This window comes from Oncorhynchus keta, chromosome 1 (genome assembly GCF_023373465.1).
Source record: "Oncorhynchus keta strain PuntledgeMale-10-30-2019 chromosome 1, Oket_V2, whole genome shotgun sequence".
NCBI lineage: Eukaryota > Metazoa > Chordata > Actinopteri > Salmoniformes > Salmonidae > Oncorhynchus > Oncorhynchus keta.
Window position 1 is genome coordinate 18,969,478 of NC_068421.1, and position 133,621 is coordinate 19,103,098.

General features: G+C 44.2%; 6 protein-coding genes and 2 long non-coding RNA genes across 38 annotated transcripts; 3 read left to right on the plus strand and 5 right to left on the minus strand.

Annotated features, from left to right (window-relative positions):
• Window positions 1-8,307: 8,307 nt before the first annotated feature.
• LOC127927232 (armadillo repeat-containing X-linked protein 4-like) lies at window positions 8,308-11,523 on the plus strand. Of its 26 annotated transcripts, XM_052513908.1 has the most exons (5): window positions 8,308-10,428; window positions 10,590-10,612; window positions 10,705-10,773; window positions 10,820-10,956; window positions 11,266-11,474. In XM_052513908.1, the coding sequence occupies exons 1-5, from the start codon at window positions 9,808-9,810 to the stop codon at window positions 11,472-11,474; spliced, it is 1,059 nt and encodes a 352-aa protein (XP_052369868.1). In that variant the 5' UTR covers window positions 8,308-9,807. The 26 variants fall into 26 exon arrangements, with proteins under 26 accessions (XP_052369868.1, XP_052369885.1, XP_052370369.1 ...); XM_052513925.1 differs by lacking the exon at window positions 10,820-10,956 and adding an exon at window positions 11,244-11,265 and having other exon boundaries at window positions 8,308-10,612; window positions 11,312-11,474; XM_052514409.1 differs by lacking the exons at window positions 10,590-10,612; window positions 10,820-10,956 and adding an exon at window positions 11,244-11,265 and having other exon boundaries at window positions 8,308-10,474; window positions 11,312-11,474.
• On the minus strand, window positions 11,373-59,745 carry LOC118374413 (paired box protein Pax-3-like). 4 transcript variants are annotated; one of them, XM_035760829.2, is made up of 9 exons: window positions 59,287-59,745; window positions 58,308-58,543; window positions 57,992-58,049; window positions 57,320-57,463; window positions 25,890-26,089; window positions 16,960-17,125; window positions 16,543-16,754; window positions 12,987-13,274; window positions 11,373-11,521 (listed from the first exon to the last, which is right to left on the minus strand). In XM_035760829.2, the coding sequence occupies exons 1-9, from the start codon at window positions 59,369-59,371 to the stop codon at window positions 11,504-11,506; spliced, it is 1,407 nt and encodes a 468-aa protein (XP_035616722.1). In that variant the 5' UTR covers window positions 59,372-59,745; the 3' UTR covers window positions 11,373-11,503. The 4 variants fall into 4 exon arrangements, with proteins under 4 accessions (XP_035616722.1, XP_035616719.1, XP_035616721.1 ...); XM_035760826.2 differs by having other exon boundaries at window positions 57,920-58,049; XM_035760828.2 differs by having other exon boundaries at window positions 11,374-11,521; window positions 12,992-13,274.
• Window positions 59,746-66,603: 6,858 nt separating this feature from the next.
• Window positions 66,604-68,909, minus strand: LOC127927875 (E3 ubiquitin-protein ligase RNF182-like). The gene has a single exon (XM_052514668.1). The coding sequence runs from the start codon at window positions 67,507-67,509 to the stop codon at window positions 66,748-66,750; it is 762 nt and encodes a 253-aa protein (XP_052370628.1). The 5' UTR covers window positions 67,510-68,909; the 3' UTR covers window positions 66,604-66,747.
• Window positions 68,910-70,017: 1,108 nt separating this feature from the next.
• Window positions 70,018-88,163, plus strand: LOC118374414 (sphingosine-1-phosphate phosphatase 2-like). Its single transcript, XM_035760830.2, has 5 exons — window positions 70,018-70,389; window positions 80,777-80,938; window positions 84,549-84,728; window positions 86,621-86,710; window positions 87,205-88,163. The coding sequence occupies exons 1-5, from the start codon at window positions 70,138-70,140 to the stop codon at window positions 87,748-87,750; spliced, it is 1,230 nt and encodes a 409-aa protein (XP_035616723.1). The 5' UTR covers window positions 70,018-70,137; the 3' UTR covers window positions 87,751-88,163.
• Window positions 75,444-84,590, minus strand: LOC118374415 (uncharacterized). Its single transcript, XR_004823603.2, has 3 exons — window positions 84,466-84,590; window positions 80,771-80,947; window positions 75,444-80,253 (listed from the first exon to the last, which is right to left on the minus strand). It is a non-coding gene; the product is annotated as an uncharacterized LOC118374415 (long non-coding RNA).
• Window positions 88,164-89,999: 1,836 nt separating the features above from the next.
• On the minus strand, window positions 90,000-100,039 carry LOC118374418 (phenylalanine--tRNA ligase beta subunit). Its single transcript, XM_035760834.2, has 16 exons — window positions 99,882-100,039; window positions 99,317-99,372; window positions 99,055-99,209; window positions 98,841-98,913; window positions 97,377-97,492; window positions 96,950-97,100; window positions 96,719-96,827; window positions 95,040-95,172; window positions 94,788-94,839; window positions 94,583-94,644; window positions 93,398-93,605; window positions 93,197-93,277; window positions 92,974-93,066; window positions 92,618-92,735; window positions 92,237-92,389; window positions 90,000-90,493 (listed from the first exon to the last, which is right to left on the minus strand). The coding sequence occupies exons 1-16, from the start codon at window positions 99,937-99,939 to the stop codon at window positions 90,342-90,344; spliced, it is 1,770 nt and encodes a 589-aa protein (XP_035616727.1). The 5' UTR covers window positions 99,940-100,039; the 3' UTR covers window positions 90,000-90,341.
• LOC127928002 (uncharacterized) lies at window positions 93,612-94,506 on the minus strand. 2 transcript variants are annotated; one of them, XR_008129973.1, is made up of 4 exons: window positions 94,395-94,506; window positions 94,223-94,308; window positions 94,008-94,136; window positions 93,612-93,964 (listed from the first exon to the last, which is right to left on the minus strand). It is a non-coding gene; the product is annotated as an uncharacterized LOC127928002 (long non-coding RNA). The 2 variants fall into 2 exon arrangements; XR_008130028.1 differs by having other exon boundaries at window positions 94,352-94,480.
• Window positions 100,040-114,313: 14,274 nt separating the features above from the next.
• LOC118374416 (2-acylglycerol O-acyltransferase 1-like) lies at window positions 114,314-121,311 on the plus strand. 2 transcript variants are annotated; one of them, XM_035760831.2, is made up of 6 exons: window positions 114,314-114,465; window positions 114,597-114,775; window positions 116,344-116,548; window positions 116,816-116,990; window positions 117,569-117,768; window positions 118,392-121,311. In XM_035760831.2, the coding sequence occupies exons 1-6, from the start codon at window positions 114,369-114,371 to the stop codon at window positions 118,544-118,546; spliced, it is 1,011 nt and encodes a 336-aa protein (XP_035616724.1). In that variant the 5' UTR covers window positions 114,314-114,368; the 3' UTR covers window positions 118,547-121,311. The 2 variants fall into 2 exon arrangements, with proteins under 2 accessions (XP_035616724.1, XP_035616725.1); XM_035760832.2 differs by having other exon boundaries at window positions 116,816-116,984.
• The last annotated feature ends 12,310 nt before the right edge of the window (window positions 121,312-133,621 follow it).

A 133,621-nucleotide genomic window follows, 5' to 3' on the forward strand; every position in this document is an offset into this window, starting at 1 on the left:
TTTGGGGAACACCCTTTCCTGTTTCAGCAGAACAAAAGGAAATCAGCTCCAAGGGATCTTCATTTTGGAAATCTGCTCCCAAGTATTCCCACGCATAATAGAGAGGCGCAGCGGTCTAAGGCACTGCATCTCAGTGCAAGAGGTGTTACTACAGACTCTGGTTCGATTCCAGGCTGTATCGCAACCGGCCGTGATTAGGAGTCCCATAGGGCGGCGCACAATTGATCCAGCGTCGTCCGGGTTAAGGTTTTGCCGGGGTAGACCATCATTGTAAATATGAATTTATTTTTAACTGACTTGCCTAGTTAATTAAAGGATAAATAAAATAAAATAAAATATGTGATTGTATACAAATATGAATAATTAATAATAATTTATTGGGTTTATTTTGTACTTTTCTACCAACTGAGGTACTCAAAGCGCTTTACATAGTAGGAGGTAATGTGTATCACCCACATCAGTGATGCACAGTGACCATTTTTGTGCCAGAACGCTCACTACACATCATCTATCAGGTGGAGAGGTGAGGAGTGAAGTATGCCAATGAGGAATGAGGGGGATGATTAGGTGGCCATGATGGAATGTGGCCATGTTGGGAAATTAGCCATGACTGGGGTGAAGACTCCTACTCTTACAATAAGCGCCATATGATTTAGAATGACCACAGAGAGTCAGGACACCTGTTTGAAAGTCCCGTCCGAAAGATGGCACCCTAAGCAGGACAATGTTCCCAAATGTAATCAAGGTTTGAAATTATTATGTTTTAGTCAAATATTACATCTGTTTACGCTTCTTGTGGTCAATTTGCAGTCTTAAAATATATGTGTTTTATTATGCACCTTGACCATCCGCTCAAGGATAAATTGACCTGCGGCTGAATCTAGTTGATGATCCCTGCTGTAGGTCATGCAGCTGTTTGTTACATGCAATATATATATATATATATATATCTTATTTTTTTTTAACTAGGCAGGTCAGTTAAGAACAAATTCTTATTTACAATGAAGCCTAGGAACAGTAGGTTTATTCTGCCACTGTCTCAGCCTTAGGCCTATACAGTATATCACGGTGTCAAGGCATATGAACTAACAGGTTAGAACGCAAACAACACAATTATCACAACCCGTAGGTTCTGGCTTGGCTTCCACTGTGAATTTACTCACACACCCCTACTGCTTTTTTCAACTATTTGAATTCAGCTCTCAGAAAGTGACTACTTTTTTAAACTATTTGAATACAGATCTGAGAAAGCAACTACTTCAAAAATATATTTGAATACAGACCTCTGGATGTGACTACTTTTCTGAAACTATTGGATTGGCTGCCTTCAGCTAATGGCAGGGCTGTATCTGGAACTGCATGTTGAAGAAATAAAATGAATAGAGCACACACAATCTCCTATGGTATTCCAATCTATCTGACATATTTGATCACACAATACATTTCTATCTGAAGATTTGGAAAAATATCATTTATTGTGAATGTCCATTGGCCAAGGTGTACATAATCAACCCAAACCAATTAGCCAATGACATTTTGTACAGATATGTATAAATAAGTTGACACTCAACTGCTGTGACTCAACATGCCGCTGAAAAGTTTGCAAGCTGCAGTTAATACCTGAAAATACTGCAGAGTAATTCAAAGCCATTTGCAAACATTGCAAACAGCAAGTTGGATGCTTAGCAAAAACAACCTCGACTCTTTCTCCATATGAGGGCAAGTGTTCTTGTTTCAAACACACACTCTACCATCTTTAAAGGGATAGTTTACTCAGAATACAAGCTTATTTGCAGGTTGTTGCATTATACTTTGGCAATTGCATTTTAATTGCATAGCAATGAGCTGAGCTTTTGTAATTACTGTACAGAAGAGGAATAGTGACTGTTCCTTATTCTACTTATGTAATAACTCCATTGCGATGCAATTATAAAGCATTTTACAAAATCCTTAGTAACAACAATGTTGCTATTGTAATTGTAAGTGTTACTGCATTACCTTACGTCAATCGTTATGAAAATATATTTATTAGTCATTTTGAAGCTGCACAAGTGGTCGACTCAAATGTTGAGGTGATTCCACATCCCTCATGTACTTAGTTCTAGGCTATAGGCTATATTAAAATGAATATCTAAGAGCCCTCCAACCATGTGCTAATGATCATATATCTAGACTAGTTCAACTAACTGTTGTAGTTTTTGGTTCTTCATCAACGATTTGGCAGCCATCAAATCAATATTTGGGGTTTTTCAAATAGCTTGCATATATTCAAATACTCTCAAATATAACTTGGTTTTCTGAGAGGTACTCAAAATAATTCAGAATATTCTTTGTTTTTCTGAGACCTGTGTTTGAATATCAAAGAAAATAGTTGTATTTTAGTTGAAAAAGGTTTTTTTCTTCAAATAAAAAAAATATATAACTATCTTCTCCCATTCCACTTCCTTTTTTCCACACACACACACACACACACACACACACACACACACACACACACACACACACACACACACACACACACACACACACACACACACACACACACACACACACACACACACACACACACACACACGCACGCACTGTCATGATCATGTGAGGGGTGTTCTGGTGCAATGTATGAGGGAAGGAATGAACCAAGGTGACCCCCGCTCCAGCAGATTGATATTTTGCCTGGCTCCACGTTTGTCAAAACATCTCTGCTTGCCGACGCTAAGCCAACGCACTGCCTCATCAAAGCAGCCTGCCGTCCGTCCCATCAGCCAGCCAGCCCAGCTGTAACAGTCTAGATCAGATAACTCACATGCAGTCTATGATGTGCTGCTGGGATACCTCGTCCAGAACCTCTTTCTCTCTCTCTCTCGCTCTCTCTCTCACTCTCTCTCTCTCTCTCTCTCTCTCTCTCTCTCGCTCACTCTCTCGCTCTCTCTCGCTCTCTCTCGCTCTCTCTCTCGCTCTCTCTCGCACTCTCTCTATCTCTCTCTCTCTCTCTCTCTCTCTCTCTCTCTCTCTCTCTCTCTCTCTCTCTCTCTCTCTCTCTCTCTCTCTCTCTCTCTCTCTCTCTCTCTCTCTCGCGCTCTCTCTCTCGCGCTCTCTCTCTCTCGCGCGCTCTCTTCTCTCTCTCTCACTCTCTCTTCTCTGTCTTGGTCTCTCAATCAGCATTTATACCTGCTTCTAACATGAGTCCTTTGTCCTGATACATTTTGTGATCTGATCTTCCTGACCACCTTGGGAGGTAGTCAGGCACGTATTGTGTCTGGATATCTTACAACTGTAGACGAATCTCGACAGTGTAAACATTTAAACCATAATTATCCCGCCCTCTAAAATCGTTGACAGGTGACGCCATTGACTTATGGCATCAATATGTGCCTTAAAATAAATAAATACATTTCTGTCAAATAATTTCCATACAGGGAGGTTCAGGATATCGGGTCACAATGCATAAACAGTTGATGTATAAGAATCACATTTTACTACCATGTGTAGATGCAACAGCTACAATATTGGCACAATCAGGACAAAGGACGCATGTTTTCCCCAGGTATAAACAAGGTTTCTGTTTCGTCTGTCTGTATCTCTCTCTCTCACACACACACACGCACGCACGCACGCACGCACGCACGCACGCACGCACGCACGCACACACACACACACACACACACACACACACACACACACACACACACACACACACACACAACCCTCCCTATCTGTTTTTCCATACACTAATATCCGGGAGTTTGTGGGGTTAAGTTGTCCTCAACGTGTGGGAGGAACGAAGAGAGCCCAGATCAGGCCAAGTGGATGGCCCCGATGAGAGACTGTCTGCCTGTCAGGGGTTAAGTGCCTGGACAGTGGGGTTGCTGCCGAGGCATAAAAACAACACCAAATCACATCCGCTGACAACAGAGATATTATACAGAACTTATTTATACACATAGTTATAGTATAATCTCACACAAATGATCAATGAACCTACCAAGTACCACCCCAAAGCCGTACACACGGGCACCCTCATAGATATCTTCCTAACCAACTTGCCCTCTAAATACACCTCTGCTGTTTTCAACCAGGACCTCAGCGATCACTGCCTCAATGCCTGCATCCGTAATGGGTCAGCGGTCAAACGACCTCCACTCATCACTGTCAAATGCTCCCTGAAATACTTCAGCGAGCAGGCCTTTCTAATCGACCTGGCCGGGGTATCCTGGAAGGATATTGATCTCATCCCGTCAGTAGAGGATGCTTGGTTATTTTTTAAATGCCTTCCTCACCATCTTAAATAAGCATGCCCCATTCAAGAAATTAAGAACCAGGAACAGATATAGCCCTTGGTTCTCTCCAGACCTGACTGCCCTTAACCAACACAAAAACATCCTATGGCGTTCTGCATTAGCATCAAATAGCCCCCATGATATGCAACTTTTTAAGGAAGCTAGAAACCACTATACACAGGCAGTTAGAAAATCCAAGGCTAGCTTTTTCAAGCAGAAATTTGCTTCCTGCAAAACAAACTCAAAAAAGTTCTGGGACACTGTCCATGGAGAATAAGAACACCTCCTCCCAGCTGCCCCACTGCCACCGATAAATCCACTATATTTGAGAATTTCAATAAGCATTTTTCTACGGCTGGCCATGCTTTCCACCTGGCTACACCTACCCCGGTCACCTGCACTGCACCCCCCACAGCAATTCGCCCAAGCTTTCCCCGTTTCTCCTTCTCCCAAATCCAGTCAGCTGATGTTCTGAAAGAGCTACAAAATCTGGACGCCTAGAAATCAGCCTGGCTAGACAATCTGGACCCTTTCTTTCTAAAAATGATCTGCCGAAATTGTTGCCACCCCTATTACTAGCCTGTTCAACCTCTCTTTCGTGTCGTCTGAGATTCACAAAGATTGGAAAGCAGTTGCGGTCATCCCCCTCTTCAAAGGGGCGACACTCTAGACCCAAACTGCTACAGACTATCTATCCTACCCAGCCTTTCTAAGGTCTTCGAACACCAAGTCAACAAACAGATTACCGACCATTTCGAATCCCACCATGCCTTCTCCGTTATGCAATCTGGTTTCAGAGCTGGTCATGGGTGCACCTCAGCCACACTCAAGGTCCTAAACGATATCTTAATCGCCATCGATAAGAAACAATACTGTGCAGCCGTATTCATTGACCTGGCCAAGGCTTTCAACTGTCACCACATCCTCATCGGCAGACTCGACAGCCTTAGTTTCTCTAATGATTGCCTCGCCTGGTTCACCAACTACTTCTCTGATAGAATTAAGTGTGTCAAATCGGAGGGTCTGTTGTCCAGGCCTCTGGCAGTCTCTATGGGGGTGCCACAGGTTTAAATTCTTTGGACCGACTCTCTTCTCTGTATACACCAATGAGGTCGCTCTTGCTGCTGGTGAGTCTCTGATCCACCTCTACGCAGACGACACCATTCTGTATACTTCTGGCCCTTCTTTGGACACTGTGTTAACAACCCTCCAGGCAAGCTTCAATGCCATTACAACTCTCCTTCCGTGGCCTCCAATTGCTCTTAAATGCAAGTAAAACTAAATGCATGCTCTTCCACCGATCGCTGCCTGCACCTGCCCGCCTGTCCAACATCACTACTCTGGACGGCTCTGACTTAGAATATGTGGACAACTACAAATACCTAGGTGTCTGGTTAGACTCTAAACTCTCCTTCCAGACTCACATCAAACATCTCCAATTCAAAGTTAAATCTAGAATTGGCTTCCTATTTTGCAACAAAGCATCCTTCACTCATGCTGCCAAACATACCATAGTAAAACTGACCATCCTACCGATCCTCGACTTTGGCGATGTCCTTTGCAAAATAACCTCCAATACCCTACTCAATAAATTGGATGCAGTCTATCACAGTGCCATCCATTTTGTCACCAAAGCCCCATATACTACCCACCACTGCAACCTGTACGCTCTTATTGGCTGGCCCTCGCTTCAGACTCGTCACCAAACCCACTGGCTCCAGGTCATCTACAAGACCCTGCTAGGTAAAGTATCTTACCTCAGCTCGCTGGTCACCATAGCAGCACCCACCTGAAGCACGCACTCTCTGAAACTGGAAACACTTATCTCCCTCACTAGCTTTAAGCACCAGCTGTCAGAGCAGCTCACAGATTACTGCACCTGTACATAGCCCATCTATAATTTAGCGCAAACAACTACCTCTTTCCCTACTGTATTTATTTATTTATTTTACTCCTTTGCACCCCATTATTTTTATTTCTACTTTGCACATTCTTCCACTGCAAATCAACCATTCCAGTGTTTTACTTGCTATATTGTATTTACTTCGCCACCATGGCCTTTTTTTGCCTTTACCTCCCTTATCTCACCTCATTTGCTCACATTGTATATAGACTTATTTTTCTAATGTATTATTGACTGTATGTTTGTTTTACTCCATGTGTAACTCTGTGTTGTTGTATGTGTCGAACTGCTTTGCTTTATCTTGGCCAGGTCGCAGTTGTAAATGAGAACTTGTTCTCAACTTGCCTACCTGGTTAAATAAAGGTGAAATAAATCAAATAAAAATAATAATAATAATATAGTATAATGCAGGAATACACTCCCAGATACACAGTAATACTGTAGTTGCACACACACACAAACTCAGAAGCAAAAACACACCCACACACACATTGAGTCGGAGTGACAGAAGCAGCTGCCAGTGTGATCTCTGGGTCAGGTCAGCTCACATGACACAGAGGAGGGGAATGACTGTGAAGTGGGTTCCAGGATCACGTGCTGATGGGTGTAACCCTATTGGACAGACAGAGGGATACAGAGGGCCCCTGGTAACCATTAACATGGCCATATTCACTACTCACAGCCAATGGTGCAATGAACTGGGTAAATAAGAAAGTTATACATCTTTATCTCTTTCCTTTCATTGCATGTTATAAAATCCCTTAAATTTGTTTTGGTTTTAAGTAGACTCAGGGGGGTATTCAGCTCAAGAAGAGGGTACATTGGTAGAACAAATTTCTGTGGTCGCAGCTTTGCTTGGGACTTTTACAACGACAGCGATTTGTCTTAATCTTTAATGGTACTGCCTGATTAGGAAAGCAAACAGTGTGTGTGTGTGTGTGTGTGTGTGTGTGTGTGTGTGTGTGTGTGTGTGTGTGTGTGTGTGTGTGTGTGTGTGTGTGTGTGTGTGTGTGTGTGTGTGTGTGTGTGTGTGTGTGTGTGTGTGTGTGTGTGTGTGTGTGTGTGTGTGTGTGTTTGTTCTCATGTTGGCCGAATTATTTTGTATTAGTAAATAAAAATGTCAGCAGTGTGATTGATCCAAAGTGGGTCAGCATTTCTGTTGACATAATCTTTATTTATAAAGCGTGTGGTCCCTCCAAGGCCTGAGACGAGACTCGATTAATCAGACGAGTGTTTTAATTAGGGCTAATATCCTCAGGGTGGCGCGCACACACACACACACACATACACACACACACAGAGGGGCCCTGTGTGTATGACCAAGGCCTAAGAGGGGTAAGGGGCAGCGAGGTTGAAGAGTGAGGGGAGGAGGGTGTTCTGTTTGTCCAAACGCTCTGAGGGTTGTTCTCATTTAGATTTTGTAAAACAGAAGTGTGTTTGTTACAGTATCGAGGGCCAGTGGGCATTACTAAGTTGTGCAGATGTTTGAATTTCTAAGAAAGGCTGTTGTGTTCAAGTCCAACTCCATGTCAGGAACCTCTCTTTATGGTTCTATTTTTACACAGGGCTTAGAGGTTTAAATACATTTATTTGAAAACTACATGCTTGTCTCTCTTCTTTTGTATTTTATATTGCAATGAGTCACTGTCAATTATTTACTGCCCACTGATGATAAACATTTCATACACAAAGATTGCACTGAGATGAAAATTATCTTGAAATGACAGTATAACTTTAGACAAAATGAAAACTATTTTTAGTCATTGTATTTAAACTGTTTTATTATAAATAGTAATAATACTATGCTTGTACACAAGACATTGTGTCATATCATTCTGTCAAAAAATACAGAAAAACATACAAAAATGTAGGAACCCATTGGAAAGAAAAAACACTTTTCTTTCTGTTACAGACAAATGTACAATTGACCGCTGAGTGCTTGTAGCAAAGTTTGGATCTGTTGAGACATTCACCTACCATTTAGTGAACAGACGGACACGGTGTTCCTATAAGATATGTGATGTAGTAACTTGACTAAAACGTTGAAGAATGTTTAAGAATAATGTTGCAGAATTGCTTAGATACTTTAGAGAGAATAAATAAGGAAATGACGTAAACACCACACTATTGATCTTTCTGTTTTTGCAACAAGAAAAACCAAAAGACAAAAGACCAAAAAAACAACAAATGATTTGGCTTTGTAATTCTTCATAAGTTTTTTTGTTGACTTATTTTTTCCCTTGAATCAATGTGCTCCACATGGACTTGGAATGACTTCAATGGTTCACAATGTGCGTCCCACCTTTCCCTGTGGCTTTGCTGTTATAGCCGTACTGACGGTGTTGGTGGTTGTTGTTGCTGTTGCTTCTTTGTTTTGGACCTGGAAGCCTCCATAGGGACATACTCAAACGTGATTCAAATGTTTATACAGAATGTTCTTAAGACACAAGATCTAAATTTGATTCATCTGTTTGATGGCGTCGTCGACTCTGAGGTACGTGATATTGCACTTCTGGTCAGCTGGGTTGGTCTGTGGTGAGGTGGTCCTGGTTTCTCATGTGTCTCTTGGTCGTGAGTCTCGTGACCTAACGGGCCTCTATGAGGGGGAACTGCACCCCTGGAAGGATCAGCCCTGTCGCCCATCAGAACCCCTGAGTCCCCCCTCCCTCCTCCTCCTCCTCCTTCACCTGGGACTTTCCCAGAAGTCACCCCTGACCCCTAGGAATCCCTCTAAAGCTACAAGAGATCAGAGTTATCAACAGAACACAGTGAGAGTTCAACAGATTGTTAAAAAACACTGAGCATTTAACATAATGAAGGGAACGGAAAAGCTGTAGAATACATTACAGGTCTGTTTATGATGATATGTCAAAGCTTCCTCTTTGAATGGCATATGTCTTTTTTACAAGTTTGTTTGTTTGTTTGTTCCTCAATCTATGGTTGGAATATTGTGTTCATTCCACTCTGTGTGGGAAGGAATCTTCTGGGACAAAACATATCAAATAAATGCACCGTCAAATAAATCCACAAGAAAAGCCTGTTATTTTTTCCATCAAGTAGCTTTCATTCAGAGATAAATAGAATGAATCTGTATTCATTTGGCCCTACGGCAAACATGTCAACAGACTCACAGCTTTAAGGCCGCTAGTAAGTCTGTTACTATACAGTCTGGCTGTGCTCTTCCACAGACCTGACTTGAGGATTTTTTACCCCAACCAGGCCTCTGCTCCTGGGCTGTGCTGTGGGTCTATGTGGACTAGTCCTCCACGGTCCTCCTGGTCAAAGTTGGCGCCCAATGTGGGGTAGACCACATCACAGGCAAGGGAATGTACCTAGTGGCATCTCTGTCATTCATCAACAGACATGAATCAAAGTTTCTTTGTTTTGGCCTTAAATTCCTCTCTATCAATGTCATTTTATCTATAATCTCTCTTCCATTATTTTCATCAAGTGTGAAGGAACAGATCACTGTTGAGGGAATAGATTACATAAAGAGCCCCATCAGTCTCAACATATGCAGTACACACGTCTCTCAACCGAGACTGGGCTGGGTCAGCGGTGGAGACTGGGCTGGGTCAGAGGTGGAGACTGGGCTGGGTCAGAGGTGGAGACTGGGCTGGGCCGGAGATGGAGACTGGGCTGGGTCAGAGGTGGAGACTGGGCTGGGTCAGAGGTGGACACTGGGCTGGGTCAGAGGTGGAGACTGGGCTGAGTCAGAGGTGGAGACTGGGCTGGGTCAGCGGTGGAGACTGGGCTGGGTCAGAGGTGGAGACTGGGCTGGGCCGGAGATGGAGACTGGGCTGGGCCGGAGATGGAGACTGTGCTGGGTCAGAGGTGGAGACTGGGCTGGGCCGGAGATGGAGACTGGGCTGGGTCAGAGGTGGAGACTGGGCTGGGCCGGAGATGGAGACTGGGCTGGGTCAGAGGTGGAGACTGGGCTTGGCCGGAGATGGAGACTGGGCTGGGTCAGAGGTGGAGACTGGGCTGGGCCGGAGATGGAGACTGGGCTGGGTCAGAGGTGGAGACTTGGCTGGGCCGGAGATGGAGATTGGGCTGGGTCAGAGGTGGAGACTGGGCTGGGCCAGAGGTGGAGACTGGGCTGGGCCAGAGGTGGAGACTGGGCTGGGTCAGCGGTGGAGACTGGGCTGGGCCGGAGATGGAGACTGGGCTGGGTCAGAGGTGGTGACTGGGCTGAGTCAGAGGTGGAGACTGGGCTGGGTCAGAGGTGGAGACTGGGTTGGGCCAGAGGTGGAGACTGGGCTGGGCCAGAGGTGGAGACTGGGTTGGGTCAGAGGTGGAGACTGGGCTGGGTCAGCAGTGGAGACTGGGCTGAGTCAGAGGTGGAGACTGGGCTGGGTCAGAGGTGGAGACTGGGTTGGGCCAGAGGTGGAGACTGGGCTGGGCCAGAGGTGGAGACTGGGTTGGGTCAGAGGTGGAGACTGGGCTGGGTCAGAGGTGGAGACTGGGCTGGGCCAGAGGTAGAGACTGGGCTGGGTCAGAGGTGGAGACTGGGCTGGGCCAGAGGTGGAGACTGGGCTGGGCCGGAGATGGAGACTGGGCTGGGCTGGAGATGGAGACTGGGCTGGGTCAGAGGTGGAGACTGGGTTGGGTCAGAGGTGGAGACTGGGCTGGGTCAGAGGTGGAGACTGGGAGGGCCAGAGGTGGAGACTGGGTTGGGCCAGAGGTGGAGACTGGGTTGGGTCAGAGGTGGAGACTGGGCTGGGTCAGAGGTGGAGACTGGGTTGGGCCAGAGGTGGAGACTGGGTTGGGTCAGAGGTGGAGACTGGGCTGGGTCAGAGGTGGAGACTGGGCTGGGCCAGAGGTGGAGACTGGGTTGGGCCAGAGGTGGAGACTGGGCTGGGTCAGAGGTGGAGACTGGATTGGGCTGGAGCTGGGTTGGGTCAGAGGTGGAGACTGGGCTGGGTCAGAGGTGGAGACTGGGCCAGAGGTGGAGACTGGGTTGGGTCAGAGGTGGAGACTGGGCTGGGTCAGAGGTGGAGACTGGGTTGGGTCAGAGGTGGAGACTGGGCTGGGTCAGAGGTGGAGACTGGGCTGGGTCAGAGGTGGAGACTGGGAGGGCCAGAGGTGGAGACTGGGTTGGGTCAGAGGTGGAGACTGGGCTGGGTCAGAGGTGGAGACTGGGTTGGGCCAGAGGTGGAGACTGGGTTGGGTCAGAGGTGGAGACTGGGTTGGGTCAGAGGTGGAGACTGGGCTGGGTCAGAGGTGGAGACTGGGTTGGGCCAGAGGTGGAGACTGGGCTGGGTCAGAGGTGGAGGTGGTGGGTGGTCACTTAGAGGGGCAGATCCTCAGGTGATCTCAGGTCTCAGATAATGAAGGGCACCTAAAAGGAAAAACAGAAGAGAATGAGACTAAGTTATGAGTTTTCCTCAATTAAACATAAAGAGGGTGATGATCACTGACAGAGATAAAGAGGGTTTGAACCATGGGAGAATCATTATCATGGTGAGCAGTCTAACTGTGCAGCGGCTGTGTGTGTGTGTGTGTGTGTGTGTGTGTGTGTGTGTGTGTGTGTGTGTGTGTGTGTGTGTGTGTGTGTGTGTGTGTGTGTGTGTGTGTGTGTGTGTGTGTGTCTGTGGTCTAGAGAGGGGAAGTGGGCAGACTTGATATCAGTCCCATTGATACTGGGTTAGGCTTGACACTAGAGGCCTAGTACCAGTGAATCTGGGACAGAGTTCAATACTGCTTCCCCAGCTGACCTCAGCAGGCCCACACCACGCACCTGTTTCTAATTGCCGCCCTGCCAGAGGATATTAGGATCCTTCCACCCCCCAGAAAATACCTTTTCCCATTTAACAGACCTAACCGCACACGGGTATCCAGTCTCTGTGATTAATGACATCAAGATGTAGTCCCTCTGATGGGTGTGTGTGTGTGTGTGTGTGTGTGTGTGTGTGTGTGTGTGTGTGTGTGTGTGTGTGTGTGTGTGTGTGTGTGTGTGTGTGTGTGTGTGTGCGTGCGTGCGTGCGTGCGTGCGTGCGTGTGTGTGTGTGCGTGTGTGTGTGCGTGTGTGTGTGTGTGTGTGTGCGTGCGTGCGTGTGTGCACGCATGCGTGTGTGTGTGAGTGTGTGTGTGTCTTTTCTGTTCACTTACATATTTCTTAAAGATATTTCATTAAGCATTTATTTCTCTCTGATATTAGGTTAAATATTCCCTCGATACCTGCAGTCCTTTTTAAATCCGTGGCAGCCATCTACATGAACTGGTGTCTTTGCTTTGAAGGGTGAGGTTGCTGCGAGGTCGAGGGACTGGCCTGATTGGGTGACCTACAGAGGGAAATTGAAAACTGCAGGGTGCTCTAATCACTGCTGTACGCATGTGGATGATGTCGGTTTTTGAGAGTTACATGAAGGTTTGTTTGATGTCAGAGTTAACCTTAGTGTAATGTTAATGTGAACTGAAGGGCCTCCTCACTGTTAAACAAGCCTCCCATAAGGAAACGATCCAGGAGACACTATCTTACACTATTAGTACGGTTTCATAGGAATGAACTGAATTGCTGACAGGCGAGGTGAGCTACAGTCTACTAAAGGACAGATATGTTCCAACATACTCAGTGTTACTTCAGAGATAGGATCAAACAACTCTTCCTGTCTGAAACCTGCTGTTTTCATTGGATGGAAACACGTCATGTGAACACTGATAGAATTCTATCAACACCTTTTCTTTGTAAATGTATTGGTGCATTAGACTTAAGAGTGGTGAAAGGTTAAGGCGGCTACAGTTGATTTGATTGGAGAGATATCTTCCTAAGTGTTTAAGTGGTAATAAAAGTGAGCAATATTGACCTTACTTTGTCCGTGGTACTGCCCATACTGGTAGGAGGCCACAGGGTCCACGTTGTAGGCAGGAGCGCTGTAGGAAGACGGGCAGTAGGACTGGGAGTTGGGCAGCGAGGGAAGACTGGGGATGTTGGGGACACTGGACAGGCCCTCCAGACCCTTGATGTGCTCCAGACGCTGGGAGCAGCTGGCCCCCATGCCCCCGGGGGGCTCCAGGCCTCCTGTCAGGGGGGAGAGGGCATAGTCACTCTGGGGCTGGTGGGGCACCCCACCTGGGTTCAACAGACCCATCACCTGGAGAGAGAGGGAGGGAGGGGAAGGGAGGATGAGTGTTATTGACGGGACGTTATTGACGTTCCATTCAGATAGGTGGTTAAGTGATTTTGGCACAGCTTGGTGTTAGGTATCATCCCAACCCCCATCTATAACACATTCCAACACAGCCTAACTCAGACAGGAAGTTCTCCTCCACTGACATCAAAACCCTTCCACCAGGCCTTCCCAGACAGGCAGAGATAACTCCACAGAGGAAGAATTAACCAATTTGTCTCAGAACTCCACTTATTTGGAAATTCCCTCCTGTCGCCGCTCCAAAAAGCAAAGGATGAGATAAAGACTTATCGCCAAAGATGTCCTGACACAGATAACATGGTAGACCTTTAGAAGCAGAGAGAAAAACCTCTGGACCACAACAGACAAGCTGCAGACAAACAGGCTAGGATTTGACCTGTTATTGATTAGCTGCCCGATAATCGAATTTAGGGGAATATTTCTTGGCGAGCGAAGGATGGAAAAGAGCCGTAGGGTATCGTTGTAAAGGAGGTTCAGACAGAACGAGCCGATAACAAACCCTCACTAACTTTATCTGGATGGATAAGAAAGAAAGTTCAACAAAGTATATAATAAACAGATAATTGCTGTGACTCAAGATCATCTCACTGAAAAGATATAACCCAACGTGACCACTTTAAACCTCCCTACCTCTAAATGTATCAAATCCCTCTAAACAGAGACCTGTAGCCTCTGTCCATGTCCTAATGAAACGCAGGTTCGCTGCTTGTTGGGCTCTTCTGGCCCTATAAGTGACATATTATTCTACATCCACACACACAGATGGTCCCGCTTAAGTCATTTCCCAGGCAGGGGACAGAGGAGCCCATGTTGATTTTGAGAGGGGAGTTGTGTTTCTCGACCCCAGTAACATTTTCCCAAAAAATTACCTGCGTTTTGGAACACTCTGGTTAAACAGAAAAAGTATATGGACAGATGGCGTGGTCGATCTCTCCAAGAAACTACAGCTTTCAAAAATGCTATACCTCTCTCTTTCTTGCTCTCTTTCTCTCTCTTTCTCAATCTCTCTCTCTTTCTTCTATCCTTGTCTTTTTAGCGTGACATGCTGGGCTTCGCCGGGGTGTTCCATGTTGGAACGTTGCTGTGTCCAGCGGCCCCAAATTAGCGTGTCCAGGAAAAGCCGGACAGCAGAGGAGAGCCGGGGAAGAATGTCAGAATGGGGGAAGTCTGAGACGTACAGGACATTCCTGCTTCTCTCATACAATATAACGTATGTACAAATAAATTAGGGCTTGACTTTCATACTGAGGAATGTGGAGACAAGAATGCAATCACGAGAAGCCTCCCTGGAGGCTTAACAGTTTGTTTGTTGTGTGTGTGTGTGTGTGTGTGTGTGTGTGTGTGTGTGTGTGTGTGTGTGTGTGTGTGTGTGTGTGTGTGTGTGTGTGTGTGTGTGTGTGTGTGTGTGTGTGTGTGTGTGTGTGTGTGTGTGTGTGTGTGTGTGTGTGTGTGTGTGTGTGTGTGTTTCCTTGATTTCCCAAGGTAGCTGCGTATGGACTGCGTAAGAGAGGGAGGTGTAGATAAATGGAAAGAAAGTCTTAACAGAGATTCAGGGAGGGGGTAGTTTCCCATGAACCTTAAAACACACACTCTCACACATCCATTATGGTTGTCATACAGAAGCCCTGTCCGTGGAATCTTGACAAACACCCTTGAAGAGGACGAGGTGTGTTCCTTACAAATGGAAAACATGTGGGGGTCAGGCACCCCATTTATCAGGGAGAGAGAGAGAGGAGATGAGGAGTGTTTGATTTGTAGAATTGTGTATTGTGCCAACATGTATCAAAGGTTCTCTACATCTTGCATGCAAATAATAAGTATCAATCCATCTTAGTTTCTACATAGAGTAGGCCTAGTTGATCTTCGATATACAGTCTCCATAACCATTTTATAAATTAAAGACCCCATCCAATTTAAGTCAATTCATCATTTCAACTAATAAGGACTATACATTCCTACATTCCACACACGTACCAAAAAAATGTAGATAGCCTGCACCAATTATATAGGTAACAAAACATGGGAAGTAATCTACATAAATTACACACATAATTCAATTTATATTCGGTAGTAATCAATTTGAACACTGGAATCTTGATTTATTACTGTGCCAAAGCGCAAGGATATTATGCAAGTGTTGATGGGCTAAAGCACGGGAAGATTTAGAGGCAATGATGAAGAGACTGGAAGCAAAAGTATATTTGCCCTACTGCAACAGACAAATACTGAATATTGTCTAAAAATATTTAGTATTTGGAAAAGTTTTTCATGAAAAAAAGCAGGCCCGACTGAGGTGAAGTTAGTGCCTCTACAATGACTGGTAAGAAATGACGAGACTACAATACATTTTTTTTGATAGACGATATCTCCCCTCCTTATGACTTAGCCTATTCATTGTCATTTATATCAATTGAACACATTTCAGTAGATTAAACTGAACAAAATAAATGTCTCATAAATTGACAACAAGTATTTTAAATGTTCATCAATAATATCAAACATTTCAAAGGTTTCCCTTTCCCACCATGTGATCTGTGTAAATGTTATTTTTGCATACTGTCTAACCAAGCCAGCCTCTCCAGGCATTCATCCTTCATGTCCATATTGTCACACTCTCTAAAGTGACCCTGAAGCACTGGTGTGTGTGTGTGTGTGTGTGTGTGTGTGTGTGTGTGTGTGTGTGTGTGTGTGTGTGTGTGTGTGTGTGTGTGTGTGTGTGTGTGTGTGTGTGTGTGTGTGTGTGTGTGTGTGTGTGTGTGTGTGTGTGTGTGTGTGTGTGTGAGGGGGTCTGACTTTGAGCAGCTGAAATCTCATTTTCTGCTTGTTAGGACAGCCCTTAATGTTTAGGTAAAGGGACGACAAGCCTCATGCCTGTATAATTGGCCATAATTGTCTTTTCAGTTTTAATTTGTCTCATCTTCTCCTCACTCATTTGTCCTCCTCCGTGTCCGTCCTCTGTCCTTTTCAAGTCCTTTCACTCCACCTCACACCCACCTCCACCCCTCCCCACCTCCTGACACAGATAAAAAGTATGAACTGTGTGTGTGTGTGTGTGTGTGTGTGTGTGTGTGTGTGTGTGTGTGTGTGTGTGTGTGTGTGTGTGTGTGTGTGTGTGTGTGTGTGTGTGTGTGTGTGTGTGTGTGTGCGTGCGTGTGCGTGTGCGTGTGTGCGTGTGTGTGCGTGTGCATGTGTGTAGCTCTGTTTGACTCACCTGTGAAGAGAGGCCATTGCTGATGGCAGGGTTCATGGGAGGGCCTCCTGACGTGACGAAGCTGTCGGAGTAGCCTGAGAAGCTGTGGCGTCCAGAGGCCAGGCAGTAGGCAGACCCCCCATCCTGTCCTCCCCCTCCTGAGCTCTGGTGGTGGCCTGAGGACGGGGGCAGGGGCTGGGGCCGGTGCAGCGTGCTGGCCTGCTCCGACACCACTAAGGGAAGGACAAATAGAAAAGAAGAACTTACCATTTACATATATTGTCTCTCAATTGACAGATTATCACAATGTAGTCAATATTTAACAGTACATGACTTTGCTAATCAAGCTCAAGGGTCTGAACTCTGAGAGCAATAGCTGTATATGTGAAACACACAGGGAGTTGTTTAGCCTGTGGCCTTGTTTACAGAGTGTCCCACCTTGTGATATGGATGTAGGGGGATACGGGCTGTCAGACAGCTGATAAGGTGAGAGACTGGACATGGCAGAGGGCGGGAAGCCCCCAGGGATCAGGTGATTGAAGGCCATGAGCTGACTAGCTCCAGCCTGCTTCCTCCACCGAGCTCTTCTGTTACTGAACCACACCTGGGGAAAGAGGAAAACATGACATGAGATCTTACATTGTCTTAAACATACATTCCCATAAATACAGTGCATTCAGAAAGTATTCAGACCCCTTTATATTTTCCACATTTTGTTAAGCTACAGCCTTATTTCAAATTAATTAAATGGAAAAAAATCCTTAGCAATCGAGACAGAATACCTCATAATGACAAACCTAAAACAGGTTTTTAGAAATGTGTGCAAATGAATTAAATAAAAACAGAAATACCTTATTTACATTAGTATTCAGACCCTTTCTATGAGACTCGAAATTGAGCTCAGGTACATCCTGTTTCCATTGATCATCCATGAGATGTTTCTACAACTTGATTGGAGTCCACCTGTGGTAAATTCAACTGCTTGGACATGATTTGGAAAGGCACACACCTGTCTATATAAGGTCCCACAGTTGACAATGCATGTCAGAGAAAAAAAACAAGCCGTAAGGTCGAAGGAATTGTCCGTATAGATCTGGGGAAGTGTACAAAGAAGGGTACGAAAAAACTTCTGCAGCATTGAAGGTCCCCAAGAAACACAATGGCCTCTATCATTCTTAATTGGAAAAAGTTTGGAACCACCAAGACTCTTCCTAGAAGTGAGCGCCCAGCCAAACTGAGTAATCGGGGGAGAAGGGCCTTGGTCAGTGAGGTGACCAAGAACCCAATGGTCACTCTGACAGAGCTCAAGAGTTTCTCTGTGGAGATGGGAGAACCTTCCAAAAGGCACCTAAAGATGCTCAGACCATGAGAAACAAGATTCTATGGTCAGATGAACTCTTTGGCCTGAATGCCAAGCGTCATGTCTGAAGGAAACCTGGCACCATCCATACTGTGAAGCACGGTGGTGACAGCATCATGTTGTGGGGATGTTTTTCAGTGGCAGGGACTGGGAGACTAGCCAGGATCGAGGGAAAGATGAACGGAGCAAAGTACAGAGATTCTTGATGAAAACCTGCTCCAGGGCGCTCAGGACCTCTGACTGGGGCAAAGGTTCACCTTCCAACAGGACAACAACCCTAAGCATACAGCCAAGACAAGGCAGGAGTGGCTTCGGGACAAGTCTCTGAATGTTCATGAGTGGCCCAGCCCGGACTTGAACTGGATCGAACATCTCTGGAGAGACCTGAAAATACCTATGCAGCAATGCTCCCCATCCAACCTGACAGAGCTTGAGAGGATCTGCAGAGAAGAATGGGAGAAACTCCCCAAATAAAGACGTGTCAAGCTTGTAGTGTCATGCCCAAGAAGACTCAATGCTGTAATCGCAGCCAAGGGTGCTTCAACAAAGTACTGAGTAAACGGTCCGAATACTTATATAAATGTAATATTTCCCTGGGTTTTTAGTTGTAAATTAGCACAAAAACAAAAAAAAATGTTCTTGCTTTGTCGTTTTTGGGAATTGTGTATATATTGATGAGATAAACATGTTTTTGGTCCTTCTGTAGCTCAGTTGGTAGAGCATGGCGCTTGTAACGCCAGGGTAGTGGGTTCGATCCCCGGGACCACCCATACGTAGAATGTATGCACACATGACTGTAAGTCGCTTTGGATAAAAGCGTCCGCTAAATGGCATATATTATTATTATTATATATTATTTTTATACATTTTAGAATAAGGCTGCAATGTAACAAAAAAAGTCAAGGGGTCTGAATACCTTCGGGAAGGCACAGGTATTAATGGTTAATGACTGTAATTTGTGCATATGTGTATATCTCTCTCTTTGAGTCAATATGTTTTTGTCTGACTGCATTTTTTTAGTTTCTGATTTCCAGGTATTGTGTGTGGTGTTTGTGTGCGCTTGTCTAAACCCTGTGTGTTATTGTCTGAGTGTGTGCGTGTGCGTTTAAACCCTGTGTGTTATTGTCTGATTGTGTGTGTCTAAACCCTGTGTGTTATTGTCTGAGTGTGCGTCTAAACTCTGTGTGTTATTGTCTGTGTGTGTGCGTCTAAACCCTGTGTGTTATTGTCTGAGTGTGTGTGTGTGCGTCTAAACCCTGTGTGTTATTGTCTGAGTGTGTGTGTGTGCGTCTAAACCCTGTGTGTTATTGTCTGAGTGTGCGTCTAAACTCTGTGTGTTATTGTCTGTGTGTGCGTCTAAACCCTGTGTGTTATTGTCTGAGTGTGTGTGTGTGCGTCTAAACCCTGTGTGTTATTGTCTGAGTGTGTGTGTGTGCGTCTAAACCCTGTGTGTTATTGTCTGAGTGTGCGTCTAAACTCTGTGTGTTATTGTCTGTGTGTGCGTCTAAACCCTGTGTGTTATTGTCTGAGTGTGTGTGTGTGCGTCTAAACCCTGTGTGTTATTGTCTGAGTGTGTGTGTGTGCGTCTAAACCCTGTGTGTTATTGTCTGAGTGTGTGTGTGTGCGTCTAAACCCTGTGTGTTATTGTCTGAGTGTGCGTCTAAACTCTGTGTGTTATTGTCTGTGTGTGCGTCTAAACCCTGTGTGTTATTGTCTGAGTGTGTGTGTGTGCGTCTAAACCCTGTGTGTTATTGTCTGAGTGTGTGTGTGTGCGTCTAAACCCTGTGTGTTATTGTCTGAGTGTGTGTGTGTGCGTCTAAACCCTGTGTGTTATTGTCTGAGTGTGTGTGTGTGCGTCTAAATCCTGTGTGTTATTGTCTGAGTGTGTGTCTAAATCCTGTGTGTTATTGTCTGAGTGTGTGTGTGTGTCTAAACCCTGTGTGTTATTGTCTGAGTGTGTGTGTGTGCGTCTAAACCCTGTGTGTTATTGTCTGAGTGTGCGTCTAAACTCTGTGTGTTATTGTCTGTGTGTGCGTCTAAACCCTGTGTGTTATTGTCTGAGTGTCTAAACCCTGTGTGTTATTGTCTGAGTGTGTGCGTCTAAACCCTGTGTGTCATTGTCTGAGTGTGTGTGTGTGCGTCTAAACCCTGTGTGTTATTGTCTGAGTGTGTGTGTGTGCGTCTAAATCCTGTGTGTTATTGTCTGAGTGTGTGTCTAAATCCTGTGTGTTATTGTCTGAGTGTGTGTGTGTGTGTCTAAACCCTGTGTGTTATTGTCTGAGTGTGTTCGTCTAAATCCTGTGTGTTATTGTCTGAGTGTGTGTCGGGGTCATGTGTTCTCCAGACCTGCCCATGTGACTCCTGGCTGCAGCCAACAAGGCTTTCTCTATCTCCACATCTCATGCCTCACCACAGGAACATCATTTAAACATAGCAACACAACACAACACAATTTACATGGTCCCCTCCCCCCTATAAATTCCTCTAACAATTTTTTTTAACCTTTATTTAACCAGGCAAGTCAGTTAAGAACAAATTTTTATTTTCAATTACGGCCTGGGAACAATGGGTTAACTGCCTGTTCAGGGGCAGAACGACAGATTTATACCTTGTCAGCTCGGGGGTTTGAACTTGCAACCTTCCGGTTACTAGTCCAACGCTCTAACCACTCGGCTACCCTGCTACCCATAGCCATAAAGTCACCCAAAGCTTCAAATACTGTAGTTGATGAGAATAAGAAAATCGTATTTGAGGACTGTGCTTGCCTCAAAACTCATCTATTACAACTAACTCTCACAGTCTCACTTCAGAATTAAACGTTCAGTCTACAGTTGAAGTCAGAAGATTACATACACCTTAGCCAAATACATTTAAACTCAGTTTTCACCATTTATTGACATCTTATTATATTTATTGACATTTAAACCAAGTAAAAGTTCCCTGTATTAGGTCAGTTAGGATCACCACTTAATTTTAAGAAAGTGAAATGTCAGAATAATAGTAGAGAGAATGATTAATTTCAGCTTTTCTTTCTTTCATCACATTCCCAGTGGGTCAGAAGTTTACATACACTCCATTAGTATTTGGTAGCATTGCCTTTAAGTTGTTAATTGTTTAACTTGGGCCAAATATTTCAGGTAGCCTTCCACAAGCTTCCCACAATAAGTTGGGTGAATTTTGGCCCATTCCTCCTGACAGAGCTGGTGTAACTGAGTCAGGTTTGTAGGCCTCCTTGCTCGCACACGCTTTTTCAGTTCTGACCATACATTTTCTATAGGTATGAGGTCAGGGCTTTGTGTCAGGTGATAGTTGTGCAGAGGTGAGAACGGAGTCAGGCGCAGGACACAGAACTGAGTAAAAAATGACGAACTTTACTCTGGAAAAATAAATCCACGCAGGGATTGACACGCACCCTGAGGTGCGTGTCATCAGCCCGGTGTCACCTGTACCGGTCCCACGCATCAGGCCTCCAGGGCGCCTCCACAGTCCAGAGCTTCCGGCGACAGTTCCCAGTCCAGAGCTTCCGGCGACGTTTCAAAGTCCGGAACCTCCAACGATGGTCCTCAGTCCGGAACCTCCTGAGACGGTCCACAGTCCGGAACCTCCTGAGACGGTCCACGGTCCGGAACCTTCTGCCATGGTCCACTGTCCGGAACCTCCAGCTCCATGGCCGGAGCCTACTCCTGCGCCGATGCCAAGTCTAAGCACGGCGTCCAGTCCAGCTCCAAGGTCAGAGTCTTCTTCTGCGTTGGTGCCCAGTCCAGGCACAGTGTCCAGCCCGGGTCCATGGCTGGATTCACGGGATGAGCGGGTTCTTCGTCCCGCATCTGAGCCGCCTCCGATGCTGGAGGATCTGTGGGATGAGAGGGTTCTTCGTCCAGCACCTGAGCAGCCTCCAATGCTGGAGGATCCGCGGGATGAGAGGGTTCTTCGTCCCGCACCAGAGCCGCCACCGACACTAGACACCCCCTCTAACCCTCCCTTTTGGTTTCAGGTTTTGTCACGTTCTGACCATAGAAAACCTTTATTTTCTATGGTGGAGTAGGTCAGGGCATGACTGGGGGTGTTCTAGTTTGTTATTTCTATGTGTAGTCTAGTTTTTGTATTTCTATGTTGGCCTGGTATGGTTCCCAATCAGAGGCAGCTGTTTATCGTTGTCTCTGATTGGGGATCATATTTAGGTAGCCTTTTCCCACCTGTTGTTTGTGGGATCTTGTTTTTGTATTGTTGCTTTTGAGCCCTACAAGGCTGTACGTTCGTTTGTTTGTTTCTCTTATTAGTATTTGTTGCTGGTTCTCATTCAAATAAATTATGATGAACCCAAATCACGCTGTGCCTTGGTCTACCCATTTCGACGAGCGTTACACTGTGTGATGGCCACTCCAATACCTTGACTTTGTTGTCCTTAGGCCATTTTACCACAACTTTGGAAATATGCTTGGGGTCATTGTCCATTTGGAAGACCCATTTGCGACCAAGGTTTAACTTCCTGACTGATGTATGAGATCTTGCTTCAATATATCCACATAGTTGTCCCTCCTCATGATGCCATCTATTTTGTAAAGTGCACCAGTCCCTCCTGCAGCAAAGCACCCCCACAAAATGATGCTGCCACCCCCATGCTTCACGGTTGGGATGGTGTTCTTTGGCTTGCAAACCTCCCCCTTTTTCCTCCAAACATAACAATGGTGATTATGGCCAAACAGTTCTATTTTCAGACCAGAGGACATTTCTCCAAAAAGTACAATCTTTGTCTCCATGTGCCATAGTCTGTATTTTTTATGGCGGTTTTGGAGCAATGGCTTCTTCCTTGCTGAGCGGCCTTTCAGGTTATGTCGATATAGGACTCGTTTTACTGTGGATATGGATACTTTTATACCTGTTTCCTCCAGCATCTTCACAAGGTCCTTTGCTGCTGTTCTGGGATTGATTTGCACTTTTCGCACCAATCCAACAATTGTTTACAGACAGATTATTTCACGTATAATTCAATGTATCACAATTCCAGTGGGTCAGAATTTTACGTACACTAAGTTGACTGTGCCTTTAAACAGCTTGGAAAATTCCAGAAAATGATGTCATGGCTTTAGAAGCTTCTGATAGGCTAATTGACATAATTTGAGTCAATTGGAGTTGTACCTGTGGATGTATTTCAAGGCCTACCTTCAAACTCAGTGCCTCTTTGCTTGACACCATGGGGAAATCCAAAGAAATCAGCCAAGACCTCAGAATTATTTTTTTAGACCTCCACAAGTCTGGTTCATCCTTGGGAGCAATTTCCAAATGCCTGAAGGTACCACGTTCATCTGTACAAACAATAGTACGCAAGTATAAACACCATGGGACCACGCAGCCGTCATCGCGCTCAGGAAGGAAATGTGTTCTGTCTCCTAGAGATGAACGTACTTTAGTGCGAAAGAACAGTTTTTGTAAGAGGACACAGTCTTGGAAATCCGTGTTTTTGTGCACCATGATGACGTTGCGCAACTGCTGAAATCGATTTCCTATTGAACATATTATTATGTTATTTCTTATTCCTTTTTGAAGTTACAAGCCTGAAACCTTGTACATAGACTTCTGACACCCTGTGGAAGCCATAGGAATTGCATCCAGGGAGCTATTTTACAACATGACCTTTCTCTTGCATTTCTAAGAGGATGGTCTCTCAAAAAACAAAAATTCTGGTTGTTTTTTCTTTGTATTTTCTCCTACCATATCTATTGTGTCATATTCTCCTATATTATTTTAACATTTCTACAAACTTCAAAATGTCTTTCCAATGGTACCAATTATATGCATATACTGTCTTCAGGGCCTGAGCTACAGGCAGTTTATTTTGGGCACGCCATTCAGGTGGAAATTGAGAAAAAAAGGGGCATAGCCCACTTATGGAAAATCCCGCTATGCCCTCCGACAAACCATCAAACAGGCAAAGTGTACAAGACAAAGATTGAATCCCACAACACCGGCTCTGACACTCGTTGGATGTGGCAGGGCTTACAAACTATTATGGACTATAAAGAGAAGCACAACCGTGAGCTGCGCACAACCATGAGCTGCCCAGTGACACAAGCCTAGAAAATTAGCTAAATGACATCTATGCTCGCTTTGAGGCATGCAACACTGACCCACTCCAATTTACATACTGCCTCAACAGATCCACAGATGATGCAATCTCTATTGTACTCCACACTGCCCTTTCCCACCTGGAGAAAAGGAACACCTACATGAGAATGCTATTCATTGGCTACAGCTCAGCATTCAAAACCATAGTGCCCTCAAAGCTCATCACTAAGCTAAGGACCCTGGGACTAAACACATCCCTCTGCAACTGGATCCTGGACATCTTGAAGGGCCACTCCCAGGTGATAAGGGTAGGTAACAACACATCTGCCGCGCTGATCCTCAACACGAGGCCGCTCAGCGGTGCGTGCTCAGTCCCATCCTGAACTCCCTGTTCACCCATGACTGCATGGCCAAGCACAACCCCAACACCATCATTAAGTTTGCCGACAACACAACAGTGGTAGGCCTGATCACCAACAACAATGAGACAGCCTATAGGGAGGAGGTCAGAGACCTGGCAGTGTGGTGCCAGGATAACAACCTCTCCCTCAATGTGATCTTGACAAAGGAGATTATGTGGACTACAGGAAAAGGATGGCCGAGCACACCCCCATTCTCATCAACGGGGCTGTAGTGTAGCAGATTTAGAGCTTCAAGTTCCTTGGTGTCCACATCACCAATGAACTATTATGGTCCAAACACAGCTGCACCATCGAGAGCCACCTGGTATGGCAACTCCTCAGCCTCCGACCTGCTAGGCACTACAGAGGCTAGTGCGTATGGCCCAGTACATTACTGGTAACAAGCTACCTGCCATCCAGGACCTCTATACCAGGCAGTGTCAGAGGAAGGCCCTAAAAATTGCCAAAGTCTCCAACCACCCTAGTCATAGACTGTTCTCTCTGCTAACACAAGGCAAGGAGTACCGGAGCGCCAAGTCTAGGTCCAAAATGCTTCTTAATAGCTTCTACCCCCAAGCCATAAGACTCCTGAACAGCTAATCAAATGGCTACCCTGACTATGTTGCTCCCCCATTTTTACACAGCTACAACTCTCTGTTTATATGCATAGTCACTTTATCTCTACCTACATGTACATATTACCTCAATTACCTCGAATAACCTGTGCCCCCGCACATTGACCCTGTACCAGTACCCCCTGTATATAGCCTCGCTACTGAAATCTTAAGGTTAGGCATTAACTCTGAATGGTTTTGGTCAGGGTTAAGGTGTGGGAAAGGCTTAAAACAAAAATCTCAAAGCAACTTTCTATCGCTGTATTCAAACTTGCAACTTTTGGAATAAGAGGCAGATGCTTACGTCCATCCGCCTCCCCGTCCACAACACCCTAGAAAACCCGAAACCTACTTGAACGTAACAGCGCTCACTGTTGTCCCTAGTGGCCGGGTCCACATCATCTCCCAGCATCTTCAGACATGGATGGACGTCAAATAGTGACTTGTATCACGTATGACCTGGCTTATCCATTCACAGGGACAGAGAGGATAAATGAACCCATCCATATCAATAAATTAACATTTAACTCAACAGGCCCCTTTCTCCTCTGAACAGTATGGGGGGGATGTGGTTGGCTGCTACTGCTGAGAGTCGGTGTTGTGTGACTGGTGGGACTCATGCTGATTCCACATGTAATAGCCCCATGCTGGGCCCAGTACAGCCTCCATACGGGAGCTGTTGTGGGGAATTTTCTGGGCCGTAGATCAGAGCTGGGCCTGCATATTGGACCCCTGGGAACACAGGATGAAGGGGCAGGCCAGAAATGTGTGTGTGTGTGTGTGTGTGTGTGTGTGTGTGTGTGTGTGTGTGTGTGTGTGTGTGTGTGTGTGTGTGTGTGTGTGTGTGTGTGTGTGTGTGTGTGTGTGTGTGTGTGTGTGTGTGTGTGTGATGTGTGATAAAGAGTGTGTGATGTATGTATTGTCTACCTGAACTCTGGCCTCTGTGAGTTTGGCCCTCTGAGCCAGCTCTTCCCTGGTGTAGATGTCAGGGTAGTGTGTTCGTTCAAAGGCTCTCTCCAGCTCATCCAGCTGTTCGGCAGTGAAGGTGGTTCTACTGCGGCGCTGCTTCCTCTTCAGAGGCAGGTCTGGTTCAGACTCCACGTCCGACCCCTCATCTGAGTGGCTCGCTACTCCAACAGACAAGAGATGCACAGTTAGGGCTCTCATGGTGTTAGTACAGTATCATTATCACAGTTAACAGTTACTGATGGTTTTTAGAACTAGATCCCATTAGTCAAGTCCATCGTTGTAATTAATCATGTGTTCATAAATGACTGGACTCGTTTATAGAAAAGTAAAAAAAAATAAAAAATAATCAGTCTTGAAAACACATTTTCAGTGTCTTATTCTCCTGACTACAGTGATCAAATAGAATGCAGGGAGACAAATAGGGAGAGCCATCTATAAAAAGAAGTGTAGTGATTCAGAGTGAGAGTGAAGAACAGAAGGATGAATCCATCCATCCACTTGAAGTGTGAACTTGTTTGCTTTCCTTTTTGCCACATGCTATCTGTTTACATAAACCTCTTCAGAGGGGCCACCACCACCCCTCCCAACGCTCCCCATCTCTCCCAATGTTCCCTCTTGTCTTGTGCACCAACAGACTTCCATTCATGGGGGAATTCTGTGTGCTTTTATAAATAATCCCACAGGACAAGGTTCCAGAGGCGTGGCGGCAGTGGGATTGAGAGGACTAAGCGCCACACAAAGGCCTAATTTTGATCCAGGGACCGTTCGTCTTTTAAGGGGGGAAAGGGGGGTTAGTGACGGCTAGAGAGAGTGTCGGGGGGAACCTGCATTGTCTACAGTTGCAGTCTTCATGGAGCCCCAGTAACAGTTGGGGATGGAGAGAGGGACTGAGCAGCAGCCCCTCATACACCCCCCTCCACATCACTTGCAGGTGCATGCTGGTCTTGTTTGCTCAGAGAGAAACGCTGGCGCTTTAAAAGCTAATTCAGCAGAAGAGGCAGTGAATTGACGAGGCTCTCTAAAGCTACGGCCCAGTGGTAACACAGTGGTAACGCAGTGGTAACCTAGGGCAGGGCCAAGCCAGACAAACAGACAGACCCAAGGGCAGGGAGACCCAGACATCAGAGACTCTCCTCAGGCCAGTGTCCAACGCCCAGCTTTACTATGCCCCTCAGTGTCCTTGCGTCTGTCACTGTGCATAAGCATGCAAAGGCATGTACATTTGTACTAGAGCTGGGCGATATGGACAAAAATCCTTGCCTGAATTGAGGAAATATTGATAAATAGAAAGATACGTTTATAACATTAATGTGCACCAGAGTTTTTAAAATGATCCTTCAAAGCCGTTTTCATACCACAATTTCAAATAATTTCTGAGTAACAATTAAGTACCTTACAGCAATTGTTTTCATTTAAAATGGTCAAAAATATACAAAAATTACTTCTTAAGCCTGTCTGGGAGTGGTCTAAGTTGGGAGGGGAAAACTGAAAACTAGCTGTTATTGGTAGATAGGTTTCAACTCTCGTTTTTATTGGTGATGTCACCAGGCGAGCCAAAACTTCACCCCACCAAAACAGGCTGAAATTTCATGCAATCTTTTCTAACAGCTCCAACAGTAAAATTAATATTCCAACCTCATAGTGAGGAAATATATACAGTGCCTTCGGAAAGTATTGAGACCCCTTGACATTTTCCAAATGTTGTTATGTTACAGCTGTCACAGCTCCTCCTCGGCTGTGACAACAGTGTCACTAATCACCTCTCTCTCTCTCTCTCTCTCTCTCTCTCTCTCTCTCTCTCTCTCTCTCTCTCTCTCTCTCCACTCTCTCTCTCTCTCTCTCTCTCTCTCTCTCTCTCTCTCTCTCTCTCTCTCTCTCTCTCTCTCTCTCTCTCTCTCCTCCTCCTCCTCCTCCTCCTCCAGGTATGAACTTGTTTTGCATAGTTTTCACTCAGTCATTCACACACACAGATTCATGCATCCATGCACTTTACATACACCTTACATTATGATACTTCCACACCTCATTCATTTTTCTTAGTTTAAAGTTAATAGTTTGTTTACAATAAATAACATCTTTTAAATTGGCCTATACCTGTTGCTCGCGTCCCCTCATTTTTACCACAGACTATGAGCCGGCCTGTGACACAGCCTTATTCTAAAATGAATTGATTTAAAAAATCCTCAGCAATCTACACACAATACCCTATACTGACAATCAATTGAATTTACCGCAGGTGGACTCCAATCAAGTTGTATAAACATCTCAAAGATGATCAATGGAAATAGGATGCACCTGAGTTCAATTTATAAAAAATTACATTTACATAAGATTTCAATTTTTGAGATTCAGTCTCAATTTTTGAGACTCGAAATTGAGCTCAAGTGCATCCTGTCTCCATTGATCATCCATGAGATGTTTCAACAACGTGATCGGAGTCCACCTGTGATCAATTCAAATGATTAGACATGTTTTGGATAGGCACATACCTGTCTATATAAAGTCCCACAGTTGACAATGCATGTCAGAGAAACAACCAAGCCATGAGGTTGAAGGAAATGTATGTAGAGCGCCGAGACAGGATTGTGCCAAGGCACAGATCTGGGGAAGGGTACCAAAACATTTCTGCAGCATTTAAGGTCCCCAAGAACACAGTGGCCTCCATCATTCTTAAACCACCAAAACTCTTCCTAGAGCTGGCCGCCCAACCAAAGTGAGCAATCGGGGGAGAAGGGCCTTGGTCAGGGAGGTGACCAAGAACCTTATGGTCACTCTGACAGAGCTCTAGAGTTCCCTAAGCACACAGCCAAGACAACGCAGGAGTGGCTTTGTGACAAGTCTCTGAATGTCCTTGAGCAGCCCAGTCAGAGCCCGGACTTGAACCCGATCAAACATCTCTGAAAATAGCTGTGCAGTAATGCTACCCATCCAACCTGACAGAGCTTGAAATGATCTGCAGAAAAGAGAGAAACTTCCCAAATACAGGTGTGCCAAGCTTGTAGCATCATACCTAAGAAGGCTCAAGGCTGTAATTGCTGCCAAAGGTACTTCAACAAAATACTGAGTAAAGGGTCTGAATATATCCGGATTTTGTTGGTAATGAATTTGCAACAATTCTAAAAACCTGTTTTTGCTTTGTCATTATGGGGTATTGTGTGTAGATTGATGAGGGGAAAAAAGCTATTTAATCCATTTTAGAATAAGGCTGTAACGTAACAAAATGTGAAAAAGGGGTCCATGGGGTCTGAATACTTTCCTAATGCACTGTATGTCACAACTCCTCTCCTTGTTCGGGCGGCGTTTGGCGATCGACGTCACCGGCTTTCTAGCCATCTTGTCTTGTTCCATACACACCTGGTTTACATTCCCTAATCACACTGCATGTATTTATCCCTCTGTTCCCCTCCATGTCTTTGTGTGAAATTGTATTTATGTTATGTGGGTATTTTTACCACCTTATACTTTTGTCTATTGTTCCGTGTTTGGGCACATTTATGTACTTTTGTGCTTTCGTTGGACCGGAATAAAAAGTGTGCCTGTTCACTACACTCTGCTTTCCTGCACCTGACTTCACCTCCAGTACACACCCTTAACACTGTATATATAAACCACAGTAAAATCACGTTTTTGACTACTCTGGGCCTTTAAACTACTACTACTAGTTTGATGGTTGTACCACCATCAATTATCCTATTAACAAGCCCCCATATTAGCAAACTTATTTCATTTCAAACTTCACATTTCTCTAGTATAGGCTACTTATCATAATGAACGACATCAGCAAAATGCCCGCAATAAGTGATTGGTATGGTCGCTGTTGATAATTTTCAGTTCATCGTCTCAGCTCTGCTTTGTACACACACACACATACACACACACACACACACACACACACACACACACACACACACACACACACACACACACACACACACACACACACACACACACACACACACACACACACACACTCTCTCTCTCAGACAGATATTGAAGTGGTCAATGAGTGGAAGCTTCAGCTTGATTGAGATGGTGTGATATGAGACTTGACAGCTTTTGTATGTCTACTATTCAAGTTAAAGTAAGATCAGTTGTAATACTACTGTGTACTCTGTTCTGAAGTGTATGAGCTGGTTTCCTACCAGGCAGTTCTAGTAGGCCTTTAGCTACTTCAGAACAGAAGTTAATTGAGGCTGGCGCGCCGACTTTGTGTTACACTTAATGAATTCCCTGGAGCGGAGGGGAAGTTTTTGTGCAACACTGTATTAGTTCCCCCTCAGAAGCAACAATAAAATACAAGAAAACCCAAATAGCTTGGGGCTCCTCATGTGAAACTGATCCACTCCCCCCTCAGTGCTTTCCATTCTCAACACCAATGGCAGTAGGATGCATTAAGAGCAAATTGGTAAAGAAATATTAAACAATGTGAGAGAGGGGGAGAGAGAAAGAGAAAGGGTAGGGGTTGGGAGAGATGTTGCCATTGGGTATTTGGGGAGATTATTATATTTTGCACTTTATCAGAATGCTACCACTTTCTATTTCTGTTTACATTCACAGATACAGGCCATTCATCTGCTCCCATCCACACTAAACAGAACCAAAATGTAAAATGGCTACCTGTTGCGGTTAAGATCATTATGACAATGAATCAAGCGAGAAACTACAAATTTACTACCTCCAACAGCCTAATTAATTTTTCACTCTGTGAGCTTCTAGTATAACAAATCTTTTAATTGCTGACTTCATAACATCCTCAAGCCACATACCTAACCAAACAACAAATGCAAAGACATATTATTGAGAGGAGGAACCAAGGGGTGGGTGGGTGTTTTTTTAGGTGGTGGTAGTGGCTGGTGGGGTAGGAATTTGGGGTGTGGAGGAGTTGGAGTGGGGGCATTATTTGAAACAGAATTGCCGGTGAAAAACAGAGAGGAGCCTTTGTAGCTTCAGTTCCTGGAGGCTCATAGGGAATGCTTAGTTTCCCCACAGTTACCAGCATGCAACAGCGTTCCAAAGAATTTCACAGGGATTTAGAATCTGGGAATGCCGAGTTGTTATAAAAATCCTTAATTACTTTGGAATTACCTATCGGTTATGACCAGTCTGCTTTGGGGATCCTAGGGAACGTCTTTCAAACGAAGTGTCAGTATGGCATCTCTTGGAGGTTTGCAGTCCCGTCTTGATATACTCTCATGTGACAAGACTATTTATACTCTCCCCCATCTCTCTCTCTCCCCCATCTCTTTCTCTCCCCCATCTCTTTCTCTCCCCCATCTCTTTCTCTCCCCATCTCTTTCTCTCCCCCATCTCTTTCTCTCCCCCATCTCTTTCTCTCCCCCATCTCTTTCTCTCCCCATCTCTCTCTCTCCCCATCTCTCTCCCCCATCTCTTTCTCTCCCCAGCTCTCTCTCCCCATCTCTTTCTCTCCCCATCTCTCTCCCCATCTCTTTCTTTCTCTCCCCATCTCTTTCTCTCCCCATCTCTTTCTCTCCCCCATCTCTTTCTCTCCCCATCTTTTTCTCTCCCCCATCTCTTTCTCTCCCCAGCTCTCTTTCTCCCCATCTCTTTCTCTCCCCATCTCTCTCTCTCCCCATCTCTCTCTCTCCCCATCTCTTTCTCTCCCTCGTCTCTCTCTCTCCCCCATCTCTTTCTCTTCCCCATCTCTTTCTCTCCCCATCTCTTTCTCTCCCCATCTTTTTCTCCCCCATCTCTTTCTCTCCCCAGCTCTCTTTCTCCCCATCTCTCTCTCTGCCTACTCTGTCTCTCTCTTTCTCTCCCCAGCTCTCTCTCTCCCCATCTCTTTCTCTCCCCCATCTCTTTCTCTCCCCAGCTCTCTCTCTCCCCATCTCTTTCTCTCCCCAGCTCTCTCTCTCCCCATCTCTTTCGCTCCCCATCTCTTTCTCTCCCCAGCTCTCTCTCTCCCCATCTATTTCTCTCCCCAGCTCTCTCTCTCCTCATCTCTTTCTCTCCCCCATCTCTTTCTCTCCCTCATCTCTCTCTCTTCCCCATCTCTTTCTCTCTCCCATCTCTTTCTCTCCCCGATCTCTTTCTCTCTCCCATCTCTCTCTCTCCCATCTCTCTCTGCCTACTCTCTTTCTCTTTCTCTCCCCCATCTCTCTCTCTGCCTACTATGTCTCTCTCTTTCTCTCCCCCATCTCTCTCTCTGCCTACTCTGTCTCTCTCCTTGTCCCCATCTCTCTCTCTCTGCCTACTCTGTCTCTCTCCTTGTCCCCATCTCTCTCTCTGCCTACTCTGTCTCTCTCTTTCTCTCCCCCATCTCTCTCTCTGCCTACTATGTCTCTCTCTTTCTCTCCCCCATCTCTCTCTCTGCCTACTCTGTCTCTCTCCTTGTCCCCATCTCTCTCTCTCTGCCTACTCTGTCTCTCTCCTTGCCCCCATCTCTCTCTCTGCCTACTCTGTCTCTCTCTTTCTCTCCCCATCTCTTTCTCTTCTCTCTCTACCTACTCTGTCTCTCTCTTTCCCCATCTCTTCTGTCTGCCTACTCTGTCTCTTTCTTTCTCTCCCATCTCTTCTCTCCCCCATCTCTTTCTCTCCCCATCTCTCTCTCTCTCCCATCTCTCTCTGCCTACTCTGTCTCTCTCTTTCTCTCCCCATCTCTCTCTCTCTCCCATCTCTCTCTCTGCCTACTCTGTCTCTCTCTTTCTCTCCCCATCTCTCTCTCTGCCTTACTCTGTCTCTTTCTTTCTCTCTCCCATCTCTTTCTCTCCCCATCTCTTTCTCTCCCCATCTCTCTCTCTGCCTACTCTGTCTTTCTCTTTCTCTCCCCCATCTCTCTCCTTGCTCCCATCTCTCTCTCTGCCTATCTCTTTCTCTCTCCCATCTCTTTCTCTCCCCCATCTCTTTCTCTCCCCATCTCTCTCTCTCTCCCATCTCTCTCTGCCTACTCTGTCTCTCTCTTTCTCTCCCCATCTCTCCTTGCTCCCATCTTCTCTCTGCCTACTCTGTCTCTCTCTTTCTCTCCCCATCTCTTTCTCTCCCCATCTCTCTCTCTGCCTACTCTGTCTCTCTCTTTCCTCCCCATCTCTTTCTCTCCCCCATCTCTCTCTCTGCCTACTCTGTCTCTCTCTTTCTGTTACCATCTCTCTCTCTGCCTACTCTGTCTCTCTCTTTCTGTTACCATCTCTCTCTCTGCCTACTTTGTCCCTTTTTTCTGTTACCATCTCTCTCTCTGCCTACTTTGTCCCTTTTTTCTGTTACCATCTCTCTCTCTGCCTACTTTGTCCCTCTCTTTCTGTTACCAATTCTCTCTCTGCCTATTTTGACCCTCTCTTTCTGTTACCATCTCTCTCTCTGCCTACTCTGTCTCTCTCTTTCTGTTACCATCTCTCCCTCTGCCTACTCTGTCTCTCTTTCTGTTCCCATCTCTCTCTCTGCCTACTTTGTCCCTCTCTTTCTGTCCCCATCTCTCCCTCTGCCTACTCTGTCTCTCTCTTTCTGTTCCCATTCTCTCTCTGCCTACTTTGACCCTCTCTTTCTGTTACCATCTCTCTCTCTGCCTACTTTGACCCTCTCTTTCTGTTACCAATTCTATCTCTGCCTATTTTGACCCTCTCTTTCTGTTACCATCTCTCTCTCTGCCTACTTTGACCCTCTCTTTCTGTTACCAATTCTATCTCTGCCTATTTTGACCCTCTCTTTCTGTTACCATCTCTCTCTGCCTACTTGGTCCCTCTCTCCTCGTCCCCACCTCTCTCTCTGCCTACTCTGTCTCTCTCCTTGCCCCCATCTCTCTCTCTGCCTACTCTGTCTCTCTCTTTCTCTCCCCCATCTCTTTCTCTCCCCACCTCTCTCTCTACCTACTCTGTCTCTCTCTTTCTATTACCATCTCTCTCTGTCTGCCTACTCTGTCTCTTTCTTTCTCTCTCCCATCTCTTTCTCTCCCCCATCTCTTTCTCTCCCCCATCTCTCTCTCTCTCCCATCTCTCTCTGCCTACTCTGTCTCTCTCTTTCTCTCCCCCATCTCTCTCTCTCTCCCATCTCTCTCTCTGCATACTCTGTCTCTCTCTTTCTCTCCCCCATCTCTCTCTCTGCCTTACTCTGTCTCTTTCTTTCTCTCTCCCATCTCTTTCTCTCCCCCATCTCTTTCTCTCCCCCATCTCTCTCTGCCTACTCTGTCTTTCTCTTTCTCTCCCCCATCTCTCTCCTTGCTCCCATCTCTCTCTCTGCCTACTCTGTCTCTTTCTTTCTCTCTCCCATCTCTTTCTCTCCCCCATCTCTTTCTCTCCCCCATCTCTCTCTCTCTCCCATCTCTCTCTGCCTACTCTGTCTCTCTCTTTCTCTCCCCCATCTCTCTCCTTGCTCCCATCTCTCTCTCTGCCTACTCTGTCTCTCTCTTTCTCTCCCCCATCTCTTTCTCTCCCCACCTCTCTCTCTGCCTACTCTGTCTCTCTCTTTCACTCCCCCATCTCTTTCTCTCCCCCATCTCTCTCTCTGCCTACTCTGTCTCTCTCTTTCTGTTACCATCTCTCTCTCTGCCTACTCTGTCTCTCTCTTTCTGTTACCATCTCTCTCTCTGCCTACTTTGTCCCTTTTTTCTGTTACCATCTCTCTCTCTGCCTACTTTGTCCCTTTTTTCTGTTACCATCTCTCTCTCTGCCTACTTTGTCCCTCTCTTTCTGTTACCATCTCTCTCTCTGCCTACTTTGTCCCTTTTTTCTGTTACCATCTCTCTCTCTGCCTACTTTGTCCCTTTTTTCTGTTACCATCTCTCTCTCTGCCTACTTTGTCCCTCTCTTTCTGTTACCAATTCTATCTCTGCCTATTTTGACCCTCTCTTTCTGTTACCATCTCTCTCTCTGCCTACTCTGTCTCTCTCTTTCTGTTCCCATCTCTCTCTCTGCCTACTTTGACCCTCTCTTTCTGTTACCATCTCTCTCTCTGCCTACTTTGACCCTCTCTTTCTGTTACCAATTCTATCTCTGCCTATTTTGACCCTCTCTTTCTGTTACCATCTCTCTCTCTGCCTACTTTGACCCTCTCTTTCTGTTACCAATTCTATCTCTGCCTATTTTGACCCTCTCTTTCTGTTACCATCTCTCTCTCTGCCTACTTTGTCCCTCTCTCCTCGTCCCCACCTCTCTCTCTGCCTACTCGGTCTCTCTCTTTCTGTTACCATCTCTCTCTCTTTCTCTCTCTTTGTTGCTCTAAGGCTGAGGTCTTTGCTGGCGATTTGCACGCTCCATCTGTGGAATCCGTCATGGCTGCCTCGACCCACACAGAGGGGCCTGTCACCTGCCCCACAGGGGAGCGGGGGGCACAAAGAGGGCCAGAAAGGGACAAGGGGGGGCACAGCTGGGGGGCTCCCTAAAACCTTCCTCGGCAGCCTGGAGGGGACCATGGGAGCACCTGAGGGGTAGAGGAAGGAGGAGGCCTTTGTTGTTCTCCTATTCAAATGTAGGCTACCACAATCAGGCTTCTATGACTGTGCATTTGTGTTGTTGATGTTGTTGTTGTTGCGTGTGTCAGTGTGTTTGTGAGAGTGCGGGTCTTACAAAGGCATTAGTGTTGTTGTTGTTGTTGTGTGTGTCAGTGTGTTTTAGAGAGAGAGAGAGAGACACAGAGAGAGATACAGAGAGACACAGAGAGACACAGAGAGAGCGAGGTCACCAAGTGGCGTAGCACACACAGTAGGGGGTTGAAGTGACAAAGGTGTACCTGGTGATATGTCCCCTGCCACCTGTTAACCCCCACTGCTCTCAGTACTCTGCTTCAGAGCAACACACAGACAAGCGCCTAGGCTTCTGTAGACTGAGAATTGGTACTGACAGTACATTACATAAGCCATCCTTCTGCTTATAGGTTAATGAGCCTTGTCAGCCCTACGGCAACCCTGGTGGTGTGAAGATACACACTCACTCATACACTCACTCACACTTACTCACTAATACACTCATACACTCATAAACTCACTCACACTTACTCACTCATACACTCATACACTCACTCAAACTTACTCACTCATACACTCATACACTCATACACTCACTCACACTTACTCACTCATACACTCACTCCTACACACACACTGACTCACTCATACACTCACTCACTTACTCATACACTCCCTAACTCATACACTCACTCACACTTACTCACTCATACACTCATACACTCATACACTCACACTTACTCACTCATACACTCATACACTCACACACACTCACTCACTCATACGCTCACGCACTTACTCACTCATACACACACACTCACTCACTCATACGCTCACGCACTTACTCACTCATACACTCACTCACTTACTCACTCATATACTCACTCACTTACTCACTCATACAGTCCCTCACTCATACACTCACTCACTCATATACTAACTCACTCATACACTCACTCACTCACTCACTCATACACTCAATCACTTACTCATACACTCACTCACTTACTCACTCATACATTCCCTCACTCATACACTCCCTCCCTCACTCATACACTCACTCACTCATACACTTACTCACTCATACACTCCCTCCCTCCCTAACTAACTCACTCACTCACTCATACACTCACTCACTTACTCACTCACTCACTCACTCATACACTCCCTCACTCATACACTCCCTCACTCATACACTCACTCACTCATACACTCACTCACTCACTCATACACTCACACTCACTCATACACTCACTCATACACTTATACAATCATGCACTCACACACTCATACACTCATACACTCATAAACTCATACACTCACACTCACTCATACACTCACTCATACACTTATACAATCATACACTCATTCATAAACACACTCACTCACTCATACACTCATAATACTTACGTTTTATATGGCACTGCTGAATAGCCTTTGCAATCAAATTATCCACCAACCACACATATCTATGTATACTTAAACTGTGTCTTAAAATGTATTATTCATACTCGAGCTAAACTCTCATACTAAATTTTCCATGTATTTTGAATTCACCTCAACTGTGAGGGGCATGGTATACAGTATGTGTGGGATTGGACCACACACTTACTCACTCATACACTCATATACTCATACACTCACACTCACTCATACACTCACGCACTTACTCACTCATACACTCACTCACTTACTCACTCATATACTCACTCACTTACTCACTCATACACTCACTCACTCATACACTCACACACTTATACACTCATACACTCATACACTCATACACTCATACACTCATACACTCACTCATACACTCACACTCACTCATACACTCACTCATACACTTATACAATCATGCACTCACACACTCATACACTCATACACTCACTCCTACACACACACTCACTCACTCATACACACACACTCACTCACTCATACACTCACTCATACACTCACTCACTTACTCACTCATACACTCACTCACTTACTCACTCATACACTCACTCACTTACTCACTCATAGACTCCCTCACTCATACACTTACTCACTCACTCATACACTCATACACTCACTCACTCACTCACTCACTCACTCACTCATACACTCACTCATACACTTACACAATCATGCACTCACACACTCATACACTCATACACTCACTCATACACTCACTCACTCATACACTCACTCATACACTTATACAATCATGCACTCACACACTCATACACTCATACACTCACTCATACACACACACTCACTCACTCATACACTCACGCACTCACTCACTCATACACTCACTCACTTACTCACTCATATACTCACTCACTTACTCACTCATACACTCCCTCACTCATACACTCACTCACTCACTCATACACTCACTCATACACTCACTCATACACTCACTCACTTACTCACTCATACACTCACTCTCTTACTCACTCATACACTCACTCACTTACTCACTCATACACTCCCTCACTCATACACTCCCTCACTCATACACTCACTCATGCACTCCCTCACTCATACACTCCCTCACTGATACCCTCACTCATACCCTCACTCACTCATACACTCAATTAGTCATACACTCACATCCTTACTCACTCATACACTCACTCACTTACTCACTCATACACTCCCTCACTCCTGTCTCACTCCCTCCCTCCCTCCCTCCCTCCCTCCCTCCCTCCCTCCCTCCCTCACTCACTCACTCACTCACTCACTCACTCACTCACTCACTCAGTCATGCACTCACACTTACTCACTCATACACTCACTCTTACACTCATACACTCCCTCACTCATACACTCACTCACTCATACACTCACTCACTCACTCATACACTCACTCACTCATACACTCTTATGCACTCATACACTCACTCACTTACTCACTCATGCACTCCCTCACTCATACACTCACTCACTCATAAACTCACTCACAAACTTATACAATCATGCACTCACACACTCATACACTCACACTTACTCACTCATACACTCACTCATACACTTATACAATCATGCACTCATACACTCATACACTCACTCCTACACACACACTCACTCACTCATTCACACACACTCACTCACTCATACAATCACTCACTTACTCACTCATACACTCCCTCACTCATACACTTATACAATCATGCACTCACACACATACACTCATACACTCACTCCTACACACACACTCACTCACTCATACACACACTCACTCACTCATACACTCACTCATACACTCAACTTACTCACTCATACACTCACTCACTTACTCACTCATACACTCACTCACTTACTCACTCATAGACTCCCTCACTCATACACTTACTCACTCACTCATACACTCATACACTCACTCACTCACTCACTCACTCACTCACTCACTCACTCACTCATACACTCACTCATACACTTACACAATCATGCACTCACACACTCATACACTCATACACTCACTCATACACTCACACTCACTCATACACTCACTCATACACTTATACAATCATGCACTCACACACTCATACACTCATACACTCACTCATACACACACACTCACTCACTCATACACTCACGCACTTACTCACTCATACACTCACTCACTTACTCACTCATATACTCACTCACTTACTCACTCATACACTCCCTCACTCATACACTCACTCACTCACTCATACACTCACTCATACACTCACTCATACACTCACTCACTTACTCACTCATACACTCACTCTCTTACTCACTCACTCATACACTCACTCACTTACTCACTCATACACTCCCTCACTCATACACTCCCTCACTCATACACTCACTCATGCACTCCCTCACTCATACACTCCCTCACTGATACCCTCACTCATACCCTCACTCACTCATACACTCAATTAGTCATACACTCACATCCTTACTCACTCATACACTCACTCACTTACTCACTCATACACTCCCTCACTCCCTGTCTCACTCACTCCCTCCCTCCCTCCCTCACTCACTCACTCACTCACTCACTCACTCAGTCATGCACTCACACCCTTACTCACTCATACACTCACTCACTTACTCACTCATACACTCCTTCACTCATACACTCACTCACTCATACACTCACTCACTCACTCATACACTCACTCACTCATACACTCACACCCTTATGCACTCATACACTCACTCACTTACTCACTCATGCACTCCCTCACTCATACACTCACTCACTCATAAACTCACTCACAAACTTATACAATCATGCACTCACACACTCATACACTCACACTTACTCACTCATACACTCACTCATACACTTATACAATCATGCACTCATACACTCATACACTCACTCCTACACACACACTCACTCACTCATTCACACACACTCACTCACTCATACAATCACTCACTTACTCACTCATACACTCCCTCACTCATACACTTATACAATCATGCACTCACACACTCACACTTACTCACTCATACACTCATACACTCACAATCACTCATACACTCACTCATACACTTATACAATCATGCACTCACACACTCATACACTCATACACTCACTCCTACACACACACTCACTCACTCATACACACACACTCACTCACTCATGCACTCACTCACTTACTCACTCATATACTCACTCACTTACTCACTCATACACTCACTCACTCATACACTTATACAATCATGCACTCACACACTCACACTTACTCACTCATACACTCATACACTCACAATCACTCACACACTCACTCATACACTTATACAATCATGCACTCACACACTCATACACTCATACACTCACTCCTACACACACACTCACTCACTCACTCACACACACTCACTCACTCATACACTCACTCACTCATACACTCACTCACTTACTCACTCATACACTCCCTCACTCATACACTCACTCACTCATACACACCCTCACTCATACACTCCCTCACTCATACACTCCCTCACTCATACACTCACTCACTCATACACTCACTCAGTCATACACTCAGATCCTTACTCACTCATACACTCCCTCCCTCCCTCCCTCCCTCCCTCCCTCCCTCCCTCCCTCCCACTCACTCACTCACTCACTCACTCACTCACTCATACACTCACACCCTTATTCACTCATACACTCACTCACTTACTCACTCATACACACCCTCACTCATACACTCCCTCACTCATACACTCCCTCACTCATACACTCACTCACTCATACACCCACTCAGTCATACACTCAGATCCTTACTCACGCATACACTCCCTCCCTCCCTCCCTCCCTCCCTCCCTCACTCACTCACTCACTCACTCATACACTCACACCCTTATTCACTCATACACTCACTCACTTACTCACTCATACACTCCCTCACTCATACACTCCCTCACTCATACACTCACTCACTTATACACTCGCTCACTCACTCAGTCATACACTCACACCCTTACTCACTCATACACTCACACCCTTACTCACTCATACACTCCCTCACTCATACACTCACTCACTTATACACTCACTCACTCACTCATACACTCACACCCTTACTCACTCATACACTCACTCACTCACTCACTCACTCACTCACTCACTCACTCACTCACTCATACACTCACACCCTTACTCACTCATACACTCACTCACTTACTCATTCATACCTATAGACTTGCCGGACCTGTAGACTTGCCAGTTTGTAAAACCCCAAAACACAGTGCAATCCTTAAAAGGGTAAAGCTATCTGAATTTCAGAGACCCAGAGCCAAAACAACCTGAGAGGCACGCAGCACATAGCAGCCTGAGCCAAAACAACCCCTCGCCCCTCCATTCCCGTGGATGGCAAAGAATAGAGGATTTAACTGAAACAGACTGTGCTCCTGGAAATCAGCTTGGTTTTGTGGGGACTGCGAGTGGGGACAAAAAGGCTTTAAAATGTCCACAGAGAGATGGAGGAGGGGTGATCTGAGTGCATGGAGCTCAGTTTTGGGCATGGTGGGTTGGTGGATGGGTGGGGTGGCTGACCATATGGGTTTCTATTTACACAACCTTCTCATGGTGGTTAATGGACGGATGGCGGGTACAGACATGGAATTTCTCTTGGGGTGGTTGGTAAATGAAGAGGGTAACTGAGTCAGTGACATGTGCCCCCCTCCGAAACAAAACAAAAGGCAGAGGAAACAAATGAAGCATTTATTTGGGCGGGGAGTGACGCTGGTCCTTTTCAGGGACCGAGGGACTAAGTGACTGCCCAACTGCATTAAACAGTACATAGAAGACTGGGCAGATGCCTGAAGGACTGAAGGATAATAGTTAACTGACAGCTTATGGGCCCATCTGCGCCTCTACCATGTTGTTAAAGGAGATGGGGGGTGCTCACTTGACTTGCTAAGGAGGAGCCCCGACCTCTACAGCTGCCCTGTAATTGAGAGTGTGTGAAGAGCGCTGTGTGTTTGTCTGCACTGTCAACGTGTGTGTGTGTGTGTGTGTGTGTGTGTGTGTGTGTGTGTGTGTGTGTGTGTGTGTGTGTGTGTGTGTGTGTGTGTGTGTGTGTGTGTGTGTGTGTGTGTGTGTGTGTGTGTGTGTGTGTGTGTGTGTGTGAGAGAGAGAGAGAGAGAGAGAGAGAGAGAGAGAGAGAGAGAGAGAGAGAGAGAGAGAGAGAGAGAGAGAGAGAGAGAGGGAGACAGAAAACCTCTAGACAGAAAAACTTGAGAGAGAAATATCCTCAAGAGAGCAAACCTCTAGATAGAAAACCTCTTGACAGGAAATCTCTAGACAGAAAACCTCAAGACATAAAACCTCTAGAAGGAAAACCTCTAGACAGAAAAACTTGAGAGAGAGAAAACCTCAAGAGACCTCTAGACCAGGTATTCCCAAACTGAGGTAGGGGTACGCACAATGCCATTGGGGTTACACCGAATAAAATTGTGAATCACGTTATAAAAATCTTCACATTTTCAAACAGTACATTTATATTTTCCAACGGGGTTATACATTTGGGTGAGTTTATTTTTCTGTCGCCTGAGAAGCCTCGTTTCACTGCCAAAAATAAAATGTGTGTTCAGAGTGTTCTAGTGATCAGCGAAATAACAACACAATGTCAAATACAGGTAGCCTAGTCAAATAATTAACATCCAAACACATTAACCGTTACTCTTTCCCTGGAAACCTTCACTCTTTCCCTGGAAACCTTCACTCTTGCGCTGGAAACCTTCACTCTTGCGCAGACATTTAGAAACAAAACATGCCAATTTGAAAAATAAGCCACAGAGTGTTTGGAGCGAGAATAAAGACGACTTTCGAGTAGTACGACATGTATAAAAGTAACAGATACCCTTAATAAGAAGGAGCTAGAAGCATCTTATATGGTGAGCTACCGAGTGGCTAAGACAGGCAAGCCCCATACTATTGTGGAAGACTTCATTCTTCCTGCTGCCGCGGATATGGCTGGGACAATGCTGGGGGGAAAGGCCCAAAAGAATATACAGACAATGCCTTCATCAAACAACACTGTTTCACAACGCATCAGTGACATGGCAGGAGATGTTCTGAAACAATTACTGCTTCGCATACAAGCCAGTGAATTACAGCTGGATGAGTCACCGGACATGACGGCCCTGGCACAGCTCCTGGTATATGTCCGTTATGTTTATCGTGGGTCAATAAGGAAGACATCCTCTTCTGGAAACCAGGACAACAGGAGAGGATATTTTTAAAGTACTGGACAGCTTTGTGACATCAAATGGACTTGAAGATCAAGATGTGTTGATATCTGTAGTGATGGCTTAAAAGTGGTAACGCTCGTGCAAGCAGTTGCTCCCGACGCCACTTGGGTACACTGCAGCATCCACCGAGAGGCTCTTGCTGCCAAAGGAATGCCTGACAGCTTGAAAGACGTTTTGGACACTACAGTGAAAATGGTTAACTTTGTTAAAGCAAGGCCCCTGAACTCTTGTGTATATTCTGCATTATGCAATGATATGGGCAGCGACCATGTAAAGCTTTTACAACATACAGAAGTGTGCTGGTTATCAAGGGGCAAAGTATTGACACGTTATTTTAATTGACAGACGAGCTGAAAGTGTACTTTACTGACCATAATTTTCACTTGTCTGACCGCTTGCATGATGACGAGTTTCTCACACGACTGGCCTATCTGGGTGATGTTTTTTCTCGCCTGAATGATCTGAATCTAGAATTACAGGGACTCTCCGCAACTATATTCAATGTGCAGGAATTGAGGCTATGGTTAGGAAGTTGGAGCTCTTCTCTGTCTGCATTAACAAGGACAACACACAGGTCTTTCCATCATTGTATGATGTTTTGTGTGCAAATTAACTCAAGGTTACGGACAATGTCAAATGTGATATAGCGAAGCAACTGAATGATCTGGGTGCGCAATTACACAGGTACTTTCCCGAAACGGACGACACAAACAACTGGATTCATTATCCCTTTCATGCCCTGCCTCCAGTCCACTTACCGATATCTGAACAAGAGAGCCTCATCGAAATTGCAGCAAGCGGTTCTGTGAAAATTGAATTTAATCAGAAGCCACTGCCAGATTTCTGGATTGGGCTGCGCTCAGAGTTTCTTGCCTTGGCAAATTGCGCTGTTAAGACACTGATTCCCTTTGCAACAACGTACCTATGTGAGACTGGATTCTGGGCCCTCATTAGCATGAAAACTAAATACAGGCACAGACTGTGTGTGGAAATTATTTAAGACTGAGACTCTCTCCAATACAACCCAACATTGCAGAATTACAGTGGGGCAAAAAAGTATTTAGTGAGCCACCAATTGTGCAAGTTCTCCCACTTAAAAAGATGAGAGAGGCCTGTAATTTTCATCATAGGTACAATTCAACAACGACAGACAAAATGAGAGAAAAAATCCAGAAAATCACATTGTAGGATTTTTTATGAATTTATTTGCAATTTGTGGTGGAAAATAAGTATTTGGTCACCTACAAACAAGCAGGGTTTCTGGCTCTCACAGACCTGTAACTTCTTCTTTAAGAGGCTCCTCTGTCCTCCACTCGTTGCCTGTATTAATGGCACCTGTTTGAACTTGTTATCAGTATAAAAGACACCTGTCCACAACCTCAAACACTCACACTCCAAACTCCACTATGGCCAAGACCAAAAAGCTGTCAAAGGACACCAGAAACAAAATTGTAGACCTGCACCAGGCTGGGAAGGAATGGGTAAGCAGCTTGGTTTGAAGAAATCAACTGTGGGAGCAATTATTAGGAAATGGAAGACATACAAGACCACTGGTAATCTCCCTCGATCTGGGGCTCCAAGCACGGGGCTCCAATCTCACCCCGTGGGGTCAAAATGATCACAAGAACAGTGAGCAAAAATCCCAGAACCACACGGGGAGACCTAGTGAATGACCTGCAGAGAGCTGGGGCCAAAGTAACAAAGCCTACCATCAGTAACACACTACGCCGCCAGGGACTCATATCCTGCAGTGCCAGACGTGTCCCCCTGCTTAAGCCAGTACATGTCCAAGCCCGTCTGAAGTTTGCTAGAGAGCATTTGGATTATCCAGAAGAAGATTGGGAGAATGTCATATGGTTAAAAACTCATCTCGTCGTGTTTGGAGGACAAAGAATGCTGAGTTGCATCCAAAGAACACCATAACTACTGTGAAGCATGGGGGTGGAAACATCATGCTTTGGGGCTGTTTTTCTGCAAAGGGACCAGGACGACTGATCCGTGTAAAGGAAAGAATGAATGGGGCCATGTATCGTGAGATTTTGAGTGAGAACCTCCTTCCATCAGCAAGGGCATTGAAGATGAAACGTCGCTGGGTCTTTCAGCATGGATATGATCCCAAATACACCACCCGGGCAACGAAGGAGTGGCTTCGTAAGAAGCATTTCAAGGTCCTGGAGTGGCCTAGCCAGTCTCCAGATCTCAACCCCATAGAAAATCTTTGGAGGGAGTTGAAAGTCTGTGTTGCCCAGCAACAACCCCAAAACATCACTGCTCTAGAGGAGATCTGTATGGAAGAATGGGACAAAATACCAGCAACAGTGTGTGAAAACCTTGTGAAGACTTACAGAAAACGTTTGACCTCTGTCATTGCCAACAAAGGGTATATAACAAAGTATTGAGATACACTTTTGTTATTGACCAAATACGTATATTCCACCATAATTTGCAAATAAATTCATTAAAAATCCTACAATGTGATTTTCTGGATTTCTTTTTCTCATTTTGTCTGTCATAGTTGAAGTGTACCTATGATGAAAATCACAGGCCTCTCTCATCTTTTTAAGTGGGAGAACTTGCACAATTGGTGGCTGACTAAATACTTTTTTGCCCCACTGTCCTTTCAAGCACACCCTTCTCATTAACCTGTTGTGAGCTATTCACAATTTTCGATGAACAAATAAGGTTTTATATGTAGGATGGCTAAATAAAGAGCAAAATTATTATTATTGATTATTATTATATTATTATTTGTGCCTTGGTCCTATAAGAGCTCTTTGTCACTTCCCACAAGTCGGGTTGTGACAAAAACTCACACTCATTCTTATGTTTAATAAATGTATTGTATAGTGTGTGTGGTAGACTTACAATGATGGCAAAAAAAACACAATTTCACAGTGCGCTGGCCGTGGTGCTATAGGGGGTATGCAGCTGGAAGTTGAATGTTTGAAGGAGTACGGAACTATAAAAGTTTGGGAACCACTGCTCTAGACAGAAAACCTCTAGACAGAAAACTTCTAGACAGAAAACCTCTGGACAGAAAACCTCTGGACAGAAAACTATACACAGGAAACCTCTAGACAGAAAACCTCTGGACAGAAAACCTCTAGACAGAACACCTATACACAGAAAACCTCTAAACAGAACAACTATACACAGAAAACCTCTAGACAGAACAACTATACACAGAAAACCTCTAGACAGAACAACTATACACAGAAAACCTCTAGACAGAACAACTATACACAGAAAACCTCTAGACAGAACACCTATACACAGAAAACCTCTAGACAGAACACCTATACACAGAAAACCTCTAGACAGAACAACTATACACAGAAAACCTCTAGACAGAAGACCTCTGGACAGAACACCTATACACAGTACACCTTTACACAGAAAACCTCTACAAAGAAAACCTCTGGACAGAAAACTTCTAGACAAAAAACCTCTAGACACAAAATCTCCACCCAGAAAACATCTAGACTGAAACCTCTAGACAGAAAACCTATACACAGGAAATCTCTACACAGGAAACCTCTGGACAGAAAATCTCTAGACAGAAAACCTAAACAGAGAAAACCTCTACAGAGAAAACCTCTGGACAGAAAAGCTCTACACAGAAAACCTCCACAGAAAATCTCTGAACAGAAAACCTCGACACAGAAAACTTGTAGACAGCAATAAGAGGTATGAGAGTCTGTGATGTGGCAGGACAACAGGAACCTGTTACCTGTCATGTTGAACCAAATATAATTGTAACCCTATTTCCTGTAGGGATGATGTAGAATGATACTAAGTTGACCTCTGACCCCACTTAGCCTGGTCTGACAAGCAGAGAGAGCTAGGCACTGACTGACCACTGGGGAGTTACCTCAATACGACTCAGTTAAGCTCTGTTATCTTTGACTGTTGGTAGCACTTTACATTACGCCATGTAATGAAATGTTAATAACATGGTAATAGTATAGTAACAACAAGTTATAGTTCCTAAAAAAATATGAAATTGCAGTTTCTAGATTCTACTATAGAGAGCAAGGTGAACTCCCTCCCTACCAGCTTGCCCTGCCCTGTCCAGAGCCTTATACCCCTACCCTTGCCCTGTCCAGAGCCTTATGCCCCTACCCTTGCCCTGTCCAGAGCCTTATGCCTCTACCCTTGCCCTGTCCAGAGCCTTATGCCCCTACCCTTGCCCTGTCCAGAGCCTTATGCCCCTACCCTTGCCCTGTCCAGAGCCTTATGCCCCTACCCTTGCCCTGTCCAGAGCCTTATACCACTGCCCCTGCCCTATCCAGAGCCGTATGCCCCTACCCTTGCCCTGTCCAGAGCCTTATGCCCCTACCCTTGCCCTATCCAGAGCCTTATACCACTGCCCCTGCCCTATCCAGAGCCTTATGCCCCTACCCCTGCCCTGTCCAGAGCCTTATGCCTCTACCCTTGCCCTGTCCAGAAACTTATACCCATGCCCTATCCAGGGCCTTATACCCCTACCCTTGCCCTGTCCAGAGCCTTATGCCCCTACCCTGTCCAGAGCCTTATACCCCTACCCTTGCCCTGTCCAGAACCTTATACCCCTGCCCTGTCCAGAGCCTTATGCCCCTACCCTTGCCCTGTCCAGAGCCTTATGCCCCTACCCCTGCCCTGTCCAGAGCCTTATACCCATGCCCTATCCAGGGCCTTATGCCTCTACCCTTGCCCTGTCCAGAGCCTTATGCCCCTACCCTTGCCCTATCCAGAGCCTTATACCACTGCCCCTGCCCTGTCCAGAGCCTTATGCCCCTACCCTTGCCCTGTCCAGAGCCTTATACCCATGCCCTATCCAGGGCCTTATGCCCCTACCCTTGCCCTGTCCAGAGCCTTATGCCCCTACCCTTGCCCTGTCCAGAGCCTTATACCACTGCCCCTGCCCTGTCCAGAGCCGTATGCCCCTACCCTTGCCCTGTCCAGAGCCTTATGCCCCTACCCCTGCCCTGTCCAGAGCCTTATACCACTGCCCCTGCCCTGTCCAGAGCCGTATGCCCCTACCCTTGCCCTGTCCAGAGCCTTATGCCCCTACCCTTGCCCTGTCCAGAGCCTTATGCCCCTACCTCAGTCAAGTGATTGACAACTCCCTGTCTGCCTTTCCTTGTTCAACCACTGCATTCAGTTGCGTTAGCCCTGCGTTCCACATCTGTGTCACCCCCAATCCCTCCTCTGCAGACACACTCACACACTCTTGTAAAAACAATATCTCACCCCCTTTCTTCTCTCTCTCTCTTTCTCTAGCCGTTGTTTGGTGGAATACTTCCATCAGATAAAGACAGGTCTTATTCTATGGCAGCCATTCTCCTTGACCTTCACAGGCCTTTTCACTCTTTCACTCACTTCAAACTGTCTTTTGGCGTGCTTGGTTGAATGTGGCAAGTCCATCACGGGTGAAGGGGGTGCAAGAGGGTCTAAAGGGGCTGAAGGGGGAAACTCCGAGCCCCTACTCATTCTCCATCCCCCCACTTCAAAGTTGGCCTGCATTCATTAATTGCCCTTTGAATTGATATCAGAGGGTCACAATAGGGGTGTGAAAGGAGAACGAGGCTTTAATGAAGCATAGAGCCCCCATTCATTTGCAGATAACTATGTTTTAACGCTTGGATCGTCGTCATGCACGGCATTATTATTTTTTAAATTATGCGAGGCGGAGGAGTAAGGGAGTAGAAGAGTAGGAGAGGAGAAGAGGAGAGGGACAGAGAGAGCCTGAGGCGAGGGTTAGTGAGAGTGATTTGGTGCTCCCCCTTGCCCCCTCTGCCCTTGTGCCCAGGGACACACTGAGTGACACATTCCTCAGACAGACTGTTATTCCCTGTCATCAGATGTTCATGTTATTTCGGGAAAAATCTACATAGCCTCAGTATACTCTACATAGCCTGAGTCTAACTCTACATAGCCTCAGTATAACTCTACATAGCCTGAGTCTAACTCTACATAGCCTCAGTATAACTCTACATAGCCTGAGTCTAACTCTACATAGCCTCAGTATAACTCTACATAGCCTGAGTCTAACTCTACATAGCCTCAGTATAACTCTACATAGCCTGAGTCTAACTCTACATAGCCTCAGTATAACTCTACATAGCCTGAGTCTAACTCTACATAGCCTCAGTATAACTCTACATAGCCTCAGTATAACTCTACATAGCCTGAGTCTAACTCTACATAGCCTCAGTATAACTCTACATAGCCTGAGTCTAACTCTACATAGCCTCAGTATAACTCTACATAACCTGAGTCTAACTCTACATAGCCTCAGTATAACTCAACATAGTCTGAGTCTAACTCTACATAGCCTCAGTATAACTCTACATAGCCTGAGTCTAACTCTACATAGCCTCAGTATAACTCTACATAGCCTGAGTCTAACTCTACATAGCCTCAGTATAACTCAACATAGTCTGAGTCTAACTCTACATAGCCTCAGTATAACTCTACATAGCCTGAGTCTAACTCTACATAGCCTCAGTATAACTCTACATAGCCTCAGTATAACTCTACATGGCCTGATTCTAACTCTACATAGCCTCAGTATAACTCTACATAGCCTGAGTCTCACTCTACATAGCCTCAGTATAACTCTACATAGCCTTAGTATAACTCTACATAGCCTCAGTATAACTCTACATAGCCTCAGTATAACTCTACATAGCCTGAGTATAACTCTACATATCCTCAGTATAACTCTACATAGCCTGAGTATAACTCTACATAGCCTCAGTATAACTCTACATAGCCTCAGTATAACTCTACATAGCCTGAGTCTAACTCTACATAGCCTCAGTATAACTCTACATAGCCTCAGTATAACTCTACATGGCCTGAGTCTAACTCTACATAGCCTCGGTATAACTCTACATAGCCTCAGTATAACTCTACATGGCCTGATTCTAACTCTACATAGCCTCAGTATAACTCTACATAGCCTGAGTCTCACTCTACATAGCCTCAGTATAACTCTACATAGCCTTAGTATAACTCTACATAGCCTCAGGATAACTCTACATAGCCTCAGTATAACTCTACATAGCCTCAGTATAACTCTACATAGCCTCAGTATAACTCTACATAGCCTGAGTCTAACTCTACATAGCCTCAGTATAACTCTACATAGCCTCAGTATAACTCTACATGGCCTGAGTCTAACTCTACATAGCCTCGGTATAACTCTACATAGCCTCAGTATAACTCTACATGGCCTGATTCTAACTCTACAAAGCCTCAGTATAACTCTACATAGCCTTAGTCTAACTCTACATAGCCTCAGTATAACTCTACATAGCCTGTCTAACTCTACATAGCCTCAGTATAACTCTACATAACCTGAGTCTAACTCTACATAGCCTCAGTATAACTCAACATAGCCTGAGTCTAACTCTACATAGCCTCAGTATAACTCTACATAGCCTGAGTATAACTCTACATAGCCTCAGTATAACTCTACATAGCCTGAGTCTAACTCTACATAGCCTCAGTATAACTCAACATAGTCTGAGTCTAACTCTACATAGCCTCAGTATAACTCTACATAGCCTCAGTATAACTCTACATAGCCTGAGTCTAACTCTACATAGCCTCAGTATAACTCTACATAGCCTGAGTCTAACTCTACATAGCCTCAGTATAACTCTACATAACCTGAGTCTAACTCTACATAGCCTCAGTATAACTCTACATAGCCTGAGTCTAACTCTACATAGCCTCAGTATAACTCTACATAGCCTGAGTCTAACTCTACATAGCCTCAGTATAACTCTACATAGCCTGAGTCTAACTCTACATAGCCTCAGTATAACTCAACATAGTCTGAGTCTAACTCTACATAGCCTCAGTATAACTCTACATAGCCTCAGGATAACTCTACATAGCCTCAGTATAACTCTACATAGCCTCAGTATAACTCTATATAGCCTCAGTATAACTCTACATAGCCTCAGTATAACTCTACATAGCCTGAGTATAACTCTACATAGGCTCAGTATAACTCTATATAGCCTCAGTATAACTCTACATAGGCTCAGTATAACTCTACATAGCCTCAGTATAACTCTACATAGACTCAGTATAACTCTACATAGCCTCAGTATAACTCTACATAGCTTCAGTATAACTCTACATAGCCTGAGTATAACTCTACATAGCCTCAGTATAACTCTACATAGCTTCAGTATAACTCTACATAGCCTGAGTCTAACTTCAATCTGTGTGGTTTGAGTCCTGAATGCTGATCGGCTGACATTTATTTTTACTGTTCTAATTACGTTGGTAACCAATGGTATATGGCCATTTTACCACGTCTAAGGGCAGTATTCAGGCACTCAGCATTGCATTGTGCGTAAGAACAGTCCTTAGCCGTGGTATATTGGCCATATACCACACAGTCTAACTCTATATAATCTCAGTTTAACTCTATATGACCTCAGTCTAACTCTATATAGCCACTAACTCTATATTACCTCAGTCTAACTCTATATAGACCCAGTCCAACTCTATATTGCCACTAACTCTAGATAACCTCAGTCTAAATCTATATAACCTCAGTCTAAATCAATATAGACCCAGTCTAACTTTATATTGCCACTAACTCTATATAACCTCAGTCTAAATCTATATAACCTCAGTCTAACTCTATATAGACCCAGTCTAACTCTATATTGCCACTAACTCTATTTAACCTAAGTTTAACTATATAACCTCAGTCTAAATCTATTTAACCTCAGTCTAATTCTATATAGACCCAGTCTAACTCTATATAACCTCAGTCTAACTATATGTTTCTCTGAAGTCTTGAAATAACATATTGGACATTTTCTATATAAATTCTTCGCCATACTTTGATCGTTGCTAGAGACTGTAGCGACAACCATTAATGTGTCAGAAGTGACTATTATTCATAGCTTCTCGTATAGAATGCAAGATGTAAGAACCGAAGATGTCAAGGTTGTCAAGTTTTCTATCATTCTCTTTAATGAACCACCTTTATGAATGTATGAATCATCTACTGCTGGATATTTTCATTGTGAAATCGTGTTTACAAGGTGAAAATCCCAAAGAAGAACTAAAGTGTGAAGTCTATTGTACATGAAGTGTACATGGAATGTGCCATGAGTGGAGTGGAATCAATCAGGTCATTTTACAGAGTTTTCTTATAGTCTAAGTCTTCTGTTCCCTAACTTGAAATGCACATACAACTCAAACTTTCACTCCATAATACCAATGTAAGACTTCAGTGACATGCTCGCATCAGCCATTATTTGGAAAGTGCCTTTGGAGTGTAACTGAATCCGTGAAGATAACTGATTCTCAGCAGGGAGCATCTTTAACACCTTAAAACATAAGAACTGGAACATCATGACCTATATAGAAACGTGATATGGGACCTTGACCAGGAATCTATGCTGCACTATAGTGTGTAATGTGTTTCCATCTTCAATGCCTCTTATGCTTCACAAACCAGATGCCCACAATAGCAAAACCTCATCTCACCACTCTTCACCAGCTTCCCTCTTCCAGCACCACTGTAAGACAATGATGAACATAACAAATCCAACATCAGAAACCATGCAGAACATAACTCTGCAAACTCTCACTAAATACACAAACCTAGCCCCTAATACTCTCTCAAAGCCTTCTCGTTTACCGTCCCCTCTATTCTCTCTTCCCCTCTCACTCTCTTCCCCACTCACTCTCTTTCTCACTCTCCCCCTCTCTGCCTCTCCTCCTCTCTCCCTCTCTCCCTCTCCTCCCTCTCTCTCCTCCTGGCACTAATCCAGTGTGTGCCCACATAGTAAATTGTATGGATGCTCCAGCCTGAGTAGTGGGCAGTTCGTCAACTTTATTTACACAAACAAAGTCCTGCTCAGTTTCTGTGACAAAAGCAGCTAAATCTTTTGGCCCTTTCATGTATTGTCAGCTCTTGATTCCCTTTTGTCCTCTAGTTATTGGCCTGGCTCTGGGCACAATGAGGCTGGGAGAATGGCAGCAGATTGGCGGAATGTGCCTCAATAAACCTAATTATGACACGATGACTGCGCTCACCATGGCAGGTTTTCAAAGATCTCAGACTTATTCAATTAGCCCTTTCCAGGAGTCCCTTTCACAAAATAAAGTTATCCCTCTTTGACTGTTTGTCTTTCAGGTGGGGAATTTTGTGTGTGTCTGAGTATAAATGGAAATGTGCTGGGCCAACAAGGCTTCTCTGTATGTATCATCAGCATTACTCGGGGTCATTTTCATTTGCCAAATAAGGTTAAGAAGATACACTGGAAATATGAGAGAGGGGGAGAGAGGGGAGGGCCGATATGTACATTATCAGTCATTAGCTCAATTTCTAGGGTTAATTAACTCAATGTTAGATTCTGGAAGGCAGATAAACTACTATATCCAACCCCTGCTAATGGTATGCAGGAACTGTGCCAAAATAGAAAATATGTGCAGGGGGCATTTAGTGAGACTGGAGCACTGACTGGACATTTAGACAAGTATTTTCTACAGAGTGGCAGAATGTGTTCAACTATTGTAATTCTAAGTGGAAAGTATTTTCTCTGATACATGAATTGAGACAGATAGCCTGCCCTACTATCTAATTTCAAGTCAAACTGCACAAGCATTTATTCCAAACACATTTGGCGCGTGAGGATATGCTTGCGCATCATTTTAGGCACTGTGGTGCACGAGGCTGCAATTTAGGGAGCTTGAGATTTTCGAAACACATTTCTGTAGTTTTTTTCCCCAGACAAAATAAATCCAAACGAGCTGCCTTTGATGTGGACACTTAAAGGAACCGATAATGAATTCTGAACGACCAGGGGCTCAACTAGTGCTCCTCCCTCGCACAACAATGGTCTTAACAAACATCTACTTCATCAATGTCTGACCCGCTTCGTTGAAAAAAAAGTATTTTTCAGATTGTAATTGCGGCTGTAAAAACATAATTCCAAATGAGACCAGACAGAAAAAACGCACGAAAATAGTAGACACCACAGGTCTCGATAAAACTAAAAGTCGTTAAAAGAATGTAGAGAAATTACGTTGCTGGCATCCCTATACCAATCTAAAACAGTCTCTAGAGTGCCACAAAAGCCTAGTCCTCAGGTCCAAACACCACCCTGTTTGGAATATGCCCCTCATTATAACTCTCATTACCTACGCATAATAGCCTAAACCATGCATTAGTTAGAGTCAACTGATATTACTGCAAACGTTAAGTGTTCCCGTTTCAAGTCAAAGCACTGTCATGGCAAATGGCATTTACATTTTTCGTTAACCCTTAGGTTAAAATTATAATTTGACTGGTATGAATGTAAATAGGATAACAAACTGACTGAGGTAAAGCGAGCCCAAATGAGCACGTGGACACAAAACAACGTTTCTAACGGAAACTGCTACTAAGTTAGGTTTATTATTATTAACTTATAGCCTACATTTTGGAATGAATAAAACAATGTAGCATTTATTGGTAACCCAAAAAATAAAGACAAATATTACAGGGGTCAATGGCTTAACGGATAACTTCATTTTAGGGACTTTTCTACAACGAACTGACTTTCTTTTGTTAGCGGTTGCACTCCTGAAGATGAACCACAGATATTAAACGAATGTGCGCCGCGGGCATAGAGAAAAAGAGTAGGAAAGCAAGGGAGAGAGGCGGGTTCGCTCTCCGGATGAAAGTCAAATAAAATAAAGGGATCGATTTAATCCGCTTGAAGAGATTTTGAGAGCGCAAGGGGGTGAGAGCATGATGGGTGAGGATTGCAGCAGTGCGCATGTTCCATTGTGACCACCGCTCGAGGCCAAGCGCGCCTCTCCGGGGAGAACATTGGTCCCCATTCACCAAAGGAGTCTTTAATACACTCCCTCGATCATTAAATGTGACATAGCACAATATCAAATCATTTAGAAGACATTATTAATGTTTAAGAGTGCAAGAATAGGGCATCAAAGATCCAATAATAGACCATGCAGAGAGGCATGTTAAGAGCCAATTGCATATCATTAGGCCTTATTGGTAAGACAAATATATTGTGCAACAATTTGTACTTGTAAAAATAATAAAATGACTACAATTATTAGGCCTATGAGTTAAATTATTAATAACCATCAAGTAGCAAATGCATATATTTTGGAAAATATTTGTCATTTGATGAGCTATAATACATTGTCAAAGGCGTTGATATGAGTCTGCTACACAGAAAAAATAATTTATTATCTTGTGGCATTGGAATTTGTAACATGCCTAAATAATTATTCGGTGACATTAAGAAAAAAAAACGTAGGCTAATATAAAAGTGTCCAAAGCAGGAACCAGAAGGACCAACAAAAAAAACGTTTCAACATTGTGTAAACAACTTTTAAACATTGAGTAAAATATGTGATTGTGCACAAAATGTATAACACGAGTGCACATAATACACAAACAGTTTGTATTTTCGTAAATTATTATTTCGGCAAATGCTCTGAATGTCCAAAAAGAAAAGTACCAAATGATCAATAAATGTAATTAATATATTAAATCAGTGTGTTAAGATGATTTGAAAGTTATGTTTTTAAAATATAAGTTAGGCCTGCACACTGTGTGTGTGTGTGTGAAAGAGAGAGCGAGAGAGAGGGGGCTTGAGGGGTTCTGAATGGCAGTCGGCTTCTTTATATGACTTAAAACGACTCCAAAAGAAACATTTTGTAGGTGAAAACGGCCATTTCTCCATGGTGAACAGTCTCTAGACCTAGCCCGAGCAGCGGCTATTGACGAACTTGAATAATTCATCCTTCATTGCGGTTTCATAATGTATTTTCTCGGCCTTTTGTTGGGAAGCTCCCTCTCCTTTTCTGACTGAATTATAAACAGGTTGCCTTCTTTTATGGCGACCAAGCTGCTGCGAAGCCAGGCTTTGTCCACGCATAACTGAAGCATCAGTCTCAATGGACTCTCGCGGCTTTGTCTCCCAAGTTCATCCCCAAGTGTCCGACTGTGTGCTCGAGGCCTGGCTTTGTGAGGGATGGAACTGTTATACAAATGTTTGATCAACTCATTTGGACGTTTTGTCCCCTCGAACTCCCCGTCTTTTCCTCTAATTTGTTTTACTGTGCCTGCATTTTACAGTAGAGCAGAGAGCAGCTGCATTAAGATGGAAAATGCCTGCGAAATCGGTCATAATAACTCGTAGGAAACCGTAAAAAGGGATGCTATGATATTTCTTTGTTTTGGAATGTACCATGCCAATTAGAGATTGAACGAGTTTTTGGTTCTTTTTTATATACTTTTGATAAGGGGTATTTCCTCAAACATTACAACGGGGCTGTGTGAATCTCGAAGAAAATGCATGTTATTAGTATGATGAAGACATGTTAAAATAGTCCTACAATGTAAATAGGCCTGCAAGTGGCCTAACATAAACAATTCAATAAATGCAATAGAAATAAATATATGTAGCAGAAGTTGAATATGCACAGGCTATTCGATTAAATGTATTGGATTATTTGTTATGAAGAACATTCGACTGGTTCGAGGCCTGTACCTTATGTTGTGTCGGTAACAAAAATCTTGTGTTGCCCACTTTGTATAAGCACGTGTAGTTACACATTCGTTAATTTTTCATTTTTTCATTAGCTCTCTCTCTCAAACTCTCTCTCTCTCTCACACACGCACGCGCACACACACACACACACACAAGGGGCAATCCTCCCTTTCCCACAAAATCTATCACCTGCTGTTTGAATTATCCTAACGCCTCATGGGACAAGCATTAGCAGGAGCGATATGGTCGATAAAGAATGAAAAACAACCCAGTGCACTTTATGACGGTCGACAAAGGAAGACACACTCCCTGTGCTTCCATCGCATCGAAAAGCAAAAACTTGACAACAACTAAAACTTAGAGTTAAAGAGACAGACAAGGCCTATCTACTTCACAACGTCTAAAAATGAATGGCAACCCGTAAGGACTGGTGACACCCATGGTGAAAATGTAGGCCTAGCCTATCAAGAATGATTTATGGAAGTCAATAAGCTTACACAAAACAAGATGAAAACCTTTATCTGTCCATATTTGTTGAGTTTTGAATAAACGAGAGGTTTCCTCGCCGTTTCAAAGAACATTAAAGTGCACAGTGGAAGCATTTAGGCCTGTATATTACGGGCCTTCCCCTTACGCAAAAAGTAACTGCCTCACACAAGTTACCTATAGAAGAGAGAACATTAATGCATTTATTTATTTATGATTGCACTCACATCGGTCTCCTAAGATGCCCTCGATGCTGTGTTTGGCCCGCCGTTCGTGTTCTTCTAATTCCTTTTTCTCGATTTCATCTTCATCATCATCGTCATCTCCCTTCCCTCCGAATTTACTCCTCATGATGCGACTGATAGAGCTCACTGTGTTACAATAAATTACAGAACACTGATTAATACATAATAAACTGGAAAAGTCTAAATAAAAGTTCAACAATCTGCACTCATTTGCTTTTATTTTTCCTTCTAATATACCGTGATAAAGCATCAAATAAATAGAAACATATATTGACTTTAGCGTAAATAATTGCATTGCAATATTTTTTATGATTTTTATCTTAACTTAAACTCAACATGGCAATTATATAATTTCAGCAGTTGTTTACGTTTTTGTTTTCAGAGAGTAAACTGATTTTTATTGTGGTAAAATGTGGTTATTGAGATGGAAAATACATTAGGCCCATTATGATAAATAAGACGGTGATATATGATGGTGAGGATGGTGACCATGATGATGATGAACAATCTACGGCTGCAGGTGAAGATTGCACCCATTTAAATGGGCAGCAAATATGACAGAATGCAGATATTTCCTTTTACCTGATGGAACGGTGTTCCGGTCACATATCCCATCCATCAGTAATTTATCCCGAATCTCCCAGCTAAACATACCCGGGTTGTCCCGCTTGTACTCCTCTATTCTCTTCTCAACATCAGGCGTCGTCCCCTGCTAAGAAACAACAAATCATATCATCGTTAATTAATAAAGCCATAATAAAGAGCTTATATCTACTTACACTGTCTACTTACACTGTCTACGTACACTCAACAACACAATATACGCCTCTTACATGCTTTTTCAACCTGTGGCTTGTTAAATTTTAACCCAACATATCATACTTTGAGACAAACAGTTTTATAAGGAGAATACAATGCATGACAATAAAAAACCGAACACTTTCACCTGCTCGTGCTCCCTCTCTCTTACCTTGGGTTTGCTTCCCCCGATGGCCCCGGGCCGAATAGAGCCGGTCTCCTGGTACCGGCAGAGGATTTTAGAAACGCAACCGTGAGAGACGCGGAGCTGACGGGAGATTACGCATGGCCTGATGCCATGGTGGGCCATTTCGACGATCTTATGGCGGATATGGTTGGGCAAAGGTCTGCCATTTATGAAAACTCCCCCGAGCTGGTTCATTCTGCCTTGGCCTAACGGGGTAGAGACTGCGTAAAAGGAAACACAAAATGGCTACAGATTGCTTGATGATTATAAACTATAGACCTACAACACAACAACTAACATTGATTCCATCACAGGCTACTAATAACACCACAAGGCTACTACAAATAATGTTAAATAAAACAATTATTATAATAGCCGAATACAAAAATAAAAGTTGTTTAAACTTAAAGGTTTGGTAACAATAAAAGGCCTTAAAAGTTTCCTTAAGTAATTATATGTTCTGATTTAATATAGAGAGGTGTATAGCTTACTTATATAACCCTGTACATATTGTGTAAATAAACAAAAACGTTGTTTTCAGAGATTATGAAATTATAAAAATAAGAATTTCATCCTCAAAAGTTGACAAGCAAATAGATAAATAGAAAAAGTTATGTCAATAACGACTACAAAATAAACCCGATCAAAACGTCGAGGTTAACAGTTCAATCCACTTTGCATTCGATAAGCCAAATTAAAAAGAACATTGAAAAATAAAACATGAAAAGAACATTACAATTGAATTGTGTTACTTCTCAATGTTGCGTGTCAATCCGAAAGTTTAAATATGTTTTTACAATTGGATACAACCAAGTTTCTGTTTAGGAGCTGGGCTATGGTGTAAGATACAATATTTAATTCACAGAGTTTCCTATATTAATAATCGCTCTTTAATTATTACACATCGAAGCCCAAATCTTCCCACAAGCAGTGCTCAAAAAGTTGTTTCGACTTTTGATTTTACCTTCTAGTGGGAAGCCACTGTGGGGGTAGTTCTGCGCCAGCATGGGGCGCATCATCCTTGGTATTGCCCCAGCCAACGCAGTCATACCTCCACAACCCTATGCCTTCTGTTAACCTCCCGCCAGAGAAGAGAACCGGGAGCTGCCGACGATGGAGCTTGACCAGTGGGTGAAATTATGAGTAAAAATGCTCTGTATTCCAGTTCGTGGAAGATTAGCCTTGATAGGGTAGCCACTGGACTAGACAAGAACCAGCGTCCTGGCAGAAAAAAAACACTCGCGACTCCCGAAAAAAAGAGCCCAAGTTACCCAACCAAGAAAAACTGGAGGTAGACTTCTGAAGAGTGCGCCTATGCCTTGATGTTTAACCAGTCTAGAGGCACTGTGGAATCTGTGATGTCATCAAGAATCATGCAAGTGATGTTGTCGCTGTTGTTGTTGACAGACGTTCAGAGCGAGGGAAGATGGTCAAAACCCAGAGGAACATTTATTAGTTGTGCTGTACTTCTTTCACATCAGTGATCCAGGCTATATGATTGGTTTAGAGGAGGCAGACTCGGCTATTGGGCCTGCGTAATGATTGGCTGACAGTGCAGGAAACTTTATTCAGTTGTTGTCAGAGACGTTGCTCGGGAAAGAACTGAGGAACGGTCTTTCATCATCCCATTGACAGATGTGACATCACTTCAGATCATAAGTTCACACACAGATATTGATTAACTATACATATACGTGTAGTTTTAGATGTTGCAGTATTGATTCGTCACTCAACATACAACAGTGTTTCATTTAAGGTATTATTTTCCTAGAACCATGCACCCATTTGTTCTCACCCCATGGCCTGAAGATAAGACAGATGCAGCAAAAGTTAGTGCACCTCGAGGAATTTATTGTCGCTTTTAGATTGCGCACTACCAACAGGAGAGACGTCTGACGGGGACTGCCGCCCCAGCAGGGTACGACGCCAGGAGAGCAGTAAAGAACGTCTGCTCTGCTGACAGAGACCTTACTATTGTGTTGTCGGGTATTTATTTATAGTTGCCTTGCCAGTTGAAAAGACACTTGGTAAGGCAATCGCACAAGGAAGGGCCATTGCAGTCTTTCTTTCTTTCTCTCTCTCTCTCTCTCTCTCTCTCTCTCTCTCTCTCTCTCTCTCTCTCTCTCTCTCTCTCTCTCTCTCTCTCTCTCTCTCTCTCTCTCTCTCTCTCTCTCTCTCTCTCTCTCTCTCAATTCAAATCTGTCTCTCTCTCCCTCCAAGTTTGGCTGCAGTGCAGGGAATTATAGAAGTCAAACCATGCTCTTTCGAGCTCCCCTATCAATAAAAGGGCAGAGGTTCATTCCCCACCTTTGAATTCAGACAAAACCCCTCTTCCCTCCACTGTCCATCTAAAGGAGCAACGGTTCATTCCCCACCTTCAGACAAAACCCCTCTTCGCTCCACTGTCCATCTAAAGGAGCTCAACTCTACTTGCTTAGCAGCATGTTTGCTTTTAAGTTTAATTTCTTCAGTCCCAGGAGTAGAAAGAGTAACACACACGTATTAAAATGTTGTCTTTTTATGGTCTTTTGGATGGAAATGGTATTTGGATGATGTTGGAGTAAGCATGTCATTTTTTAGTCATACATTCATCCCATGGCCTTGTTTTATTATTGTCTGATATTTTCAATAAGTTCAATAAGTAACATTAACATCCTCTTCGTCTATTTGGTGAAAAATGTAGGCCTATAATTGATTGTTTTGTAAGCGTTTTCTTCAAATATCACCCGTTTTATATGTCCTCCATAAAGTGGTGCATGCGCGTGCGGTGCAGAAGCACAGAGGTCGTTACCCATTCAGGTGCAAAGGTGCGCTGTAAACCGGATTAGCTCGCCCACCGTGGCAAGAGGTGACCTTTGACGCGGGACCTGAGGGCATATTGTACATTTACAGGCTAAATCGACATTTAAATATTGACACTGTTATTAGGGCCTCCGTGATATTTATAATATGCATAATGTAGCCTAGATAATACCAATAACAAATAGGCCTATGCTTCCTGCTACTACCAGTATCCTTGCTAATAACAGCTACAGAAGAGTTTTGACCAAATTGATGTTGAAGACGTGCTACTTCCTCTCCGGATTTTGGAAATGTGCATTTAGACTACTGTTTTGAGGATTGTTTTGTTTTTTTAATGACGAAAAGGTTATTCTGAAACGTGTGCCCTTGTAACGGTATTTGAAGGATTTCACGCTCCACGTGACGTATTACCTGAAGTTACAGCCACTGTTTGGAAGGCACCTGATGTTCCAAGTCTTTATGTCTTTACCTCCACCTCTCCAACCCATAAGGTCACCTGGGAGAAAATAGTATGTCTTTACCTCCACCTCTCCAACCCGTAAGGTCACCTGGGAGAAAATATTGTCTTTACCTCCACCTCTCCAACCCGTAAGGTCACCTGGGAGAAAATATTGTCTTTACCTCCACCTCTCCAACCCGTAAGGTCACCTGGGAGAAAATATTGTCTTCACCTCCACCTCTCCAACCCGTAAGGTCACCTGGGAGAAAATATTATGTCTTTACCTCCACCTCTCCAACCCGTAAGGTCACCTGGGAGAAAATATTGTCTTTACCTCCACCTCTCCAACCCGTAAGGTCACCTGGGAGAAAATATTATGTCTTTACCTCCACCTCTCCAACCCGTAAGGTCACCTGGGAGAAAATATTATGTCTTTACCTCCACCTCCCCAACCCGTAAGGTCACCTGGGAGAAAATATTATGTCTTTACCTCCACCTCCCCAACCCGTAAGGTCACCTGGGAGAAAGTATTATGTGTTTACCTCCACCTCTCCAACCCGTAAGGTCACCTGGGAAAAAATAGGGCACAACGGGGAGATCGAACGTAAGCACTATCATACTTCTCTTATGTACGCAGAAAATATGTATCCCACTAGATGGCCTAAATAACATTAGCCTCTTTCGTACCTTTGAAAATACACGTAAAATGTTGTCTTTCTGTTAGAACGCGCGTGGACAATAGCTTCGCGCGGGGGAGAAAATAGGCAGGGGAAACGAGGGTCCTTTCACGTGCTAAAGAGCAGATTATTGACATTCACTGAACCCTTAGGAGGAGGGAAACAATTCAATTAAATTAATATTAGTTTTGTCAATTGACTTCACAATTGACTTCACATTAAATAGCCTATTTGAACAAGGGAAATGGTCAAATATTGATGACTAAAAATATTATAATAGCCATTGATGTATTGCTTTATACTTCCCTCAACAACCTATGTATTTAATCTACCATTTTTACAGATCAATTCTATGGGATGAAAAGGTATATTGGCACATGCCAATATGAAGTTGCTGGTGAGAACACGTTATAAAGAATGAAATGATCACATTGATGATGATTGGATGCATGAAAGGCACAACGATCATTTGTGACAATTTTCCTAAATATAAATATTTTAGTTTAAGAACATAAAATGTAACATTTTAGTGAAACGATAGGATGTTTTACTTTACACATAATAGTGTCATCCCTCTTGGACATTCTGGCAAAACATTTGTCTTACATTTACCAACGTTGCGATTTCGGGGGTCATTCAATTTATTGAAACTGGATATTGTACCCTAAAAAAGTGACAGGAACGAAGGAAAACAGAGACCAATGATGCATACCTCGGCCTTCTTGAAAGCAACACAGAATCTCCGTGTCTAATCCATTACCGGGAATGAAATTCAAAGTCAGAAATGTCGCTTGATGAGAAGTAAATTAGTTGCATCAGGTATACAGAGTCGGAGGCAAATCTATAAAAACGTATTTGTCCAATATTTATTTACTTATTTATTAAGGCTATAGATCAACAATTCACAACAACAAAAAACAAGATATGCATATCGAATGAAGATATCGAATTAAGATATGCATATAGGCTAACTAGAAGATTGACCTCCGAGATGGTTATAAAGTAAAGCTATATAAAAGCATGCCTAACTATGTCTCTAGATGTTTTACAGTGTTTATCATTAAATACATGTTGATATGAAATATAAAGTGACCATATTATGATTTATCAAATAATTCGTTTGATTTGATGCTAAATGTTGGAATTTGGGGATGTTGTAATTATGTTCACTTGAAAAAAAGAGAAGGAGAACCACACATTCTAGGAGCTCAGATGCAATAATTTAATAAACGAAAAACCAACGTTTCCAAAGACAAGCTGTCTTCATCAGGGTTATTCAATTATTGCATCTGAGCTCCTAGAGTGTGTGGCTCTCCTTCTCCTTTTCAAGTGTTCTACTCCGCTTGCCAGCACCTCGCCTAAACAGGTGTGCGTTTCTTGCGCTGACAAGTGGGGATATGGGAACGCAAATTATGTTTAATCAAACAGAAAATGTGGAGCGAGGAATAGGATAGTTGGTTGGTAAGAGAGGGAGGGGGCTTTAGCAAATTCAAAAACTTTTGAGATGTTATCACCACATCCTGTAAAACAAGGGTGTCAAACTTCTGGATCTGGGCCGCATATACTACCAGCTTTTCATCCGTGCATAAAGGTCTAGACAATTCAATTGACCTGCGAGAATTATGGTAAAAATAAGAAAGATGGAAGGAAAACAAGGGAAGGGGAGAATTAATGGATATTGGGAAGCTCGTCTAACTCCCTCGTCTAACTCCCATCTCTCTCCCTCTCATGTTAACCAGGAGGTGGCGGTAGAGGTGCCCTGCAGGATTTTTCTTTAGTTGCAAATTTTTTTACAAAAACAGCAGTGTCAAAATGACAGTATGAATGTTGATACAGCGAATGCTCTATGTGCAATCTATAACTTAAAATGTTATTTGGTTGTCCCTATAGGATAACCCTTTTTGGTTCCAGGTAGGTAATAATTTGCTCTTAACTGACTTGCCTAGTTAAATGAAGGTTAAATACAAAATCTACTAGTGCTAGCAGATACCCATTGACCTCCAGTCATTGTGCCTCTACCTTCCTTTATACTGGACACAGACATAAAAATGGTATCCACAAGTCTGATTCTGGGGAAGTAGGTAAAGGGCATCATTGCCAACATTCTAACCTTTCCCTATGTATTCTTTACTGACATGCCTATCATCATGTCTAATTTCAACGTTTTAAGAGAAAGGATCATTGCACAAAACTGTACTGTTTTATTTAATACTGAACTGTGTTAAACAGCACATATCTAACATTTATCTGTGCAAATACATTTTAGTACCTTAACAACAACAACGTTTTCAACAAACTCAAAAACATCCAACTTTTCTTTTTAAAATTCATAATTAATGAATACAATAATAGACCATATACAGTATATAAACTCTTTACTTGTGTCAAATAAGAGGGTGAAAGTGCATCTTCTAAAGGTTATACTGACAGTCTAACAGGTTGATTGAAGCAGGTGTGGCCATCTTTAGAGCTCAGGCCCATAATCATGTTTGGTTGTGAGGCAATGTTAAAGTGAATTTGTTAGGGCAGTAAGTACTTAAACATAACTTGCGTATATCCCAGCCATCTCCTATGTGAATATTATTTATGTGAATCCTAAAAGACACGTCTTTAGGAAGAGGGCCCAACAGTGTCTGTTCTACACAGAGCACGTACAGTAGAAAGTAAATACAAAACTAAATTGCTTCAGGGCTGTGTAAATATAAGCCTTGTGGTCTACAGTAGTACTGTTGGGATTATTTATCCTTCTATAGTAGTTAAGTGTTTGATTAATATCATTGATTGTACTGAGAGTCCAACCATCAGTCTCTGATTATAGGGAAACCAGTGCAGCACAGCAGGCCCTGATTTCAATGCCCCTGGTCTATTGACTAATATTGACAAATCCAATCCCTCTCATTTTAGTCTCTCAGTTCCATAGGCATTGCAAAAACTGTGCCTCAGACCTTGAGGACCCTACTCCATCCTCATGGCAACTCTCTCAATATGGCCCTGATGATCCCCGACCATACAGGCGTAACAGTTTAGCTTCCGTCCCTCTCCTTGCCCCTACCTGGGCTCGAAACAGGGACCCTCTGCACACATCAACAACTGCCTCCCATCGTTACCCATCGCTCCACAAAAGCTGCGGCCCTTGCAGAGCAAGGGGAACAACTACTTCAAGGTCTGAGACTGAGTGACGTCACCGATTGAAACGCTATTAGCTCGCACCCCGCTAACTAGCTAGCCATTTCACATCGGTTACACAGGCAACAGGCCAGAGGAATCTGTTTGCTTTGGAAACCTGTCAAGCACATGGCAATTAAAGATGCACTCCAGAGCTTTTGTATCATTTCAGCCAGGAGTTTTGAAAGTGGTGCTCACCAGCCGAAACGGATCTGTTTTTGTGTAGCCTACTACGTCATCCAATTGTGTAGAATGTCATCTATTTCCTGTGACTGTTACAAATCACATGTGTGCCATATGTTAGGAATTTGCTGTGCTTTAGATCCTGGAGTGCATCTTCAACCACCTAAAGAGAGGGGTAAATTAGCGCCTCAATCGAAAATGGAGGAAATGCCTACTCCCTTCTTCAAGGTTCTCATCAATGATCTGAAGTGAATGACAACAAGACTCAAAGCAATATGGTGGGAAGGAACCTAGCTTTCACCTTCACTGTCTGTCAGACCGGTGGCAATGATCAGTCGACAGGCAGGAGGAAGGGAAGAGGATACTTTCAGAGGCCTGGAAGATGATGATGATCTGACTACCCAGGCACAGAAAGGCCAGGGGGATGTACACATGTGTACAGTAGGCCTACAAACGGAGACCTTTTAAAATAGGAATGTAGCAAGCACCTGTTCTCTAGAACTATTCTTGGTAACCTAAACACCATGTCAATTTAAATAGCGGTAAGGACACCTCTCATATCTTCACAGACACTGTACTATTTACACATCTTACATGAGTGACTTGTCAATTACATATATTAGTGACTTCTCAAATGAGTGGGCATGTTATAGGCATGATACAAAATCTCAAACTATTCATGTGGAATTGTGTAGCCCACACTACAATAACATGGGCAGGTGCGTCTTTGAGATGCATGGGAGGGAGGACAGGTTTTCATGCAGTGAGAGGCATAGTGATGTATACTTTTCAGGAAACTGTTATCAAACCACAGTCCTCAACTCAATCAACCAGCAATCAACCAGTCCGTTCTGGGAGCGACAGGCAGTTCATTTAGGTCTCAGGCAAGGTTACCCATCATCATAGAAACCTGCCATAGGTAGACATACAAGTGCCTGTATGAATGTATCAATGGTAGGCTACTGTAGGCTTAGTACTCAATAAGCAGATGAAGGAGTTTACATGGTGCTTGCTATATCCTACTGTTAAAAGGCCATTCTGGACAATGTTTATTTCAACAACAACAAGTGAAGGGAGGGAGGGACATTATGCTAGTATACAGCAGTATTTACGTAATCACACACACATCACATTATCATCATGATTAGCATCTTCATCATCAGGCGTTCCTCCTATTCGTTCCAGACGAGCGGCCTGACTCGTGATCTGGTCTATATTTTAACCAGCAGATCAGCCACGTGACGACCACCGAGAACATGGCTAGGATGCTGGCCACAGACAGGCAAATGGGGCCCGCGGGCGAGGGCGGGTTGCTGTGACTGTGCACGAAGATCAGGCCCATGAAGAGCAGAACCAGCATGGACAGAAAGGAGAATATCACACACACACAGCCCGTAGTCAGGGCAACCCGCTTGCAGCTCTGACAGCTGTCATAGCGCACGGAGTCCTGGGAGAGGGTAGTAGCGGTGGACAAGGTGGTGGAGGGGGTAGCTTGGCTCGTGGACGCCCCCGATGCCTCCTCGCGCCTGAGGGCGACGAGTGCGGGGTGCAACGGAGGAGGGTAGAGGGGCAAGGCATCCTGAGGCAGAGGGTCAGAGTCAATGTACAATGGGAAATCCTCCGTTACCTTGGTATTATTGGGCAGGTTTTGTATCCGATAGTCCGGCACGGGCGTCCTGTGGCGACATATAGGGCAGCTGATTCGCCATGGACGCTCCTCGCGGAGATGGAGAGTGTTCAGGCACTCCTCGCAAAATGTATGCAAGCATTCTAAAATCTTGGGTGCGCGACGGTCAAGGTCGAAATAATTGTAACATATTTTGCATTCATACTCCTCGTATGGGAACGCTATCTCCAGCCCGCGCGTGGGTTCCGCTCCACTGGATGCTGAATCTACCTCTGCCATGTCATCTCTCGCCATTCACATTCTCTACGAAGACAAAGGAGCCTACAGGCAGAGATGTAGATAACAGTGTTCGTCTATCTCCCGTTCATAAAAGCGCCATCATCTCGTTGATGAATTGTATAGCCTACGTTGATATTGTTGATATATTTGGATAATCCCCACGACGTCAAAAAATTAAATCCAGGCGTCACCCGTCATCACCAGTGTTCAGATCCGCTCGTTAAATATGAAATGGGTATCATTTTACGCTTCGGGGTGTGGGAATCGGTGATGTAATGCTCGTGATGACCCTTCGATGCGAGGGTTGGGGTTAATCCACCGGAGTGATCTATGCTCAGCCCGCAGAGAGAGGAGACAGTAAGGCGACGATCGACACACAGTTCATGGTTGTTATCTTTCCTCTCGGTTGATCGAAACCGCCCGGGTTGATAGGGGAGGACAATAGACACTGTTTTCAGCCCTCTCTGGGAGTCAGAACGAGAGGCGATGTAGAGATAACAAAGTCCGCCGCCATCATGCCATTTAGAAGGGATGCGCCATAATTAAATCAAAACATCTCATGAGTTCAAACGATAGACTCTGTCAAAAAGGCAAAGTTGAAAGGTCCACTGTGACATAAACTGTGTTCATATAATATGTGCTCTTATTGTTTTGTTTAATATCCTCCTTCATTTTTGTCCTCTCCAGTGGTCATCCGTTCTTGGTCCGCATCTCTGAGGCCACACAAGCTACTGTATAAGTCCTGTTGTCCATTTGAGAGGACATTCTGGGCTTTTCAGTGATATCGTATGTGTGGGGGTGTGACTTTGAAAACTTTAACTTCCTGGTTCTAAAAAAACGTGTCTACCATTAAAATTAAAACATGTGATGGACATTTGAAAAGAAGTGCGTGTGGGCTAATTATTGATGATACTTTTTATGAGTTTGATATTCAAATTGTTTCTGGTAGGCCTAAGTGTAAATCTCAGCAACAGTTAAGTGAGGTGTCAGGACTGTGTAAAAAAAAAGCACATTAAATGAGAACGCTAAATACGAGGTTATCAAGAAATATCCTCTGTAGTGGACTTCCAGATGCCACAACTATGTGTTTTATCTACTGTACCTATTGACTGTAATCAAAGACGTCCAGTATGAAGATAGGCTGATCACACTTGTAGGCGACGTCATGCGTAGAAACACTTCATCCTAATGGTTGTCTCGCGCCAATCTGCGCTTGTGCAGACAGTCAAATCAAAGGCACGCTTTCAATATAAAGTTGTTTTGACGAAAATGAAAACGTGTCAATTTGTCACTTTCACGATGTTGGAGTTCAACTACTTAAAACATTGGCTCGAATCTAGGATGTGCCTTTAGAGATCGAGAAAACTGTTCGCTTCCCCCATTGACTTCTCAAACCCCTGGCCTGTTCTGTTTGGACTGTTTCCCAAGCTTTTCCGGAAGTCTCGCGATGTTGCGCCTCTTGATTTAGAAACTGTGTTGTAATGTAACGTATGTCCTAACGAGCACTACAGAGGACAATTTTGCACTTACAATAAAACAGAAATAACAATATTCTCGGTAACATGTTTTTATTTCACCCCAAACACTTATGTCATGTAAAAAAAAAACTAAAACAATCGCAAACTTTTTTTGTCGCCCCCCACCCCCACGTTTATTTAACCAGGTAACAAGTTCTCATTTACAACTGCGACCTGGCCAAGAAAAAAGAGCAACGAAAAAAAAGATATATAACAATATGGGGATGAGGTAGTTGGGTGTGCTATTTACAGATTGGCTGTGTACAGGTACAGTGATCAGTAAGCTGCTCTGACAGCTGATGCTTAAAGTTAGAGAGGGAGAATAAGTCTCCAGCTTCAGTAATTTTTACAATTAGTTCCTGTCATTGGCAGCAGAGAACTGGAAGGAATGGTGGCCAAGGGGGGTTTTGGCTTTGGGGATGACCAGTGAAATATACCTGCTTGAGAGCGTGCTAATGGGTTGGTGTTGCTATGGTGACCAATGTGGGACTTTACCTAGCAAAGACTATAACCTACACCGACATAGGCAATTTGCACCTTGCAGTTTATCCCGTTTTGGGAATATTGCAGACTTATTATTCTGTATAAGGCCTAAAGTAGATACTTATTTTATTTGACCCATTAAGTCTTCAGGTTCAATATCACTTATTGAATAAAGGTATATAGCATAACCTTAAGCCCATTTGGCCTCATTGGGCTATATGTTGAACAAAATACTTAAAAGTAAGAAACAAAGAAAGACACACACGCGCGCACACAAACGCGCGCACACGCAACACACACGCAGGACCTGCAGATAAACACAGGCTACATTGTTATCTCAAAATTATAGGCCGATTGTTATAGACTATTAGAATACATTGACTATAAAAATAAAAAAAAGTGAATATAAGGGTTTAAAAAATAGTGGTTGATCTTTTCACGTAGTCTAAAGGTCGGTGAATTTGTCTGGCTTTATGACAGTTCGGTGCTCCTGGCGTATCCCACACACACACCTGCCAAACCGCACCTGCACGCACAGAAAACACACCTCTGTGTGGGATGAGTCCAAGGGTGCGCTCTGTCTTAGTCTGTACCTGTCTGTCTGTTCTCATACACCTCATATGCTACTATTGAGAGAGTTGCGATGCTCAAACTGCTTAAATATCTGCATGGTTCGGAGCTTGTGGCCAAGTTCCAGAGGGCATGCGGTCTGTTCCTCATCGAAGCCTCGCATCAGAACGGAAACTGGGTGCACCCTCCGCGGGATACGCCGCTCATAGACGCAGAAACACCTCACCAACTTGCTCGACTGCGGTGCGGTAATGGACACGTTATTACCAATGAAAAGGACAGCAACTCAAATGACAAACACAAGGAAAATGAATACAGTGTTGGTGTAAGTGTAAACTTTTCTATGAGAGTTTGAGTTATTGAGTTGAAGAAACAGAAGAAGGTAGGCAGGCTCCCACTGGGCAAAAACTGGTTGAATCAATGTTGTTTCCAGGTCATTTCAACCCCAAAATGTAATGCGATGACGTTGAATCAAAGTGGAAAACTGATTGGATCATTTTGTATTTTGTCACCTAACTCTTAACTCTTAACCTACTGTAAATCCAATGACATGGTAATTGTTTTGTAGATTTTACGTTTTTAATCCAGGTTAGTTGATAATTTAACCAAATGTAAAAATAAAAATAGATTTTGAATTGATGCATGTGCCCAGTGGGCTATAGGCTACCTTCCCAGGGCTGGCATTAAGGGCTGGCTTTATGGGCAGGCCTTGAGAAGGTATAGCCTCTATTCCATACCTCCTTGCCCATCCAAAATTGACCATTTATATGACTGAAACACACACCAACAGAGGGACTCATCATCATATAAAGCATCCGAACAAACTAAACTGCAACCCTCTGTCTCAGTTTGCTCCCGAGTGGCGCAGTGGTCTAAGGCACAGCATCTTAGTACAAGAGGCATCACTACAGTCCCTGGTTTGAATCCAGGCTGTATCACATCAGGCTGTGATTGGGAGCTCCATAGGGTGGCGCACAATTGTCCCAGCATTGTCCGGGTTTGGCAAGGGTAGGCTGTCATTGTAAATAAGAATTAGTTCTTTACTGATTTGCCGAGTTAAGTAAAGGTTAAATAAATACAGAATTTAAAAAAAAAACGTGTAGCCCATGTATCTGATGCTGTCTGATCAAAAAGATTATGGCATGTCATACTCTTTTTGGCCTGACAGCATCAAATACATGGGTTACATATTGTAAAACATAGGGGTGCTGTTTTGCTCACTCGGATGCTTTCTTCGTTGACATAGTTTTTCAGCCATGCAAATTGAAGGAAAGTTGACGGATGCACAGTGCACTGTTCGGATACTGGAATTATTTTTGAAGAACCTGTGAAGATAACTTACTTTTTGAATAGCACATCCAATAGGCTTAAAAGGGAAATGCAGAGGGAAATGTTTGTGGACTAATTGCCAAGCCTCGGTGTAAGGGGCAAAATATCATGATCTGACGAGCCCATATATTCAGTGGAAAGCTCTTAAAATACCTGAAAACCTTTCCTAAAAACAGCTGTCTGTCTTGAACTCACTGGACATTTTTGAAGGCCCGGAATAGGCTAGTTGATACAATATTGCAAGTTTGCTGGTGTGCAGGACCCAGTTGATTGATTTGATACAATGTTGCACTTCGCTAGGGATAGTTCAAGTCAAGAAAGATGAAAAGAGAGGCAGACAGCTGGAGTAGAGAAATGAATGCGATTTTTTGTAAATAATGTATTTATTTATCGGCTTTATGTATTTTTTATTTTGTTGACCATGGAAGTTATAGGCCCACTGCTACATTGGTCTATAGGCCATCTCTGAGCTCCATGCATGCGCTCATTTCTTTAGCTGCCATTGGATCACTGTGTATCAAATGTATTAATTCATTTATTTGTATTTCACCTTTATTTAACCAGGTAGGCAAGTTGAGAACACGTTCTCATTTACAAAAAAGCAAAGCAGTTCGACACATACAACAACACAGAGTTACACATGGAGTAAAACAAACATACAGTCAATAATACAGTAGAAAAATAAGTCTATATACAATGTGAGCAAATGAGGTGAGATAAGGGAGGAAAAGGCAAAAAAAAGGCCATGGTGGCGAAGTAAATACAATATAGCAAGTAAAACACTGGAATGGTAGATATGCAGTGGAAGAATGTGCAAAGTAGAGATAGAAATAATGGGGCGCAAAGGAGCAAAATAAATAAATACAGTAGGGGGAGAGGTAGTTGTTTGGGCTTAATTATAGGTGGGCTATGTACAGGTGCAGTAATCTGTGAGCTGCTCTGACAGCTGGTTCTTAAAGCTAGTGAGGGAGATAAGTGTTTCCAGTTTGAGTTTTTTGTAGTTCGTTCCAGTCATTGGCAGCAGAGAACTGGAAGGAAGAATTGGTTTTTGGGGTGACCAGAGAGATATACCTGCTGGAGTGCGTTCTACAGTTGGGTGCTGCTATGGTGACCAGCGAGCTGAGATAAGGGGGGACTTTACCTTACAGGGTCTTGTAGATGACCTGGAGCCAGTGGGTTTGGCGACGAGTATGAAGCGAGGGCCAGCCAACGAGAGCGTACAGGTCGCAGTGGTGGATAGTATATGAGGCTTTGGTGACGAAACGGATGGCACTGTGATAGACTGCATCCAATTTATTGAGTAGGGTATTGGAGGCTATTTTGTAAATGACATCGCCAAAGTCGAGGATCGGTAGGATGGTCAGTTTTACGAGGGTATGTTTGGCAGCATGAGTGAAAGGTGCTTTGTTGCGAAATAGGAAGCCAATTCTAGATTTAACTTTGGAATGGAGATGTTTGATGTGAGTCTGGAAGGAGAGATTACAGTCTAACCAGACACCTAGGTATTTGTAGTTGTCCACATATTCTAAGTCAGAACCGTCCAGAGTAGTAATATTGGTCGGGTGGGCAGGTGCAGGCAGCGATCGATTGAAGAGCATGCATTTAGTTTTACTTGTATTTAAGAGCAATTGGAGGCCATGGAAGGAGAGTTGTATGGCATTGAAGCTCGTCTGGAGGGTTGTTAACACAGTGTCCAAAGAAGGGCCAGAAGTATACAGAATGGTGTCGTCTGCGTAGAGGTCGGAGACTCACCAGCAACAAGAGCGACATCATTGATGTATACAGAGAAGAGAGTCGGTCCAAGAATTGAACCCTGTGGTACCCCCATAGAGACTGCCAGAGGCCCGGACAACAGGCCCTCCGATTTGACACACTGAACTCTATCAGAGAAGTAGTTGGTGAACCAGGCAAGGCAATCATTTGAGAAACCAAGGCTATCGAGTCTGCCGATGAGGATGTGGTGATTGACAGAGTTGAAAGCCTTGGCCAGGTCAATGAATATGGCTGCACAGTATTGCTTCTTATTGATGGAGGTTAAGATATCGTTTAGGACCTTGAGAGTGGCTGAGGTGCACCCATGACTAGCTCTGAAACCAGATTGCATAGCGGAGAAGGTATGGTGGGAATTGAAATGGTCGGTAATCTGTTTGTTGACTTGGCTTTCGAAGACCTTAGAAAGGCAGGGTAGGATAGATATAGGTCTGTAGCAGTTTTGGTCAAGAGTGTCCCCCCCTTTGAAGAGAGGGATGACCGCAGCTGCTTTCCAATCTTTGGGAATCTCAGATGACACGAAAGAGAGGTTGAATCAATGTGTTCATGTGGCAAGGGCTGGTGCTCTCACAGTAGTTACATTTGAACTTTAATAATTCAGATAAATTCAGATTTTATGATTAACCAAGTCATAATGATATTGAGAAATGAAAACATTATTATTGAAATGAACCCGATCAACAAAAATGCATGTATGAAAATCATAACTGGCGCACAGATTGGTAGAAATGGTAGAATAAGTTGTAAGCTTCTCCAAACTTCAAAACTTATGTGCCGCCGATTTGTTTGACAATCAGATGAAAACAAACATATTGACTGGTTGTGTTCATGCCACGTTACTCGGCTAATATATTGAACTGTTTTATTAAGATGGTGAATCCTTTAGCTATTTTTTAAATGAATTTTAGGACCCCTATACGTATGAAAAATGTTTTTAACACGTAATTTCATAACATTTTGAATTTTGCCTTTCCTATTATATCCAATAGGAAGCAATACAGAACACATTCATAAATGGCAAAACAGACCATACAAAAAACAAACCATAAGAAATTAGTTTTTTTAAGTGTCTGTCCTATATCTAGGAGATATAAGAAAGCTCAGGAAATATGAACGTTTTTTGGACACATATTTAACCCCTTTTTTTATTTGGCACAAAACTACCTCCATACTTTCATACAATTTTTTAACTGGTACCCGGTTAACTTTAGATGAGTCCATGGAGCTTATGGGGGTCATAGAGAAAAATGGAGATGGCCATCTTGTTCGTGAGAGTCTCATCTTTCCACAGAGTGGTCATATTAATTTGTAACCGTTCGAACACTACAGACAGTTTTGCGAGAAGACCAATTTTCGGGATGTCTCATGGTCTGACAAACACCGCTGTAGCTCAGCCACCTTCCACTGCAGATGTGGAAGGCTGACATATACAGATGCAGTGGATTGAGACTCAGCCCATGCAGATATCTGGAGCTTAAACTGACATATACAGATGCAGTGGATTGAGACTCAGCCCATGCAGATATCTGGAGCTTAAACTGACATATACAGATGCAGTGGATTGAGACTCAGCCCATGCAGATATCTGGAGCTTAAACTGACATATACAGATGCAGTGGATTGAGACTCAGCCCATGCAGATATCTGGAGCTTAAACTGACATATACAGATGCAGTGGATTGAGACTCAGCCCATGCAGATATCTGGAGCTTAAACTGACATATACAGATGCAGTGGATTGAGACTCAGCCCATGCAGATATCTGGAGCTTAAACTGACATATACAGATGCAGTGGATTGAGACTCAGCCCATGCAGATATCTGGAGCTTAAACTGACATATTTTGATGTTACTTAGATTGATGCACAGGTGTATCAACAGACTCTTAATAATGGAGATGTCTTTACTATAAAACCCATGAAAAAAATTGGCCCATGAAACAAATACGTGCCCCCTATGGAAATCAAAATCCCGTCCAACTGATCAGTTCTGACAGCGGTCCTGTACCTTCCGACAGGCTTGTTAGTCCACCCTTCTTTGATTGAAGGTAGAGATTGCTTGCAGATTGATTATCCGATGGCCAAACGGTATTTTGCAGTCTTGTTCATTGCATTTGTTTTGAAGAATGAAACCAAGTAGGCTATGAGTAGTCGAAACAAACAACCCAACATCCGTGTTTGTTTTGGGGAGTTTGTTAGCCTATGACCTGACTTGAGCATTTAGCCTAGGCTATTATTTTGTTTAAGCTACTTTAAACTTAGATACAACAGACATTCAATATCGAAAGTAGTTCCAACCTGATGAGGACCGCTGAAGGCCTTCAAATCAAATCAGATTTTATTGGTTGCAGTGTAGCGAAATGCTTGTGCTTCTAGCGCCGACAGTGCAGTAATATCTAACAGTTTCACAACATATATCCCAAAAAACATGTAAATCTAAGTAAGGAAAGGATTGAGAACATATATACACATGTGTCAGAGCAGCATTGGACTAAGAGACAGTCACATAGTATAGAATACAGTATATACATATGAGATGGGTGATGCAATATTTACAAACAATTAAAGTGACTAAGATACAGTCACATAGTATAGAATATAGTATATACATATGAGATGGGTGATGCAATATTTACAAACAATTAAAGTGACTAAGAAACCGTAGAACAGTATAGAATACAGTATGTACATATGAGATGGGTGATGGAATATTTACAAACAATTAAAGTGACTAAGATACAGTCACATAGTATAGAATACAGTATGTACATATGAGATGGGTGATGCAATATTTACAAACAATTAAAGTGACTAAGAAACCGTAGAACAGTATAGAATACAGTATGTACATATGAGATGGGTGATGGAATATTTACAAACAATTAAAGTGACTAAGATACAGTCACATAGTATAGAATACAGTATGTACATATGAGATGGGTGATGCAATATTTACAAACAATTAAAGTGACTAAGAAACCGTAGAACAGTATAGAATACAGTATGTACATATGAGATGGGTGATGGAATATTTACAAACAATTAAAGTGACTAAGATACAGTCACATAGTATAGAATACAGTATGTACATATGAGATGGGTGATGCAATATTTACAAACAATTAAAGTGACTAAGAAACCGTAGAACAGTATAGAATACAGTTTACATATGAGATGGGTGATGCAATATTTACAAACAATTAAAGTGACTAAGAAACCGTAGAACAGTATAGAATACAGTTTACATATGAGATGGGTGATGCAATATTTACAAACAATTAAAGTGACTAAGAAACCGTAGAACAGTATAGAATACAGTTTACATATGAGATGGGTGATGGAAGATACGGAGACATTATTAAAGTGGCTCGTGTTTCATTTCCTTAAAGTGGCCAGTGATTCCTAATCTATGTCTATAGGCAGCAGCCTCTGATGTGCTGGAGATGGCTGTTTAACAGTCAGTGGTGTAGTATAGAATACAATACAGTATATACATATGAAATGGATGATGCAGTATGTCAACACAATTTAAAAATGACTAAGACACTATAGAATAGTGTGGAGTGCAGTTAATACATATGAGATGAGCAATGCTAGATATGGAACATTATTACAGTGGCTAGTGATCCATTTCTAAAAGTGGCCAATGATTCCTAATCTATGTCTATAGGTAGCCACTCCTGATGTGCTAATGATGGCCGTTTAGCAGTCTGAAGGCCTTGAGATAGAAGCTGTTTTTCAGTCTCTCGGTCCCAGCTTTGATGCATCTGTACTGACCTTGCCTTCTGGATGATAGCGGGGTGAACAGGCAGTGCCTCGGGTGGTTGATATCCTTGATGATATTTTTGTCCTTCCTATGGCATCGGGTGCTGTAGCTGTCCTGGAGGGTGGAAAGTTTGCCCCCAGTAATGAACTGGGCAGATCGCACCACCCTCTGGAGAGATTTGCACTTGTGGGCGGGGAAGTTGCTGTACCAGGCAGTGATACAGCCCGACAAGATGCTCTCGGTTGTGCATCTGTAAAAGTTTGTAAGGGTTTAAGGTTTTAAGCCACATTTCTTTAGCCTCCTGAGGTTAAAGAGGCACTGTTGCGCCTTCTTCACCACACTATCTGTGTGGGTGGACCATTTCAGTTTGTCAGTGATGTGTACGCGAAGGAACTTGAAGCTTTCCACCTTCTCCACTGCTGTCCCATTGATGTGGATAGGGGGGTGCTCCCTCTGCTGTTTCCTGAAGTTCACAATCATCTCCTTAGTATTGTTGACATTGAGTGAGAGGTTATTTTCCTGGCACCACACTCCCAGAGCCCTCACCTCCTCCCTACAGGCGGTCTCATCATTGTTGGTAATCAAGCCTACTACTGTTCTGTCGTCTGCAAATTTGATGATTGAGTTGGAGGCGTGCTTGGCCACGCAGTCATGGGTGAACAGGGAGTGCAGGAGGGGGCTGAGCATGCACCCTTGTGGGGTGAGGATCAGCGAAGAGGAGGTGTGGTTTCCTACCTTCACCACCTGGGGGCGACCTGTCAGGAAGTCCAGGACCCAGTTAAATAGGGTGGGGTTCACACAGGGCCTCGAGCTTGATGATGAGCTTGGAGGGTACTATTTTGTTGAATGCTGAGCTATAGTCAATGAACAGCATTCTTACATATGTATGCCTCTTGTCCAGATGGGACAGGGCAGTGTGCAGTGTGGTGGCAATTGCATTGTCTGTGGATCTGTTGGGGTGGTAAGCAAATTGAAGCAGGTCTAGGGTGGCAGGTAAGGTAGAGGTGATATGATCCTTGACTAGTCTCTCAAAGCACTTCATGATGACAGAGGTGAGTGCTACTGGGCGATAGTCATTTAGTTCAGTTACCTTTGCTTTCTTAGGTACAGAGACTATGGTGGTCATCTTGAAGCATGTGGGGACAACAGACTGGGATAGGGAGAGATTGAATATATCTGTGAACACACCAGACAGCTGGTCTGCGCATGCTCTGAGGACACGGCAAGGGATACCATCAGCCTTGCAAGGGTTAACACGCTTAAATGTCTTACTCACGTCGGCCACAGAGAAGACAAGCCCACAGTCCTTGATTAGCGGGCTGCGTCGGTGGCACAGTACTATGGAGCGAAGAAGGTTTTCAGCTTGTCCGGAAGCAAGACGTCGGTGTCCGCGACGTGGTTGGTTTTCCCTTTATAATCTGTGATTGTCTGTAGAACCTGCCACATACGTCTCGTGTCTGAGCCTTTGAACTGGGACTCAACTTTGTCCCTATACCGACGTTTAGCCTGCTTGATTGCTTTGTGGAGGAAATAACTACACTGTGTGTATTCTTCCATATTCCCAGTCTTCTTGCCCTGGTTAAATGTGGTGTTTCACGCTTTCAGTTTTGCATGAATGCTCCAATCTGTCCACGGTTTCTGGCTGGGGTAGGTTTTAATAGTCACAGTGGGTACATCATCTCTTATGCATTTCCTGATAAACTCATTCACCGTATCGGTATATGTGTCAATATTATTTTCTGAAGCTACTCTGAACATATCCCAGTCCACGTGATCAAAACAATCTTGAAGTGTGGATTCCAATTGGTCAGACCAGCATTGAATAGTCCTCACCACAGGTGCTTCCTGTTTGAGTTTCTGCTTATAGGAGGGGAGGAGCAAGATGGAATTTTGGTCCAATTTGATGAATGAAGGGTGAGGGAGGGCCTTATATGCATTCTGGAAGGTAGTATAACAATGGTCGAGGGTTTTAGCAGCGCGAGCACAACAATTCATATGTTGATAGAATTTCGGGACCCTTTTCCAAAAATGTGCTTTGTTCAAATCCCCAGCTACAATAAATGCATGCCACGTCCTGACCATAGAGAGCCCTTATTTTCTATGGTATAGTAGGTCAAGGCGTGACTGAGGGGTTTTCTAGTTATTATTTTCTATGTGGGGTTCTAGTTAATTTTTTCTATGTTGGTATTTGGTATGATTCCCAATTAGAGGCAGCTGGCTCTCGTTGTCTCTAATTGGGGATAATAGATAAAGAGCATTTTTTACATTTTTATGGGATATTGTTTTGAGTTAGTGTATGTTACACGTTATTGTTACAGTTCGTTGTTTGTTTCATTCTTTCTTTGTTGTTTTGTGCGTTTCTAATAAATAATATGTGGAAACCATATCGCGCTGCAGCTTGGTCCGATAATTATTCCAGCGAACGTGACAATGCAGCCTCAGGATATATGGATTCCAGTTTGCATAAAGTCCAGTGAAGTTCTTTGAGGGCCTTTGTGGTATCCGCTTGGAGAGGATATAGACCGCAGTTGCTATTATTGACAAAAATTCTCTCAGGAGATTGTACGCTCTGCATTTAATTGTGAGATTTTCTAGATCGGGTGAACAGAACAGTGACACCATAAGTGATTAATCATAAAACATATACCTCCACCCTTCTGCTTCCCAGAGAGATGTTTGTTCCTGTCGGCGCGATGTACTGATAAACCAACTGGTTTTACCATGTCAGACAGTATATCTTGAGAAAGCCATTTTTCCGTGCAGTAGAGTACGTTACAATCCCTGGTGTCTCTCTGAAAAGAAACTATCGCCTTGAGCTCATCAATTTTATTATCCAGAGATTGGACATTAGCGTGTAAAATACTCAGGAGCGGTGGGTGGTGTGCATGCTTCTTAAGTCAGACCAGAAGACCGCCTCGAGTACCTCTCCTTCTCCGGCGTGGTTTTGGGTCAGCATCCGGAATAAGTTAGATTGCTCTGGGGAGAGCAAACAAGGGATCCGCTCCAGAGAAGTCGTAATCCGGGTTGTAATGCTAGAAGTTCTGGTGAGTTATCCACACTCTAATATCCAAAAGTTCTTCCCGGCTGTGTGTATGACACAAAACAATTATTGAGCTAATAACGTAAAAAAATAGTACATAAACAAACAAAATAGTGCAGAGTTGCTTCAGAGCTATTCGCTATGCTGACATCTCTGTCGACACCATCACGATGAAGCTGGCGCGGATGAGGATGATGTCACAACTGGATCAGACGTGCTTCTGTTTCTCTTTTCCCTCCATCACACATTGACGGTCCTGATGGTGACTCCTGGAAATAGAAGTGCCTAAAACATGTTTGTCAAATCATTTTCCAAAAGACAAAATATTTTTCTAAATTGAAATCAGAAGTAAACTGCCATTCATTGCATTTCATAGGCTATCCATGTGACTCGTGAGATAAAGACTTCAACTGACAACGCTGTCCAAAAGCTGTAATCGATAACAATGCTACATGGTCTATTGAGAGTCTGCTCCTGCTAACTTGTACAAGTTGTACAGGTCGAGCCGAGGCCATATACAAATAGTTAATTTCACTATATGTTCATTTGAGGCTACAAGTGGTTATCTTGTTCAGAATATGGTTACAGAGGAGTGAAAATGATTGGAATGACAATGACCTGCAATGAGCCTCCTTTTTGTTATCATACTGTCGACTACTCTGCTTTTACACTGTGAATGAGTGGCAAAAACTATTTACTGTAATTAATAAGGTTTCCCGCTTTTTCTAGTCTCAGATATCCCTGATCTTATATTGTAGGAGGCAACCTGTTTGTCTAGAGAGACTACTAACTCTGTACCCACCCACAGGTGTCTGCTAGTCCCCAGTATGAGGTGAGGAACCGGCTGCTATACTTCCTGTTCCTGGTGTCGGCCGGGCTGGGTCACGAGGTCTTCTACATCACCTTCCCTCCTTGCTTACACTGGAACCTGGACCCCTTCCTCTGCAGACGCCTTGTCAACATCTGGACTGTAAGTCACCTGTGGTTGCAAAAGAGAGAAAATATCTATGTGAGTTAGGATGGTTTAAAGAACAGAGAAGGTACCAAATGGAACCATATTCCATATATAGTGGGCCCAATGTGACCTGGTCAAAATAAGTGGACTATATAGGCCCCTACTTTTGACCAGGGCCCATAAGGCCCACTATATAGGGATTGGGGTGCCCTTTCGGATGCAGACACAGTCTTCTCTGCTCTTCAAACCATCCTCCCAGACATAAATATTTTATTTCTTTCTCTCTTCCACTGCTACCTATTAAATTCACACCTGCGGTTTCATTACAGAAAATAAATGTTTAACTGGAAATACCCACACCGATAGGGTATACCAAAGCAGTGTCACAGACTGATGCCTTGCTTGAACATCCCATACAATCTCATGTTCATCATGTGTGTAAGAGAGAGAGTGTGTGAGACAATGAAGCTCTTCTTCTCCTTCTCCCTCACCTCCTCTCACCCCTTACCCCTCTCTGACCCAGCCTTTCATCCCTGCCCCCTTACCCCTCTCTGACCCAGCCTTTCATCCCTGTCCCCCTTACCCCTCTCTGACCCAGCCTTTCATACCTGTCCTCCTTACCCCTCTCTGACCCAGCCTTTCATACCTATCCTCCGTACCCCTCTCTGACCCAGCCTTTCATCCCTGCCTCCTTACCCCTCTCTGACCCAGGCTTTCATCCCTGTCCCCCTTACCCCTCTCTGACCCAGCCTTTCATCCCTGTCCCCCTTACCCCTCTCTGACCCAGCCTTTCATCCCTGCCCCCTTACCCCTCTATGACCCAGCCTTTCATCCCTGTCCCCCTTACCCCTCTCTGACCCAGCCTTTCATACCTGTCCTCCTTACCCCTCTCTGACCCAGCCTTTCATACCTGTCCTCCGTACCCCTCTCTGACCCAGCCTTTCATCCCTGCCTCCTTACCCCTCTCTGACCCAGGCTTTCATCCCTGCCTCCTTACCCCTCTCTGACCCAGGCTTTCATCCCTGTCCCCCTTACCCCTCTCTGGCCCAGCCTTTCATCCCTGTCCCCCTTACCCCTCTCTGACCTGGTCCTGACACCCCAGGCCACAGGGACCACAGGGGCCACAGGGACCACATGGGCCACAGGGACCACAGGGCTCAGGTGGACTGGTGCTACAGGGTGATGGGACAGGCAATAGAACAGAACAGGAGGGTCCTTAAATTACTCAGTATAACAATCCCACAATTTCAACCAGTGTTATAACTGTTTATTACTGAGTTATAAACATCTAATAATGAATCATTAATACTCATAGATCATCTATGTTCCTGCATCTCCAATCGAAAATCAAATCAAGAGTCGGCTTTCTATTCCGCAACAAAGCCTCCTTCACTCACGCCGCCAAACTTACCCTAGTAAAACTGACTATCCTACCGATCCTTGACTTCGGCGATGTCATCTACAAAATTGCTTCCAACACTCTACTCAGCAAACTGGATGCAGTTTATCACAGTGCCATCCGTTTTGTCACTAAAGCACCTTATACCACCCACCACTGCGACTTGTATGCTCTAGTCGGCTGGCCCTCGCTACATATTCGTCGCCAGACCCACTGGCTCCAGGTCATCTACAAGTCCATGCTAGGTAAAGCTCCGCCTTATCTCAGTTCACTGGTCACGATGGCAACACACATCCGTAGCACGCGCTCCAGCAGGTGTATCTCACTGATCATCCCTAAAGCCAACACCTCATTTGGCCGCCTTTCGTTCCAGTACTCTTGGGAAGTGAACTCTGAACCCCCAGCCACCTGTAAACACCAACACGCACGGACACGCGCGCACACGCGCACACACACACACACACACACACACACACACACACACACACACACACACACACACACACACACACACACACACACACACACACACACACACACACTCCTCTAGTTGATCACAACACGCACCTTATTACAGGGTAACACACATCTTTTCTTCATGATCATAACTAACACCACTGAATTACAGACTGTGACCCTCTCCACTCTGGTCCTCTTCCCAAAGCATGCTGTATTGACAGGACTTACCATAGCATTTATTACATACTCAATTACATACTATTACATACTGTATTACATACTCAAACCACCTACTGTATGTGTCCTCCCCCTGTAACCAGTCTGATCACTAGAAATAAACTTTGATTTCAGACATTTGAAAAGAATGTTGATATGCCTTCCTCAGTGAACCCCCCCCCCCCATCCATGCACTCAATTGCCCATGCACTCAGACATGGAGTACACTGCTTAGACAACTGCACCACTAAGTTTACAATGCTCTGGCAAGCTGTCACATCATGACAGTTGTTTTTTATTATGTTGTCTTAAGCCTTCCCCAAACCAATGCCTAATCAATGCCTAAACTGTTACCCTTTGAGTGGTTTCTGTCTTAACCATGTAACTGCGCGGCATTAATAAATGTATACTTTCATGCATAACATATCAGATTTAGAAGGGAAACAGCCCATTTCCCCTTTCCCACGACCCTCCCATGTTGATCAAAGTCCAGAGTGACACTGGGTCCGATCAATACTCTCATTCATTCAGCTAAATCTGCACTGCTGCTATCTGTTCATGACCTGGATCATCTGTAACTCATCTCTTCATGTGATGGTGCCTTGCCACTCCTTTGATGTGGCCCACACAACGAGCCTAATGTGTTGGCCCACACAACGAGCCTAATGTGTTGGCCCACACAACGAGCCTAATGTGTTGGCCCACACAACGAGCCTAATGTGTTGGCCCACACAACGAGCCTAATGTGTTGGCCCACACAACGAGCCTAATGTGTTGGCCCACACAACGAGCCTAATGTGTTGGCCCACACAACGAGCCTAATGTGTTGGCCCACACAACGAGCCTAATGTGTTGGCCCACACAACGAGCCTAATGTGTTGGCCCACACAACGAGCCTAATGTGTTGGCCCACACAACGAGCCTAATGTGTTGGCCCACACAACGAGCCTAATGTGTTGGCCCACACAACGAGCCTAATGTGTTGGCCCACACAACGAGCCTAATGTGTTGGCCCCACAACGAGCCTAATGTGTTGGCCCACACAACGAGCCTAATGTGTTGGCCCACACAACGAGCCTAATGTGTTGGCCCACACAACGAGCCTAATGTGTTGGCCCACACAACGAGCCTAATGTGTTGGCCCACACAACGAGCCTAATGTGTTGGCCCACACAACGAGCCTAATGTGTTGGCCCACACAACGAGCCTAATGTGTTGGCCCACACAACGAGCCTAATGTGTTGGCCCACTGTATAGGTTGATCTGAGGACAGTACCAGTGAGATTGATATGATCGGTGGTCTGTTAACAGGGGCAGGGTACGATATTATTCAGATTCAGATTCAGCGTGTTTAATAGTCACATGTGCAGAATTGCAGGTGTGATTGCAGGGTAGAGTGAAAATATTAGGCTCCGAGCTCCAACATGCAGGACCAAGTGAAATAAAATAATAAAATATTAAGATTTACCCTCCTCTCCGCCTCCTCTTTTCCTGTCCTCTGCCCTTATATTCTCCTCCTCTTCTCTCTTCTCATTCTCTCCTCTCCTCCAGATGGTGATGTACATCGGCCAGGCCCTGAAGGATGTGCTGAAGCTGCCACGCCCTCTATCGCCCCCAGTGGTGAAGCTGGAGAAGCGTGTGGATGCTGAGTATGGCCTTCCCTCCACCCACGTCATGGCCACCACCGCCATCTTCTTCACCCTACTCCTCAGCGCCCCTTCCAGGGTTCAAGTGAGGCCCATGCAGCACCCTGAGCCTCTTGGGTCCCCTGCCAAGCTTCTGCTACTCAGTCTTGGGGGAGACTCATCACTTGCTCATTCCCCTGGGACAAGGCCTGTACAGAACTATAGATGTAAAATAAATATGGAGAGTTTGGTGCCAACATAGTTATTCCCTACAATGCTCACTAACAGGGATGTAAACACATTTGTGCACAATATTTGAATTTTTTTTGTGCGTATGGAAAATTTCAGGGATTTTTTATTTCAGCTCATGAAACATGGGACCAACACTTTAATGTTGTATTTATATTTTTGTTCAGTGTAGTTTGCCGGACTCTGTACAGCCTTGTCTGAAAACCCCCCGACTTGCCTCTAGACCTTCAGTGTATGCAGATTTGAAGGACCTGAAATAGGTGTACGCATCTCTGTTCAGGGGGCTTGTCTCTCCTGAGTCCCTGAGTCCTGACCCTGACTGCCCTTCCTGGCAATGTGCTGGGAGGGGCGGAGTGGCCAGTCACCATCATTCACCATCAGGCACCAACAGTCACCATCAGGCACCAACAGTCACCATCAGACACACCCACACAGCTGCTTTGTTCCTCTGATAGACTAGAGTAAATTACTGTCGATCTCTCTTCACTCTCTCTCTCTCTGCTCTCTCTCTCTACTCTCTCTCTCTCTGCTCTCTCTCTCTCTATTCTCTCTCTGTCTCACACAGAACAATCAATCAACCAGCTACTCAAACAACACCAGCCTCAGATACAGTGGTAGTGTCCTGCGGCGGTGACATTGATTCTGAGAGAGCATGCATAGCTATGCATGTGGTGACTTAGTTTCTGTTTCTGAGAGGGTACATAGCTATAGATGTTTAGTGGTCTGAATGGCCTGAGGCGATCTCTTAGGTTCTGAGGGGTGAAAGGTCAGGACAGTCAATCACAGTGGCCCCTCCATCCCAACATCCTTTGTGTCCATTCAGAGTCCATTCTTCATTAACTTCTTCTGAAAGCCCCCCAATTGCAAGGGAAAGGAACAGACACATGAAAGAGAGATAGAAGCATGGAGGGAAGGAGGGGAAAAGGAGAAAAGGAGGTCAATGAATATACATGACATAGGCTCTCTTCACTGTCATTGAAATGGAGGGAAACAAAAACACAAATGGGGCAAATGATTTAAAAGGGTGGAGAGGGAAGGGGAGATGGACAGAGACAGTTGAGCAAAAACAGAGAATGTCTTTAAGGCAGTCCATAAGTCAAAGTGGCAGAATAGATGGATGACAGAAGATGTAGTTGCTTAGGGGGATGTAGATGGATGACAGATAGAAGATGTAGTTGTCTTGGCGGGATGTAGATGGTTGACAGATAGAAGATGTAGTTGTCTTTGGTGGGATGTAGATCTATGACAGATAGAAGATGTAGTTGTCTTAGCGGGATGTAGATGGTTGACAGATGGAAGATGTAGTTGTCTTAGGGGGATGTAGATGGATGACAGATGGAAGATGTAGTTGTCTTAGGGGGATGTATATGGTTGACCGATAGAAGATGTAGTTGTTTTAGGGGGATGTAGATGGATGACAGATAGAAGATTAGGGGGATGATGGGAGTTTCTTGCTTCCACCATCATAGTCTGACAGTCCCAAGCTGAGGAGGTTTTAAGATCATATCCACAATTCATCAGAGTATCAGAGAATGTATTTTATCAGAATGTTGTGTATTTTGGAGTAGTGTGTGTGTTTGTGTGTGTACCCACATCTGAGTCAGTGGAGGCTGCTGAGGGGAAGAATAGAAACTGTTTGATACCATTCCACTCCAGCCATTACCACAAGCCTGTCCTCCCTGATTAAGGTGCCACCAACCTCCTGTCGTCAGAGTGTGATTTGTGTGTACCTCTATTTTCTGTCCACAGTTCCAGTTTGAAGTGGGTCTTCTTGTGGCGGTGGTGCTGTCTGTGTTGGTGTGTCTGAGTCGTCTGTACACAGGCATGCATTCTGCTCTGGTAAGTCTCTTCTGCTGCTCTGCCCGACAGTACTGTATAAAGTGCTGTATAAAACATTCAGACCCAATGCAGGATGTATTATTCATACTGTATGTCTGGCTAGCACTCTTAGCTAGGGGGACCTGCCTTTCACTTTGACACTCATCATGCCTTTACATAAGAATAAGTAGTTCATAATGACCTGTAAAGAGTTTTTGGAGTAAATATGAGATAACCAGAGGAAGCTGGTGAGAGGAGCTATAGGAGGACATGGAACGGTGTCAAACATATAGAAACCACATGTATGACTCTGTTTCTATTAATTCCATTCCAGCCATTACAATGAGGCTGTCCTCTTATTGCTATTCCCACCAGCCTCCTCTGACTCAGACTAGCACTTCATCACCATAAAGACCACATCACCCTTCAATAAATTATTAATATATCTGTCTAAGCAGTTACAAAATTGTATAACATACATGTATGTATATACTCCCACTCCCTGCTGGTTTCAGGACGTGATCTGTGGTGCTCTAATCTCAGCCACATTAATGTTGGTCACCTATCCATACTGGGAAACCTTCGACCGGCTCCAGCTCACCTCCCCACTCTCCCCCATCGGGGCATTGGTACTGGCTCTCTTCCTGAGCTACACCTACCCTGAGCTGGACCATTACACCACCACGCGGGGGGACACCACCACCATCCTGGGGGTGGGTGCAGGCTGTTCTGTGGGCTACTGGGTAAATGAGAGGCTGGGGGAGACGTTTGAGCCCCAGGGGGTGCTACCCATACCCCTGCCAGCACTGACACTGGGTGGCTTAGCCCTGGCCAGCTCCCGCTTTGTGGTGGGTGTCGTGGCGTTGGTTGCAACTCGACAGATAATGAAGACAGCCAGTCTGTGGGTGCTGTGCTCCTGGTATGGAGTGTCAGTCAAAGACATAGATGCCAGGAGAAGGAAGGAGATCGAGGTGCCATATAAGTTCACCACCTATACTTCTATAGGCCTGGTCCACTCTATTCTGGTCAATAGACTGTTCATAGTACTGGGACTGTTATGACCCAATGTTTTTATGAACTGTTAAAATATATACACTACCATTCAAAAGTTTGGGGTCACTTTGAAATTAGAAAACAGTATCAAAGTTTCTGTGAAGGGAGTAGTACACCGCGTTGTACGAGATCTTCAGTTTCTGTGAAGGGAGTAGTACACAGCGTTGTACGAGATCTTCAGTTTCTGTGAAGGGAGTAGTACACAGCGTTGTACGAGATCTTCAGTTTCTGTGAAGGGAGTAGTACACAGCGTTGTACGAGATCTTCAGTTTCTGTGAAGGGAGTAGTACACAGCGTTGTACGAGATCTTCAGTTTCTGTGAAGGGAGTAGTACACAGCATTGTACGAGATCTTCAGTTTCTGTGAAGGGAGTAGTACACCGCGTTGTACGAGATCTTCAGTTCCTGTGAAGGGAGTAGTACACAGCGTTGTGAGATCTTCAGTTTCTGTGAAGGGAGTAGTACACAGCGTTGTACGAGATCTTCAGTTCCTGTGAAGGGAGTAGTACACAGCGTTATACGAGATCTTCAGTTTCTGTGAAGGGAGTAGTACACAGCATTGTACGAGATCTTCAGTTTCTGTGAAGGGAGTAGTACACAGCGTTGTACGAGATCTTCAGTTTCTGTGAAGGGAGTAGTACACCGCGTTGTACGAGATCTTCAGTTTCTGTGAAGGGAGTAGTACACAGCGTTGTACGAGATCTTCAGTTTCTGTGAAGGGAGTAGTACACAGCGTTGTACGAGATCTTCAGTTTCTGTGAAGGGAGTAGTACACAGCGTTGTACGAGATCTTCAGTTTCTGTGAAGGGAGTAGTACACAGCATTGTACGAGATCTTCAGTTTCTGTGAAGGGAGTAGTACACCGCGTTGTACGAGATCTTCAGTTCCTGTGAAGGGAGTAGTACACAGCGTTGTACGAGATCTTCAGTTTCTGTGAAGGGAGTAGTACACAGCGTTGTACGAGATCTTCAGTTTCTGTGAAGGGAGTAGTACACAGCGTTGTACGAGATCTTCAGTTTCTGTGAAGGGAGTAGTACGAGATCTTCAGTTTCTGTGAAGGGAGTAGTACACAGCGTTGTACGAGATCTTCAGTTTCTGTGAAGGGAGTAGTACACAGCGTTGTACGAGATCTTCAGTTTCTGTGAAGGGAGTAGTACACCGCGTTGTATGAAATCTTCAGTTTCTTGGCAATTTCTCACATGGAATAACCTTTATTTCTCAGATCAAGAATAGACTGACAAGTTTCAGAAGAAAGATCTTTGTTTCTAGCAATTTTGAGCCTGTAATCAAACCCACAAATACTGATGCTCCAGATACTCAACTAGTCTAAAGGCCAGTTTAATTGCTTCTTTAAATATGCACAACAGTTTTGAACTGTGCTAACATAATTGCAAAAGGATTTTATAATGATCAATTAGCCTTTTAAAATTATAAAAACTTGGATTAGCTAACACAATGTGCCATTGGAACACAGGAGTGATGGTTGTTGATAATGGGCCTCTGTACGCCTATGTAGATATTCCATTTAAAAAAATCTGCTGTTTCCAGCCTACAATAGTCATTTACAACATGAACAATGTCTACACTGTATTTCTGATCAATTTGATGTTATTTTAACAGACAAAAAAATGTGCTTTACTTTAAAAAAACAAGGACATTTCAGTGACCCCAAACTTTTGAACAGTAGTGTAAATATAAAACATTCTAGGATCCTGTCATCATTCAAGTGTTGTGTAAGAATGTTCTGACATTTACATTTTTTTTATACATCCAACATTGATTCTATATTTTTCACACATCGTGAATCTTCGAAAGACTGAAGACAAATGAAAAGACTCAATGATCTTATTTAACATCTTACTTGCCTTAGTTATTTCTGACTTCCTCACCATCACACGGAAACAGACCTAAGCAACACCTGCAGTTACAGTACTGTATCGTATGTCACCGAGTTCATGTCCTGTTGTATCAAGTAGATGAAGCTCCACCCAGGACCATTAACTCACCTAACAAGACCATACCAGTTGGACACACCACAAGGAAACCTGTTGAACCACAGCTTTGTGGCTTCCTGTTATTTACACTCATACAGTGTATTAGGCCTATATGCTGTATGACAAACCTTCAAAGTGTAAATGACCTGAATCGATACAATTGCTCAGAGCAATGTCTTTACATTGTATAGTACAGCATATTGGTTAAAGCTCAAATGAAGCAGAACTGAGATTAATTCAGAAACACAGGACTGAGTCACAGGCTGACATCTCATATTCACTTTAATTACCATGGAGATACAAATACAGCCACATCCTTTGTATATACCAGCCTACAATTTATATGGTTACTTCATACACTGTTGTACATTTGTCAACAGAAATACCAGCATGATATAAACTGAACAATTTATTTGGAGCCGAATCCTTACCTTCGCACATATCTCAAGCTCGCAATGTGATGTCAATGGGAGATTTGTGTGAAAATGTGAGCTCAGCTGTGGCAGGTTGGACTGTACTCTGCTGGAGCTGGGAAAGCCTGTGTTGAGATTGACTGAGCATGAGTAGGGTGGAGTTACAGGTTCAGGCGTGAGTCTGCCTGTGACATCACAGGAAGTGCTCAATGTCGATGTCCAGGGCGGAGCATGGCATGGTGAGCTCAAAGCGGTTGATGACATCAGGGTGAAGGACCCCAAGGCGTCCTATGCTCTTCCCGCACGCAAAGATCTCAGCACAGCGACCAGGGAAGAAGGTGGAATCTGAAAGAAAAGAGGGGAAACGGAGGGGGGTTGGGAAGGAAGGGAAGGTGAAGAGGATCTATTGTCCACTGAAAATAAACAGAAGAAATGTAGTCTCTGAATAAATGTTTCTACACAGACACCTAAGATCCGTCTCATTTTGGCTTGAACTATTCTCAGATGTGAGACAACTCATTGATTTGTTTAAAACACTGACCGCTATAGAGCCTGTTCAAGGAAGAGACCAGCTAGGCTCAGGGTTGCCATGACTCCAGTTCCACAGACATGTTACGTTCCTACGCTGTTCTGTTCTCTTCTCCATGGTGCTTCAGGTCTTCCCACACTGCTTTGCTCCTAAAAGCTAATGTACTCCTGAGCCACCATTCAGATACTTACTCATAACTAGCAACAGAAAAATCTCTGCACGATCTGTGTGTGTCTTCCAGGGCAGCACCATGACACCGAGTCATTAAAAATGCTACACTAATAGCCAGACAGCAAGCCTGACAAGTGACAACCTATTCCACCAACCCTCTTAAGATTAGGAGGGTACAGCATGCCTTTAACAGTGAATGGGAAGGGCTGAATTTGACAGTTAAGTGAAACGTGGGCATCTGCTCCTTAAGAGGCTCTCCTTCCGCTAACTCCCTAACCACTCAGCCCTACACCGCATGGCTATGAGTGAGACAACTGACAGCTCTCGCTCTCTCTGCATAATAGTGTGTAAATGTGACAGTCTACGTGTTTTATGTAGCTGTGAGTGTGTGTTTCAGGCAGTCTAAATGCCCATGGATCTCCCTGTAAACCCAGGGAAGTGCACTGCAGCAGCAGACGTGACTCACATGCAGTCTGACTCCCACTGCTGACGACACGCTCGCTTACCCTCCACCTCCCCGTTTCTCTATCCTCCACACCCCTGCACTCCCTCTTCACCCCATCCTTATCCCTCTTTCTGTGGTCCTTGAGCCCATCCTTTTCCCCACAGATTGTGACAGGAGACACACATCCTGTGGTGAGTGAGTGAGGTGGAGTGAGAGAGACAGATGGGAGGGATTGGAGCTAATTGAGCCCTGCAGAATCCACAGCTCATAAAAACACTGATTTGTGGAACAAGTTTCATGAGTGCAATGGGAAAACATTCACTTCACTAGTGGACAAAATACCCCCTAAAATCATTTCCACTGTTAATACAGCCACAGCTGTACTGTAGGTTGAGGATAGGTGTGAACTGTGAAACCATGATATGGGTTTTAGTTGTATACCACTTCCTTTCCTTGCTTCCTTTCCTTTATGACCACTGACTTGGAAAAGCTTGTTTTGAATTTTTCTCCCCAATTTCATGATATCCAATTGCGATCATGTCTCATCACTGCAACTCTCCAACAGGCTCGGGAGAAGTGAAGGTCGAGTCATGCGTCCTCCGAAACATGACCCACCAAGCCGCGCTGCTTAACAGCTGCCTGCTTAACCCGGAAGCCAGCCGCACCAATGTGTCTGAGGAAACGCCGTTCAACTGATGACCGAAATCAGCTTGCAGATGACCAGCCACAAGATCGAACCCCAGGCTGTAGTGACGCCACAACACTGCGATGCAGTGCCTTAGACCGCTGCGCCACTCGGGAGGCTAGTTGGACCGGTTTGACACGTCAGTTGAAAGCACCATGGTGAAAACTGAAAACCTATCCAGAGCTTTCACAAATCAGTTGCCATTGAAAGAAACAGAGTCCAGTTTAAACCACTGAGATGGCTCCCTGGTTGTCTTACCGTCAGCAGCCTGGATGTGGTAGCCATTGCCCTGGCCTGGTTTGATCTCCAGCAGCTGCATAACCCTGTCCATCAGACCATGGATCACCTCAAACCCAGGACTCTTGTTGTAGTAGACAGCACACAGGCGACGGTTGTTCCTGGCCCCCACGTCTGAGAGGGAGAGCAGAGGACAACGTAGGCATCAGGATATACTGTAGGATGTCATTAAAAACAGATAATGACTGTGTGTATACTTGAGTATGAGGGAATCAATATGTGAATTAATGTTTGTCCTAATACAGAAACTGGAAAGGCAGGCATACAATGACATTACTTAATCACATATCCATGAATACTGTCTATTATGAATACGGAGGTCACACCCGCACACAAACAGACCTTTGGATTCATCCTTGAGCACCACGTCTGAAATCTCAAACAGCCTCAGAGGCAGAGGCATCTTCCTGTTGGCAGCCACAGTCTTCAGCAGGCCTGACAGCAGGGTGGTGCGCGCCACCTGGTGGAGAAGACGAGCACTGCTGTTAACACCACCACCAGCCTCTGATACACCCACCCAGTCACACAGCACCCTCTAGTGGAGAAAAACCCTCACATCAGTAGAGGGTGAAAGAATCCAGTCAACTTCAAAATTGCTGTAGTGTAAAGCAACTGTACGAGATCATTCAAAGACCAAAGGGGGACAGATCATAATGTTATCAGAGAGACATGATTAATCCACAGTAATGGTGGTCCACCTGGAACTCAGCTGTCTTGGGGTTGGAGATGCGACATGCTCTGGTCTCTGAGATGTTCTTCAACAGCTTGTCAGCTATGTCCTCTTGAGAACACTGCACAGGAAGACAGATACAACACATGAAAATGTGTGTGTGTGTTTATTTATTTGGATCCCCATTAGATTTTGCAGAAGCAGCAGCTACTCTTCTTGGGGTCCACAAAGGTAGAGAGTGTGGTCATTACCAGGGCGAAGGTGAGGGCCTCCGTGAATCCAGCAGCAGCCAGGTCCTGTCTCAGTAGCTCCGACAGCTTATTCAGTGGGAGCTAAAAACACAACAGTCATGAGGGAAAATAAGACCTCACCACTAAATAGCACCCAACTAGCAGCTCCAGTCAACAACCAATCAACTTCATTAATGAATAACCAGCTGAAGAAACCCTCACCTGATTGGCTATGGTATATGTGCGCGGCGTGGTGCGGGGAATATTGTTGAAACCGTACGCCATGGCGGCGTCCTCCATGATGTCACAGGCGTGGATGACGTCAGAGCGCGTAGGCGGGATCTCCACCTCGATCTGGTCGCCGTCACTCATGACCTCTGAGCGCAAGCACATCTTGGTCAACAGTTGAGCGATATGCTCAGTCGACTCACTGGGGATTACAAACGTTAAAGCATTACAAACGTTAAACATCGGCAGGTAGCCTAGCGGTTAAGAACATTGGGTCAGTAACTGAAAGGTCGATGGTTTGAATCCCAAAGCAAACTTGGTGATTATAGAAAAAAATTCATTGAGAAAGCACTTAACCCTAATTGCTCATGTAAGACTGACTCTCTGGATAACCCCAGTTGTAAATAAACTGATTCAGCTTATCAACAAGCTATTTTTTTATTCAGATGCACTAGATTAGGGTTGGAGTTAAAACCTACAGGAGGGTAGCTCTCCAGGAACAGGGTTGGAGTTAAAACCTACAGGAGGGTAGCTCTCCAGGAACAGGGTTGGAGTTAAAACCTACAGGAGGGTAGCTCTCCAGGAACAGGGTTAGAGTTGAAACCTACAGGAGGGTAGCTCTCCAGGAACAGGGTTGGAGTTAAAACCTACAGGAGGGTAGCTCTCCAGGAACAGGGTTGGAGTTAAAACCTACAGGAGGGTAGCTCTCCAGGAACAGGGTTAGAGTTGAAACCTACAGGAGGGTAGCTCTCCAGGAACAGGGTTAGAGTTGAAACCTACAGGAGGGTAGCTCTACAGGAACAGGGTTAGAGTTGAAACCTACAGGAGGGTAGCTCTACAGGAACAGGGTTAGAGTTGAAACCTACAGGAGGGTAGCTCTCCAGGAACAGGGTTAGAGTTGAAACCTACAGGAGGGTAGCTCTACAGGAACAGGGTTAGAGTTGAAACCTACAGGAGGGTAGCTCTACAGGAACAGGGTTAGAGTTGAAACCTACAGGAGGGTAGCTCTCCAGGAACAGGGTTAGAGTTGAAACCTACAGGAGGGTAGCTCTACAGGAACAGGGTTAGAGTTGAAACCTACAGGAGGGTAGCTCTACAGGAACAGGGTTAGAGTTGAAACCTACAGGAGGGTAGCTCTACAGGAACAAGGTTGGATATTATTTCAAGCCACTTTGTTACCTGATGCCAACTTTACGGTTGATGAAGTCAGCTGACAGAGTTTCCTTCCTGTAAGCCAGCTCCTGAGGTCACATGGTATAGCAGAAAGGTTGAGGGTTACAAATAGAATGGGGATAATCAGAATGTACATATTGACCAGTGGGTTCTAATATATTTTCCCACAAAAGGAAACAGACTGCAGGGTGATGGTGAGGGGATACAGTACCGGGTACTGACAGGTCCTTCCATCTGGGTACACCACCTCAACCTCCTCTACCCTGAGAGAGAGAGAGCGACAGAACGTGAGATAGGTCAAGAGTAGTCTTAAAGTGGGGTAGGGCAAAGGAACTTCTTATTACTATGACAGATTCCTACTAATTCATGGTCTTATTTTACACACTAACATATTAGGTTAAACTATTAGCCATTTAATTGTAATCATAGAAATCTACCGTAAACAGCTGTTGCCTGGACTCACGTGAAAGGCTCTTCACAATACTCGCAGAACATCGTCACCATCATGTCCAACACAATTTTTGCCTTGGTAAGGTCAGTGGCTGTGCACTCGATAAAAACATTCTTTGTATTCAAGGAGATTTTGGAATGGTCCCCTGAAAAAGACACCGAACAGTATCTACAGCATACCATGGGTAAATCAATATTGGAAGTCCACGAGGTTAATAGTTTTGGCATATACAGTCCATACGGAAAGTATTCAGACCCCTTGACTTTTCCACATTTTATTACATTACAGTTTTATTCTAAAATCTATTCAATTGTTTTTCCTCATCAATCTACACACAATACCCCATAATGACAAAGCAAAAACAGGTTAATACATTTTTGATAATGTATTAAAAATAAACAGAAATAACTTATTTACGTAAGTATTCAGACCCTTGGGTATGAGACTCAAAATGGAGCTCAAGTGCATTCTGTCTCCATTGATCATACTTGAGATGATGTTTCTGCAACTTGATTAGAGTCCACCTGCTGTAAATTCAATTAATTGGGCATGGTTTGGAAGGGCACACACCTGTCTATAAAGTTCCACAGTTGACAGTGCATGTCAGAGCAAAAACCAAGCTATGAGGTCAAAGGAATTGTCTGTAGAGTCCAGAGACAGGATTGTGTCCAGGCACAGATCTGGGGATCTGGGGAAGAGTACCATTGAAGGTCCAAGAAGAGAGCGGCCTACATCATTTTGAAATGGAAGAAGTTTGGAACCACTAAGACTCTTCCTAGAGATGGCTGCCCAGCCAAACTGAGCAATCGGGGGAGAAGGGCCTTGGTCAGAGAGGTGACAACAAACCCAATGTTCACTTTTCCAAAAGGCACCTAAAGCACTCGGATATTGAAAAACAAGATCCTCTGGTCTGATGAAAACAAGATTGAACTCTTCGGCCTGAAAGCCAAGCGTCACGTCTGGAGAAAACCTGGCACCATCCATAAGGTGAAGCATGGTGGTGGCAGCATCATGCTGTGGGGATGTTTTTCAGCGGCAGGGACTGGGAGACTAGTCAGGATTGAGGGAAAGACTAAAATAATTAAGTACAGAGAGATCCTTGATAAAAACCTGCTCCAGAGCACTCAGGACCTCAGACAGGGGCGAAGGTTCACCTTCCAACAGGACAACGACCCTAAGCACACAGCCAAGACAACGCAGGAGTGGCTTCGGGACAAGTCTCTGAATGTCCTTCAGTGGCCCAGCCAGAGCCCAGACTTGAACCCGACCGAACATCTAGGGAGACACCTGAAAATCGCTGTGCAGCGACGCTCCCCATCTAATCTGACAGAACTAGAGAGGATCTGCAGAGAAGTATGGAAGAAACTCCCCAAATACAGGTGTACCAAGCTTGTAGAGTCATACCCAAGAAGACTCAAGGCTGTAGTCGCTGCCAAAGGTGCTTCAACAAAGTACTGAGTAAAGGGTCTGAATACTTATGTAAATGTAAATGTGATTTAGGTTTTTATTTTTAATAAATTTGCTAACATTTCTAAAAATCTGTTTTTGCTTTGTCATTATGGGGTGTGTAGATTGATGAGAGAAAACAAACAATTGAATAAATTTGTGAAAAATGCTATAACATAACAAAATGGGTAAAAAGTCAAGGGGTTTGAATACTTTCCAAATGCACTGTATGCGTGTGTCCTCACCATTGATGATTGGAGGCATAGACAAAACAATGCCGTTGCTGTCATAGATGACAGGATATACAGCCTCGTCTTCAATGATGTGCAGATAGTGTCGCAAGTGGCTGTCTGTCTGAGAGGGAGAAATACAAATCAATTGAAAGATTGGATGACAGAAATAAAATATCTCTAGCCATACCCAATCACAACTCATGTTACAGAGGCTCATGATCTCTATAGCCAATCCCTGCTCACCTTGTAGAGGCTCATGAGTTCCTGTGCGGTGTACTCCTTGGCCTGGTTGAGAGGTTTGAAGCGGATGTCACCAGGTGGTTTGGCTGTGTAGGTGAAGGGGCCTGAAATGGTGTCCAGGTCATGGGTGCCGATGGCAACCAGAGTCCTTTTCCTACAGAGCACAGATTACAGTCAATTCACACACACTGTCACAACATCCACTGAGCCAATATCTCAGAAACAACCAGAGAAGAACACATTGAACGCCATCACTGAAGTATGAGGCATAGTATTGAAAAAGGTCCAAAACATTGACAATAAATATGCAGAGGTGAAATTGTGTGTGTAATAAGTAAGCCTTGTCCGAGCCAGAATGGCCCATAGGGCCAGGAGCCTATCTCCTGGTTTTTTTCTGTGAAGGTAGAGATGTGTTAGGTGTCTTACTAACCTACAGACATTCTGATGGAGTTTCTCCTGTAGTTCGATAAAGCTGTCGTAGCGTTCCTGTGTGAAGGTGATGTTCCTCAGGACTGCAGCCACAGCGTAGGGTCGCACAGCAGTTGTCTACGACAGGCACAAACAGGGGCACCCACAGTCGGTCAGGATTCTCTCATTCATCTCTAAAAACTATATCTTGCTTCTAACACAAACCCTCCTTTGCACAGCCTCAACAAATGTAGAGAAAGTAATCAACAGCTCAATATCTTAATTCATCATCTTGTCAAAGACAAGATGTATGACCCAACCTTACCCTCTGCCCCAAACCCAGGTCAGTAAACAGTCCGCTCCATGTTTCCCCCACCACCTCCGTGATGAGCAAATGAACCAAACCTACACTCTGCCCCAAACCCAGGTCAGTAAACAGAGAGTCTGCTCCATGTTTCCCTCTCCCACAACCAAATCAACCCAACCCTACACTCTGTCCCAAACCCAGGTCAGTAAACAGAGAGTCTGCTCCAATGTGAGCAATTAAGGCCCCCATTAACACCGACAGGGCTGTCGTGGAGCGGGTCGAGAGTTTCAAGTTCCTTCCTCACCAATGAACTCTCATGGTCCAAACATACCAAGACAGTCATGAAGAGGGCACGACAAAACCTTTTCAGTACCCCCTCAGGAGACTGAAAAGATTTGGCATGGGTGACCAGATCCTCAAAAGGTTTGACAGCTGCACCATCAAGAGCATCCTGACCGGTTGCACCACCGCCTGGCATGGCAACTGCTCGGCATCTGACCGCAAGGCACTAGAGGGTAGTGCGAGCGGCCTAGTACATCACTGGGGCCAAGCTTCCTGCCATCCAGGACCTATATAATAAGCAGTGTCAGAGGAAAGCCCATAAAATTGTCAGAGACTCCAGTCACCAAAGTTATAGAGTGTTTTCTCTGCTACTGCAAACCAAGTCTAGGCCTAAAAGGCTCCTCAACAGCTTCTACCCCCAAGCCATAAGACTGCTGAACAATTCATAAAATCGCCCTGGGCAATTTACATTGACCGCCCTCCCCTTTTGTACACTGCTACTACTCGCTGTTCGTTTGTTACCTATGCATAGTCACTTCGCCAGCACCTACATGTACAGAGTACCTCAACTAGCCTGTACCCCCGCACACTGACTCAGTACCGGTAACCCCTGTATATAGCCTTGTTATTCTTGCCTACCTCCCTAATCTTCTACATTTGCACACACTGTACATAAGATTTTTATATTTGTATTTTATTTTGTGTTATTGACTGTACGTTTGTTTATGTGTAACTGTTGTTGTTTTTGTCACACTGCTTTGCATCCGGTGCAAGTGACAAATAAAGTTTGATTTGATGTTCCCTCCCTTCCTCTGTGATGACCAATTGACCCAACCCTACACTCTGCCCCAAACCCAGGTCATTAAACAGAGAGTCTGGTCCGTGTTTTCCACCCACCTCCTCTGTGATGACCAGCCTCTGAGGCTCACTGCTGGCTGGACTCACACGCCTGTAGCGAGGGGCTTCCATCCTGGAGTGCAGACACACATGGACATGTCAATACACAGCTGAAGACACAACACACACGATAAAGCAGCACAGGCTGAAGTACTTTGGCAATGTAAAAGTAATGTTTAAGCACACAATTCTCCATATAGATGTGTTTACATACTTCTGCTTGAAGACCTGCAGGCCCCTGACCAGCCCTTCCAGACACAGAAGGTCATAGCGGTTAGCTGGGACATCGATCTTATACAGAATCACATCAGACGCCCCCTCTGCCTTGGTGTCCCCCTGCTCACGACTGATGATGTCCTTCTCTGAGGTCTGAAGGACAGGGTTAGGGGGAGAATAGTTAGCCCCAAAACAATACATTGGTTATCACACAAACAAGTGGATATGGCTGAAGTTCATCCTCATTGTCTTCTACTCACAATCTCATCGAGCTCCAGCCCAAACTCAAAACACAACTCATCAAATTCTTCATCAGCTTAAATGAAGGGAAAGAGAAAATAATTTTAATATGTTGGAATAATTCGTGAATAATTCGTATATTATGGTCCCACCTCCATTCTTCATTTAAATCAGATTTGACTAGTTAAATGGACGTAGCTATGTGGCGTTCAGTACAGTAACTTAGCAGGGTAGGATAGGTAGGTAGGGAAATGATGCAATCGTCGTGAAATAACAAGCATCATCAGTTCTGTCAACTATCAAATCATGTTTTCAATCACTATTCAGTAGAAACAGAGTATATGCCGTTTTGTATGGAACATATGTGATATGTTGTTAAACAACCCACAAAAAAAACGTGATATGCTGTTATTGCCACGGCATCAGCCACCGTCTTAGCTAGGTAGCCACAGTAGCTAACTTTGGCAGCTATCTCGCTATATAGGTACCGATTGTCTGAAAATACAACGCCGAAACTAGTTAAAATGTGTAATTCTACAATTTACTGAATATATATGACTTAAAAAGGTAAGTAACATTTCTTACTATATGTTCTGCCCAAGGCATGAAACAGAAGATCCCTTTTGACACTGACAGTCGGCATGTTGACCACGGCTAACTGCTAGCTACTAATCTTTCCTCCAAGACTGAAGGACCCACCGAAACCAGATTTAGCTGTCCGGGACAATGCCAGTCTGAATTATTAGTATAAAGTACCACTCGTACCAAAAGACTCATATTAACATTTGGTATCGAATTCAATGGCAATTTCAAATAGTTAATTCACAGTCACACTGGATTATCAAAGACCAAGTATAACTGTGCTGCCATCCTGTTAGAAGGTAACAGATTATTTTATTACAATGGTTAAATTGGATTTTCATTGTGTTCAATGGTGTTATTTGCCCCCTAGTGGCGCTTTCTGGTACTTAGAGAGACGACGCAAACAGGAAGTACAGAATTTGTTTTGCACGCATAGAGCAGCTACAAACAACGCTACGTTGCAGGTCTTTCAATGTAGTTATAGTTTGTCACGCTTCAGCCTTGGAAAAATATTTGTTTGTAAGTTCGATTCAAGCATTTAGCTAATGATGATAATCGTGTTATTGATAGTTGCTTACATATCAATGTTGGTTGCATTTACTCGCAAATTGTAATGCCTTTAATGTATGTCGTTAGCTGTATTACTTTGCTCATGCAAACGAATTGTAAAATATACAATACTGTAGTTTGTTACTGTTTCTAGTGTAATATGCTTTGTTATTCTACATAGATGGTTATACATTATTAGAGTAATGAAAGAAGCCAATTACCATCTGGTTTACAATTAGCTATATGGTTTGGCATCATGCCAGATGCATGGTACCTTAGCGCGTGCTTTGTATTTATGCAACTTCAAATGTTTAATGTACAGCTACGGTATTTCGGTGTGAATTGAACACTAAAATATATTATTTTCTGTATTTTGCAGTTTCACAACATAAACGTTTTCAATATATTCATTCAAGAAAAGTCACGCCTTGGGAGTTTTATTGAAGACTTAGTTGTTAGCTATCTGTCTAGTTTTGCATGGGAACGCAACTCAAGGGCAGAATAATAACAGTGTAGAACCGTTGATGTATTGTGAACGCACCTTTGTTGGTCTGCCAGTGCCAGGTGGGAAGGGTAAGGTGATCCCTAAGGTGCTTTCACGACAACTGGGATCTCGGAAAAATACGAGGTCCAATCATGACGTCAGTGATTTTCAGGTCGGGAAGTCGGAGCTCTAGAAAGAGGCCTGACTTCCCGAGTTGGAATTCCGAGCCAGATGACCGTTTGAAAGATGTTTCCCAGTCAGAGCTAGTTTTTTTCCGATGTTCCAGTTGTCTTAAATGCACTCAAGTCGGACGTTGAAGATTTCCGAGTTCACAGTTCTTTTGAACGTGGCACTAGTCAATTCAACTGAAATGTCTTTCACATTTAATCCAACTCCTCTGAATCAGAGAGGTGTGGGGGCTGCCAAAAACTATATTTTGGTTTTTGTTTCATCAGTCCATTGTTACCATAGTCCCAAAATGTTTTGCTTGACAGCAATCAAGTTTTCAAGTTATGTAACTTTCAAAATACAGAAATCATCCCCATATGACAAGTTTCCCCAAAAACATTATTGAGCAGACAGAACATGGATGTGGTGGGGTGTAGCTTGACGCAATGAGCAACCTATTTAAAGGGCAGCAGAGCGTTCCCAAAATCCACCTGTTTTTCAACTGTTCGTATAGAACAGCACTGTTTCCGGTTAATTACGTTGAACATTGCTGTACATTTTTTCATATTGAAAGCAGCCATGGACGTCAATGTTTGCATGCACACGCTTCATTCTACTTCTTCTCTGCTTCCTGTCCACGGTAGCATGGTGCTCGTATTGTGAGGCTGATTCGCTAGGACAGACAGGTAGGTGTGTGTACGCAAAGTAAAAACACAACATGGAATCCATGTTTGATTTTGATTTGGAGGGGGGTGGTAGCATCTAACAATTGTATTTATTTATTTGCTGGGCACCCACTCAGCGAATTGACAACCTCCTAATCAGAACCTTCTACCTATTACAGATATATCTTCGAAGGTGGGAAAACATGCAGAGGCAAGGGTCGGTAAATAACTCAAGGTGGTGTTATAAGGATAGATCAGAGTCCCACTGGGTTCTAAACTGGGCTATGAATAGGCTGACTGTGGAAATGTAGGGCTAACACAGTTACACCGAACAGTTCATAACAAAAGCCAAGTATTGCTACGGGTATTTGGAACATATTTGATGTTATACAATTGTCATAGGCTATCAAATATTAGGCTTCTTAATCCACAATCACACTGGATTATGCCTAGCCTAATTCATCAGACTGTGATAGTAAACGCGGTTAGATTATGCCCTATTGAAGACCAGTGGAGGCTGGGGTCAAAGATTGTAGGCGTGACCAAGGCCCCTACTACCATAGTACACCCCACCTATTTGCTGAAAAGTTTTGTGATGTACAAAAGATTGTCTATTATATTGACAAGATATTTGAGTGACTGCTCTATCAATGGAAACGCATGTCCTCAAAGATGGAAGACAGGCAGGACGAGGTGAGGTCAGGTGGGACCATTCTAGCTAATAAGACGGCAGATACGTGTGAACAACAGGGCATACAGATAGATAGACAAACAAACCAAAATAAAAGCTCATTCTTCTCATGCTTTGGCACGAGGGTCTGTTATATAAACTGATTTAAAGCAGTGTTAGGGGAAAAATATACAACATTATAAAAATCCATGTACACAAACAAGTGTGTAGTTAAAATTGGGAAAACACACATTTCTTTCCACAGGGCCGTGGGGTGAGACAGGGATGCAGCTTGAGCCCCACCCTCTTCAACATATAGCTATGTCAACAAATTGGCAAGGGCACTAGAATAGTCTGCATCACCTGGCCTCACCCTACTAGAATCTGAAGTCAAATGTCTACTGTTTGCTGATCTGGTGCATCTGTCCCCAACTGTCATGTATCCCCCCGTTACTGCTGTTCATTCCGTTCACCAGCTCCGGAGGTCTACGTCATCAGCCTTCTAGGCATCACTGAACTTTATCATTACCACCAACCCCGAACTGTCTTGTCTCATTAGTATGTTTGTTTTACTCCATGTGTAACTCTGTGTCGTTGTATCTGTCGAACTGCTTTGGCCAGGTCGCAATTGTAAATGAGAACTTGTTCTCAACTTGCCTACCTGGTTAAATAAAGGTGAAAAAAAAAATATGCACACCTGGTTCCCATTCCCCCTGATTAGTGTGTATATATGTGCCCTCTGTTCCCCTTTGTCCTTGTTGATCATTGTCCTATGCCTGTTGGTCTTGTGAGTACCCGTGCTCTGTTTTATTTGGGTTTTTGGTGTTACGTGTATTTTGTGCACTTGTTATTACAGATCTTGTTCTGGGAATTATTTGGAGGTTTACACCTAGCTCTTTTGTTTTAGGTAAAGACTTTTTAAAAAATAACTTATTCCTGCGCCTGTCTCCCATCCTTATGCAACGCGACAGAATGATCGACCCATTATAAATGGAGACAGCGGGAAAGTCTGTGCTGGCGACCATCGTAGGGACAGTCCAGCATAACGAGGACTGTCTCTCCAGACTCGGCAGCGATATGGACAGCGTGCTGGCAACCATCCTGCGTTTGGAGGGGAATGTACAGTCCCACTAGTCTCCAGCACTGGTTCTGGTACCAACCTCCACACCACCACTACCTGCCCCTGTCCCATCTGAGCTGGTTTGCGGAATACCCCTGAGCGCTTTCACGGTGCGCCAGCGAGATGCAAGGGATTCCTTCTGCAAGGCGACCTGTACCTTGCTCTCTACGCTAAGGCTTGCCACCGTCATCTCGTCACTGACAGGACGGGCCCTGGACTGTGATGCCGCGGTTTGGAAGACGGGTGGACCCGAGGTTGAGTCCTATGAGCGCTTCACTCTCCTCTTCCGCTCGGTATTTGATCATCCTGTGGAGGGCCGAGAGGGGGGTGAGCGCCTACTCCGACTATGCCAGGGATCTAGGACCGCCTCGGAGTTCGCCCTGGAGTTCCCGACAATCGCGGCCTCCACTGGAAGGAACGAGTCGGCCCTGGTTACCGTTTCCCCCAGCGGACTACGGGAGGAGGTACAGATGGAGTAAGCCTGCCGTGATGACCATGTGTCACTTGACCAGCTCATCATCATGGTGATCCGGTTGGACAACCTCTTGCGGTCCGACAAAGACCTACACAGGAATCCGGAGCCCATGGCTACACGTGCTCTGTAGTCAAAGCAGATGGAGGTGGACTCTGCACGTTTGCCCGAGGTAGAGCGTAGGAGAAGGAGGAATCTGGGCATTTCTCCCCTACCTGCCCTCTAACCAATAATAGGCGAGGAGGTGACAAACCAGGGAATTCCCTTACTCCAAACTAGATAGGAGGCAAGATCTCCTCTCCTTTTCTGTCAACTAAACTAGTGTGTTTCCCAATTAAATTCCCTGAATACCCTAGCCTCTCACTCTCGTTAGCTCTGATTGATTCCAGTACTGCCGGGAATCATTTAGATAGCGCACTGGCCACTGCATTACACATTCCTTTGGTTCCCCTACAGTCCAACATTTCGGTTCGAGCCCTGGATAATCGTCCAAAAGGACAGGGCTTGTACATCACATCACTGTTCCAATTTCTCTGCTGACCCATGACACTCATTTAGAACAGGTCACCTTTTTGATTATAGACACCCCCACGCACCCCATTGTTTTAGGTCTCCCCTGGTTGAGTTGGCATAGCCCTGTTATTTCCTGGTCTGAGAGGAGACTGCTGGGTTGGTCGCAGGAGTGTCAGGGGAGGTGTCTTGTGGTGTCTGTCAACACCACTACGGTGGAAATTCCAGACCACGAACCTCAAGTGGATTTACTGGAGGAACACCAGGATCTGCACCGGATTTTCTCTAAGACCCAGGCTTCACGCCTGCCTCCTCATCGCCCCTGGGACTGGGCCATTGACCTGCTGTCTGACGCAGGCCTCCCAAGAGGACACGTCTATCCCCTCTCAAATGTGGAGACCGAGGCCATGGAGATCTACATACAGGAGAGCCTCCAGAAAGGTGTTATCCGCCCCTCTACGTCACCAGCCTCCTCAAGCTTCTATTTTGTTAAGAAGAAAGATGGGGGACTGCGCCCCTGCATTACTTATCGAACACTGAAGCCACCGTGAAGTTCAGCTATCCTTTACCCCTCATCCCAACCATCATCGAACAAACGCATGTGGCACAGCACTTCACGAAACTGGACTTGAGGGGCGCCAACAATCTGATGCGCATTTGTGCAGGCGATAAATGTAAAACGGCCTTCTCCACGACCACGGGGCGGCAGGGTAGCCTAGTGGTTAGTGTTGGACTAGTAACCGGAAGGTTGCAAGTTCAAACCCCCGAGCTGACATAGTACAAATCTGTTGTTCTGCCCCTGAACAGGCAGTTAACCCACTGTTCCTAGGCTGTCATTGAAAATAAGAATTTGTTCTTAACTGACTTGCCTGGTTAAATAAAGGTAAAATAAAAAATAAAAAAAAATGTATTACCAGTATCTCTTAATGCCCTTTGGCATGTCTAATGCTCCTTCCGTCTTCCAGGCCTTTATTAACTAAGTGTTTCGGGACATGCTGGGAAGGGGCATAGTGGTTTATATAGAGAATATTTTGGTCTATTCTGCTGACCGCGCCCAGCATGTCTCGTTAGTCAGGTCTGTGCTGGGAAGAATGTTGGAGCATAATCTACAGTTGTAGTCGGAAGTTTACATACACTTAGGTTGGAGTCATTAAAACTTGTTTTTCAACCACAAACTATAGTTTTGGCAAGTCAGTTAGGATATCTAAAATCAAATCAAATCAAATGTATTTGTCACATACACATGGTTAGCAGATGTTAATGCAAGTGTAGCGAAATGCTTGTGCTTCTAGTTCCGACAATGCAGTAATAAGTAATCTAGTAATCTAACCTAACAATTCCAAAACTACTACCTTATACACACAAGTGTAAAGGGATAAAGAATATCTACATAAAGATATGAATGAGTGATGGTACAGAACGGCATAGGCAAGATGCAGTAGATGGTATCGAGTACAGTATATACATATGAGATGACTAATGTAGGGTATGTAAACAAAGTGGCATAGTTTAAAGTGGCTAGTGATACATGTATTACATACAGATGCAGTAGATGATATAGAGTACAGTATATACATATACATATGAGATGAATAATGTAGGGTATGTAAACATTATATTAAGTAGCATATTTTAAAGTGGCTAGTGATATATTTTACATAAATATCCATCAATTCCCATTATTAAAGTGGCTGGAGTTGAGTCAGTGTGTTGGCAGCAGCCACTCAATGTTAGTGGTGGCTGTTTAACAGTCTGATGGCCTTGAGATAGAAGCTTATCATTTTTCCAACAATTGTTTACAGACAGATTATTTCACTTAGAATTCACTGTATCAATTCCACTGTGTCTTTAAACAGCTTTGAAAAATCCAGAAAATTATGTCATGGCATTAGAAGCTTCTGATAGGCTAATTGACATCATTGGAGTCAATTGGAGGTGTACCTGTGGATGTATTTCAAGGCATACCTTCAAACTCAGTGTCTCTTTGCTTGACATCATGGGAACATCAAAAGAAATCAGCCAATCCCTCATGAAAAGACCTCCACAAGTCTGGCTCATCCTTGGGAGCAATTTCCAAATGCCTGAAGGTACCACGTTCATCTGTACAAACAATAGTACGCAAGTATAAACACCATGAGACCACGCAGTCGTCATACTGCAGTAAAACGAGTCCTATATCGACGTAACCTGAAAGGCCGCTCCGCAAGGAAGAAGCCACTGCTCCAAAACCGCCATAAAAAGACAGACTACAGTTTGCAATTGCACATGGGGACAAAGATCATACTTTTTGGAGAAATGTCCTCTGGTCTGATGAATCAAAAATAGAACTGTTTGGCCATAATGACCATCGTTATGTTTGGAGGAAAAAGGGGGAGGCTTGCAAGCCAAAGAACACCATCCCAACCGTGAAGCACGGGGGTGGCAGCATCATGTTATGGAGGTGCTTTGCTGCAGGAGGGACTGGTGCACTTCACAAAATAGATGGCATCATGAGGAGGAACATTATGTGGATATATTGAAGTAACATCTCAAGACATCAGTCAGGAAGTTAAAGCTTGGTCGCAAATGTTTTGTTTCACCTTTATTTAACCAGGTAGGCAAGTTGAGAACAAGTTCTCATTTACAATTACGACCTGGCCAAGATAAAGCAAAGCAGTTTGACACATACAACAACACAGAGTTACACATGGAGTAAAACAAACATACAGTCAATAATACAGTATAAACAAGTCTATATACGATGTGAGCAAATGAGGTGAGATAAGGGAGGTAAAGGCAAAAAAAGGCCATGGTGGCAAAGTAAATTCAATATAGCAAATAAAACACTGGAATGGTAGATTTGCAGTGGAAGAATATGCAAAGTAGAAATAAAAATAATGGGGTGCAAAGGAGCTAAATTAATTAATTAATTAAATACAGTAGGGAAAGAGGTAGTTGTTTGGGCTAAATTATAGGTGGGCTATGTACAGGTGCAGTAATCTGTGAGCTGCTCTGACAGTTGGTGCTTAAAGCTAGTGAGGGAGATGTGTTTCCAGTTTCAGAGATTTTTGTAGTTCGTTCCAGTCATTGTCAGCAGAGAACTGGAAGGAGAGGCAGCCAAAGAAAGAATTGGTTTTGGGGGTGACTAGAGAGATATACCTGCTGGAGCGTGTGCTACAGGTGGGTGCTGCTATGGTGACCAGCGAGCTGAGATAAGGGGGACTTTACCTAGCAGGGTCTTGTAGATGACATGGAGCCAGTTGGTTTGGCGACGAGTATGAAGCGAGGGCCAGCCAACGAGAGCGTACAGGTCGCAATGGTGGGTAGTATATGGGGCTTTGGTGACAAAACGGATTGCACTGTGATAGACTGCATCCAATTTGTTGAGTAGGGTATTGGAGACTATTTTGTAAATGACATCGCCAAGTCGAGGATCGGTAGGATGGTCAGTTTTACAAGGGTATGTTTGGCAGCATGAGTGAAGGATGCTTTGTTGCGAAATAGGAAGCCAATTCTAGAATTAACTTTGGATTGGAGATGTTTGATATGGGTCTGGAAGGAGAGTTTACAGTCTAACCAGACACTTAAGTATTTGTAGTTGTCCACGTATTCTAAGTCAGAGCCGTCCAGAAAAGTGATGTTGGACAGGCGGGCAGGTGCAGGTAGCGATCGGTTGAAGAGCATGCATTTAGTTTTACTCGTATTGAAGAGCAATTGGAGGCCACGGAAGGAGAGTTGTATGGCATTGAAGCTTGCCTAGAGGGTTGTTAACACAGTGTCCAAAGAAGGGCCAGAAGTATACAACATGGTGTCGTCTGCGTAGAGGTGGATCAGAGCAAGAGCGACCTCATTGATGTATACAGAGAAGAGAGTCGGTCCAAGAATTGAACCCTGTGGCACCCCCATAGAGACTGCCAGAGGTCCGGACAGCAGACCCTCCAATTTGACACACTGAACTCTATCAGAGAAGTAGGTTGGTGAACCAGGCGAGGCAATCATTTGAGAAACCAAGGCTGTTGAGTCTGCCGATGAGGATGTGGTGATTGACAGAGTCGAAAGCCTTGGCCAGATCAATGAATACGGCTGCACAGTAATGTTTCTTATCAATGGCGGTTAAGATATCGTTTAGGACCTTGAGCGTTGCTGAGGTGCACCCATGACCATCTCTGAAACCAGATTGCATAGCAGAGAAGGTATGGTGAGATTCGAAATGGTCGGTAATCTGTTTGTTGACTTGGCTTTCGAAGACCTTAGAAAGGCAGGGTAGGATAGATATAGGTCTGTAGCAGTTTGGGTCAAGAGTGTCCCCCCCTTTGAAGAGGGGGATGACCGCAGCTGCTTTCCAATCTTTGGGAATCTCAGACGACACGAAAAAGAGGTTGAACAGGCTAGTAATAGGGGTGGCAACAATTTCGGCAGATAATTTTAGAAAGAAAGGGTCCAGATTGGGTCCAAATGGGTCTTCAAAATGTACAGTGGCCCCAAGCATACTTCCAAAGTTGTGGCAAAATGGCTTAAGGACAACAAAGTCAAGGTATTGGAGTGGCCATCACAAAGCCCTGACCTCAATCCTGTAGAAAATGTGTGGGCAGAACTGAATAAGTGCGTGCGTGCGAGCAAGGAGGCCTACAAACCTGACTCAGTTACACCAGCTCTGTCAGGAGGAATGGGCCAAAATTCACCCAATTCATTGTGGGAAGCTTGTGGAAGGCTACCTGCAATGTTTTACCCAAGTTAAACAATTTATGCAATGGAGGCACTTGCTGGAGTGGTCCAAACACCCTTTCCTGGTGTGGATGGACCACCGAAACCTGGAGTACATCAGGGCAGCAAAGAGGCTAAACCCAAGACAGTTCAGGTGGGGTCTATTCTTCGCCAGGTTCCAATTTAAGCTTTCCTATAGGCCAGGCTCGAAGAACGTGAAGGCGGAAGCCCTGTCTCACCTCTATGATGCAGAGGAGAGGCAGGGAGAGGAGACCTCCATCATCCCTCCGTTCCGTATCATCGTGCTAGTGGTGTGGGACATGGATGCCGACATACAGCAGGCCCTGTGTATGGAACCTGCACCTGCCCACCTCTGTGACTGACCCAAAATGAAGGAAAGCTTTGACTATGTACAGACTCCGTGAGCATAGCATCGCCATTGAGAGAGGCCGCCACAGGCAGATCTGGCTCTCGAGAGAAGACAGGCTTTGTGCACACTGCCCACAAAATGAGGGGAAAACTAAGCTACACCTCCTAACCTCCTGCCAAATGTATGACCATATTAGAGACTGTCACAGAGGGAGTCAGGAAGTAGGTGCAGAAGGAGAGTTTAGTAACAATGACGCAAGGCAAATTAACAAAAATGTGAGGACAGACACTGGGATTTGAGAAGCAAGTACAGGGAGTGAACATTTAATGTATAACGGCTGTGAAATGAAACATGGACAGCATCTGGACAAGGAAAATATAACAACAATAATGCTGACACGGGGATCAAACTGAGGAACAGACAGATATAGAGGGGGCAATCACTAAAGTGGTGGAGTCCAGGCGAGTCCAATGAAGCGCTGATGCGCGTAATGATGGTGACAGGTGGGTGTAATGATGGGCAGCCTGCCAGAGAGGGGGAGCGGGGGCAGGCATGACAAAAACAGGGGATGTGTACTGAACATGAAAACAAACCAATACTGCCTGATGAAGGTAATCAAGGTGATGATGAAGTCCAGGTGTGAGTAATGATGGGGGGAGAGAGGGAGCGGGAGTAGGTGTGACAGAGACAGAGATCTCCCTCAGATTATACAGACCCACAAATGACTAGAAACTAAATCCAATTTGGATTAATTTCCATATCTATTAGGTGAAATACCACAGTGTGGCATCCCAGCATCAAGATTTGTGACCTGTTGCCACAAGACAAGGGCAACCAATGAACACCATTGTAAATACAACCCATATTTATGTTTATTTATTTTCCCTTTTGTACTTCAACTATTTGCACATTGTTGCAACACTGTACATAGCCATAATATAACATTTGAAATGTCACTGTCATGACTTCTGCCGAAGTCGTTGCCTCTCCTTGTTCGGGCGGTGCTCCGCGTTCGACGTCACCGGTCTTCTAGCCATCATTGATCCTTTTTTCATTTTCCATTGGTTTTGTCTTGTCTTCCCACACACCTGTTTTCAATCCCATTCATTACCTGTCGTGTATTTAACCCTCTGTTTACCTCGGTGCCTGTGCTGGCTCATCCGGATCCCTCTCTGCCATTCATAGTGGAGGTGGACGCATCCGAAGCTGGGATAGGAGCAGTGCTCTCTCAGCCTTCAGGTACGCCACTGAAGCTTCGCCCCTGTGCTTTCTTTTCGAAGAAGCTCAGCCCAGCGGAGCGAAACTATTATGTGGGGAACCGAGAGCTGTTAGCTGTCGTAGAAGCCTTGAAGGTGTGGAGGCATTGGCTTGAGGGGGCTAAACACCCTTTTCTCATCTGGACTGACCACCGCAATCTGGAGTACATCCGGCAGGCGAAGAGATTGAATCCTCGCCAGGCAAGGTGGGCCATGTTTTTCACTCGTTTTGTGTTTACTCTTTCTTACAGACCAGGCTCCCAGAACATTAAGGCAGACGCATTGTCTCGGCTGTATGACACAGAGGAGCGGTCCATGGATCCCACTCTCATACTCCCAGCTTCGTGTCTGGTGGCGCCGGTAGTGTGGGAGCTGGTCGCGGACATTGAGCGGGCGTCACGTGCAGAGCCTTCTCCCCCTGAGTGTCCAGCTGGTCGTCTGTACGTTCCGTCTGCTGTCCGCGACCGATTGATATATTGGGCTCACACGTCACCCTCCTCTGGTCATCCTGGGATAGGTCGGACGATGCGCTGTCTTGAAGGAAGGTACTGGTGGCCTACTTTAGCTAAGGATGTGAGGATTTATGTTTCTTCCTGTTCGGTGTGCGCCCAGTGCAAGGCTCCTAGACATCTGCCCAGAGGTAAGCTACAACCTCTACCCGTTCCTCAACGGCCATGGTCGCACCTGTCGGTGGATTTTTTGACTGATCTTCCACCTTCACAGGGTTACACCACGATCCTGGTCGTTGTGGATCGGTTTTCAAAGTCCTGTCGTCTCCTCCCTTTGCCCGGTCTCCCTACGGCCTTACAAACTGCAGAGGCCCTGTTTACACACGTTTTCCGGCACTATGGGGTGCCTGAGGATATAGTGTCTGATCGGGGTCCCCAGTTCACATCAAAGGTCTGGAAGGCGTTCATGGAGCGTCTGGGGATCTCGGTTAGTCTTACCTCAGGTTTTCACCCCGAGAGTAATGGGCAGGTGGAGAGAGTTAACCAGGATGTGGGTAGGTTTCTGCGGTCTTATTGCCAGGATCGGCCGGGGGAGTGGGCAAAGTTCGTGCCCTGGGCAGAGATGGCTCAGAACTCGCTACGTCACTCCTCCACTAACCTTAGTCCCTTTCAATGTGTATTAGGGTATCAGCCGGTTCTGGCTCCTTGGCATCAGAGCCAGACCGAGGCCCCTGCGGTGGACAATTGGTTTCGGCACGCTGAGGAAACCTGGGAGGCAGCCCACGTCCACCTTCAGCGTGCCATAAGGCGCCAGAAAATTGGCGCAGACCGTCGCCGCAGTGAGGCCCCAGTGTTCGCACCAGGGGACAGGGTCTGGCTCTCGACCCGAAACCTGCCCCTTCGCCTGCTCTGCCGGAAGCTGGGTCCGTGGTTTGTGGGGCCGTTTAAAGTCCTGAGGAGAGTGAACAAGGTATGTTATAGGTTACAACTACCCACTCATTACCGTATTAATCCCTTGTTCCATGTGTCTCTCCTCAGGCCGATGGTGGCTGGCCCGCTCCAGGAGGCTGAAGTGCGTGATGTTCCTCCGCCTCCTCTAGACATCGAGGGGGTTCCGGCGTACTCTGTTCGATCCATTTTGGATTCGAGACGTTGGGCGAGGGGCCTTCAGTACCTCGTGGACTGGGAGGGGTACGGGCCGGAGGAGAGATGCTGGGTTCCGGTGGAGGACGTGTTAGATCCTTCCATGTTATCAGAATTCCACCGTCTCGATCCGGATCGCCCTGCACCTCGCCCTCCAGGTCGTCCCCGAGGCCGGTGTCGACCCTAAGCTGGAGCCGCGAGTCAGGGGGGGGTACTGTCACGACTTCTGCCGAAGTCGTTGCCTCTCCTTGTTCGGGCGGTGCTCGGCGTTCGATGTCACCGGTCTTCTAGCCATCATTGATCCTTTTTTCATTTTCCATTGGTTTTGTCTTGTCTTCCCACACACCTGTTTTCAATCCCATTCATTACCTGTTGTGTATTTAACCCTCTGTTTCCCCTCATGTCTTTGTCAGAGATTGATTTGTTGTCAGTGTAGTGTTATTGTTTGTATAGGTGCGCGTCGGGTCTTCGTACCCATGTTTTGTTTGTTTGTACATTTATTGTTAAGGAGCATACTTGTGGAACTTTATTAAAAGACTCCATATTTACACTCCATTTGACTCTCCTGCGCCTGACTTCCCTGCCACCTATTACACCTATGCTTGACAGTCGCTAATCTTTTGAAACTTTTGTGAGCGTAATGTTAATTTTTGATTGTTTATTTCACCTTTGCCAAAGCAAATTAAATAGATAATAAACAATGTAAGCACATTTCCCATGCCAATAAAGCCATTTGAATTAAATTGATAGAGGACTCATTGTCACGACTTCCGCCAAAGTTGGTCCTTCTACTTGTTTGGGCGGCTTTCGGTGTTCGACGTCACCGGCTTTCTAGTCACCACCGATCCATGTTTAATTTTAGTTTTGTTTTGTCTTCATTATACACACCTGGTTTCCATTCCATAATCAATGTTCCTTATTTAACCCTCTGGATTCCCTTTCTGTTTTGTGAGTGATTGTCATTGTCATGTGGGTTCGTTCTTTGTGCTCTGGATATTTGTATTTTTCCTTGTTGGAACATTGCTTACATTTAGAGTAAATTCAGATTATTACTCATACCTGTGTCCTGCGCCTGACTCCGCTTATCCATTCACCTAATCGCTGACACTCATCTTTATGTCTGTGCCATTATAGCATCTGTGACAGTATGGTCAGCGCCATTGATGCGACCTCCATTTTAATGTAGTCAATTTTCTTCATATATTATATATATATTATTATTCCTTGGCTGAATGCGCTCAACCCATAGGAATCCCCACCCAATTGACTACTTTAAAATAGTGGAAGCCCTCAATGGCAATGTCCATGCTAAAATGGTTTATATCCATGATGAAAACAGGTACAACTCCTATATAAAGTCATTTTTGGGTAAGTCGCCGAAATGCCAAGTGTATCAGTGCATTCGTAACAACCTAACCATTATGAAACTTCTATTCAATCAAATGAGACTCCCCTAGCAAATTGGCAATTACATTTTTCTAGACCAAGTTAGACACATTCTCATTGATCTCCATCGCAAAAATTCCACATTCGTGGGCTTATTTTTGTAGACAGAGTTTAGGCAGAGTAAAACCTTGCTTCACCTCTTCCTCTCTGGGTGTACTTAATTAAACTGTTTGCTTGAACTTTACGTTTTCCACAAGATGGTGCTAGAACAAAGAAACCAGATCAGGCTAGCAATCACGTTTAGAGCAGTGTTTTGGAAGTTGATAAAGTAAAGTGTATTATAAGCACCCAGGCACACGAGAATGAGTATAGCCTATCATTTGTATTTGACTTGAATAGTCCTGCGCCTGAAGTCTCGTCAAAATGCCACGAACTTGGACGACTGCCTTGTTAGAGCTGCTAAGTATAAAAAGATTTTGGCAAGGACAGGGGCATAAGATAGTGACCCTTCCTCTGCTCTGTTCCCCTGATATCATTTTAGAACCCGGGAGTGGGAACCGCAGACATGGTGAAGATTGAGTTTGCACCCTTGAATATCCCGCTCAACCGACGTTTCCAGACAGCTGCAGTTCTTCAATGGGTCTTCTGCTTTCTCTTTGGAGGTAACTGGTAGGCTACTGCGCACTTCCTCACCTTCAGCAAATCATAACCATAGTGGCCCAGGGATGGGGTCAATTCAAGTCAGTGCTTGCTTATGTGATGCCCATATTTTTCTGCACATCCATCTGTCTAGCGCAGTGTTGTTTTTGTGTGTACGTTGTGATCGTGTTGAATGGATACTGGCACGTGGCTGCTCTGTATGCCCTGTGGCTCTACCTGGACTGGGACACACCTCAGGCTGGGGGCCGCAGGTCTGACTGGGTACGCCACTGGACCGTGTGGAAACACTTCGGAGACTATTTCCCCATCCATGTAAGTAGGCTTAGGACGTTTTCTGGGTGTTTAGCCTATGCATTTTATGATGCATGGACGCCAATTAATATAAAGCCTCATTATTATCAACAGTAATAGGTTATTACACCATTCTTTGCATAATTTAGACGGTCTGTAAAGACACTCAGAATTCCTTATTGAATTCCATGTTTGATTAATAATAACACAACTTGTATACAACAATAACGCAATTTGTATACAAATGCCGATTAACTGACTGATGAAAATATAATTGAGGACGTTTGTCTCAAAGCAAGCATGACTGCCAACCTACTCTTTATCCACTGCCCTCTGGTGTATTAATAGCTCAAATAGGTCAAAGCCATTGTAAAGAGGTCATTGGCCAATACATCATGGTATTTCCATGGCTAAAGGCCCAGCCCCCTGTCACATCCAGCCATTCTGTGGTTGAGTTCCTGCCCGACTACATTGCAGTGTAAAAACATTTGAGGTGACTGACAGTGACACATGGACAGACAGTGACACAATAAATACTTCCTTGCACACTCTTGCCTGCACCTAGCTGATCTAGGGTGTAATCATTAGTCCAACAGTTGCAAATGAAAGTTTCTAATGGACAAAACCAGGTATGTTTATCCCCGTTTCGTTCTGTTTAAGAAACGTTTTTTTAACAGAATTGGCGGAATGAATACACCACTGATCACACGTAAACACAGTTCACTTTCATAGCAGTCACATTGTATTCCTTCTCACATCTATGCGCTCCCCTCCTCTTACCCTTTCCCTTCACTTGTGGACTTCAATGCACAACATTTGATATGACCAGGCATGTGACCTGGTGAAAAAACCTTTCCAAGCCTAAACTAGCTAGCTGCATTTGATAGCTAAGTAAGTGAAACTGAAAAAAAATACAGATCTCTTGCTTTTCCTTCATTTTGGAATAAATTAATTTGTTCATTCTCTCTCTTTGAGTCTACTAGTTACCACATTTTATGCACTGCATTGCTAGCTAACTGTAGCTTATGCATTCAGTACTAGATTCATTCTTTAATCATTTGATTGTGGAGACAACATGTCAGTTCATGATGCAAGAGCTCTGATATTTTGGAAGACGTCCTCCGGAAGTTGTCATAATTACTGTTTAAGTCTATGGGAGAGGGTGAAAACCATGAGCCGCCTAGGTTTTGTATTGAAGTCAATATACCCAGAGGACGGAAGCTCGATGCCTCTAGAGTGCTGTTGGGGTTACTGTAGACCTTCATTGAAAAACGGTGTGTTTTAATCAATTATTTGGTGAAGTGAATATATTTAGTATAATTTTATCTAAAACTATCACTTTCTTAAATGAAATTCACTGAGGAGGATGGTCCTCCCCTTCCTCCTCTGAGGAGCCTCCACTGATCTTACAAGGCCTGGTTATGTATTTAACATATTAGCTAACCACATCATATGACATAACCATCTGATGCCCGACTGCACAGTCAATGACGTGGCACACAACCATTGGTTGTACATCTAGTCGGGCAGGAACTCAACCTGTGTCTTATCCATTATCCTCTCACTATTCATGTCTTGTCTGTGGTCAGCTGATTAAGACATGTGACCTAGACCCAGAGAGGAACTACCTGATGGGTTTCCATCCTCACGGAATCCTGGTCGCCGGAGCATTTGGGAATTTCTGTACTGAATACACAGGCTTCCGGGAGCTCTATCCAGGAATGACTCCTTACCTGCATACCCTCGGCATCTGGTTCAGCTTCCCATTCTTCCGGGAGTATCTCATGTCCTCAGGTGAACCTTATGAGGGATTTATTTATTCCACCACAATGCTTCTGTTTTTTTCTGATTTAAACACTATCAATAGGTTTTTAAGGTTTGGTAAATTACATTTAAAGGTTCAAACATTGTGTGTGCACACAGTAGTGCAGTTTTAGTTTGTCAACAATTCTTTCTTCATATTGGGGATATTAGAAGTTTTTTCTAATAAAACCTGTCCTGTGAAAAAAAAAATCATGGCCCACATTTGTTCTAAATATACTGTGCTGAACTTCCCCTAAGGGGTTGTCTCTTGTTCCAAGAAGAGTCTTACCCACGTGTTGAGCCAGAAGGGAGGGGGAAACGTGTCAATCATAGTGATTGGTGGGGCGGCAGAGTCCCTGGAGGCCAGGCCTGGGAGCCTCGTCCTGGAGGCCCTCAACAGGAAGGGCTTCGTCAAGATTGCTCTCAGGTGTGGGTGAGTGCCTTATCTCCTATCAACTACTCCTCATCTATAACCGTCTCGTTTATAATCAAGTATTAGAAATGTTCATGTTGACTGAAACCTCCTCCGTAAGGGCCATTACTGAATGTACTGTAGGCCATGAAGTGAACTATGAATCTTAACCCCAGGGCTTTTAATGACAGATGTGTTGAGGTGAAAGGAAATGCACTGCAATATTTACAGCACACACACCTGCTAAAATAACAGATTTATGCCTCCGCTCAGAGGTTTGAAAGAATCGTTAATTTGACTGGGCATTTAGTTGTTAAAAACGGAACTAAGATACACTCGGGTCAGGAGGATTATGGGTAGGCACTCCACATTCCACTTCAGATAGATTGGTGTGAGCCGAAGATGACTTTGGAGTTAGCGCAATAATGACAGGAACATATATCTTTTTTAATAACAAAACATCCAAAAAGGATCAGATCACATTAAAATACATAGATTTTTGCAAACAATCACAAATGTAAAATTGCAAGGTTGCAGTCAAACGTGAAATTATGCCTCTGGTAAAAATGGAGACTTCTCTCACCCTCTCCTGCGTGCAGAGCTCATCTGGTGCCAGTGTTCTCCTTTGGGGAGAATGATCTGTTTAATCAGCTGAAGAACCCGAAGGGCTCCCTGGTCCGTACCATCCAGGAGTGCATGAGGAAGACCCTGGGCTTCAGTTTGCCTCTGTTTCACGCCCGGGGGGTTTTCCAGTACAGCTTGGGCTTCATGCCCTTCAGACAACCCATTTACACCATCGGTGAGTGGTGGGGAATGGGGGATAATGTGGGTGGAAAGTGATGGGAAGAGATGGGTGACGAGAGGGAATAGAGACTAAAATATGACCCATTTCTGTCTATGGGGAAACATATTCCGAAAACTATTTACAAACAACATTCAGAAACAATGTGCAGTCACAGTGCTCTGATTGTATGAATTCCTCTAGTTAGCTAGTCATCACCCAGATGGTCAAATAAAAGCTCACTGAGAGAACAGCCGACATATGACAAGCTGGTAAGCTGGTTCATAGGTGACTGTGTTATGGGTAACAGTAACTGTGGCAGCAGCTGTAGTCAGCCAGGACATCATGACCAGCTGGAACAGAGCCATCCACGGTGAAGGGTCACTGGGCTACAGCCAATCAAATTACCTTAGAGCTGTAACCTCATGTGTTTTGTCCTCAGTCGTGCCCTCTGTTCCACTTCCTTTATCCTTCCTCTCCCTTTCTCTCCAGTTCCTCCTCTGAGTCACTACATTTTAACATTCTATAATTCCTCTGCCTTTCATTTTCTGCTCTCACTGAATCCCCTCTGTATTTCTACTCTATCTTTCCCTCCTTACTTCTCTCCATCTCACCCCCTTCCCTTCCTCCCTCTATCTCAGTGGGAGAGCCCATAGTGGTGGAAAGGAACGTGAGCCCCTCGTCTGATGAGGTGGACAGGCTGCATGGCTGTTACCTGGGGGCGCTGGCTAAGCTGTTTGAGCAGCACAAGGCTGAGTACGGGATCCTAGAGAACCAGCACCTCATCTTCACCTGATCAGACCAGATAAACTCAGATAGCACTACACTGTAGGATTGGACCATTAAACCAGCTCCTGACCCATAAACACTGATACAGACATTCAAACAAACATAATGCAAACATGCATATAAGCACACACAGAAAATGGACACATGTGCATACTTGCACACACATATTGTGCAGCGCATTCAGAAAGTACTCAGACCCCTTGACCTTTTCCACATTTTGTGACTTTACAGCCTTATTCTAAAATGTATTAAATAGGTGTTTTTCCTCATCAATCTACACATAACACACCATAATGTCAAAGCGAAAAATTTTTTTTTAGAAATATTTGCAAATATATTAAAAATAAAAGCACACCTATTCAGACCCTTTGCTATGAGACTCGAAATTGAGCTCAGGTGCATCCTGTTCCCATTGATCATCCATGAGATGTTTCAACATCTTGATTGTAGCCCACCTGTGGTAAATTTCATTGATTGGACATGATTTGGATAGGCACACACCTGTCTATATAAGGTCCCACAGTTGACAGTGTATGTCAGAGCAAAAATCAAGCCATGAGGACGAAGGAATTGTCCATAGAGCTCCGAGACAAGATTGTGTCGAGGCACAGATCTGGGGAAAACATTTCTGCAGCATTGAAGGTCCCCAACAATACAGTGGCCTCCATCATTCTTAAATGGAAGATGTTTGGAATCACCAAGACTCTTCCTAGAGCTGGCCGCCCGGCCAAACTGAGCAATTGGGGGAGAAGGGTCTTGGTCAGGGAGGTGAGCAAGAACCCGATGGTCAACCTGACAGAGCTCCAGTTCCTCTGTGGAAATGGGAGAACCTTCCAGAAGTACAACCATCTCTGCAGCACTCCACCAAACAGACCTTTATGGTAGTGACCAGACAAAAACCACTCCTAAGTAAAAGGCACATGACAGCCTGCTTGGAGTTTGCCAAAAGGCACCTAAAGGACTCTCAGACCATGAGAAACAACATTCTCTGGTCTGATGAAACCAAGATTGAACTCTTTGGCCTGAATGCCAAGCGTCACGTCTGGAAGAAACCTGGCACCATCCCTAAGGTAAAGCATGGTGGTGGCAGCATCATGCTGTGGGGATGCTTTTCCGTGGTAGGGACTGGGAGTCTAGTCAGGATCGAGGGAAAGAAAATTTGAGTTTATTTTAGTAAAAACATGTTTACAGGGACAGTGTACATTAACCAACGTTTCAGTTGTGTGCCGGTTTTAGCCAGCCAATTAATTTTCAACCGCGGTCCATGGGCAGGTTATTAAAAACAATTACATTAACAATACAGACAATCAATGATCAGTGAGCACACGCAGAGCAACATAGGACAAGCAAGATTTAGCAGACAAACAGAGAACATAGCACAAAAAGCAACAAGACAAAATCCATAAAAGCAACAAAGTCTTTCCACACCTCACAAGTTCACCTTCCAACAAGACAACGGCCCTAAGCACACAGCCAAGATAACGCAGGGGTGGCTTCGGGTCAAGTCCCTGAATGTCCTTGAGTGGCCCAGCCAGAGCCCAGAGTTGAACCCGATCGAACATCTCTGGAGAGACCTGAAAATAGCTGTGCAGCGACACTCCCCATCTAACCTGACAGAACTAGAGAGGATCTGCAGGTAAGTATGGAATAAACGTCCTAAATACAGGTGTACCATGCTTGTAGAGTCATACCCAAGAAGACTCGAGGCTGAAGTCGCTGCCAAAGGTGCTTCAACAAAGTACTGAGTAAAGGGGTAAAAAATTATGGGGTAACATTTCTAAAAAACTGTTTTTGCTTGGTCATTTTTGGGTATTGTGTGTAGATTGATGAGGAGGATTTTTAAAAACGTTTTCGAATAAGACTCAACCGTAACAAAATGTGGAAAAAGTCAAGGGGTCTGAATACTTTCCAAATGTACTGTCTGCACACATATAAACACAGTCAAATGGCCATCACTCTGATCCTTCGCTCTCTTATACAGTCAGCATAGGTATATAGTGTAGAGAAATATTGTACAGTTGGGTGAAAATCATTTGATATCCCACTCCATTCATGACCAGCTCTTTCCTCCTGCTAACCTCAAGACACAAATGGGGCATGTCAGGTTGAGTTTGCTGCACCAAGGGAATGCATACAGGGCTTCATAGGTGATGGTTGCGTGCTAGTCTCTCTGCGGTCCTGGGGAGTGTGTCGTGCTTCTCTCTACTCCCAGTCTCTCTTTCTTTCTGCCTGAGGGGAGCAGGCAGCAATTCTAAAATAGAGCAGACATTCATGTCACATGACTTTAGCGTTCAATTTAGACCACACTGTCTGAGCTACTGCACAGAGATGCTGCCAAGATGAACCCCTGCTATGCCATTGTCTTAAACCTGTATGATAAATAGAAAGTGCCACATATAGGTTGAAAGATTGCAGGTAATGTGCTGTGAGATTTTGTTAATGGCATGAAATACGGATTGGAAAGGGAATCAGGTCAGGATTGCATTGTAAGGGATTGAACATTGAGCAATGGGATTTGGATTTGGCATTTAGAACATGTGGGGGGGGGGGTCTTTGACTCAGTGGATCATGACATGGACAGAATTCTGTGGAAAGTGTAGACATCATAGGTGGTTACTCTCTCAAAGATATTGCTAAATTCCCAAGACATGGATTGGCTAATATATTTCTAGATGTGTGAATAAACTAATGTAGGGCTGATGTGTGCATAACTGTGTTTTAAAGTCCAAATGTTATTCATTTTGTATAAATACACAAATACTGTTGTCAGATTTTGAGTTGTCCTCTTGTAATCTATTTACTCATAACATATTTTCTTTACTTACACCTTTAAAGGCCCAGTGAAGTCAAAATTCTGTTTTCCTGTGTTTTGTATCACATTGTACATCAGCTGAACAAACTAACACTAAAAGTGTGGTTTTGTTTATATTAGTGTTATTTCCTGATAGTCGCTGGTTGAAAATACACTCTACACAGGACCTTCTAATCAGCAGGTTTGCAAAGGCGGGAGATTCTGCTTTCCATGGTGACATCACCATTCGGTTAATTGGTTAATAGACCAATAACAATGATTTCCCAAACTTTCTGCTGGTACATTTTCAGTTTCCCCTCCACTCGGACAGCTCCCAGACAGTCCTAGCAAAATCCTTGCTTGAGAAATAGTTTTTTGCTAAAAAGCTATTTTTGCCCATTTTAATGGAAATCTATTTTAGTAAGGCACTTAATACTCAGAAATAATTTGATATTGATATAAAAATGTCTGCATTGGGCCTTTAACAACTCTTCAATGCATTATTCGATTCAACACATCATTGACTATGTGTCATGACTTCTGCCGAAGTCGGTCCCTCTCCTTGTTCGGGTGATGTTCGACGGTCACTGGCCTTCTAGCCATCGCCGATCCACTTTTCATTTTCCATTTGTTTTGTCTTTGTCTTACACACCTGGTTTCAATTCCCCAATTACTTGTTCATTATTTAAACCTCTGTTCCCCCATGTCAGTTTGTGTGTAATTGTTTGTATGTAATACGGTCCGTTAATGTGGGCTCTCTTTTTTTTATTGCATTCATATATGTTGAGTATAGTACGTTTATTTACTCATATCTGCTGTCCTGCGCCTGACTCCTCTACACCAGCTACACACAGACCTCATTACAGAATTACTCATCAAGAATGGAGTCAGCAGGAGCAGACGCCCTCTCTGTGAACGTAGAGGAGCTCGTCCAGCAGCACGCAACCATGTTGCAATGTCTGGGCACCACCATGGATCGCGTGCTGCAAACGATCGATCGTTGGGAGAGAGGAGGAGGTCATCCAGCGCCTCCACCAGCCCGACTACAGCAGGCCCCACTGTCCACCCCTCCTTCACCCGGTCCAAGCGCGATTTGGCTCGTGCTCCCAAGGGAGTATGATAGGACAGCTGCCAGATGCCAGCTGGAGCTCTACTTGGCGACCGTCTACCCGGTTCCTTCGGGACGTGAGAGCGTGTCCACCCTCGTCTCCTGCCTCTCAGGCAAAGCCCTGGGGTGGGCCAACGCCGTATGGAGTGAAGCAGACGTGGCATTGGACCGTTACGCAGAGTTAGAGAAATGCAGAGAAATGTCTGTTTCACTTGATGCAGGGGATGGATGAGGAGCGAGCAGGATTTCGCTTTGGACTTCCGGACCCTGGCCGCCAGCGCGGGATGGAACGTCAGGGTCCCTGATCGATCACTACCAGTGCAGTCTATGCGAGGATGTCCGTCTGGAGTTGGCCTGTCGAGAAACCACCCTCACGTTGAACCAGCTGGTGGACCTGTCCATCCGGCTGGACAACCTGCTGGCTACCCGCGGACGTCCAGATCGGGGCCTGTCAGTTCCATCCCCCAGCACCTCCGCTCTGATGCCCATGGAGCTGGGAGGTGCTGCGCTTAGGGTGACCGGAGGAGGGGCCATTCCCTGCACCATCTGTGGCCACAGAGGGCACACTGCTGGTCGGTGCTGGGGAGGTTCCTCAAGGAGTTGAGGCAGCAGGCAGGGCACCATCGTGTCACCCTAGGTGAGTCGGCACCAGGCTTACCCATACTGTTGCCCACATGTATGTGTTTATCAAATTTCCTGAGTTTTCCCCGCATTCCCAGCATAAGGTGCTTGTAGATTCAGGCGCAGCTGGGAATTTTATTGACCGTTCATTTGCCCATAGTTTAGGGATTCCCCTTATTCCTGTGGACATGGGCACGCCCTAGATAGTCGACCATTAGGGGCAGGGCTGATTAGGGAGGCCACCGCTCTACTAGACATGGTTACACAGGAGGGTCACAAGGAGAGAATCAGTCTCTTCCTTATTGATTCTCCTGTGTTTCCCGTGGTGCTGGGCTTAGTCTGGTTGGCCTGTCATGACCCCACTATTTCGTGGCAACAGAGGGCTCTCAAGGGGTGGTCACGAGAGTGCTCAGGGAGGTGTGTGGGGGTTTCCATCGGTGTGACTACGGTGGAAAGTCCAGACCAGGTCTCCACGTGCGCATCCACTCAGAATATGCTGATTTGGCTCTCGCCTTCTGTCAGAAGAAGCCGACTCAATTACCACCCCACCGGCGGGGGAAATGTGCGATAAATCTCCTGGTAGACGCAGCACTTCCCAGGAGTCACGTGTATCCTCTGTCACAGGAGGAGAGACGGCGGCTATGGAAACATATGTCTCCGAATCCCTGAGGCAGGAATACATTCGGCCCTCCACTTCACCTGCCTCCTCAAGTTTATTTTTTGTGAAGAAGAAGGATGGGGGTCTGTATTGACTATCGAGGGATCAATCAGACCACTGTGAGGTACAGCTACCCGCTGCCTCTCATATCCAGTGCGATAGAGTCAATGCACAGGGCTTCTTCACAAAATTCGATCTCAGGAGCGCTTACAACCTGGTGCGTATCAGGGAGGGGGACGAGTGGAAGACGGCATTTAGTACCACCTCAGGGCACTATGAGTACCTCGTCATGCCATACGGGTTGATGAATGCTCCATCAGTCTTCCAGGCCTTTGTTGATGAGATTTTCTGGGACCTGTACGGGCAGGGTGTAGTGGTGTATATCGACTACATGTGTATACTCCGCTACACGCGCCGAGCATGTGTCCCTGATGTGCAGGGTGCTTGGTCGACTGTTGGAGCATGATCTGTACATCAAGGCTGAGAAATGTCTGTTCTTCCAACAGTCCATCTCCTTCCTAGGGTACCGCATTTCCAAGTGACTGCATTTTTTTCACTCTGTCCTTACAGACCAGGTTCCGAGAACGCTAAGGCAGACGCACTGTCCGGGATGTATGACACAGAGGAGCGGTCCATGGATCACACTCCCATACTTCCTGCCTCTTGCCTGGTGGCACCGGTGGTGTGGGAGCTGGACACGGACATCGAGCGGGCTTTACGCACAGAGCACAATCCCACCCCAGTGTCCAGCTGGGCGCCTGTACGTTCCGTCTGCTGTCCGCGACCGTTTGATCTATTGGGCCCACACATCACCCTCCTCTGGTCATCCTGGCATCTGTCGGACGGTGAGTTGCCTTAGTGGGAAGTACTGGTCCACCTTGGCCTAGGACGTGAGGATTTATGTTTCCTCCTACTCGGTGTGCACCCAGTGCAAGGCTCCCAGGCACCTGCCCAGAGGGAAGTTACAACCCCTAACCGTTACACAACGGCCGTGGTCACACCTATCGGTAGATTTCCTGACGGATCTTCCTCCCTCACAGAGCAACACCACAATCCTGGTCGTTGTGGATCGGTTTTCTAAGTCCTGCTGTCTCCTCCCTTTGCCCGGTCTCTCTACGGCCCTACAGACTGCGGAGGCCCTGTTCACTCATGTCTTCTGGCACTACGGGGTACCTGAGGACATAGTCTCTGATCAGGGTCCCCAGTTCACATCCAGGGTCTGGAGAGCGTTCATGGAATGTCTGGGGGTCTCAGTCAGCCTCACCTCAGGTTTTCACCCCGAAAGTAACGGGCAGGTGGAGAGAGTAAAGCAGGATGTGGGTAGGTTTCTGCGGTCATATTGCCAGGACCGGCCGGGGGAGTGGGCAGTGTCCGGGTGGCGTTCGGCGGTCGATGTCACCAGCCTTCTAACCATCACCAATCCACTTTTCATTTTCCATTTGTTTTGTCTTTGTCACACCTGGTTTCAATTCCCCAATTACTTCATCATTATTTAACCCTCATTGTCTGTTTGTGAATAATTGTTTGTATGTAGTACGGCCCTTTAAAGTGGGCTCTTTTTTTGTATTGCATTTATATATGTTGAGTAAAGTACGTTTATTTACTCATATGACTCCTCTACACCAGCTACACACAAACTTCATTATACTATGGGACTTTACCAGGACCAGGCTTTTGCACCAAATGATTTTGGGTCAGCCCCAAATCTTTCGCACTGCTGCAATGTTGTAAAAGAAATGGTCAACTGAAAGCTCCGCTAGTCAGTTCATATAGCCGTGGTTAGTCGTACGTGAAACTCTCAAAGTCATCCAACTGTTACGATAAATGGAAACCAATTGTTGCATGTGGTCAACTAGGTGATAATTTTAGCAGCGTTTTGATTAGGACGTTATCATTGCGCTGCTTTGAGACAAGCATGGGGACTCGTCTTGATAAATCAATCAATGTCAGATTTTTGTTTTCACTGAAGTCTCTGTTTGAATATTTGGTTACAATTAGGCTGGGAATCGTTAGCTAAGTTACGGCGAGTGCTCCCCACTGGGCACAGACATCAGTTCAAAGTCTAATTTTGATTAATATTTGGTTGAGTTGTCAACTAACGTGAACTCAACGTGAAATCAACCAAAAATGTCACCTTTTGGATTTAGGTAAGTTGTGTGAAAAAAAGACTACAGTCCTTTACGTTAGTGACTTTTTGCAAATCCAATCAGTTTTCCACATTGATTCAAAGTCATCACATTAAATGGTTTGATTGAAATAATGTGCAAACAATGTTGATTCAACCAGTTTCTGCCCATAGCCTACTGATACAAATACACATTTTGACACTTTTCCCATAGGCTATTCAAGTCATTTGAAACATTTTCTTATTGGCCTTATAAGCATATAAACTTGGTGCAGTCTCTGTGATACAATGGTTAAAAAGGACACTGGGCCCACATCGTTTCTATAACAATTGAGCTAAAACCACTATTGGCTCAACAGGGGGAAATGTGATTAGATAGAAACACTTGTTCATTGACTTACTGAAATGATTCACTGGTAATTGTAGGCTACTTGCTGATTTGATTACTTGAAAAAGCATTTTAACACTAGGTCTACTTATCCCTACGCAATAACTTCATATGGGGGTTACTGACCACAATCCATTGAATCAATAATATAAAGTGTTGATTTTTGGGCATTGGGGAGAGCACAGCGCATGGAAGAATACATAGCCCTGGGAAGGTGGCATGTTGGTGCTGCAGATATATTGAAATGAATTTGCCAAATACTATAATAACTCCTGTCTGTACATAAATAAATTAAATCATTGAAAATACTACACAAGAACATAATTTAGCTACAGAGGATCAATAGATGTTTTTTTTAAATGCTGTGGATTGTGTTTTATCACATCATGGGCACATGTAAGCCTAATGTTGGCAGCACCTGCAATTGGGCAGCATGCCTGGAAAATATCAAACAGCTGATTGTTGAGTTGTGGCTGTCAATGAACAGCAGGCAGCAGCTAAAAGGCCTTTTGCAATATTTCAAAATACAACTTCTGGAAAAACAGTTTAGATGTGTCAATGCCACTGGAAGGTTTGTGGACTATAATTTCCTCATACTGTAAAATGTGTCTCCACTCTTTTCATTGGCATTTAAGACAGGGTTGTTCATTTTGTTGATCTCAGTAGCCTATGTCAGTGTCAGAGGAGACTGTCATTTCGGTCAGTTGTGTGCTATTAAAAAATATCCTCTAATGTCTCCAGTCATGTAAAATGACGTGGAATTGCATGAAAAGATTTAAGAAAATAAAAAAAATGTCTTGGCCCGCAAATATGATATCTGTTCTGCTGTGATTGGTGCACCTAGTTCTACAGCACTACATGCTTACTGATTTCTGAGAACAGTCCCATAACTTTGCTGTAGTACAACTTCATCAACAACCTGGCAAACTACAGTATTTTTGTATTTTTGTATTTAACTAGGCAAGTCAGTTAAGAACAAATGGTTATTTACAATGACGGTCTACCAAAAGGCAAAAGGCCTCCTGCGGGGACGGGGGCTGGGATTCAAAAGAAAAAATAAATACAATATAAATATAGGACAAAACACACTTCACGACAAGAGAGACAACACTACATAAAGAGAGACCTAAGACAACAACATAGCAAGGCAGCAACACATGACAACACAGCATGGTAGCAACACAACATAACAACAAAATGGTAGCAACACAACATGATAGCAGCACAAAATATGGTACAAAAATTATTGGGCACAGACAACAGCACAAAGGGCAAGAAGGTAGAGACAACAATACATCACGCAAAGCAGCCACAACTGTCAGTAAGAGTGTCCATGGCTGAGTCTTTGAATGAAGAGATGGAAATAAAACTGTCCAGTTTGAGTGTTTGTTGCAGCTCGTTCCAGTCGCTAGCTGCAGCGAACTGAAAATAGGAGTGACCCAGGGATGTGTGTGCTTTGGGGACCTTTAAGAGAATGTGACTGGCAGAACAGGTGTTGTATGTGGAGGATGGGGGCTGCAGTAGGTATCTCAGATAGGGGGGAGTGAGGCCTGAAAGGGTTTTATAAATAAGAATCAACCAGTGGGTCTTGAGACAGGTATACAGAGATGACCAGTTTACAGAGGAGTATAGAGTGCAGTGATGTGTCCTATAAGGAGCATTGGTGGAAAATCTGATGGCCGAATGGTAAAGAACATTAGCAGAAGCTATTCTATGGCCATTCAAACAAGCTTGCGCTAGGCTGCTAGCTCCAGAAGTTTGCTCAGCTGATCGAGCATGTTTTGCCATAGTACTAGTAGCCAGTGGGAACTAGTTTTAGGCAGATTAGCAAAATCGTGATTTTTAGAGATGAATTCCACCTCCTACAAGACAGATCAGTTGAGGGACGAGCTATTGCAGGAGTGAAGCCATCTATCATGAGACAATGGGCTGAGCCCTATACCTCAGTGGCTAAGCACCACATTTTCTGAAACTGTGTTGACATCCCTGCTGACCAGTTTGATTGAATTTGAAGGTTGATCTAATCCAACAGGTGTCCTCAAAGCAGCATCATGCACATATGTATGACCACTCTGCGGTACAAAAACCCAACCATTGACAAACCTATGTGTAGTTTGTCTAGTACGTTTTATTATGACAGTAGACTACTGTTTGAATCACATCTCAGCTTCCACTCAGTGCGCTCTGACTTAGAGTAACCTTTCATTTCCATCATCTACCGGCCCTCAGCACGCGCCACCTCAACGAGTCCAATCAGAAGCCAGGGAATGCCTCCTGTGCAATAATACCATGACGACGCGCCTGTCACTTCTGGGCTGAGAGCAGCGACCAATATCATCAGACAGACAATGCGGAAATTCAATTGCAATTTCTGGCAATAAAAGAATGCTTTCCTTTTTGTCGCTGATACACCAGGTGTTTGATTCAAGGTAAGTGTCTTGATAAACTATTATTTCTCGGTGATGCGCACTTAGCGGCAGCCGGCGAGGTCCAGATGTGTTTGATTCTGTGCATTCAGCCAGTTGCTGCGCGCGGTAGGCTACGGGCAGAGCAGAGGATGGAAGACTGAGCGTCCCGGTCACCGAGAGTAAATAATTATCTGTAGGCTACAGATATATATTCCAGATAGGAGATAATGACTTTTTGACAAGCCTGTATCTTCTCTGCTCAACCAATTTTACTCAATTTTAAAATGATTTTCATTATCCCCGTTGCATGCTGGTTGAGTGTACAAAAATGGCACACCTTGCAGATAACATTTGTCAGCAGTGAGCCCATTGACTTCAAATGGTCAAAAATAAGTTTCACATTGATTTGAATGAATAATTCCATAAATAATTACTTGCTGATGTGCCTTTGTTCATTATACAATAGAACAGAATCCAAATGTTTACTGCAAATTGTATTGAATTACATTTGTATTCAGTGTATATTATATTATTGGGTGTTTGTTTTGCAAGGATTTTCTGGTGTACACAATTAGTTTTTCCTAAAGCTTTGGTCAAGTGGAGGCCAGAAACGTATAAGATTTGTTTAAACTTCCCATTCGATTATTATATTTAGCAATTGTTGGTTCTCTTTCATTATTACAATATCACGTTTTTTATTTAAGCTATTTACAAACAAGTATCTGAGATAGATCTCTGTTACTGGCCTCCTGGATTCATTTGAAACTTGAACGTGAAAAATATGCTTAGACCAACAAGTCACGTTAAAATAAAATGGGGATTGGGACAAAAAGGGAAATGAAGCTTTTAAAACAAGCCAGACAACGGAGTGTCCACTGCAAAAGGCCCATGATCATCAGACATTCAAGAGGTGAGCGAGATAAATGTGATCTGACAGGATTCTTCAAAGAACCCCTTTTAATGGATCTTCGAATAACCTTTTGGGGTAAATTTGTTTAACTCCCACACCTGGTATTAATTTTATTATTTGTAATAATACTAATAATAATACTCATAACAATAGCAATTACACACTACTTTAGTTCTCAGTGTTTATTATGATTTTAGTGGCAAAGCAGTATAAAAAAAATCTAAATATGAGAAACTCCCAGCAGAGCCCCTAGTCCAATGGGCATCTGGCATGTTGACCCAAAGACAGAATGGTTTTGCAGTGCATAGTGATCAAACAGGTTTCCTGTTCTAATCATCAGAGGTGTAGGGAGGGTGAAGTCTGTGAATCCCCAAAATAATCATTATACAGATTATTAACAAAATATGCACACAACAGGATTCATACCTTTTTTTGGCGAATGTGAATGAAAAAAAACTGTTTTGATAATGGTTTTCATACACATACCTCGTCCATAATGTAGAGGCCTATGGGACATTCATTGACAAGGGAAGGGAGGAGGATGATACATGTGATCTGCATAACATACCAATACCAATTGACATACCTTTGTATGCCTCCTTGCCTGTATACCTGCAGACACAGACACAAAAGTGAGCAGTTCAGTCATCTGCACCCAATACAGCTTCCGTAGCCTTCAACATATTCTAATAGCCTACATATTCTTACCTTTAGATTGATATTAATTGAATTGTGTCCATTTTCTGTTTTAGAAAGATCTGCACAAATATGAAAGATATCATCATCATCATCATCATCATAAAACAATATAAATTTAGTTCATACAAGGGAAAATCTTACCTTAAATTGAGGATGTCTTTACATTTTTCAGTAAGTGCCTGCACCTGCTGTCCTTTCACATTCAAATCATAATGTTTCAGTTGGGCACTTAGGTTTCTGTAAGAACCCCATCCAACTAAGGAGGTTCCTCGATGAACCCCACCTCCTATGGGGTTCTTGGAAGAACCTTTTTGGGGGCAATTTTCAGTGCTAAGAACCCTAAGGTTCTTTGAAAAACTTTAAGGATCTTAGAAGAACCGTTGTATAAGCCCTAATTTTTAGAGTGTACATTGTAGGCCTGCTCTTGCATTATGTTACTATTAGGCTAAGTCTACCTACATATCTATTGAGAAAGTCTATGGCAAATAGAAATAGGTCATTTGGCATGTCGCCCGGCTCCAGCGATGCCAGTCATGTTCAAATAAACTATTGTCTGTAAAAACATACAAATATATAAAACTATCGTCTGTCACATCACAATATCATGGACGATTTCTGTCAAACAGCGTTGATTTACGATCATATTGTAATATCCCCAACCCTAGTATGGACACCATAATCAACATTTTGGTTGACAAAGTTTGAACTGTACCATTGACAAATGTTGTGCACTCAAGTTGTGAATATCTTGTCCACTGTTAAGCTTGTTTGTACTGCTGAAGTCATTTACTTGGCTTGTAGCAACTACAATTAAATCAGGCTGGTCTATTGGAGAGAGCTTGTACTTATACACAGAGCGTCTATTGTCTGCCAGGGATGGTCCGATGGGATATGTGCACACAGATGCACAGTTTTACGCCCTCCTCTCTTATGCCATGTTTCTGTCTGCAGTAGCTTTCTTCTGTGGAGCATTCTTCTTATGTAATAGGTTTCAGAGGGTTGGTCAAAGGCCTATATCATTCACCAGAGGGTATGGTTATATCTATTGGTTGAACCAGAAGTTTGAGGTCTATCAGCTTGTCAGCATGGCATATATAGTCATGGTCTGCACCCCTGCATCCAGGCTAATGTATCCAACACTCAGCAGTGAGGGAGATGGCAGAGACAGGAAGATATCATAGAGAACCTTTAGTTTCAGATTTGGCTAGTTGTTTTGGTGGTTGTCTAGTATGTTTACTGTCTGGTTGCTTGCTTCTGCTACCTCTCAGACCTTAAGAAGAAAAGCTGTAGTCTGAGCCACATATCCATTCCATTGTGTGTTGTCTTATCACTTTCAGTGAAATCATGCTTACTCAAAGCTTTTCAAGTATGCTTACGCCATTATTTGGAGATGTCTGCATACACACACACGCACGCGCGCGCGCGCGCGCACACGCACACGCACACGCACACGCACGCACGCACGCACACACACACACACACACACACACACACACACACACACACACACACACACACACACACACACACACACACACACACACACACACACACACACACACACACACACACACACACACACAGTCTGACCCCTCTATTGGCCGTCCGAGATGTGGCACTGTGTGGTGTGCTGGGCTACTGGCACAATGGTGACTTTGAGCTTTCTCCAGGAGGACTGCCTGCGAAGGCGAGAGGAAAGGGTGGCGTTGGTCACACAAAAGGCCCCATTCACAATCCTTTAAGGAAGCAGTGATTCACTCTTACTGCGGCCTGCCTGCCCACCAACTATGGGAGGAGGGATAGCAAGATATTACTGAATTAATCCACTGTGTTATGGTCGTACTTAATTTCCAAAGCTTCTGCCCTGTTACACAAAGCTCAATTATTGACCAATTGTTCCCCCCCCGATTCATTCTTGATGTTCTTTTGATTGTTCTATTGGTTGAAGCTTTATAATGGACTTAAGGCCAGGCACCACTCCCTAGTAGGGTATCCCCCCTTAATCATATCACAATCAACTTGAATGTGGACACAAATAAAACATTTTTTTGTATAATTCTGCCAGAAATAGTTAATGAAAATATGCAAATTAGGTGATATCTCATTAAATATTAGCATATCATCAAATCCTTTTTTCTGGACACAGGAAGAAGTCAGCCTAAATAACTTGGTTTCATTTTGATAAGACACTCCAGGACAGGACTTCACCGATTGTGAAGAAATATATATATTTTTCTATCAGTAAAACACTAAAGAAAGGTATGTAAAATGTCATCTAGAATAAACATTAGACAACCTGTCAACCTGTCAACAGTTCCCTAAGTATAAGTCTGGAAAATACATCTAAGGATAACTGTACAAAATGTTGTGAATGCAGATGCTTCTGAAGCTGAGAAAAATTAGTTTGAAAATATAGTTGGGAAATGGCAGTTAAAGACAAGGAATTTAGACTACCCAATGACAAACATCTATTTGGAAAACATTCTCTTTGAAATAGTATTTTAAATTAGGTGTAATTCAATGTAGTGAGATTTGAAATTATGGATGTATGTCCATTTAAAGTGGTTACAATTCACCATTTTGATAAACTAACGAATATATACATTTTCATAACTTTTTGACATTTTGGAAAATACTGATATTAAAACCTGTTTGGGATAGGGGGCAGCATTTTCACGTTTGGATGAAAAGCGTGCCCAGAGTAAACTGCCTGCTACTCAGGCCCAGTTGATAATATATGCATATTATTATTAGTATTGGATAGAAAACACTCTGAAGTTTCGAAAACTGTTTGAATGATGTCTGTGAGTATAACAGAACACATATGGCAGGCAAAACCCTGAGAAAAATCCAACCAGGAAGTGGGAAATCTGAGGTTTGCAGTTTTTCAACTCATTGCCTATCAAATATACAGTGTCTATGGAGTCTTATTGCACTTCCTACGGCTTCCACTAGATGTCAACAGTCTTTAGAACCTTGTTTGATGCTTCTACTGTGAAGGAGGGGGAATGGGAGCTGAATGAGTCAGAGGTCTGCCAGGAGTGCCATGAGCTGATCACGTGCCTTCACGTGAGAGTTAGCTTGAGGTCCATTGCATTTCTGAAGACAAAGGAATTCTCCGGTTGGAACATTATTGAAGATTTATGATAAAAACATCCTAAAGATTGATTCTATACATTGTTTGACATGTTTTTACAAACTGTAATATGACTTTTCTTCTGAACTTTCACCTGGACCTGCCCGCGCGTCGTGAGTTTGGATTTGTGAAGTGAACGTGCTAACAAAAGGAGGTATTTGGACATAAATGATGGACATTATCGAACAAATCAAACATTTATTGTGGAACTGGGTTTCCTGGGAGTGCATTTTGATGA

Coding starts and splice junctions, on each gene's coding strand:
- LOC127927875 (XM_052514668.1), bottom strand. CDS start 67,509: ATGGCGAGAGATGACATGGCAGAGGTAGATTCAGCATCCAGTGGAGCG.
- LOC118374413 (XM_035760825.2), bottom strand. CDS start 59,371: ATGACTGCGTTGGCTGGGGCAATACCAAGGATGATGCGCCCCATGCTG. Junction 17,126..25,889: donor TCACAGAGGCCAGAGTTCAG/GTAGACAATACA, acceptor CTCTTTCCCCAG/GTGTGGTTCAGTAACAGAAG. Junction 11,522..12,991: donor TGGGCAGTACCACGGACAAA/GTAAGGTCAATA, acceptor TTTTCCTTTTAG/GTGCCCTTCATTATCTGAGA.
- LOC127927232 (XM_052513299.1), top strand. CDS start 9,507: ATGTACCTAGTGGCATCTCTGTCATTCATCAACAGACATGAATCAAAG. Junction 10,957..11,426: donor GAGACTGGGTTGGGTCAGAG/GTGGAGACTGGG, acceptor GTTGGGCCAGAG/GTGGAGACTGGGCTGGGTCA.
- LOC118374416 (XM_035760831.2), top strand. CDS start 114,369: ATGGTGAAGATTGAGTTTGCACCCTTGAATATCCCGCTCAACCGACGT. Junction 114,466..114,596: donor CTTCTGCTTTCTCTTTGGAG/GTAACTGGTAGG, acceptor CCATCTGTCTAG/CGCAGTGTTGTTTTTGTGTG. Junction 116,549..116,815: donor GGAGTATCTCATGTCCTCAG/GTGAACCTTATG, acceptor ACTTCCCCTAAG/GGGTTGTCTCTTGTTCCAAG.
- LOC118374414 (XM_035760830.2), top strand. CDS start 70,138: ATGCTCAAACTGCTTAAATATCTGCATGGTTCGGAGCTTGTGGCCAAG. Junction 84,729..86,620: donor GCGCCCCTTCCAGGGTTCAA/GTGAGGCCCATG, acceptor TTCTGTCCACAG/TTCCAGTTTGAAGTGGGTCT. Junction 86,711..87,204: donor CAGGCATGCATTCTGCTCTG/GTAAGTCTCTTC, acceptor TGCTGGTTTCAG/GACGTGATCTGTGGTGCTCT.
- LOC118374418 (XM_035760834.2), bottom strand. CDS start 99,939: ATGCCGACTGTCAGTGTCAAAAGGGATCTTCTGTTTCATGCCTTGGGC. Junction 99,210..99,316: donor GGCTGGAGCTCGATGAGATT/GTGAGTAGAAGA, acceptor CCTGTCCTTCAG/ACCTCAGAGAAGGACATCAT. Junction 94,840..95,039: donor TATTGTGAAGAGCCTTTCAC/GTGAGTCCAGGC, acceptor TCTCTCTCTCAG/GGTAGAGGAGGTTGAGGTGG.